This window comes from Myripristis murdjan, chromosome 4 (genome assembly GCF_902150065.1).
Source record: "Myripristis murdjan chromosome 4, fMyrMur1.1, whole genome shotgun sequence".
Classification (NCBI taxonomy): domain Eukaryota; kingdom Metazoa; phylum Chordata; class Actinopteri; order Holocentriformes; family Holocentridae; genus Myripristis; species Myripristis murdjan.
Genome location: NC_043983.1, coordinates 32,333,658 through 32,455,553, shown reverse-complemented (window position 1 = coordinate 32,455,553; position 121,896 = coordinate 32,333,658). Strand labels below are relative to the sequence as shown.

Here is a 121,896-nt window from a genome sequence, read left to right as displayed (position 1 = left end):
AGAAAGAATTACAGCAAAAACAATATGTTCTGTAATATTTCCACAAAGGGTGGATGGAAAAAAATCGATGCAGCATGGTATCATGATATTTTGTGTGTCATTATTGCATCGATATGTACTGATGCAACATTTCTGAGAAGTTTCTATGCCAGAGCTGATCAGTCTGTCCCATTATGCTGCAATAAAAGTGACTGAAGTGAGATGATTAGGATGAAAACTTTATCCCATGACATAAAACACATTCTGACAAAGTTTTGCTTTGGGGACACAGTTTGCAGTTGAAAAAAAAAAAGTAATAAATCCCTGTATATCGCAACTCATGTTATCGCAACATTCAGCATATTGCAAAATGTTTAAAATCACAATACTATTGTGTCGTGACTTAGGTATCGTGATAATATCGTATCATGGGGCACCTGGTGATTCCCACCTGTACCTTCCACTAATAATACACAATATTCATGCATTCTCAGTTACACTGCGTAGCTGGGACCTGAACCACTATTTGTGAGTAATGTGAGTAATGGATGTTTATTGTATTATGCTCATTCGATTTCAACTTAGTGTACCAAGTAAAATTATCTTTACTATATGGACATATGTTCTATTTTTGTTTACTTCTGTAGGTATTTTATGTCTGTTATATTTTGTTTATCATTCTTTGTTATTTAGGATGATAGTTGTTGTTTTCATTTGTTATTTAGGATGATAGTTGTTGTTTTCATTTTTTTTTGATATATGTGTGACTGTATATGTTACATGTTTTTAATTTATTTTCTTTTTTCTTTTGTTTTTTTATTAGGTTTTGCTTGTAAATCTTTTGATTATATTGTATTTCTCATTTGACCCCAGGAAGAATAGTCACTACTGAGGCAGTGACTAATGGGGATCAACAATAAACAATAAACAATAAACAATAAACCAGATCCAGTTTCAGATAATTAAAAATATGAGAATAGCAGTTTTTAACCATTTCATTAATTCCAAGGCAGAAAAAAGACAGAAAAACAGCTTTATGAAAAATTATGTATGTTGTGTGTGTGTGCTCGGGTGCATTGAAATTAAAATAGACATGACAGTACAATCATTGATTAGGTCTATCATTAGGTGTGTTTGCTCTTATTATCATAATGTAAAAAGTAAGGCGTGGCCTCTTGGAAATCCGGCGCTGTGATTGGCCAGAAGTGCACGGAAGCCCCTCTCCCTTCTGCTTCATGTAAACAAACACACACTGGGCATGCGTCACTGGAATAATGGAGGACTATCTTTTCTAGCCGGACCGATGATGTCTTTATTTACTCTCTGCTCGCCGTGATTTGGGGAGGAAAAACAACTCTTCTGCATTTCAGCGTATGTAACTTTATGTCTACAAGTGAAGTGGCGGCTCGTTTGGGGGGGAAACTGGGAGTAATTGTAAGTTTGAGCAGGAGAAAGTGGCGCTCGGCAGCAGGACGTGTTTGCTAGTTGTGCTAGCTGTCAGATCTGTGACTCCTCTGCACACTCCGCTAGCGGCTCCTTCTTTTCTGACAAAAGTTGTCCCCAGTTCCCACGGGGTGACTCGTATCGCCAGTAATGTAAACTTTCTTCCTGTTTACTGGTGAATTTAGGCGAAGTAGCGTTATTTTTGGCTGCACTTTTAATATTAAAAGTGGGGTAATCCAGTAGTTAGCATGCTAGCTAACTGGCTAGCTAAATATTTTTTCCGAGGAAGAGGGCTGTCAGTGGGCCCCGGTTCTGACAGACGTGGCATCCAGCCAATCACAAACTTCTAATCTGATTTGAGCAGGGCTGTTGTCCAATCGGAGTGGCCGGTGGGCGGGTCTTCGAAGTCCCCAGTGTTTTGCTAGTAACTCGCACAGTAAAGCCAGAAGAATGGAGAAGATAACATTTTCCCCTAAAAGATAATCACGAAACAGCTCGTCTCCTCGCCGACTAACGCTTCTAGAAGGCACCATTGTTTAGAAAGTTGACTCGATCTGTCTTAATCACTTAATCTCGTTTATACAGCGGAGGTAAGATCACTTTGATCGGACTTATTTTGGTCACGCCTGGTAGTCCAGGACGACCAAAGTTAGCCGTGTCAGCTGGTCTGAAGGGGAAGACAAGCCAAGAACTGACTGTGAAGTTACAAAAGTTTTTCATGAACCTAGTCTGCAGATGGCTCAGGCAGTGGCTGTTCTCGGTGGGTCCCCGAAGTGCAAACATGAGCATATCACTTCCAGAATGATATTGCCTTTTACCCAACGTGGGACACAGCCTGGGAAAGTTTACGGACCGCTGTTTGGCTGTAAACCCTCAGACACACACTGGCAGCAAAACAGCACATTTGTTCTACATGCAAAAAAACTGCATGGTTTGTGCCCCCCAGCTGCATGGGATTAGTTTAAAGTGGGCATGTCTGCAAAGGGGAGACTCGTGGGTGAAAATAGAACTGATTTTCATTCAGATATATTGAGTTTAGAGGTCCAGGGACCCCCTTGAAAATGCCAGTCCCTTTCCAGTATTTAGCCAACTTTCACTATCAATTCAGTAATAAAAAAAAAAATCCATCAAAAAACCTTGCAATACTTAAGTGAATCATTTTTTTCCCCCACACCCCTAATATTAAATATATATTAACCAGGTGCAACAAGTGCACAAGAGTTTGCCTTAAGGTCTCCGTTGCAGAGACTGTGGCTGCTCAGCCCTCATTCAGCCTTTTTGTATATCTTATATTTCGTGCTCTCAGTACATTTCGTGCATGTCATTTTAGGTTTAATCTTGCTGCTGTGTAAACTTTCCTATGTTTGTGTCAATGTTACATAACTTATGACCTGGAAATGTTGATTTTTTTTTTGTCTTGCATTGAGCAGACTGTGCAGGTCAAAGTGACAGTCCCAGGATGACCACAGACACAGCAGCCCAGACTGTGGGCTCCAGGATAATGACCTTTAACCCCTCAAAGGAGGAATTCAAAGACTTCAGCCGGTACATCGCCTACATGGAGTCTCAAGGAGCTCACAAGGCAGGAATGGCAAAAGTAAGTCTGTCTGCCTCTTCAGTGACATGCAAGGTTTGATTGAATGTTTCCTCTAATTATTATCTGGAATCCATAACATTTAATTATGCTTTCTTTGCTTCCATTGATTGTGTGCTCAGTTCTTGAGCTGCTAGTTTTTTTCCCTTTTCATAGTAAGGGTAATTTACCATTTATATTCTAGTAATGTGTCACCACCATTCATGAACTTTTGTCTTTGCTATGACAAGTTTGTCTCAATCAAACCTGACAGTTGTGCACAGTTGTTTGGTCATGTGAAGGACTGGATGGCCCAAACAGTTAAATTCAGACAAAACTTTTACTTTTTGGAACTGAACACAACCAGGAACATTTTAGTCACACTCCTACTAAAGTGATGCTTCTTTGCTTTGTTTCATTTGCATGACTCACGAGCAATGTGTTGCAAGAAATGACACATATCAACCACACAAAGAACTGAATCCCTCAGACTGTCAGTGATGCCGCACATCACAATGTTAACTTATTTTTTTATTATTTTTTTTCTAGGTCATTCCACCCAAAGACTGGAAGCCGAGGCGGACGTACGACGACATCGATGACCTGGTGATTCCTGCTCCCATCCAGCAGGTGGTTACCGGCCAGTCGGGCCTCTTCACGCAGTACAACATCCAGAAGAAACCGATGACGGTCCGCGAGTTCCGCAAGACGTCCAACATGGACAAGTCAGTCTTAAAATATTTACCTAAAAATAAACAGCAGTTTTCTGTGGGGACCTGTGAATTGTTTCATGTTTCAGACACAGTGACTGTAGGATTGCAGCTCACTTCAAGGGGAAATTCAGGATTTTTTGAGTCTCTGATTTTCCTCACCAGTCAAGCTCCCTCTAAAGACCTTTCAAAGCGTTTCATGGTGGTGTTTTTTTTTGGGGTTTTTTTTGGCTTTTGGTGTAAGCTGTCTACTAACAGATGTGAACAGCAAACATCTGTCAGCTTGTCAGACAAAAACACTGACAAGAAAATGTTTTGAATGTCACCAGAGGGGCTTTGGTACAGTAAGTTATAAGCAGGGGGAAAATAAAAAGCATAAACCTTTTAAAATCAGTTACTCCTTTTTTCACATTGGTACAGCTGAGCATCCCAAAAACAACTGTCACTCTAGGTTTTGTAATCCCCGATATGTGGATTTTGAAGAGCTGGAGAGGAAGTTCTGGAAGAATCTGACCTTCAACCCTCCGCTGTATGGAGCTGACGTCAGTGGAACGCTCTACGATCCAGTGAGTCACAGTCTTTAATTTACACTGCTGAATGATGAGTCCAGCAACAGGAAATTAACTGGAATATAATTTTTGATCAGCAGTGAATAGGTTGTCATTTTATTAAGTAAAAATGCCAAACGTTTCCTTGTTTTAACTTAACAAAAGATACAGTTTCCTTACTTTTCACCATCCTCCATCACTTTTCTTCACTTTCACCTTTTTAAGTTGTTTTTAAATGAAAACTTTGGCTTTTTTTTTTTTTGGCTGCCTTTCAAACTTTGGGCTTTACTAACTTGTAATCTTCATTTGTTATGTTGTTAACATTTTATAGATTAAGTGATGAATCAACTAGTCAACTAGCCCTAGTTGATGAATCAATTAGCCCTAGTCTTTAATGCGGTAGAGCCATTGGGTTATTCGGTAATTTAAAACTGACATGTCCTCACTTTGTTCATGCAAATTATTTAAGTTTGTGCAATTACTAATAACCTTGAATGATCAGCTGAAGGTGCTGCATGTAACGGAACGCTCTGTAACATCAGTGTATTATTATTCATCCCCTCGCCCAAAGTTATTTCTTTTCCATCTCAGTGTCACTCCTCATTCATGATCTGCTGATGTTAAAACGCTGCTCATGGGATCTCTGTAAGAAAAGGTGGATCTCAAACTGTGAGCAGGTGAAAAGCCTCGCTTGTCCATCTCTTGCCCCTCCACAGGACGTGACAGAGTGGAACATCGGCCGTCTGAACACCATCCTGGACACCGTGGAGAACGAGAGCGGCATCAAGATCAAAGGAGTGAACACGCCATACCTCTACTTTGGGATGTGGAAGAGCACCTTCGCCTGGCACACCGAGGACATGGACCTGTACAGCATCAACTACCTTCACTTCGGAGAGCCCAAGTCCTGGTAAAGACTCACACTGTCAACCTGTCAAACTGTGGCAAAGAAAAAAAGTTTCTGCTCCTCACACTGTCCCAGTGCACGGTTAGCATTCAGAGCAGGTTAACAGGTAGAGCAGTGTGGTGCATTTAATTTGCATTGTCAGGGTTCCTCTTCTAAATAATAGCTGCTCAGTTTCACAAATAGCATCGTCACATGCCAGGGAACATTTCCCTACGGTTTCAAACACTTAAATGCATCACCAAAGTGAGTGCAATAAAGTATAGGTAATATAAATTTTTGCTAATCTGAGTATAGCTTGTGTGGAAGCTGGATCTGTAGGTACAGCTCAGTGCACCTCTACCTTGTGCGGTTTGTGATATTAAACATTATGAGCAGTACAGATGTCTAGTTTTTCAGAGGCTCTGTGTTCTGGGAAAGAGACAGAACACACGGTTCCTCTTGATGATATTTAACGTGCTGACCTGTGGCCTGCAGAGCTCTCTTGGTTTGAGTGAAGAATGCTAGCATTGCAAACCTGCCTGTCCTGGGTGACCTGGAATGAAGAAATGTCATGATACAGAAACCTTTTCCCACATCTTGACAACTTGGTTAACAAATTCTCCATTAAACATATTTTCCTCATTTTTTTTTTTTTTTTTTTTTTTTTTTTTTTTTACATCTGTGACTGTGAATGTTTTACAGTACAGTGGTCCCTGGTTTATCACGGGAGTTACGTTCTAAAAATAATCCGCAATAGGCGAAATCTGCGAAGTAGTCAGCTTTATTTTTTTACAATTATTATAGATGTTTTAAGGCTGTAAAACCCCCTCACTACACACTTTATACACTTTTCTCAGACAGGCATTAACATTTTCTCACTTTTCTCTCTTGTTTAAACTCTCAAAGTTCAAACCTTCGTAGAAAAATAACCCCAGTATTATAGAATGAACGCATTCTGTACTGTACAGGAGACACGGCACGGAGAAGACTGATTGACAATGGTCTACAGTCCCTTAGCCAATCAGGATGCAGAACACAATGTGCTGTAAAAAAAAAAAAAAAAAAAAAAAAGCATGCAAAATTGCACTAAAAAAAAAAAAAATCCGCGAAACTGCAAGGCCGCGAAAGGTGAACCGCGTTATAGCGAGGGACAACTGTACTGCAGTGCTATGTGGTGCAGGAGTTTGACCACTACTTTAAAACCCTAATTTCTTCAGAAAATTTGTTCCAAGATTGTCAAAACTTTATGAATGTGCCTACCATACCAACATACTGAGGCTGGTCAACAGCATTGTCTCTAAACCCTAACCATGTTATGAACTGAATATGTTTTAATAGGGACAGACTGAAACGCTCCTCTGTGTCTCAGTCAATCCTAAAGTTAAATCAGCAGCGCAATCCCAGATCAAATGTACACTGAGCGCCTTGACATCTGCACTGAGTGTTGTCCTCAGTGATAGTAATGTTATGTAAATGTATGCATCTTTATTTCTTGTCCTAATTTCCTTTTTGTTATGTAAATGGAGCTGCTGAAACATTTCAGCCCCACCTGGCAATAATCAGTCAATCAAAGTGCCTGGATAAGCCGTAACTAACATTTAAAATATCAAGTCGCTCTACCTCCACACCGTACATCTAAATGTTAGTCAGCCAAATGTTCGTATCCATGAGTTGCACATGCTCACATGCTGCCATGCTGACTTCCAAAAATAGCATTACATCAGAACCATATATGTACAGCTGTGTAATGATACAGCTATACGTTAAGGGACCGTGAACAAGCTGTCATCACCAACGTTTGCACAGAAGCTCTCTGATTTGTAATTTGCTGGTATCTAACAGTGTTTCTCTCCCTCTTCAGGTATGTTGTCCCACCAGAACACGGGAAACGTCTGGAAAGACTCGCCAAGGGTATGTGGCAGCTCCTCTCAGCGGTCCCTTGATTATTTTCATTATAGTTTACTTGTCTTCACCCAGCACTCATCACATTAAGGGGTAAATGTCTCTGCATTTCCCCTAAAGCTACACTTAAAACTGATCATCTGCATTGTTTTCACTCTAATTGAAACCACAGGATTCCATTAGCCACACGCTAGCTTCAGGTGGTCATGCTGAGTGGTTTAAAAAGAAAGATGCAAACATTGCACACTTTGTCACCATGATGTGGCAAGTGCCTCAAATACTGTAACAGAAAATATTTCATTTGACTTGATTGAATTTGTTTGTTAACATGCAAATATGGACATGCAGTGATTTGAAAAAAATGATGTTGTTGATGGCTGTGTTTGCAGGTTTCTTTCCCGGGAATGCTCAGAGCTGTGAAGCATTCCTGCGGCACAAGATGACTTTAATCTCACCCTCAATCCTGAAAAAATACGGCATACCATTTGAGAAGGTAAACCTTTCATTCACGTTGAGTTTGTGAAACACAGGAAAGATGCTTGGAGTTATATAATAAGCTTAATATAGTGTATAAAACACAGACATTGTGAAAATCAATATCTCCAGTTGTATTCATTTCTATAAACTGTGGTTTTTCAGGTGATTGCATTTAAAAAAAAAAAAAAAAAATCTTGCTAATAGATTATTGCATGAGCGTCATTGGCTTTTGTGGCAAAAATTGGGATTTGGGTTCAGAAAGTATGTTATGTTAAGCACTATATGCAGTAGTCTTTTTTCTGGGATGGCGTTTATGTGTTTGTGCAAATATCCTCTTCAAGTCATGTATTTTTTTTGTCCAGGTCACTCAGGAGGCTGGGCAGTTCATCGTGACGTTCCCTTTTGGCTACCACGCTGGTTTCAACCACGGTTTCAACTGCGCTGAATCCACCAACTTCGCCACTCAGCGATGGATCGATTACGGCAAACAGGCAACCCTGGTAAACCACATGATCAGTCTCTTAGTGATGTCTGGTGCTGCAGACTGTCCTCTCAGGTGGCAGGAAGGGGTTGCATCTTCAGTATGTGGAGATTTGTTTCGTTATGTGTTCAGTGCTTGAATGTGAGTACGTTTTTCCGTGTGTATCTCAAGCTAATGTATCAGCACAACTTTCCAAGAAAAAAAATTGCACATGAAAAACAGCATTCTCTTTGATTCTACAGGCCATGAACGACTTGCCAATATTGCCTGAGATTGGCTTAACATGTGTTCACACTGTTATTCTCTGAATGCATCTCTTTGGGTTCATGCCGCTATAAATTTTCAAGCAGGCATATCATGAAAGTTTTAGTCTTTTAGTATCATCTTTCATAACGTTGCATCATATGGTAAAACATGTAGCCAGTGTGCGCGCAGCAGGATTAATTGGCAGGGCTGGGACGCCCCGGTTGCTCACTTGGTAGAGCGCGTACCACGTATCAAGGCTGGGTCGTCTGGCCTGGGTTTGAATCCGTCCCAGGCCCTTTGCTGCATGTTATCCCTTCTCTCTCCCCGGCTTCCCTGTCTCTCTACTGTCAAATAAAGTGATATGCCAAAGAAATAATCTTTAAACAAAATGCCAGAGCTTACCATCGAGCTCAGTGATGGATTCCACTGGAATCCTTGAATGGCAGCTACTTGTCCGTTTTGCAGGCAGAACTATCATTCATTCATTCATTCATCTTCTAAACCGCTTATCCTCACTAGGGTCGCGGGGGGGTGCTGGAGCCTATCCCAGCGCACATAGGGCGAAGGCAGTGAAACACCCTGGACAGGTCGCCAGTCCATCGCAGGGCGGCAGAACTATCATTACTGTCTATTGCTTTCCATGAAATGAAACCACATCCATAGGAAAACAAAGTGCAGAAATGATTGTGACATTGTAGCCATGGCCAATTTTCTCAGCCGACAAGCTTGTTGACGCCCTGCGAGTTTCCCTGGCTGCACAGCCGTGTAGGAAATGGATAGATGTCCAGTAGCTTGTTGATTTTGCTGCTCGCAGAGTGAATAACTGGCTGGTCATTGGCTTGGATTTAAATGTTCATCTGCCTTTTGCTGCAGTGTTCCTGCCGTCAGGACATGGTGAAGATCTCCATGGATGTCTTCGTACGCAAGTTCCAGCCGGATCGTTACAAGCTGTGGAAGGCGGGGAAGGACAACACGCCCATCGACCACTCCAAACCCACACCGGAGGCCGCCGAGTTCCTGAAGGAAGAGAAGGTAGAGCCGATGGAGGAGAGTCCCAACGAGGCTGTAGTTCAACAACCCACAAACAGTGTGGAGGAGGAGAAGAGGTCGGTACTCACATTTACTGTATTGACTTTTGGGAAACAAACAAAAAAAAAACTTCACAGTTTTTACCAATTGTTCCACTCTGTTTGTTGTGCATTGACCCACTGAACAGTTTTACATTGATTAAACCTTTTAAAGGGGTCTAAATTGTTATGGATGTCTCCACTAAAACCAGACTACCAAAGATTTAGAAGTGAGAGTTTGGTAGAGACTTGTGTCTTAGACTGTGTCCTCTGAGATACGTGATGAGAAGCATAAAGCATTACCATGTACATATGAACTTCTCTGGTGCATATGCTTGAAATGAACAGCTTTTTTGCATTTCTTAAATATTTAATAATTTGTTTATTGCTTGGTCTAAAACTAGGCTGTACAAAGGTAAAAAAAAAAAAAAATCTGGGCTGTATGACAACTTAAGTATAGATGCCAAGTGTAAATCACTGATAATGAGGAGCAGCCAATCGACACAAGTGTCAGAGATCCCGGGGAAAAAAAATTGACACTGCCCAGTGTCATTAAAACACAAGTTATGATGGGGCCAGTGGGAAAAAAATAGGGTTTAAAGCTGCACTAGGGAGCTTTTCACTTTAGCAGCTGCAACTGGCAGTGAGAGATAGCCTCTTTAAAACTTTAAACTGCAGTGGCCATAAATCTTATAAGATGAGATCAGTAAACGGCACAAAGCTCACTCATGATTGCTAACCTGGCCAGTCGGTGGTGCTTTACACCAAAGAAAACCTGAGGGACAAGAGATGCTGGAGATATAATGTTGGTGAGTCCAGTTTTCTTTGGATAAAGCACTTACTGAATGCTGTTAAGGAGATTTTTGATTCAGAGGTGTCCATAGTTGTTGCAGTCTGCAGCATCTCAAGTGCTGTGGAGTGTCTGTCCTCTCTGTTGCATCTCCACTTGGCAATATAGGCTGACAAGAAAGGGATTTTTTTTTTTTTAAACTTAAAAACATTGCTTAGTATATCTTTATACCAAAGCATCTGCACCTACAACGCTCTTCCTCAGACTTGTAGTGTATCTTTAGCATTGAAAGTTAAAAGCTAAAGTTATACCACCGAACTTCATTGCTACAAAAACATCCAACCGGACCCAGTCAAAACCTGTACATACACAGAGCTTTTTGATGGCACATGGTTGCTCACCACAGCACTGGATTCCTCTTGGACATGTCTTCATGATGTGCTCTCTCACACTTCAGCCCAGAGCCCAAGGCTGGGATAAAGCGTCAGTATGAAGCTGTTGAAGCTCCAGAAGATGGAAACACTGAGCTGAACGAGAAGGAGACGGAGAAGGAGACTGAGACGGAGACGGAGAAGGTGGAGCAGAAGAAGGCCAAGGTGACCCAGAAGGAGTCGCCTACTAAAGTCGCCATCAAGCCAGAAAAAGGTACCTCGCAGTTCAAAAGCAGCAGGAAATTAGTATTGTTGTGGGTTTTCCATTTATCTTTGTTAACAAAATAAATTCGTCTTATGGCAGAGAACAAACAGTGAACTGCAATGAGAAGACACTCCCTGTTAAAGGAGTTGTAACTCAGCAAGACTGGAAATGGCTTTTTTATTTAGTTATTTCCCATCTTTCTCCCTCATAACGACTGACTCTGACCAAAACTTCTTCTTCAATGTAGAACTGCTTCCACACTTCTCATCTGAGTGTGCAGTTCTGCAGTCCAGTCCTAATGATCCAAAAATCAACCCCCCAAACCGTGTCTCATTCAATATATTGACACACTGTAATGAGACATGTACTGAATACATTTAGCTTTCAGTTTTTTGTGACTTCACTATTAAGTTAGTCAGGGAGACTTTATTTCTTCAGCTCTTATAGAAACCAGTTAGTTACAAGTTGCTTTAGATCAAGTGAAACAGCAAATTAGATGTAAAAATACGAAGTGAGGCAAGCGTTAAACACGTGCGCAATAAAAACTTAAAAGCTTTGGAGAAAAAAATCAGCCTTAAGATATGATGTTAAAGAATGAAGAGGATAAGAAGTTGGAGCCAGGTTGTGCAGAGACTTGTATGTAATGAGCAGGATCTTGAACTCAGTTCTAAACTTGACACGTAGCCAATACGAGATCTGTCAGGAGTTTTAGTGAGTAATCTCGCTGCAGAGTTTTAAAGTACGGAGCTGCAGCGTCTTGGCTTTGGTTTGAGTAAAGTGCGCTGCAGTAGACGAGTCGAGAGGAAACAAAGGTGTGGATGATTGTCTCTAACTGATGAAATGATAGGAAAGGCTGAATTTTAGTAATATTTCTTTACTGGAGATACATTTATACATGATACATAACTGATGAGAGAAATGGGCATAGATTTGTCAAGTAGAGGGTGCAACAGCAGCCATGGTACACAAAACACATGCCATTAGATAGTCTATATATTTTTACTGATGTAGTATGGAGCAGACAGCTTGTCAGTAGACATGCTTTAGGTGCTTAAGTGGACTTCTCTAATATCAATCGGCCCGGTCATTGCTGTACTGAAGAGCTGCACCGAGGTAAATGAAACATATGGAATAGCAGTGCATGAGAATTTGGTCAAAATTAATTATATGAGGGGAAAAAAAGGGGAAAAATTGCAGGTCGGAAGTGGCTGGTATTATGCTTTCAGGCCATTGTAACCCTCAGTCATTTTTTAAATTTTTTTTTATTTTACATTAAAAATGTTTTGATATGACGCTGTAGCCCTTCAGCCTGCAGTTTGTCAGTAATGATCAGACAGGGTTCACCATTTTTTGGGGTGTCACTGGTTTCATTGAGACACTACACTGCTAAGTATTCTTGTAAAACCTTTACCTTTAGTGACTAGAAGCACTGTGACTTTGGCTCATAGTTAAATTAGTGACTCCGGTGTAATTCAGGAGTGCTCAAATGTTTCTTGATGAATTTTCTCTGAGGCCTGTTTCTCAAAACAGGTAACACAGCCATCTCAACCCTTCATAATTTTTCAAAACTAATTTTACAATTTCATTTCATTTTTACATTTTCATAGAAAATATAAATTTAACTGTATTATTTTTCTAAATGCTGCACACAAAAGTCTGAACTCTTAAAAACTCTTAATATTGTTGCAAATCTCACTGTGTAATATTTAAACTTAAATCCCATGCCTGACAGATAAAAAAGGCATCATTGTGCCCACAGTCACATTACCCATGTGAAATGTGTTAAGTTGTGACAGTAAATGTGATTGTGGTTTCTTGAGAAGAAAATTGTGATCTTGTGTGTTCTTCAGTACTTGTACCTGCTTACTGTATCACATACTAACTTTGTAAATACTGGAGAAGTGAATTGTGATTTTTAACAACATACAGAGGGCCTTACCTGTGTTTAACCATTACCTTACTGTGCTTTCAGACCCAGTGAAAGTCAAAGCAGAACCTAAGAAGGAGAAAGATGCAAAGCCACAGCCTAAATCTCAGTCTAAAGCCAATGCTAAGAAAACTTCAAACAGACGAAGCCCGGCGAAAAAAGAGAAAAACGGCGTGTCGGCTGCGGATGTCGTTCCTCCTGAGCCGGCTGATGGCCAGGCAGCCGGCGGCAGCGAGGAGCCTCACCCGGCCAGCAGCTCCAGTCCGGCACACCGGCTGTTCCAGAGGACGCTGAGCCCCGCCGACGTCCTGCACGTCCACAGCTACGCCAAGGGAGACTACGGAGAGGGAGAAACCCCGGCGAAGGAGGAGAGGAGGAGCGACAGCAGCGACAACGAGGCAGAGAGAGAAGACAGACAGGTGAGCAGCGCAGCATCACACTGCACCACAACAAAACAAGCAAGACGAACAAGAGCATCACAAAATCTTAAGACGTGGTGTGCATATCAGCGCTGTCCAGTTTTAGTGATTTTCATGTTTTAGCTGAATTTGGGTTTTTACATGGGGTTATGAAACCTTTACCAAAGTACAGCAGCAGTATGTAACATGTCCAGTTTTTTCATATTTTATACCAGCTTGCAATCTCTATATTTAAAATTGATCCAACACAACAGTTTTCATCCAGTAATCTCGCTTTTAATACCAAAAGATAAATGTTGTAAGCATCCATGCACTTTATCTGTATACATGTTTATGTCCACAATTGCATCCAACAAACCAAATTGCCCCCCAGGGACCAATAAAGTTTTATGTTATGTTGTGTTATGTTGTCCTAAAGCAGTGCTAGATCATGCATTTCCCCCCAAAAAAACCTTTGTTGCACGGTGCTGGATTGAGCAGATCATCAAGAAAAAGAAAAATTTTGTGTGATTTCAGTGCTGCAAATCATCATCCAGTTTGTGTACTGATGCTGACAGTAGCTGTTTTTCTCCAGCAGGGGGCAGAAGAGGTGGCACTAGATGAAGAACAGGATAGCCATCTAGGAAAGCTGCCAAGGCATCACCCGCTTATAAAGGAAGGCATGAGTGATGAAGGTCTGTCACGCCGTAACACTTACGTCTTATGTTGTGCCCACTTTTCCAGAAACAGACTGCGGAACAGAGAGACCGTGGCAAAGTGTGAAAGGCATCAGTTAAATGAAAGAAACAAAGAGAACAGATTATAGAGAGAACATGAAAACAATATTCAAAAGTAATTCATAATGAAAAATGTATCTCAACTTCAGTGAAGGCCCTATAATTACCATTATTACTGCGGCATAATATTAATAATATGTTGCTTTCTGAGACAAATGTGAAAAGTGTCAGTATAATATATTATAATGCTGTCATGGTGGGTAATAAAGAAGAAACATGAATAATTTAGAAGGTCTTTTGTAACCTCAACCCAAGCCAAACGCAGATGTTTGATACAAGAGGATAAAAAATATTGATTTTGCTTACCTGATTGAATAATAGATGATGATGCTGCAGTGAACCTACCTCTGCCTTTTTATTTTCACAGTTGGCTGAATATGAATGTCATGCTGACGTACTCTAATTGACTAAATAATCGAACTATTTGCCTTAATCTAATTAAGACAATATTCCAATTAAGCTGTTTATATTTAGATTCAGCGATGCTCCACCAGACGCTTTATCAGTCGCTTTCTGACGTCAAAGTGCTGTGTCACCCCTCCCTGCTGTGCTGCACAAACCTTTAACTTCAAGCTGCCCTCTTTACAGCTGTACACAAGAGCTTATTCAGCAAGAGCAGCTGGATTGCTGTTTGTGCTGCAAACTGCTGCAGAAATCTGTGATTAAGGACTTTACATGGCTCAAACGCCCTTCAGTAACCTGCTAAAATCAGAATACTCCACGTCTTAATCAGAGTACTGTCTACTCTGATTATAGGCTTATTCAGGTTTAGGTGATCAGAAAATGCTGTTTACCTAGACATTTCTTATTGTATGGTCCCAGTTGAGTTAATGTCAGAATTCTGCTGTCCATGTAAAAATAGTTTCTCTTTAATCTAATTTGTTGTTGTTATTGTTTGTCCCTCAGAGCTGCCAGAGGAGGTGCCGCCGGTGGAGGAGGGCGGTCTGGAGGGCGAGAGCTGGGCCAAACCTCTGGCTCACCTGTGGCAGAGCAGGCCTCCCAACCTGAAGAAGGAGAGGGAGTACAACCAGCGCGTGGGCTCCAAGCCTCCGTACTGCTCCATCTGCATGCTGTTCCACACCTACCAGCAGGTGTGTGTGCCAGACGCTTACTTTCACTTCAGTTTACATGCTTGGCAAATGAAAAGGCCCTCAGAGTGCTCTTAAGACTGCTATTTGTGACCGGTAGGAGTTGCAGAAACATTTTTATAAAAGTTTTCTCCTCCAGCTCAAGTCTCTGGTTCAGCCCTGCACCTTTCCCATCCCCTTTAGCTCCACTGGCCTGTAATTGGTAAAATCAAAGTATTTTTTTTTCAAGAAGTAAGACCAGAAGTAAGATAGCTAATTAGAGCAGAGATCCAGAAATCTAGTAAGAAGCCTTATTCAGAGTGGTACAAGACAGAGCAAAGATCAGAACCCCTTTAATCACAAAGTGCACTGAACACGCAGGGGTTTGTTTTGGTGGCAGTGCTGCAGCAAACGTGGTTTATACAAAAATATCTTTCATGCCGTGAGGTGACACAGTTTCAGGATAGGTGGTAGACATTGTGCTTTATTCATTTCTGGCGAGCTGCAGGAGTGGATGGACCCTGGTGAGGAGTGCTGGCTGTGGAGCCTTTTTGTTGGGACGGCTTTTGCATGTAGCTTCTGTGTGAGCAGAGTGACTGGCACACTGTAAACATCAGGGTTTGCAAACTGAATTTGGAATTGTGCTTTTGTTTGGCCACCCTGTTGGACTAGAAGATTAGTGGAATGCACCTGTAATGTTGGAGAAAAAGCACTTTTTTTTTCTTTGGATGTCAGGGAGATGACCAGGTATACATATGTAGAGAGGATAATCTCATATGAAGGACAAACTGTAGCTGAAGCCATTTCTGGCGCTTTGCCAAAAATCATACAGCTCCTGACAAAACATGAAGAGCACAAATTAAACTAACTCTCTCTGTCACACACACATGAACACACTCTCTGTCACGATCTTGCTGTTGACGTGCTCTGTTGACTTTCCTCATGTGTTGTGTATCATAGCCCGAAATACACAGCAGTGCCGTTTGGCATGAAAACAGACACCTGTGGTCAGGTGAGCTGCATGTGCAGGCACTTGTTGTTAATGAACTCTCTGACCATGGCTCTGAATGGCACTTCCTTTCTCAGCACTTGGTAGCAGCATTTCAGTCAGACTCGGTACCATAAAAGTACCACCTTTTGGTGCCCAGCCCCACTAATAACATGTTTAAGACTGTGTGTGTGTGTGTGTGTCTGTCTGTCTGTCTTGGCAAACGCAAGGGCCGGCAAAAAAAATGTATTGACGAAAAGGAAAAACATGTTCTCGACCCCTGATTTAGGTGATGTGCTTCTCAGATAATAGTGGTTAAAGTGATGGTTACGGCAGCAGCATGTCAGACTTCCAGTGCTTTTATTTATCCTGTTAATTAGTGTTTAGTTTGTTCTGATTTTGCCTGAGGCGCAAAACGATTATGGAGGAAAATTCCCTGGGTGAGTGGAAGGGCAGTCAGATTAAACGCGGTGATTCAGAGCCCGGAGAGCCAAGTGTTGACACAACAGACACACCTGTGCACCATTTGTTGTTGGTGGGAAAATACCAGCCCCTTTGGGTCTGTACCTCATTCAGGCCAACAACAGCTGGTAGGCTTTCACTTCTGTTACAGACCAGATTGTCCAGAGGAAGAGGACTGAGCGGTGTGTGTGTGGGATGTGTTATTTCAGTTCCTCATCCACCCATAAAGGAGAGGGAGAGAGACATTTTCCATGAGGGCTCACCTTATAAGCCACAATGGAACTGCTCGCTTCATTAATTTAATATATTTTCTAATATAGTGCATTGGATTGTGACATAACAGAGGAGGTAGCTTTCAAAGGTTTAACCAGTGAGACGGCAGTTTTGGATTGGTGGGCCCCGGCTTGGCATTGTTTAAAAAATCAGATTATATCATTGGCTGGGATTTTTATTTTTCCTCAGACCTACTCTTATAGCACAAGGTCACCATTAAAGATATAAAGTAACAGGATTTTGATGTAAAAATACAAGATAGCAGATTCCTATTATAGCATGGAACAATAAAAAAAATAAAAAGAGGGATTTCTCTCCTTTCCCTGGTGATAAATAGCGATGATGGTGGTGACAAAAGGAGATGGATGAGCTTATTTTGTCAGGTCTGCTGCCAGCTTGGCAGGAGGCTAAATGGGTTCAATCAGCCTCCTCTGTTCTAAAAAAAAATAACCAAGTACCTCATCAGCGGAAGTGCTAATAGGTTTCTAGTTCATGACATGTGCTGTGGGCCTGAATCAGATGTTTTGACATCGTGGTTCTCGGTGGGTTTTGGTCTCGTTACCAGAAAAGTCTCTCCAGTCTGTGGTGTGTGGCCGACAGCTGTACCGCCGCTGTCGGGGACTTGGGGCCGTCCCCGTTGACCAAATCCACCACTTTCTCACTTAAATCGAATCATCAAGAACCTCCAATATCATGACTTATTGCCAACAAATAGCTTTATTGAAATAATGAAAATTTAGGCCTACATATTTTAATTAACTGACCTGGTGTGTCATATAGGCTAAAACTTATTGAAAATTTAAGATAAAATTCAGGATTTAGGGAAGGAAGTGAACCAGCAAAATGCATATCTTGCAAAGTTACATGCATTAAAGCTTCTTATGTGCAACTTTTCTTTCTGTACAAACATTCACCACCCAGCAGGACTAATAGACAAACCACAACCAAGACCCTCCTCACAGGGCCCAGCTGGGTTAATAGTAATAGTAGACATTAAAGGCTACAGAACAGCCACTGGTCCTCCTCCTGTCTGCCAGCGCTCCATGGAGGCAAAAATTTTATTTAAAAAAAAAAAAAAAAAAAGTAGAGTTTAATCCCTGTAAAAATTTTAGGAAATCATTTGCAGGGAAGTAGGTTTAAGTGTTCTAGCACTTTTAAAAATGCCAAAGGATCTACAAAGGAGTAAACAAGATCAGCACAATCAGTGGTACAAAGTAAACGGCACCTTAATCAAAGCAAGACCATAAAGGGAAGACATCAAGCGAAGGTCAAGAACAACTAATAACAGAGTAACACGTCCATAAAAACAAGACTGTAAAAGAGAGTTATATGAGGTGATTTAATTAAAAGAAAATAAAGATTTTAATAGCCTAAACTTGCTGGGCAGGGCAGTCCAAATTTTAGGGGCTATGATGCCTTTTCTTTTTAATCTAAGTTGTGCCACGGGCAGTAAAAGGCTTTTTGTTTTAATGATGACTTTAACACAGCCGGTTGCGGCTGTTTTTGTTTTTGAAATCAGTCAGGAGCAACCTCTTAACCTTTTGGAACATCCAACACGGGCCACACTAAAGACCTCAGGCAACGATTCGGCTCATTTGGGATTAAAAAGTCTCTGATCTAACGTGGTTCTAGACCAATCCATGCTTTAAAAGTGACAAAAAAAATCTTTTAATGAAATCTAAAGCTGTATGTAATCAAAATAAAGATGCTAAAATTAGGGTGATAAGATAAAGTGGTTTTACTTCAGCACGTTGCAGCATTTTGCACAAACAGGAGATGACGGTGACTTCTGACTGAGGCAGGAGTGCAGATTTAAAATAATCTGTATCAATAAGGCAGATGCGTAGATGAGATTTTCCAGATGAATTAGGGGATTAAAAACAGCTTGATTTGGAAATATTCCTCGCATGAAAAAAAAAAAAAAAAAAAAAAACAATATTCCACAATACTCAAAACCTCTATGAAAGTCTTTGTATCTAGCCCTGACTGCTGGAGCACGGTAGAGTGAGTCTAATTTTGCTTAACCTTCACCAAGACTAATAAATGTGACTGTAGAGGACTTCTGGAAAATAAAAAAATCAAAATAATATTTTTAGCAAGTCATGCCACCCCGCCATGAGACAAAAACCAGAATGGTGAGTGCAACCACAGGACAGAAATAAACCCATGATCTTGACCTAGAAAGGCTGAGGAGTGTGCAGGATGCGGCCTTGCTTGTGGCACTGCTGTGTTAAAGTGACACACAGCGTTAACGCCGTGTGGTTTAACACACGCTGTCTCCTCTCAGACTGAATGTGCAAACAGCGTCGACAGTCCCGTGGTGGCGTCCGGCGGGCGGATGCGGACCAAGCCTCTGATCCCAGAGATGTGCTTCACCACCATCACAGAGGAGGACTCGGAGTGTGAGGAGCCGCCTGTCACGCCCCACCTGGAGGAGGACGGGACCAGCCTGCTCATCAGCTGCTCCCAGTGCAGCGTCCGCGTTCACACCAGTCAGTATTTACTGTACACACACACACACACACACACACACACACACATATGCATATATACAGGAAGAGTCGTACTGAGTTGGCAGCTGCTGTTTAGCCACTCTATTTACATGCACAAAGTAACCTGGCGCTTGGCTGTGCTCCAGACAAACTCATGTTTATTTCAACCCTGCAGCTGAGTAATCCTGTTGCAGCGAGTAAACAAATTAACAGAATACTCCTTTACCCCTGGTGTCTGACCCACAGGCTGATCAGTCCGCCAGTGCAAAAATATGAACCCCTCCCTCTTTCACTCAGATGAGGCTTTTTTTTTTTTTTTTATTTTCTTCCACTCTTTTTATTGAGTTATTAACAGTAGGTACATTACAAACAGGTGATTATTTACAGTCTTTCAACACTCAGTACAGTGCAAACAGTATGAAATAAAACAGGAACAGAACGGTTCCCAACCGTCTTCCTGCCATCCCCCCACCCTCACCTGACTCAGGTCATGAAACACAGGGAGAAATGAATGAATGAATGAATGAATAAATAAAATTAAAAGGAAAAGAAGGTAAAAAGGGGGAGTGGAGGAGGGAGCGGGGGGGTTCAGTCGTCGTCTGTGTCTGGTGAAATGTTGAGCTGATCAGTATATTCTAGAAAAGGGTTCTGGGTTTCTTGGGAATGTTTTTATTGAGCCCCTGAGAAAGAATCTGAGTTTCTTGAGTTTGATGTCTTATGGAACTTCCTTAACCCATCAATCGTGTGTAGGGGGAGAAATGTGTTTCCATTTCTATAACATCAAACCTTGGGAAGTAACCTTGTGAAGACCAGCACAGAGAGGCCAGTATTAGGAGAGTATTAGCCATATAAAATTAAAGGGCCGTGAGCACAGCATAACCCCAACTTATAGTTTCAAATATGTTTGACCAGAGGTTTGTTAACTTGGAATGAGACTAGATTGGGTTATTTTTTAACCAAAAGATTGGATAATCCCAATACCAACTGCACAATAAATACTATTTACATCCATGTTTTTTTTTTTTTTGACATCAAAATGTACCTGTGTGTTACTTTTCACAGCTGCTGAAAGCCAAACATGGAGGCAGTATCAGAGTGAAGAGCACACACTTAACAGCACCCAAAGGTGTGTTTTATTAACACCACTTAGTGACAGCTGGTGCTAATAAAGCACACCTCTGTGAGCTGTAGAGGTGCAGCTTTCTCTCTCTGTCTCTGCCACACAGATGTGCAGGATGTGTGTGATTTCACATCACAGTAACCCATTTAACATCTGAGTGAACAAGCCATCCTTACTGGGGTTTTCATTATTTGAGCATAAATTTGGACATATTAATTATGACGTTTACAACTGTTAGTCCAAAACTGGGTTACTTGGTTAACTGGGTTAAGAGCTGAATTCTCTGTGCATGTAAATGTAGTCCATGTCCCCAATACCACCAGCGCAGCGACAGCACAAGGTCGGCTGACACATAATCGCCTGCAGTTCAGCCACAGCCAAAGAATGTGGAGCCAACATGGCTGCTGTCATGTGGAAACGCTGCCAGAGAAAAAACATTTCCCAGGTTTATCGTACTTTGTGGTAAACAGACGGTTTAATGTTCTGTAGCTTCCGCCCAGTGCTCAGGCAGCGTTCACTGTGGCTTTGTATTTTTATTCACATTTTAAATATACTGTGAAATTGTTTTGAATAATTTATTTAACCGAGCAGGAAATGGCCTTCCAGAGTAGATACTTTTAGACAGTGTGGATCTGTAATGGCCATGGATCGATACGAAGGCACTTCATCAGCACAAAAATGTCCTTAGTGTTTGTGTAGCATCAGTGAGCGGTCGTCTGCTGCAGTTCATGGCATGATTTGTAATTTGACCCGGTGGCTGAAAATTGACACCGGCCACCCCGTGTCACCCTGAGCGTCTCTGCAGACCAACAGGGCCTTTGTGTTGCTGCTTTACTCCTGTGCAGCCAATGAGTCAGGTCATGTTTGTGTGTGTGTGTGTGTGTGTGTGTGTGTGTGTGTGTGCACGCGCTTCAGGCTGCTATGGCGTGGACCCAGCCAGTGTGACCAAGGAGTGGAAGTGTGCACGCTGCAAAGCGAACGCCATGACTGAGGTCAGTGCTCACTCATGACAGCGTGAAGACGGCTTGTTATTCATGTCAAATCAAGTCACTTTTGTTTATATAGCACATTTAAAAACACCAGCAGTTCAACCAAAGTGCTTTACAAACGTGGCAGAAGGATTTATTTCACAAATGTGCATGTTTAAAAGAGTTATACTTAAAAGCCAAGACTAAAATCAAACACAATGTAGAGAAAGTTGTTGTTGTTGTTTATTTACTGCATATATTTATACGATAAGTCCCAGTGATTATCATGTTTGACACTCATCCTACAATGACACCTATTTTATTATTGATCGTTTCTTATTTGGTTAAAATTTCTCCATTTGTTTACTCAGTTATGTTAAAAGGGTTTTATTTCATTTTATCTTTCCTGACTCGGTGCTTACCACTTACGTTATCAACTTTGAGTGCATTTACAGCAGCAAGCACAATAGATGGACAAGGCTTATTGTTCAGGCAGCAAGTCATAGAACCACAGCTACATTTAACCCTCATGTAAAATGTCATTTTTATTTGACACTAAAGAGCAAATGTGCATCTATAGTAATCAAGTTATGGATAACAAAGTAAAATTCAGCATTTCATGATATTTTTTTCGTGTAGCTTTTTTTTCTTTGCATGATTTTTAATATGTGGACAGTTGTTTGATAGTGGTTCCTCTTTGCAGAACTGCTGTTTGTGTTCGCTGAGGGGCGGAGCGCTGCAGAAAGCCAACAACAGCAAGTAAGCTGTGCCCACATTCTTGAACAGGCTTGAACAGTTTTTCAAATCAAACTGACTTGAGAAATATTTTTTAACAAAATGCACTTCATATTAAAGTAAAAAAAAATAACCAGCCACCAAAATGGAAGCTCTGAATCAGAAAAACTGGGATTTCCACAGAGCTGTGATATGTCCAAGCTGACGATTGACTAAGCCTGATTAGCAATAAAATAAAATGAAATGAAAAAAAATACACGGTATCTTTGTCATGTCAACAGAAGCACAGTCTGAGTGTGTGGTCTTGGCACCTTAACACAACAATAAGCCATTAGTTGTGTCTAACAGGAATCAGCTGTTGAGGCCAACATTTCTGTGTAAATGAACTTCTTTCTTTGGCAGGATGGCCTCATTGTTGGTAAGATTTTCTCCCAGCTGGAGGGATGCAGTGTTTCCATCATGGCCAGTGAAAAAAAACATTTAAACCATACCTACCTCAGGAACACCACAACCTTACTGAGCCATCCTATGTCCAAATCCACATTAATACCCACATTAATTCTCAATGTACAGTATGTATACATATAGTGTAATATATAGAAAACGTGTGTGTAGCAGTGTGTATTATTCACTCACAGTCATCTGAAAGATAAGCAAGCACCTCACCAATGGAAAAATTGCAACACTTTTGAACATTGGTGTGTGTGTGTGTGTGTGTGTGTGTGTGTGTTGCTGTTCCAGGTGGGTACATGTGATGTGTGCCGTGGCCGTGCTGGAGGCTCGCTTTGTCAACATCACCGAAAGAAGTCCTGTGGATTTGAGTGGAATTCCTTTGCAGAGATTTAAACTAGTGAGTGACCTGAGACGGTTGCTGTGTGTCGGCATAACGTGACGTATGGCTTTTGTTGGGGGCTTTTATCTAAAGTGCCTGACTCTATCCATTCAGCTACACACTGTTGTTTTGTGAGCGTGTCATTTAACACAGTCAGTTCGGTCAGCCCACATCTACACACCCTGCATTTCAAAGTATTTCCTGTTTACACAGCAGCAACATTACCACCACAACCAGAGAACATAAGATATACAAAAAAAACCCACCTTATCTGTATTGAGCACTAACAGAAAAATTAATATCACCAACTCTTTGAATTGAAGTGTTCAGTTACTTCAGTTTAATTTAAATATTTTACATCCATTGTCCCATATCCCACAGATTTTAATCATTTTAGTAAAGCAAACAACAAGCTTCACATCTCACAAAGGAGTGGCTGATTTTAGAGAACAATAAGTGTTGAAATGCTGTGGCTCGGTCGATACTGGTTTGCCTCAGTTGAGACATTTTAAAGATAGTGCTGTTTGCTCAGACTTTGGCCCTGTGTCCCTGGCAGAAATGTTACTACTGTAAGAAGCGGATGAAGAAGGCCTCTGGCTGCTGCGTGCAGTGTTCTCATGGCCGCTGTCCCACCGCCTACCACCCCACCTGTGCCCAGGCCGCCGGGGTCCTGATGCAGCCGGATGAATGGCCCTTTGTGGTCTACGTCACCTGCTGTCGACACAAAGGCCCCACTCAGATCGAGGTGAGGAGCTGCTAGTTTCTTCTTTAAGGACTTGTCTGAGCTATTTGTTCAATACTGATTGATAATCTGATTTGTTATGTATACTGAACAGTAGATTCATACAAGATCCATACAGAGAATTCTCCTTTTTTTGAAGCAGGGGTCCTGCTCAAAGGCAGTAAATTCATAAAAATGTCTTAAATCATTCTTTCACTAGTCTTAGAAATGCCACAGACATGGAAAGTAAGATTTTAGGAATTGATTTTTATGTCGCTGCATTGTAAAATCTCAGAAAATAAGTAAGAGCTAACAGATTTGTTGATCATTTACACATCATGCAGACTTATAGGGGAACCAACAACACTCATGTCATATGCAGCCGGGATCTCTAAATATTTAAAACAGTTCCTGTTAATTGCCCAGTGGTACCCTGCAGATAAATAATATTGTGCAAATTGCAAAATACAGAACCATGCTAAGGAGGAAATTCTCATACATAAAGAATGATTTAACACCAAGCTGGACACCGAATGCACAGGGAAAATAACAGTCATACAATTGTAATTTACCATCGCAGCGCAACAAAGCAGCCATGCACGAGCTGACTGTGGGGCAGAAGGTGATATGCAAGCACAAGAATGGCCGCTACTACCAGTGTGACGTGGTGCAGCTGTCCAAGGAGACGTTTTACGAAGTCAACTTTGATGACGGTTCCTTCAGCGACAACCTGTTCCCTGAGGACATCGTGGTACGCTTCGTCACTTCATCTCGATCTTGCCGTTGCAATAACCATCGATAAGGCTGTACACATTACAGGACGGCACAGAGGATTCTCTCTGGAGTGACCTGTGGTTGATGAACTGTATTCATTTGTTCACAGCTGTTAAATGTGTGTTTTGCTTTCACAGAACCGAGACTGCGCCCAGCTCGGGCCTCCACCCCAGGGTGAGGTGGTTCAGGTGCGATGGACGGATGGCCTGGTCTACGGGGCCAAATTTGTGGCAGCTCATGTAATCCAAATGTACCTGGTAAGAGCCAGAGAATGACTGTATTTCTCCCCAGAGGCACTTAAAGAGTTGCTTACACAGCAGCAGAGTAGACAGACAGTTTGAAACCTTTTAATATGACTACACCTGAAAGCATGCAGTGGTCCAGCTCTTCAGCATAATCACATTTTCATGCTTTCATCCCAGCAGCTACAGGTCCATCTCCGAACTCTGCTTCATTAGCTGGAGGAGACTGGATCCATTCAGTCATTAACTTTCCTGCTCATATTTCTTGAAGTCTTGTAGGGAATTTAATTATTAGCCATAAGTGCAGACAGGAACTGCAGCACAGGAAGGCTTGTAATTGTCTCATGTTGATGTACATGGAAAAAAACCCCACAAGGGTACACTGGGATCTTCAGTAGACTTTAGTAAACAAGTAAATAAGTAGTTTAACAACAAGTAGACTGGACATGTTTATTCATGCACTCCCAGTATTGTTAACTGTGTTTATCTGGGAAGACACTGACACTGAGTGTGTTTAATGATGCAGGTGGAATTTGAGGATGGGTCGCAGCTAACAGCCAAGAGAGACGACGTCTACACTCTGGATGAGGAGCTTCCCAAGAGAGTCAAGTCCAGACTGGTGAGTGCAGCCCACAGGAACAAAATGCTCCGTAAACAAAGAGCCACACCTTACAGCCATCCTCACTTATGATCACTGATTTAAAGTAAAAGAAAAAAGCATAAAAATAGAAGATGAAGCCTGGGAAATAATATCATGACATAACTATTATGAAAAGTGATTTTGTTAAATAGAAAATTCGCCTGTGTGTGTGTGTAGTTTTCATGTTGTTTATAAACCAAACCCATGCATTTCTTTATCTGCCCATTCTCTCTCCACCTACTTAATGAAGAAGGAGCTTGAATTCGTTAAACCAGTATCAGTGTTCAATTCTATCAGAAAGACTTGGCTTACACTCTGTTGGTACACTACAGTTTTTCATAAAGTGCTGCAGGTTTACCAAATGAAGTTGTCATTGAATTCTTTAATAAAGGAGAGGACAGCCAAAGTCGTCTTTCTTTGCCCTTTAGTATTGCAGTATGGAAAAAGCAGCACACCAGCACTGACAGTGCCAAAGTTGTTGGTGTAGGTTAATTCAAAGAAAAAGGGACAGCATCCCCGGTGGAACTGTATCCCTAACGCTCAGCTGGTGAAACACAGCAGCCTCACCGCAACGAGAGACAAAACAAAGGGTAGCATGGACGGTGTGTTTTCTGATGCAAATCTCCATTGCCTCAGTAAAGGAAAAAATGGCATTTAGTAGAAAGACGGCTCTATAAGTAGATGATTGCCACGCGCCGTTATTGTGCAAAGTTTGAGTTTTTTCTCTGCCCTGACTCGTCTGCTCTTGTCTCTTCAGTCCAAGGCGTCGGACATGCGCTTCGACGGGATCTTTGAAGAGAAGGAGATCATCCAGGAGTCAAAGAGACAGAGGGTGATCAACTCGCGTTACAGAGGGGACTACATTGAACCTGTGATTTACAGAGCCATCATGGAGTAGCCGCTCACAACCTGCCTACTCATCCACAGACCACCAGCACTGACAGACTGGAACTGTGCTCACTGTACCTTAATTCAGCAGCTAGCCACTGAGAGAGTGTAGCTCAAAATGACTTCTTCAGGAACCCCATGTTGGGCTGTTGTTGTTGCTTTTTTTTTCTTTTTTTTTTTAATTTAATTTTGTTTTTGCCCCCGTCATTCATCCAGCTTCATTTACCATAACAGGCGTATATTTTCTTTGACCATTTTTTTTTCTCTCACCCATTTCGGTTTTACACTCCAAGCCACAGCGCAGTTTGCTGACATATAAGCCCGGGCAGTACCGAATGGCGGTAACTTTTGTGTCTACACATGAATGACAGCATTACTGAAAGCAATACTATATATACGAGGGCATTTGCCCGCTGAAGTAGCATTTTGTTGGTTGTGCACCAGTGAAAAAAGAAAACCTGAGCAGAGAGCAGTGCAGATGTAAAAGTTGCTGCCTTTCATCCACAGTAACAGTAAATGATCTGCTCCTTACTAAACATTTCAGTTCACTTTGCCAGTTGTTTACTTTCTGAGTTTTGGGATGCTGTGTGTACCTAATTTTAATTAAAAGAGGGAGCAATGCCATTTAATTCACTGATATGCCTCCTCTGTTACTATAATATTAACTGCATTCCTTAACATTTAATTTTATAGAAACAATGATAAAGCTTTTTCCATTTTTAGATTTGTTTTTACCAGCCTATTTATTATGGTGCTTTGAGAAAGTAGCCTCTGCAACACAGACATCGGTCTGTAGTAATTCATATGAAGAGGTTTGAGGTTGATGTATGTTCTATTTTTTCTACAGTATATAGATGAATTTTAACAAATCCATTCTGATTTTTAATGCGCTTTGTCTATCTGGTTGGCTCCTTACTCTTCTACTGAAAGTTGTGCATTGCACTTTTATTTAAGTCCAGTTTGAGAGGACAGTTGAATTGTTGTGTGCTGCCATTGCTAATTTGTTAAAAAGTATGTTTTGAAATGTTAATTGTACATTTTATAAGATGTCTTATGGATTGTGTACCCCTTCTCCACTCGGCCAAGCTCATCGATCACAATGCACTTATTATAGGAACAAGGTGGCCTTCAGATGTCCATCGTTTGCCTGTAATTTGCTGTTGTCGTAGTGTGAGACTGAAGACAGAGGAATTGTAGTTTTATAGCTAGTTATTGCCAGTTGCAAGCCCGTGCTTTCATCAGTTCAGTGGAGAATGAATTTATATTATTCACAAAGTATGAACAGAGTTGTACGTGGGGAGGGGGGTTAGTTTTCTATTCTATTTTATTGAGTTGTTTTGTAAAACATGTTCTATGTGTATTTTCACAGAAGTCTGTGAGAGTTATAAATGTCATGTAGTCTATTTTAAGATGCTGTCAGCCCAGGAGATCAGGTGTCTCCTCATCTCCTCCTGGTTGGCTGCAGGCTCCTTACCCATCTACGTGATACTGAAGATAAATATTGGACTTCCAGAATATCATTTAAGCGTTTTGTAAAGATCATTTGATTGTTTCAGTAAAGAAATTGGCTTCATGCCATTTTGTCTGTTTCATAATTCGAGATTTACTCATTTATTTATCTCTCTCCAACGTGAATACTGCTCTGAATTTTTTTTTTACTTATTTGACAATTTTTTTTTTTATTTGTTAGAATAAAAAGGAAAACGAAGGCCTCAAAATAGCCGACACAGTTAGCAGTACATGTGTTAAATTACTCTGACACAACGCCCAGAATGTCAAGGAAAAAAACAAAAACCGACAGATTCCACTAAATGTCCAGGTTTGAAAGGCTAAAATATGTGTGGGGAAAACTTGCTTAAATTAAACTGAACAGACTGATGACGAGCAACACACCTTACAGGTGTGTTGCTCTTCATTAAAAACAAAAAAGGCACTTCATTAAAAACAACAACAACAACAAAAAATAACCGAATTTACATCTTTCTTACCTAGAATAAGTCGTGAAGCTACAACATGGGCCTGTAAGGTTAAATTCAACTTACAACTGGTGCACCGCTTATTTCCACAGCCTTATTAGCCTCCTGTTATCTGTGAATGACCCCATTCAGTGTTTAATGTCTCTAAATACATGATCAACTTTTTTGCGTCATATTTAATGACTTCCACTATTTTAATGGGGACAAGTGGGTAAACATGAAATTAACATAATGGTGTGTTTCAGTGTCCTGTACGCGTTTTGTACGCACTGGTGTTTCTTTCGTTTTGACCTCAGGCCTTTAAAGCTGCAAAAAACATCAGAAATATCAACACTGGAAGTAAAATTGTTTAAGTTGTTCTGGGTGACACTGGGGAACTATAACAGGACACCGATAATCTTCAGAATAAAATATATATATGTATGTGTATATATATATATATATTTAAAAACAACTTCCCCCTTCTTTAGCCTCACCTGTCGTGCCCACACCTGTCGTGCCACCTGTGGAAACAACAGCCACACCTGCAGCAGCGCCAGTCTAGTTCATGTGACATTTGAGAGAGAAAAAAAAATGATTCCCACGAGAACTTTGATGTATACGGGGGGTGAGTAGGGGAGCTTATGTATTATATTAGGTCGTCAACAAGAACCATAAGTACCTGCCACATAAACTTGAGTAACTCAGTTTATTATAATCATTTTCTTGAGGTTTCAATTACTCGGGGAAAACTGACTCCAGTTGATTAAAAAAAAAATGTTGGTGAAATTGAATTGTTAAAATATGGTAGAGAACGAAGTAAATGGCCTCTCTCCCTGGTAAATCTTTAGTGATACGGATGGATACCGTCGCCTTGCTGGTGAACGGGGTAACGTTACCGGGTGTGTGAGCGGAGCTCGGCGTGACGCTCCTCCGCAGCGCAGCGGGACTGAGCAGGCTGCCTGCCCGGCTGCGGGGTGGACGGACGGAGCTGGGACTCTGAGGTTGGAGTCTGTCCGGAGCCCTCTTTCAACCCTGCTATCCAGGCGGACATGTACCGTGGATTAACGGCATGTTTTCACTTCGTGTTGCCGAGTGTGTTTTGCCAGGTTGCCGGCTGACACGCCGGGAGGCACCGACGGATTCGGGGTCATCTTGAAAATTAACGGTCGTCCGGTAAGATCCTCACGAGAGCGGCTCGCCCGGCTAGCCAGCGTTCTGCCTTCTCTCTTATCAGCTAATACTTCCATCACCTTTACCCAGATTGCCAGCCAACACTGCCGTCATTTTTTCCACTTTTAATATAATGTGTCTACAGTGTCTTCGCTAATGTACCTGAGGAATAGTCACGGCTACCTAACTAGCTAACATGCTATCATGACTGTAAGTTAGCTTGAAGCTGGAATGAGCCAGAGGTGAGCTCCCCGCTAGCTTCATCATTTTAAGGTTACCTGAATGCTAATGGGTGTTTCTATCTCATGTGGCAGATCATCACTACTATTACTGTACTGTAGATGTGAAATTAAATTAAGAATGAAATGGTTAGCTAAGTTTCTTAACTGATTTTTAATTAACGCGTCTCCCTTCGCCGCCTCTATCACCTCAGTGTCTTTATATCACTCAATATCAATCTGTTTTTTTTTTTTAAGTAAGGGTCTAATTATCATTTTCAAGTTATAACAGCAGTTTAAAGTAACTCTGCAAACTTGGAGGGGATGAAAAATGGGAGTGACACAAGGCTCTCCTGATGTGACCTGCAAACACAGATGACAGCCGCTCAATTAGGCGAAAAGTTTCAACGTATTCAGTAAATGGACCTTCGCCTTAGTATTTCCATGTGCTGCTCTGTGTGTGTGTGTGTGTGTGTGTGTGTGTGTGTGTGTGTGTGTGTGTGTGTGTGTGTGTGTGTGTGTGTGTGTGTGTGTGTGTGTGTGCAGTCCCCTCAGTGGGTTAGACTGAAAGGCGATAAACCTCTATTCATTCACCTGACGTCCAGCCGCCTCTGCCACTGTCTATTGGAGGTCTAATTACACGGGCAGACCTGATACTTCCTTTGCTGTTGTATTGGGGGACACGCCACGCCAAAGCCTATTGAAAAATCCGCAAATTTAATGGAGCTTTGGTTATAAGCTGGTGTAAGGTACGGGCGATATCATACAAGACTTCCCCGAGTCTTTATTGTGTTCTGTGATTATTCACCATAGATACTGAACACCAAGCCGTTTTTTTTTAAAATTATTATTATTATTTCAGTATGCCTCTGACTCACATTGTAAAAGTTGGAATATTATTAAAGTAAGTGCTGATTAATGAAAGTAATTAATGCCGAACTGAAGAGTTGCTACGCTATTATTCATAAACTGTGGGAAGATTTATTAAACGAAGCGTGTGCCTTTGCCAAGGAGCAAGACGGTGTTAAATTCACAGATGGTGACTGGAGTTCGTTGCGTATTGCTTCCATGCAACAGACCGGGGTTAGTGCCGTTGAGTGGCTGGTCCAAGTGTAGAACTACTGCCTGTGGATGTATCGAAAGTTCAGGTTTGCATAGTATACAGCTGATAGTGACATGGCCTGTTATGACAGTTGCAATAGCTATTGCAGAATGTGTAAGTAATGAATTCATGTCCATTAGTCCACCGACTCTGTAGAGGGAAAAAAAATAAATGAGCTGGTTAGGGTTGGTGAGTGATGGTCCTTTTCCACACATTTACCTCTTCAGTAGCTATGTAGAAAAACTTAGAATGAATGCAAAATCTGATATAGTAGAGTGACTTATTATATCACATTAGTCAGAGTACAACAGACAGAACAACTGATTCAAATCTGTATTACAACTGCTTTTATACCTTTCATTAACTCCACCTATTGTGGCGCTCAGATCAAGTAGTAGAAGTAGTAATAATTGCCGCAGTAGTAACAGCAGTTTTATTAATAGTAATAGTGGTGGTGGCAATAGTATTAGGAATAGTAATAGCAGTTGTAGTTGCAGTAGTTTCCTTTGTTGTAGTGTCTTATATTTCCTGAATGCTGTGTCAGAGGCTTCTCCACCCACACAAGAATAAAATTATGCGGGAAACAATGAATATTTGGATTTTTGGGGCCTTTTCTTTGCATTAAATCAAATTTAAACATTGTGTAAAGTGGCACAAAAAATCAGATCAGCAGATTCAGTCCATAGACATTGGTATCAGGCCTCAGAAACCCATATCCATTGAACTCCAATTGCTTGAAAATGCTCTTTTGGTTCAATGCTTGTAAGACCGGATTTTCTGTATTGACTGTCTCATGTATAAATATGTTAAGGCACAAAGTGAGTGTGTGTGCTGACTGGTTTATGTCCTGCTCCAACAGGCTGCAGCGTGGGATCTGCCATGCAAGGTAGCCAGAGATGAGAATGAAGCCCAATTGCAAATTTCTCCTGGGGCTTTGTTCCATGTTGGCCCTGGGATTCCTCTACTACTCCTCAGGGAGGCTCACCTTACGAGGCTGGGGCCACAAATCATGTAAGTCCTCTCTGGGTAAACTGGCATTACAGGCCCAATCACAACTCACTGTACATGTTTTGTACACATCGGGGTGTAGCTTTATCTTGAGCCATGGTGACGTGAGGTGTGAGCGTGTGAGAGCTGAGGAGCCTTGGAAATTGTCCAAACAGCGTGTGCATGCCAGCTATTCTTGGGTATCTAGGGCTGCCAGCTGCTGTAGATATATCTGGGGATGGAACGATATATCCAAATTCAATATATCACAATACAAAAGTGTGACAACCTGTATTACGGGGCAGAAAAAATGAATCGTGTTATTAGTTGCATTTTATTCTACTGTAGTAAACACAAAGAGATGGCTCACTCAATAATGACACAGGCGCTCCATTGAAAATTATATTATTTGCTCTTTGTGATGAGAGTATTTTTAAATTGTTTACATTCTAGAAATTCAGTCCTGTTTCTAGAAATAGTTATAGTACAGAAATAAACATAATTCTTTGTTGTTATTGAGCTTTCATTTGTTACATTGTATCATGGCTGTATGAAGCCCATATCATGAACTGAATTATAAGATGAGTGAATCATCCAGCACCTTGTTACATCACATAACTGACAATGTATTTGCCAATAAGATCAAAAATGAATTGTGGCACACTTTGGTGATGACAGTGCAAGTACTACCACATCCTTTATTTGTCCTGACTTCATGTCAAGAAGGCCAAGAAACATCCTCTAATGTCAGACTCAACTTGGATTGCAGACTTTAGCTAATCTATGACCATTATCAGCCTCTATTCATGACCGATAAAAAAATGCAACAACTTTGATAGATATTATCTTCCACACAGGTGTATGAAGCGAGCCCACCCCCCTTTTAATGTCCTGTAATTCACACAAAGTCACACAAGTCTCACAGAGCAGAGGAAGTAAGCGAGCTAATTAGAGCAGAGATCCAACAGGACCGACTAACAAAGAGATGAAATCACCACTATATACAGTACAACTGGAATAATCCCATGTTGTGTTTTTGGCAGCAGAGCAAGGCTTTGAGGCCTATGTAGCTGAAATGCGTTGTGCTGAGTCTCTGGTGTTGATGAATAACCGTATCAAACTTCAAACCTCAGAGATGTTTTGGTCATTTTGGACTGAGCGGCAGTAAAAATACTAGGCCGGCTTTACTTTCATGCAACTTTCATGCAATTAGTTGCAGATTGCAAATTAAATTTTTTATTGTTTCTGTGTCACCGAATCCATATGATGACAGAAACCCAATTCATGATTTTCATTGGGCGGTTCTCCAGTGGAATTCCAAAGCATCTCAGTTTCTCAGAACAAAAGTTGCGTTCAAGTTGCATCATGTAAAGTCAGCCTTACTTGTTTTCACTGAAGTATTACAGTTCCTGCAATTCACAGTCAATTCATACAGTTTTTAACTTTAACTCTGTTTATCTGTTTCACATTTTCTTCAAAAGTGATTATCTTTGCTGTCAGGCTATAGAAGTTTTATCAAGAAAAAACTTCTCTCAAAATACTTGAACCTTGGCAAGTTCTGCAAAAGAAATAGAATATTTTCCAGATATAGTGCATAACAGTTAGGGTAAAAAATCAGTTGTGGGTTCATGTCTGTGAATAATTTGATTTAAATTGTCCAATCCATAATGTGATGGAGAAAATCAATCTATGTTTAACATTGTACATTTAGTGCTGTCAGTGTTATTGTTGACTGAAGCTATTATTGAATGCAGGTGAAACAAAGTTAATGGTTTTAATGACTGATGCTAGGGAAAAACCAATAATCATGGTGACCTTGTATGGTACAAATGAGGTAGTATCTTCATATTTATATTAAACAGAAATGTGGAGGACAGTATAGTGTAAAGTTTGAGTCATTTCTCCTGTATGAACCTAAAGAATGGACAGATACTGACCTAAATAAAAATAAATAAAAAATATGGAATTGCAAAAGCAAGTCAGTTCACACATGAGAGTGTTTTTCTGTCTGCAGCCACTATCCATTTGACTTTTTTTACCAGATGGGGGAGCTAATACATTTGGAAAGGGTTTTATTTAGCCTGGATGTTTTCATCAGCAGTGTCTGCCCAAGTATGAAGATGCCGGGCACTTAGTATTGCTCACCCAAAGATGAAAAATCGGCAGCTTTCCTCACAGTTATTCAATACTCAATGACATGTCCAATCACTGAGGTGCTGAAATAGATGCTGGGAAGAGGTTTGAGTGCTGAGTATTTCCCTGACACTCATTGCTATCAAATTCTTCATGCCTGACATATTATATTAGATCACTGCCAACATGCTTTGCTTTTGGACTTTTTATCTTTGAAATAGGGATTTAGTTTCACAGAGTCAGATAATAATACTCTCCCCCTATTGCTGAGACTGATTACATGGTTAAAATAGGACATTATGATGATGATGAAATAACAAGCACAAGCATAATTGATATATCATGGAATGAACACCTTCCAGGGTTTTTTTCCCCAACATCTGGATGCAAGATTTTCCTCAGTTACTGTGCATTATGATTAATTATTCTGTGCCACGAGTTTTGTACTTTCATACTATTTTGAGGCCATAACACTGTTCTCACATGGAAAATATGGCTGTCAAGATCAGTGTGTGAGGTTCTGTGGTTATTGTAACAAACGGGGTAATTTGACATGAACGAGGTATGGTATCTCCCTTGTTAATATTAGATGGATCATCTTGATGTCAGAACTTACATAAAGTGGAGATAAAACAATTATTCTAACTAAATCTGCTGCTGGCAAGAAGATATCACCCATCATTTGTGAGTTTTTCCTTTCCTTGCAAATCAGACACATCAGCAAATGTCAGAAGTGTCAGAAGATTTGCTCTGAGCAATAATATGTGTATGATTTTGTTTAAAACGCTGGATGCACATCCCTCCTTGGCTTTTATATTTTTATATACTGATACCGTTTTATTGTTGCATAATATAAATTTGAAGAACAAGCCTCTTGGCAAAGGACAATACTGTGGACTGATTTTTCCATTAGAGTGACATTCTTCTTTTGTGTGAAAAGGCATTTAATTGAGTTGCCACTGTAGATTTTTAATGTAGAACAGGTTATACCAAGCTGCTCTTGTTGTGTTTTTGGGAAGTTGTCCAATTTAGCGTGATATTTACTGAGTAAATTTCATATGTCACTGTTGGTGTGTCTGTAATAGCACTGACATTCACAGATCACATGCAGTTGTTTCTCATGGGTAACACAAACAATAGCCCAACTGTATACACTACTTTTTCCTTTTTTTCCCTTTCGATCTGTCAGCTGCAACTCAAGTTCTATGAAAATACACATATTTCAGAGCAGAAAATTACTTTTTTACCTCAGGCATGTCAGCATTTGCTAGCAATTTATGAGCAATGTTTGTTCACTGCCTGCTGAGTTCATAAAAGGGGCGGAGGAGCTGAGGCCGGGATTGGATCTGAACACAGGCTTGATTTGAAAATAGCCCGTTATGTTTGTTGATTAGTGCACTTAAGCTTTTCCTGAGTTTCTAAAAATTTTGCCTCACTTAGAAAAGTGTTTGGCCAGGCAGTTCAGAGAAGACTAGTGAAGTCTTGTCAAACCAACCTTAAAGCAAAACTCACTGTAGAGATTTTATGGCTCATGTATCCCACCTGTAGTGGTTAGAACTATTCCTGGATGTGCTTGGAAAGGTGTGATTTGTACTTTTGTTACCTGTTGTCACTTATTTATAAAATCGATTCTCACACAATGTGATGAATGTCTGCTGGACTGTCTCTTTGACTTTCTTGGCCTTTCCGCAGATGACATTTACAGCTCAACTGATCAAGATTTTCTGTACAGCTGTCTGTCAGCAAGATGGCTCTCTTCTTTTTGTCTTCTTTGGCTGCAGTGTAGCATTGTTTCATACATTATGGAGCGTGGTATTATTCGGTACAACAAAATTCCTCTAAAACAAGTATATTTCAGTGCAGGGTTAGATTTGATTTGTTTAAACATGAACTGTTATGACCCTGACCTAGGGGCACCAGGGTCACACACGATGGTTGCCCTGCTCTTCCCACTCCCAAGTACACCAGCCAACAATACACTATTTTGAAGGCAAAGTAGCAGTTTTATTAAACTTCAGAGAGAGCACAGCCAAAATAATAAATAAAACCGCTAACTCAAACTCCCTGCCTTACCTGTTAGAAAACAAATTAAACAAAAGACAATCAAACTTACCTACCTCCTAATCTAAAGTAAAACAGGAGAAAAAGAACTATAACAAAAAGGCTTCTCCCTCCTACAGAGGACTGCTACTTCTCTCACTAATATTTACAATATTTACAAAGGTGGTGACGGGGTCACCACAAAACACACAATGCTAAGGGCAGATAATTTTCCACTATTCAAAACCGATGTCTATCTAACACTCAAATCACAGACGCTGGAAATAGTTGGCTGCTGTCGGTTGGGAGTCAGAGAGTCAGAGACTGACGGCTGGGATCAGCTGGCATTTAAAGGGAATGATCAGCCAATCAGCGGCAGCAGCTCGGTCACGTGGTCAGCTGGGAGAGGCTCGCACACCTGCAGCTCATGAAAACAGACAGCTGATTTCTGATGCAGAGAGGGAGGGGAGAGAAAGAGCTGTCAGCACACAACAAAAAGTAAACACAACAGATATATGACCCCTGGTCATAACACCTCCCCACCCAAAGAAAATCAAACATGTTCCCCCTACAGAACATGTCTGATTTTTTTTTTTTACACTAACTAGGAGCGAGACAGTGCATCAGCCATAATATTGTCTAAACCCTTCTTATAACGAATTTCAACATCAAAATCCTGAAGTAAAAGAGACCAGCGCATAAGGCGTTGGTTGCTATTCTGCATCCGGAACAAAAAAACGAGTGGGTTGTGGTCGGAGAAAACGACAGTGGGCACTGGGCTGGAGCTAACATAAACAGAAAAATGCTGGAGAGCCAACAACAAAGACAGGGCCTCCTTCTCAATTGTGCTATAGTGCAACTGGTGTTTGTTGAACTTTTTGGAGAAATAGGCTACAGGATGGTCAATGCCACTGTCATCCTCCTGCAAGAGCACTGCGCCCGCTCCATGCGCACTGGCATCCACTTCCAACTTAAACGGACGCGCAAAGTTGGGAGCAGCGAGCACAGGGGCACTGCAGAGGAGAGCTTTAGCAGCCTCAAAAGCGGACTGACATTCCCCCGACCACTGAAAAGGGGTTTTAGGACTAACTAAACCTGTCAACGGAGCTGTGACGTCAGCAAAGTTTTTACAGAAGGCCCTATAGTATCCAGCCATCCCCAGAAAACGGCGGAGTTCACGGCGCGTTTGAGGAGCTGGGAAATTCAGAATGGCCTGCACTTTGGAAGAGACAGGGCTAACGCAACCCTGTCCCACTTGCTTGCCCAGATATGTTACAACAGCCTTCCCAAACTCACACTTGGCCAAGTTGAGGGTGAGGGAAGCGTTTTGCAGCCGGGTGAAGACGTCACAGAGAGTGTCCAAATGTTCAGACCAGGTGGATGAATACACAACAATGTCATCTAAATATACACCACAATTTTCAACGCCACACAACACTGTATTCATCAGCCGCTGGAAAGTGGCAGGTGCGTTCCGTAGACCAAACGGCATGACGGTGTATTGCAGGAAATGATCCGGGGTGACAAAGGCACTAATTTCAGAGGCACGGGGTGTAAGTGGAACTTGCCAATATCCTTTAAGGAGGTCCAATTTAGTGACAAATTTGGCCGAGCCCACGCGGTCGACCAAATCGTCCATGCGCGGGAGAGGAAATGAATCGGGTTTGGTGATGCTATTCAGCCTCCGATAATCATTGCAAAAACGGGGGGTCTGATCGGATTTGGGCACCAACAACGATGGTGAACTCCAGGGACTACAACTGGGAACAGCAAAACCATTCTCCAAGAGATACTTTACCTCTTTTTGCATTACAGCACGTTTGGTTGGATGGACACGATATGCGTGCTGTTTTATGGGTTTGTGATTCCCTACGTCAATGTCGTGAGACAGTACGTGTGTTTGGGTGGGAGTACCACCGAAAAGTTTTGGGAAATTTTGGATGAGCTTACTAATGTCACCTCTGGCCGAATCACACAAGTGTGCCAAATGGGCATCTAAATTGGACAAAATCTCAGTGTTACACAGGCGAGCACATAAAACAGAAGCGCCAATGTCATCCAGCCCGTCATCTTTTGGGTCATAAGCGGGCCGGGAGACAGCGACGGAGGCTACCGGAGAGACTACCGGCGACGAGGCACTTGATGCGCGGTCAACATACTGTTTGAGCATGTTGATGTGGCACACACGAGTTTTCCTTTTACGATCGGGGGTTTGGATCACATAATCTGTGTCACTGATTTTGCGGTCAATTACATATGGGCCGGAGAATTTTGCCTGCATTACAGAGCCACCAACAGGTAACAAAACTAAAACACGGTCACCTGGCTGAAAAGAACGCACCACAGTTTTCTTATCAAAATTTTGCTTCATTTTGGACTGAGCAGAGGAGAGAGACTCACGGGCCATTTCACAAGCGTGATGTAATCTCTCCCGAAATGAACTGACATAATCCAAAATGTTCTGGCCACTGGACTGGTGGGAGAGCCACCGCTCCCGCAACAGGCGCAGAGGACCGCGCACAGTGTGACCAAAAACTAACTCAGCGGGACTGAAACCCAAGGACTCCTGTTGAGTTTCCCGCACAGCAAACATCATCAAAGGCAACCCTTCATCCCACTCACGGTTCGACTCCGTGCAGAATTTGCGAAGCATACTTTTAAGCGTCTGGTGAAACCTCTCTAGGGCACCTTGACTCTCTGGATGATAGGCACTGGACGTTTGGTGTTTGACATTTAATTCAGACATTACCTGAGCGAAAATCTTAGACATGAAATTTGTGCCTTGGTCGCTTTGGATGCGTTTGGGAAGACCAAATGTGGAGAAGAACTTTACAAGTGCTTTGACAATGGCACGGGCCTTCAGTGTGCGCAGCGGGATAGCCTCAGGATAACGGGTGGCTGCACACATCACCGTGAGGATGTACTGGTGACCAGACTTGGTTTTTGGTAAAGGCCCAACGCAATCGACAATGACATGCTCAAATGGTTCACAAATTACTGGAATGGGATGCAGTGGAGCAGCAGGAATCTTTTGGTTCGGTTTACCAGAGACTTGGCAGGTGTGGCACGAACGACAAAACTTAACCACATCCGACTTTAAGCCGGGCCAGAAGAAATAACGCAAAATGCGTTTATAGGTTTTGCTGATACCTAAATGACCAGACAGACAATGATCATGGGACAGAGTCAAGACCTGCAAGCGGAGAATCTTTGGGACTACAATTTGTCGCACGGACTCATGTGTAACACTCGAAGACCAACAGCGCATCAGAACACCATCATCCAGAAGGTAAGTCACAGTCTTATCAGGGGATTGCTTATTTACCTGGGACAGACAGTATGTTAAAGTGGGGTCAGTTTGCTGTTCTCTAATGAGATGCTCCCTATCTACTGGCATTTTCAGACACTCATCGGGGCAAAGCTCAACAGACACGTTACATTTTACGTCACCATTTTTGTGGGCTGCGCTTGTCTGAACAGAATCACTTAAAGAGTCACCTAAATCCACACACTCAGAAGTTTCGGGAATTGTGCCCGTCTGAACAAAATCACACAGAAAAGAGTCACGTAATTCCACACAGTCAGCATTTTTACGTGCCTGCGCACGAGTGACGGCACACACAGGAAACAGAGGGGGCGAGTCTAGCGCAGCGGGCGAGACGCAAACCGTGAGGGTCGGGTCGTCAGTAACTACCGGGGACGGAAAAACTTTCCCCCCCGCCACATCATTTGCAAGAATTAAGTCAATGCCAGCTATCGGCAGCTGGGGCCTCACAGCAATTTTGAATTTGCCTGACACGACTGGAGAGGTTAGCTGGACAAAATGGAGAGGCGCACGCACCGCAGTCAACTCTACTCCCCACACCAGACTATCTGCGCCATAATATGAGTCAGCCGAAAAAGGCAGGACACCTTCACGAATGATTGTTTGTTTTGCACCGGTATCCCGGAGGATAGTAATTGGGACGCTATCTGCCTCACCCACTAAAGAAACAGAGCCCTTGGTCACAAACGGACGGAAATCTTCATCGATCTCCTCACACTCGACTGAGGGCTGAGGAGGAATAGATGTGGATTTGGTGTGAATCAGACCAACCGGTGAGGGTGTTTTGGCATTTTTGGACAGCTCTTTCTTTTTAAGAGTGGGGCAGTTGGCGATGAGGTGTCCTATCTCATGGCAATAGAAACATTCTCGCTGTTCCGACACAGCAGTGGGGTCACGGCGAACACTTCTGGGGGACCTAATTCTCCTGCTGGGAACTGGATCCCGCCGAATTGGAGGAGAAAAGGCACTTTTGTGCGTTAACGCAAATTCATCGGCCAATACGGCAGCAGCAGTAATAGATGAGACCTTCTGTTCATTTAAATAAACAACAACACGCTCTGGGAGACAGTTTTTAAATTCCTCCAGCAGGAGGAGCTCACGAAGGTCATCCATAGACCTAACCTTGCTGGCCTGACACCATTTGTCAAAAAGCGCGCCTTTCTCTCTCGCAAACTCTACATAAGTCTGGGTGGCAGTCTTTTCACATTTTCTAAATTTCTGCCTATAGGCTTCAGGCACTAATTCATAAGCACGAAGTACGGTGGCTTTCACAATATCATAGTTAAGACTATCCTCTATAGACAGAGATGTACATACTTCCTGAGCCTTACCTACCAGTTTACATTGGAGCAGGAGGGACCACATATTTTTTGGCCAGTTCAGAGTAGCTGCTATGCGCTCAAAAGCATTAAAATAGGAGTCAACCTCAGACTCTCTGAACGGTGGGACTAAGGCAATGTGCTTACTCACATCAAAGCAGTCTCGAGCTCGGGGTTTAGGTAAGGGTGGTCGGGATGCTGGGATGGGACTGGAAGCTACAGAGGCTCCCCTCTCTAGCTCCAGAGCCCTTACCCTCAAGTGCATGGCTTCCACCTCCAACTCACGGTTTCGCAGCTCCACCTCCCTTATACGCAGTGTCAATGCGAGATCCTCAGTTTTCATTCCTCGCGAAGGGGGGTCCATGAGTGGGGTTGTAACACCAGCTTCACCCTCAGCTCCAACTTCAGAAGCTGATTCAAAGTAACCCCTGGCACAGAGCTCCTGAAAGACTAGCTCCTTGATTTCTTGTTTTTTTGCATTCAGAGGCACATGCACATCAAAAAAAGTTGCAATCAGACACAGATCATCCCTCGTACATCTATCCAATTTTGCCACTGTTGGATCAGTAGCGAAATCCTCCAATTTAAACTCCATACCGCCACCCCCACAAAAGAAAAGACTGCCAGCCAGACAAGCAGAGACAAAAAGACAAATACTCACCAAACTTACCCGAAACGACGAACGAATAAAATAATTGACGAGCCCCCAAATCATGTTATGACCCTGACCTAGGGGCACCAGGGTCACACACGATGGTTGCCCTGCTCTTCCCACTCCCAAGTACACCAGCCAACAATACACTATTTTGAAGGCAAAGTAGCAGTTTTATTAAACTTCAGAGAGAGCACAGCCAAAATAATAAATAAAACCGCTAACTCAAACTCCCTGCCTTACCTGTTAGAAAACAAATTAAACAAAAGACAATCAAACTTACCTACCTCCTAATCTAAAGTAAAACAGGAGAAAAAGAACTATAACAAAAAGGCTTCTCCCTCCTACAGAGGACTGCTACTTCTCTCACTAATATTTACAATATTTACAAAGGTGGTGACGGGGTCACCACAAAACACACAATGCTAAGGGCAGATAATTTTCCACTATTCAAAACCGATGTCTATCTAACACTCAAATCACAGACGCTGGAAATAGTTGGCTGCTGTCGGTTGGGAGTCAGAGAGTCAGAGACTGACGGCTGGGATCAGCTGGCATTTAAAGGGAATGATCAGCCAATCAGCGGCAGCAGCTCGGTCACGTGGTCAGCTGGGAGAGGCTCGCACACCTGCAGCTCATGAAAACAGACAGCTGATTTCTGATGCAGAGAGGGAGGGGAGAGAAAGAGCTGTCAGCACACAACAAAAAGTAAACACAACAGATACATGACCCCTGGTCATAACAGAACAGTTAGCTGTTTTACACTAGTATTTTAATTGCCAGTATAAGTAAGTGCTACACTCTTATCTGCATAATTAAACATTTACAGTTCATACATTACATATTTATTATCTAATGTCCTGGGGAGCAAAGTAAGTCATTATCTAACATTGTGCAGGTATTGTTTAATTAATTGAATTAAATTAATTATTTTCTAATGCTGTGTCCCTTCCCAGATAGTGTTAAAGGCACTGACACCAGGGTGTTGTTTTATTGACTTGCTGACTCCTCCTGACCTTCTTGGAATATGTAGTAGACTAGTGTTAAAACAATTGGCTTATTCGGTTAATGAGCTGATCAACAGAAAATTATTTCATTATGTTTTTGATACTTGATGAATCATTTCAATCATTTACTGTTTACTTTTTCTTCACTGCTGTTCAGATTAAAGAAGCAATTTGAAGACATTAGTTTTGGCTCTGCTGTGTTGTGATGGACGTGTATTATTTTGACATGTTGAACATATATGCATTTGCTCACTTTAGATGCTAACGTCTCTCATAATGTGGAGAATGGCTAATGAAAACGGATGACTAAAAATAAAAATGGCCATTAACTCACACTTTTGTGTTGCAGACACAGAGGTGGATAGCATATTCTCCGTGGGACATGTAATAGTAAGATCAGGTATAGGAACAATCCTCCAGCTCCCATTCATTCAAAGCAGGAAGCCATGCTGTGTGGTTTTGCACTTTACAAACACCAGCAATGGACTTCCACTGCTGCAAGGTTTCATTTTGTAAGGTTTTATTACGTTACAGTCAGCCGAACCAAAAAAAAAAAAACACTTTCTAGCATTAATGCCCTGCAAAACTAGCACAGCGCACGTATCAGAAGCCGCAGTGTCTGAGTTCTTACATAAAGGACTCTGCCTCCATTGGTCGAAGATCAATATAACCTGAAATCGGGGGCGCAAATCCGACTCCACCGCTGGGGGGGTCAAGTCCTCAATTTCTAAAGAGAGGGTGGTGCACCAATATTAACCGCCACCCGACACACCTGACACGCCACCTCCTGACACATTGCCTCCCGCCTCCTGACACACCGCTCCCGACACACCGCCTCCTGACACCCGCACACCGCCTCCTGACACCCACACCCGACACACCGTTGGCTTATACATCAGCTATGTTCACCGTGCGTTGCGTATCCCTCGTACGACAGTATAAGTATAACCAGGGCTTTAGTGTTTGATGTTACAGTGCGATGAAAGGAGTACTCAATCATGGCCGATTCCTGCCCCCCCATCCTAACTCATGGATGAGGGGGGCATCTCTGAAATGTGGGGGGGACTTTGACCATTTGACCCACCCCCCACCAGGTGATTTCACCTCACCTTCAAGCAGAGAGGGGTAACTAATCAGTGAAATCACCTGGTGGAGGTTTTGGTTGGAATGAAAACCTGCAGACTTTTGGCCCTCCATGGCACATGATTGGATACCCCTAGTGTAAATGGACTAAATGTTGTGAAACATTAATGAGAGCTACAGAAAAAAAAGCACAGAATATTGGCTGTGGTAATTTTCTTTCCAAAAACAGTTGTCAGTCATTGTTGGCATTTTTCACAGAAATCAACTGGTATCATCAGCTGCAGGTTTGTAATCTCCAAGTAACCAGCAGGACCAGCAGTTTTTGGTTAAATGAAGCACAATTCAGAAACTTTTTCTCCAAAACGTACCTCAGGAAGACAGACAAACTGTGAGGTCGTAAGTTGAGAATGATAGGTGGGCCGAGCTCCACTCACTGCTCGTACACGCTTCCCACAACGGCCAGCGATAACAAGCTCTGCTTATCTGGCCTCCATCCTCTGCCTTTACAGCCAGCTTTTCCATCAGCCGTCCAGGATCAGGCCACAGCTCTTCACCCAACAACACACTCTGTTCTCCCAGAGATAGTGTCAGCTCAGCTTACGGCATGCACCCCGCTGGCTTATCTGCCCCGTGTTCTTGAAGTGCTCAAGCTGCTTTCTCTGCTTTTTTACTCTGTTTCTTCTACAGCAAGAGGTTTGCTTCAGTGGGAAGATAGAGCCACAAAACCGTTTGATAAATGGTAATAAGCGATTGCAGCTTTGTTCCCTTCTGGAGTCACAGCTGTATTAGTTCTACTGAGTTCTTCCCAGAACTATTAATTATCAGGCTAAACCGTTTGTTGCCTTACTTCGCCTTGCCAGTCTCTACCTCCAGAATTAAACAGAACCCTCTGTTGGAGGGATTTTGCAATGATATATGAGTGGGATTTGTGTTTGGTGCTTCACTAAAGAATAGGGCTTCTGTCAGAAAACACACTTGTCAAGGCTGATTTATCATTAAAAACTCACAGTTATACCTTTTCCAACAAAAAAGCTCTGGTTCTCAAACTTGTTCAGGTTAAGATTCTTGGAGACAAGGTGCATACTAAGGGACTCGTTCTCATTTTCACCAGTTTTGGGATTTTTTTTGTAGTGGAACTGTTGCATCATTGATGGAGGGCGTGCACAGCAGAAGTAAATACTGACCCCATCTGCCTGCTGTCACCTGCAGCTCAGAGCCTGACCCGTCAGACCTGTGCTAAGCAACTTCTTCTTTCAGGAACTGATCTTTATTGGTGGAAATGCAAAGAACAGTTTAAAATTTGGTGCATGAACCAGAACAGAACCAGTTCATTGATGGCGGATAAGACATACTTGTGCAGTTTTTAACCTGTTGGATTGAATGTGTTTCTTTACTGTTATGGTTATGAGGATTACTCAGCACATAGACGACCATACACACTTTCTACTGACAAAAAAATAGACTATAATGAGATTTTCATATGATGATCTAATCCTATATGTATTGAGCTGTGTTCTGTATTGCACTGTATTGTCACATAGTGGCTCACAATTCCTATGATATTCAGCCCAGTATTTAAGATGGATGGTAATATTGTAATGGATTTAAGGTTGATTTTCTCTGAATGATGTTTACTTGAATAAGGAGGTAGAGCATGGCTTTTATGCTTTCATAAAATATAGCTGTCCTCCAGTTCCTTAAGGATTAAGGACACAGTGACCAGCAGCTAGCCTCGATTTTGTTTTCACAATTCGTTTGAACAAATAGCACCATCTTTGGCTTGCCTGCTCGCTTCACTGTTATGTGCTGCATTTCTGTGAAGTCATGATATCAGCCGAAAAAATAAAGGGAAGAGCGGAGATGGAGATTTCCCTCTTAAATGACAAATAGTGGGACCTCTGGTGTGTTGAACATGCTGGTGGCACACAGACATTGTGACTTGACCTTTTTGTGGAAAGGTCAGTCAAGTTTACAAAATCCAATAATCCCATTGTTTGTAGTTTGGATGAATCACAACAACTTCCTTGTGTGATGATTTGCATGATCGCTTTTGTTCATGAAGTATCCATCCCCTGGCCGAGTCTTCATCTCGTAAGATATTTTTGTGAAATGATACCATTACATTTTGAATCTTTCTCAGTTATCTTTAGAGGTCCGAACACAAAGAGCTGAAACTACTTTTATCAAAGTAGCCTGAAATTAAGGATGAGCGTCACATGAAAAGATCTTGTGATCAGACCTATCAGAATCACAAAAGCTGATCAATGTTGCAGGTGTGGCCACACACACTATCTCTCTCTCTCTCTCTCTCTCTCTCTCTCTCTCTCGCTCGCTCGCTCTCTCTCTCTCTTTGTATTTCGTCATTCATGTCTTCCGTGTCATCCATTTTTCCCGGACATGCCCAGATTGCATGCTGTGATTTCTATGCTGATGCTAATTTTTTCACACACTGCAACATAATAGCCTACTTCAAATGCCATCACTCAGTGTAAGTCTTTCCAGAACTTACCAAAAACTTGGAAACACTTGACAGTCTTCCTTTCATGAACCTTGCTGATTAATCCCGAAAAAGCTGAATGACAGCAAAATATAGAAGATACAGACACAAGGCACTCGCTGGTTCAGTCAAAACCAGGACAGTCACATTAGTGTTCACACGTTCACACAGTTCAGTAAAAAACTAGGATAAAATTTCATGAAGAAAACAAGTACTGAAATGCTACTCAAATGCTACTTTCTCTAACTAATGTGCCAGTTTTTTCCTCTCATTAAGTGCCTTGCCTATTGAAATGACATTTAAATTTGAAATCTGAAGGCATATTCTTTAATGACATCAGCCGTATTTTCTCTCTCTCTGTCTCTTGATCTAGTGTATGACAAACAAGGATTCCTGCTGAAGCTCGATGGCAAATTGTAAGTATTCCCTCTGCTTGTTATACTTTGATTTTATTTGCTCACAGTCTTATTATCCAAGGCGTTTCATCGTTGCCTCTTTGTCAAAATGTTTCGTCAGCATTGGCAAACTTAATATGGACTTACTTGTTAGCTCAGTGTAGCTGTAAGTAAAATATTTTCCGGCAAACTGTCATTTATAAATTGGAAATTGTAGTGAGAGATGTTAACACCAGCTGAGCAAACATTACTTGGTGCAAGGTGAAAGAACAATGTTTGACTGACTGATTAGCTTACTAATCTGAATTTGGCTACTTGTTTGGCTCCTTATTTTGCGCCCTGCGTTACACAAGTTTAATCCAGTTGAATTACAGCAGTTTCATGTCTGCAGAGGGGGGAACACATGGCCGGTTGTCTTTACAACAGCGATGTAAAACGCAACAAACAAGGCATCAAGTTTCACACTCTCCTGGTAGCAGCTGTAAGCTTGTACAAGGCAGAGAAAGAGGAAACAAGCAAACTGCAATAGAATATGTCAAGGTATTCCCTGAAGAACCAGAAGCACAAAATTCCCCCAGACACAAATGTTTTACTACTTGATATAAAAAAAAGCACTCTATCACCTGATTATACCATGTAGGATCATACCTAGTAGAAGGATAAAATATTGCAGATGCTGAATAAATTCTAATAAAATCACTTCATTGTTGCTGAAACAGTAAACAAATGATGGGCCCATTATTGTTTTTGTATATTTCAATCATACAAAAACATTATCTTTCCAAAGAAAACCTGTTTAATGCATAAAGTAAGCCATAAAGTGAGCCATATTACACATATGTATTATAAGCTGTTTGTTAGAATTAGTATTTGGAAGTTAAACAGGTCTTAAGTCCCTCTATAATATCTATTTTATATTGCTGGTTTTACCACAGTAATTATCATCTGTAAGCTCCATAGTCCACTGTAGATTTCTATATGGTGAACTTACAGCCTTCCATCTCAGGAACCGCGATATGGAAGATGGAACCACGACTCAAGACTGTGGAGGTTTTGTCGTGGTCTCGTTTTCAGAGCCGTTACACCCCTATGAAAAACCTTCTCCACCTGGATTTATTCTGCAGTCAGCAGATCAAACCTTCCTCCTCACTGCTAATTAAGTTGATAGAGCCACAAGGCAGTGTTTGTGTTTCAGTGACTTCACAGACAGTATTCATCACAGCCCACCTCTTGGTGAAGAACTCACACAAGTTAAAAGCAAACATGTCCCTTGGGAATGATGCAGTCCCTCTCATGGCCACTCAGAAACAAATATTTGTCTTAATTACATCTATAAGCCTTCAGGATGCCTTGCCACCTTGATTTGTTTTTTAGCTTACAATATCCTGCATAATAAGACTGCCTTCAGCTCTCAGATGTGAAGTTTACACTGCATCAAGCAATCTAAAAAAGAAAAAAAACAATGAGCCATGTGATAGGTCATCTGGACAGTAGTTTCTCCTGTGTATTTCTAAGGGATCTGAACACTGTTCATTTGCTTAATCTCCTCTCTCCACACTCCAGGCCTTTGGAGCTGATATATAAGTATGGCAACCTCAGTAAAGGTGCTTGTAAGCCTGGCTTCGCTGCTGCCAAGATGACTGCCATCTATCCAAAGTAAGAATGCATGTGTTTCTCTTGTTCTTTTACAGCTAATTTTAATGTGTTTCTTGTGGCATTTCTCAAAAATCAACATATCATTCATGTCAGATTAATTGTGATGCCTTGGTATATTTAAGTAAATGTAGCCATGGTTAAGATGACAGGTAGCCTTTATCACACACCAGCAATATTGTTGGTGCTACTGTTGCTCAAATCAACACCATGTTTCCTTTAAGTCCTGCACCTGTACCCGCTCTTACTTATGCAAAGAGAACAGATCTGAATACTGTAAATGAAGATTTGTTAGTACACATCGAGACACACTCATTGAAAGGAAGATTTTCCAGATGTGGCAGCAATGGTGGGGACAGTCTTCACTTTGCATCAGGAGGGACAATCACAGAGGAACCAGGCGTACCAACATGGATATGTTTTCTAAATACATTTGTGAATTAAAGGCTCAACTAGCAATTCAAACATTAAAAGAACAGGTTGACCAAAATCATAAATAAATTTAAATTAGCTAAGAAATGTGTAAATAAGTACAATCTTTACTTGCCTGTCATCTTAATTTTCGGATGACCGTCTTCCACACTTGCTGAATCGCATGTGAACATAAAGTCATCAGTCATAAAGTTTACTTTTTGAATTGATATTACACGAGCTGGTAATAATGAGAGACTTTAGTTTTTGTTTTTTTTTTCATTCTCATTCTGTATATTTCACAAAAGTAGCTCTTACTCTCTCAAACTGTGGTGTTGTTCTGACCACAGACTCACTTTCTTTTGTCCATCCCATGTGTGACCGCAGCTTTACCTCTCAGCCGTGGATTCAGATCTGATGTCTAATCCCAAGTCCTTCTGTGCATGCCATTGTAGTTTGTCCTCATTAGCACAAGGAAGCCACAGATTATCAGTTCATCTGGAATCTCACTCTGGTGGGAATGACTCTCCTCCTCAGTCCAGGAAAACCCCCTGACTCAGAAAGTAGGTTCCTTGTGTGTTGAACGACCACTGGCACTCCGTGGGCTGCACTTCATCTAAAGAGCAGCAGCCATGAAGTCATAGGTGACCCGACCCCAGACTGTTGGTCAAAATGATGGCAGAGTGACTCACACCCGGCTAGTCTGGCAGCTACGGGGTCATGATGCTCCTCTCTATGTGATCTACAGTCTTACCCCCTTCTACATAAATTCAACAGTGCTGAAACATTTCCTCTGCTGCTTGAGAGATATAAAGTCACTGAAACTTTTATCACCAGGCAGGTTGTTACCGTCCTCCAAGCACCAAGTGCCATTTAAATTTTGGTTTTGGTGGTAAATCGATATTGGTTACCCGCTACACTGGGTGACTGCTTCTAAAGACAGTAACATTTGAATGCCTCGGTTGTGTGCAGTTTTTCCTGTTCTCATTTTTCAAAACAAAACAAAACAATGAATCTCTATCAAACAGACTCCTTATTGGTACTTGTATGTTGGCTTCCTAAAAAGTCGTAGCATCTTCTGCAGATCTTCTTCTGTGTCTCCACTGTCCAGATGGTTAAGAAACATATCGTTACTTGATTATCGTAGTCTCTCATTTTTGTGCACTTAGCTCTTATCAAGGGACTAGAGTTGGAAATAAGCTTTGGATATAAACACATGTACGGTATATTAGACTAAAGCTGGGATGTTATGTTTATCTCCTCATTTGCAATACTTGGGTGCCCATTCAATATGTATTGCAGTTGTTAGGGTTAGGTTTTTGAATCATCCCCTAGTTTGTGGCTGTGATTATCCTAAAGGTCACAACAGGTCATTTTGAACAGTGATGAAATTTCAAAAATATGGTCTCGTAACAGTGAAATGGCTGTTATGGGAGCTAACATCATCACACATGAATCAAATGTGGCTCATTGAATCCACAAGAGTCTGCTGAGACAGTAGGGTAAAAGATTTTCAACACATCAAATTACATTTGTATAAATAGGATGGGTTGCTCATTTTAGTGATGCTTTGTTTTCTGAGGAACTGATCACAGACATCCTGCCATGTTAATGTTCGAGCATCAGTGTATTGTAGTTTATTTTTATCTTAATTACTGATGTAGATGTCTGTGGGCCTTCACTACCTCAATAATTATACTTATGAAACAGTAACATTCATTTTTGCAGTTAATGCTAAGTATGAAAGGTGTTTACTATTTATTATAACATTATAACATTATCAAAGGTAATACCAAAGCAGCAAAACATCTTATTTTCTTGTAGCAGAGGAGCTGGTGTCTTGTGTCGTAGGGGAAACAGTAGTATTTATATGACCTCCACTCCTAATCCAGCTAGTATTTTGTTACATCACCAAATTCAAAAAATGCCCAGTGACCAGTTCTGTCTTGTGGAAATCTCTGTGTTCAGAGTGGTATGAGAGATGAAAGATCCCATTTCTGCCTCTGCATTATTGAACACCAGAGAGGCCCCCACGCCATGAAAGCCCTTCACCTGCAGCTCTTTTATAGAGCTCTCTGAAAAAAAATGAGTCATAAGATGCACTGGTTTGAATGGGCCCATGTGGTGTACAGATCTTTTTTTGTCCCGTTCTGCTCTGCCTTTTTCCCAGTGCGTGAGAAAACCGCAGCCCAGTCCACTCATCCGGTCCCGTTTAGTGCTGCAGACACGCAACGCTCCAATCCACCGGGGCTTTCAGAGAGCTTATTAATGAATTGAGCTGGGGCAGAGTCTAGATCTGAACCTGTTAAAATAACACATGAAGATTTTCCTCAGGAGAAGGGAGGGGTTAAAATGCACGGAGCATCCTGAGATGAATGCAGGACTGACCCATTTATTCCAGTGTCTTTGCCAGCCTTGTTGCCCCTCTCCCTCTCTCTCTGCAAACGGGTAGCAAGTGATGCGGGTAAGAGGCTTGCCTTGAAGCCCTATGAGACATGGAGAATCATTCATAAACGTCTGCTGCATAAAGGGAAAAATCCACCCTCAGATATGCTTATACTATTATCACAAATCTATTTTCTGTGCATTTCACAAATTTGTGATGTATTTGTATTTTAATTTGCTTTTTCAATTTACCCACTTTCCATCGGTCTGCTGAGAAGGGTGTTGTACACGACCCGATCTGCCTGAAGCTGACTGAGGCCTGAGAAAATTCAGTCAGAATATGACCTGAACCGACCACCACAGCCAAATAAAACCTGAGTAAAAGCTGATATTTATATTATAGGAATGGTTCTATAGTCTACTCACTAGTCTGTGTAGTGCCTGCCACCTTCATATTGAAATGAATGGATCGATAGAGAATCCAAATTTAACATTAGACTATCTCAAACAAACTCATCCAAATACTCAATCGAAAAATATTCTTTATTCATTTAATAATTTGTTCATCACTCCATGCCTTAGGATAATATAGCTATATGGTATCCAGTATCCCACAAAGGATATAGCAAATTGGGAAAAACAAACCCCATGGCTAAGAATCGGATGCGACCAAGCCTGCACTCTTGAAGTTTCTGTCTGGTCCGAACCTGACCCAGCAGGAACAGTTGGGTCCCCTGCCATGCTTTACATTATCGTAATGATCAGTCATGATGTTTATCTCAGATTTGGATGCCTTTGTTGTTCACATGCTGTACATGAAAGGCACTGCAAGTTCAGGTTTACACCAAAGATGCAGCTGAACAACAACAAAAAGCAGAATTTGCATGACAGTCTGTAGATACAGCGAATGAAATATTGATGCAAGCGTTTCTCAGAAACTTTGCCGTGGAGCTCAGATGACAGTTTTTCATCTGTAGAGGATGAGAGTGAGAATGTGAAAAAGAGGCTTCAAATGACGCATCTCATGTGAACTCCGTGTGTCTCACTGTCCTCAATGTCATTGTTGCTATCTTCTTCGGGTGTTTATTTTGGCACGCAACTGCCAGGACTAACCGAGGACACTGATAGTGATTTACACCTGCTCAGTGAGGGAAAAAACAAAAACAGAACAAACACATTAATTTTTAACTGACTGTTCTCATACTGTAGCCATTTCATTGCCAAGCACTGGTATATTTGATATACATATCTGATCTTGGAGCAGTTATGGAAATGGATCCAATCTGATCTAGAGAGGTCAGATTTTTGTGTTCACATAGCACAAAAAACCTACATCTGTGTCATAAGCAAAAAATCTGATTTGGGCTACTTCATTTTTTCATTATTTGTTTATTTATTTAGGCGTCATACACACTTTCTTAGGTGCCCAGCCCACATGGCCTTACAACACACACCAAGATGATCACCTTGCACAGCTCATAATGTGAACGTAGCCTTTGACTCTGTGGAACGAACACCAAAGCCTGAAGTTTACTGTTGTTTTAGATTACTGAATATTTTTCTGCTGATAAATCATTGTAGCTGCACTATACATATCTGAACATGACATTTTGTTGTCTATGTTTGGACAGGTATCTGTGTAAATTAGAAAAATATACCTCCAAACAACAAGTTGGACCCAAGAACTCCAGGAACATAGCCAGACATTCTTTTTTTTAACAGTATTAAAGCTTTCTAGAGTGGATTTTTCCTTAATTGTTTTGTCGACATTCCAGTGTTCACTGATTAGCAGCTGTTTTGTTTTGCCAAATCAGAGCTTATTTGCGGTTCATTATGTGATATTACACATGAAAAGAAACAATAAGCTGCCAAGGCTGGAGGGGCTGTCTGGGTTAAAGCAACAGTTTCCCTCGAGTCTGTGATGTTTCTCAAGTTTTACTTTTTTTTTTTTTTTTTTTAAATTTTTTTTTCACAGCAAAATCTGCACAGGGTTTACGGGAATGTTCCTGTTTCTAAGCTTCATTTATCAAAAGTCTTCATATTCTGTCCAAGTTTCAAGTATAGTTTATTGTTTTGTTTAACTTTTCAAAGTAATTGCTTTAGAGATTGATTGAATATTATTCCCCTCTTGAGAACTTTTTTTTATTATTTCTGTAGTGTTTTGAAACATGTAAAATCCAAAAATGTGGTTGGTCTGGTCAAAAACTCTTCAGAGTCTCTGGGAAGAGAATGATTTAAGATGACCTGAATTTTAAGAATATCTCCAGTTTTCCAGTAAGTTTGGTTTTGCAGTTCCATTAGCACTGATGCTGCGACAGCTGTGGGATCAGCAGGAATGCCCTGATGCCTTTTTTTTTTTTTTTTTCAGACTGAGTACAAGTACTCAGTGCTCACCTCTGGGTACTTGCTGATACCAGAGTACCAAATTCCCCACTTGATAAAACGTCCACATTGCTAACATTTCTATGTCATTCAAATGTTCAGTTTTTTTTACGCTTTGTAGTTAAGTGTGTGTGACCGTGTTGCATCTCATTAGCTTGCTAATGTCACAGTGTTAAGATGTTCATCTTTTCTCAGCAACCCATCAGCTCACCTGCCATCTGACTGCACTGGAATCAGCAGGAATTGTACATGTTAGTGTTTCATCACTCATTCAGCATAACTTTTATATTGACAACTTTGGTGACAGTGTGTGTACTGGAGCATTTTTATGAATATGAATATGATATCTGCATCCTGTACTGGTATCAGTACATTCCAAGTAATCAAGTAACATGAAAAATGAAATCTTCCAATTTATTTTTTGTCCAGATTCAGTTGCTTACTGATGTTTGTGACATCTGTTAGTCTGTGTAAATTTAACCGACACTTCATTTTTCATTTTCATTTTGATGTGATCTTGGGATATTTGAGACTCACTAGTGGTTTAGCAGAAAAACATATGATTTGTGCCCCCAGTGAAAAACAGTGCCACTCTTCATTCTTCTGGACGTTGATGAGAAAAATACGCCGCTATTTTTGAAAGCATGATGCCCAAATGAGGAGTATCACTGTGTGCTTGTACATCTAATGCCTTAAAGTGGAGACAGATGTGAGCATTAAATCGAGCATAGCATGCTTAATGCTTTCTCAGGCACCAAACTAACAAAATATACTTAACTATGTAATTTTTGCCTCGCATGCAAAGTTGAACACACCTTCACTATAAACGTGCTGTTCAACTCTTTGTGTCCTCTTCATGTCACTACTATGAATGCCTTAATGAGTAGAATATTCTAGTAGAATGTTCTTTTTGTAATGATGGAAAATGAGCACACAAAACAGGAAAATCAACAGAAAATAGGATATGGTGCTTTACTATCGCAGATTATAAAAATGGGCCGCCTGCAAATTTGCAGCCCGTGTACATGTGATGAAACAGGACACGCTCTTCATTGTAGGTGTGCAATCCTGACCTCAGTACAACCTGAACCTGTGTAAATGAATGAATGCACAATAAATCACCACCTTTTGCTATGTCTGTTTGGACGGTTGTGACACCTGGAGGTGAAATATGCATACAGAGTTTCTGCTAATGTGAACAGTGCCACTTTTTTTTTTGTTGTTGTTTTTTTTTTGTTTTGTTTGTTTGTTTTTTTAGTTTAGCATTTCAACATGGAATACGCTTGACAACTGGGTTGTCATTTGATGCTCATTTGAAAGAGAATTTCCCTCCAGCTTAATTTTAGTAGATATTTTGGCATTTCCTAAAGTTGCAGAGTAAGCCCATCACCTCAGAGGGCACAGGTCTGACTGTGCCTCTGCCTTATTTCATTTATGTTCAGTGAGTTCGTGGTAGGTGCCCTCTGAACTGTGGAGCTAGTATTTTGAACAAAGCTTGTTTTGGGGTGCTGACCAAAGTGAACATGTCTCACCTGGCCGTTCCACACACTGATGCAGTGTGTGGAAGCCTTTGGAACGGGGCTTTTCTAGGCATAGTTCATGTCTGCCTAGGAAGACATCATGTACTCACATTCCCTGTTTCAGAGAGGGCTCAACAGTCTCTTGATCAAACTTTAATTTTCAACAGAAGTATCCCCTTTTTTAAATTCAGCTACTGATTAAATAGTTTGAAAAATGTTGTCAGATTTTCATAGCAACCAGAATGATGCTCCTCGTGCCCTTTGAGTTCTCTCTCAGTTACTTGCAGTGCTCACCACCACACTTTCTATTCAAGCGGGAGAAAAAAAGCATACTACTGAATCTGATCACAGCCTATCTGATCTTGTTCTCCAGCCCCCCCAGCCCCACATCATACCTGACTCTGAGCAGTTTGTCCTGGTTCACACAAACTCAGACAGCCAGTGGATTAGCTGGAAATTCAATACCCCTAATCCCCTAAAGCATTTTGCCATTAATCAGTGAATCTGCCGTGTTCACATCAGGGCTGTGCGGGCACTGGACAGATTTTTACTGATGGACACCAATTCCTCATTTTCTCTTGTTGTAACTTGTGTTTTGTTTTATATCACCAGGTTCACCAAACCAGCACCAATGTTCCTTGATCCAAATTTCAAACAATTCTCCAAGATTGGCGATTATTTCCCCCCCTTTGGAATAAAATCACAAGGTATGGATTGACATTCTTGTTTTCACTAACATTTAATATGTCACATTAGCTCAGTGCATGTCCTTGCAGTGGGTACCTGTTGCATTCAAAGTTAATTTTAAAATTGCACTTATCACTTAGCCCAGGCCATGGTCAAGCTTGCTGCTTTAGGCCAGTCAGAGTTTCAACTAAATGGCACTGGCCTTTTGCCATCCCAACCTGTAGAGGAGCGTAAATTTGGAAAAATCCTGTGTTCCTGTAGTCCATCACAGTTTGTTTTTCCTCCTGCATACCTGTTCAGTATTAGGCTTGTTAGTCTACTCCTTTTTGTTACCTCAGAGACAGTTTAGAGAAGAGATGGCTCACTGATGAGTCCGACTCCACCCACTTAGGAGACTAGAAGTGTATACCATTTCAAACCATTGCAGCTTGTCATCTTTTTTATAGAGCATCGCCCAGCCAACCAGCTCCTGTTTGTTGTCTTTCTGCGCACACCTGTCACCTGTCCCTTATTCCTCATGTGTGAGTGTGTGTGTGTGTGTGTGTGTGTGTATGTGTAGAATATATGTATGTGTCTAACTTCACACTGGACCTATGGGAGTACATGTATACTATGTACACAAACAGTTTGCATAGGTCAAGCATTTACAATCACATAGGTATTCCTTACATAGACCATGCAACGGGCCTAACACGTTGATCAAAGCCTGAAGAGTGAACCCTGAAAACAAGAAGGCCCTTATTCTAAAGTTGTGATATAACCTCTTTTTGCAATAGTTCGCATTAAGGCAAAGAACACCTAGTTTAAAAATGCTGTTCCTCCTGCTCAGTATTTCTTCGTACCCCCTCCTCCTCAGCAGTGTCCTTCGCTGCATTCATCTCTCCCTCCCAGGAGGTAGTGGAATATATATGAGCTCTTACCTTCCCTGGCCACCCATCTTAAATTGTTGTGTAACAGTAAAGCGTGAAGAAGTGTCAGCCCACCCAGCCACTGGCTCCAAGCCCGGCCTCGTTTATCACAGCAGCAGTCCACTTCTGCCACACTGCCCTCATCTCTGCTGTGGTGATGCTGCTGGTTGGAATGTGGGAAGAAGCTCTCCCTGACTTTAATGCTCAACTCACTTGTTTTTTTTTTCTCTCTGCCTTTATCTGTGTCTTTTCTCCCCTTGTTTCCACAGAGAAGATCCTAGATATTCTTCTGTTGGCCACAAAAAGCTACGGCCTCGGGGAAGAACTGGACAAGTAAGTTGGTGTCCTTCCAGTGTCCAATCAATGCACAAGAAAAATAACTACAGCCCTCTCTATTAATTTTAACTTATTTTTTACTCAAAGCTACACCAGGAGCTTCACAGTTTTGTGTCCCCAAGTGGCAGGATGTCACTTCACTTGGAAAAAAATTTGCTGTTATCATTTACGATTAATTTTATCATAAATATGAATTTTTGATTGCAATACGATTAACAATTTTAGTGGAAATTACCATTTGGCATTAAAAGTTATTTAAAACAATATTTTTTCATACATTTTGCTTTTATCAAAAAATTCCAGCTCTAGCAATTTGGATATTGCACTTGGCCATATTGCGGTTTAGATTATATTTAGATTACTTGTTCAGCCCTAGCTGGGATGCAACATTCGTGTCTGTAGCAGCCACACTTTGTGATATAGATTGATAAAATGGACATGTTTTTCTATAAAACTGTCTGTCTCTTTAACCAGATTAACCAGATTATGAGGGCTGCCATAAATAGTGTCCCAGACAAAATGAGTCTGTTTAATATAAAACATTAAGGTATTTACCCTTGGAGAGTCAGTACAACAGGATGAATGAGAAATTGAATGAGGTACATCCTGGGAATGTTACAGCTGCGGTTGATTGTTTCTGAAAATACTCAACAGGTTGTCGGATCAAAGATTCCATGCAAATGTGCTAAGTCTTAAGTAATTTGACCCTCTACCTCACATTTTCAGTATTAATGAATGGATCCCAGTTGAGCTTATGTAGTATGCCTAGTGTTTTTCGATACGTCTTTCGGTTGAGGATTTTGTCTTTATATGGGCCTCATCGGCTCCACAGAGACTGTGTGCTGACCTTTTTTCATCAGCTAGCTAAGACAATTAGGAATGTGTTTATTTTTCCACACAGAATTAAGCAGTCCAGACTAAACAGAGGCCACATACTCAGCTGAATCTGAATCCTGAGAGCGCCAAAGCAATATCATATGGCTGTGATATTAATCAAAGAGCGACACATTTCTCTCTGTTCACACTTCTATTGTCATTGCAACAGATACTGAAATACTCAAATATTTTATTCAAGCAAGTATTAATAATGTTCCCTGTGCAGATCTACATCTATGAAGGAAGTATATGAATGGTTTTCACAACTCTGAACTCCATAATTAGAAACAAAGTTTGAAATGGAGACTCCAGTTATGCATATGCCAGTATGTAAGACTCTTGTGTATGTTAATGCACAGTGTTATTGTGTGTGTAAAATTAAATGGGTGTCTGGCTCTGAAATGGGATCACCTGCCTGTGCAGAATGATTGCTGTTATGTAGGTGGAATGTATTGTGTGGTTTCCAACTATTTTAGGAACTTTGTTTGCAGAATCAAAGCATTTAGAGCATGTAATCAGCTGTGCTTTCAGTATATTTAATAACAAATGTCAGGTATGTGTTTGCCCTCTTGTGTATACACAGTATATGTGTTGAACACATTTATGCACACATTGGATGTGAGTGCCCATGTGTACTTGCATAACAAATAGTGATATAACAGTCCATTCAGCTAATGGGTCAGTTCACAATACGGGATTCACAGTTACTAGCCTGACATTTTGAGCAAAATCTAAAGGAAGTTTAATACTTACCAGCGATCTTGTGTGGACATATTGTGCTATATTTCTGTTGAGGATAAAAATCAAATTCTTAGTAATGCTGTGCTTTACATGAAAATTTTACTGTACTGAGTATAAATGACTTGAGAAAACTGTACTTCATTAAAATCATGCTTACTTATTGTGTTGCAGTTTGAGTTGCAAGAGATGCATCATCATAGGAAATGGAGGAATCCTCTCCAACAAGTCTCTGGGCCAGAGGATTGACGAATTTGATGTGGTGGCAAGGTAAGCTGAGGCAAATCACTACTAAACTGTTTCATCCAGAATACATATACTGTGGCTAACAGGTATGATTTTTTTATGCAACAACAAATTTCCACTTGCATATCACAAGGAATTACATGTCTTACAATTTCATATTATTTAGCTAATGTTAAAGCTACAATCAGCATCTTTCCTCCATGAGGTAATGAGTATATTGTTGCTTTCACCCTGTTCCTTTTAAGTTGGTCAAGTTCCACTCCAACACTTGTCACTGTAGAGTGAAGCTAAGGCAATGTCCACAGTAATCTGGGTAAATTTTAAACAGACTGCTTTGGACTTCCATTCACAGTAAACTGGAATTTCCCCCCAAAAAATGTAAGTTTCCACGAATGCTTTCAACGGTATGAAAATTTGAGGTTGCCAGTCTTGTTGTTGTAGTGGAGGCAGGAAAACAGAGCTTTTTTGAAAACGCTGACATAGGATTTTCAGGTTATCTACATCATAGTCTAGTTTTGAGCATGCACAGGTGTGTATGCCAGTGCATTCTCAATGGGGGACTAAAAGCACTTTGGGGGACAGTGGTCTTTTGATCTGGAAATGCTACGAAAATGTTAGTCAGGACTGAACACAATAATGGTCAACTTACCTTGCTTAGTGTGGATGTGATCTAAGTGGTATCTGTAAAGTTAAAAAAAAAAAAAAAAAAAAAAAAAAACCTAATGTTGACAGAACAGCAAATTCAAGAAACAAGAGCTCTGTGCTTCTGAGAGGAAATGGTGAAAAGTCCCCCAGTGATTTCAGTGCCCGTCATCTTCTCTCCAACGTCAATTCGGCTGTGTCAGCAGCTAAAACGTCCATCTACATTGTTGAGATCCGCTCATCTGTCCCCAACCCCAGCAGACTGTTGACCTACTTCTCCATCCTTCCCTCCCCTCTTTCCTCTTTGCTGATGACTTTGTCACCTACTTTACCAAGAACATGAAAGACATCAGCTGTCCCTTCCACTTTCCCAACACCAACAATTACATTACTTACTTCAGACCTGCCTCCCAAGCCCCAGCCTCTGGGCTTACTTTCTTTAACTCCTCTCCACCCAGAACATGTCCTCACACTTGTCAGGTCCGACTGAGCCGCTATCTGCCATCTCGATCCTGTCCCTTCCTCCATTCATCAGACCTTCTGCACTGACTTCTGGCCTTTCCTCACTAAGCTTACCATTTCCTATGTGTCCTCTGGATCTGTTCCTGTTGCTCTTAAGTCAAGCCTCTACTCAAGAAAGCTTCCCTCAACCCCACAGCTGTCCATGACCACAGACTAGTATCTTTGCTGTCCTTTCTGTTCAAAGCCCTTGATCAAGCCTTTGATGTCTCCGGGCTGTCACAGAGGCTCTACACACTGCCAGGGATTCATCTCTTTCCTCCATCCTTGTTCTTTTTTTCTGCCTTCTTTTAACAGAGTTGACTACCAATCCCTCCTCTGTATTCTCTCTGAGCTTGGTATTAGAGGATCTGCACACTTCCTGCTTGGACCGTCACTCATACTACGTCTCCTGGTGAGGATCTCTGTCCAACACCCTGAACACGTTTTCCCTCTCCCAAATCCATTGAACATGTGATTCCCTCTCTTGGTTTCTCCCACCACTGCTATGCTTACAATGCTCAACTCTACCAGTCTTTCCCCTCTTCACAAACACAAACTGACAAGCGCATCCCTGCATGCCTTAAAGACATAAGTTCTTGGATGGTATCGCACCACCTGAGCACAGTCTTGACAAGACAGAGTGACTCATTGACCGAGGAAAATACTTTCCTCACATGACCTCTCCATCACTGTGAAGAACCCCACCATGGTGCTCTCTCTGACTGCCAAGAACCTTGGGGTGATCCTGGACAACCAGCTGTCCTATGTTGACAATATCGCTGCATCTGTTCGATAATGTATAACATATCCTATTTGATGTTTTGTTATTTTTATAGAAAGAAAAGTTGCATATTGTAGTTGTAATTAGTTTTCAAAATCCTCTTATTTGTATAAATGAAAGTCTCTGCCTCACTGTAAATATTAATTTAGCAATTAGATTTATTTAGTTCCTAACAGTTGCTTATTTTATAAAATGCCGTTTCATGAAGATTGAGCTATTTCTACATCATTTCTTCTTTTCACTACAATCAAGTGACTGTTTTCCTCCCACAGTTTTGCTCAGCACGACACTATTCTGTCAACGAGGTCATCAGCAATGCCAGTCCTTAATGTGAACAATTTTTGTTTCATCTGATTTGGACAGTGTAGATGTTTTCAAATGATTGTGCAGCTGTGTGTTGCAGGTTGAACGAGGCCCCGGTGAAAGGCTTTGAGAAGGACGTAGGCTCCAAGACCACCATGCGCATCACCTATCCAGAGGGCGCCATCCAGAAGACAGAGCGCTATGAGAGCCAGTCCCTGTTTGTCCTCTCAGCCTTCAAAGCTCTGGACCTCAGGTGGCTCCAGCACATGGTGTTCAGCCAAAGTCTGGTAAGACAGCCAAAACCATCGCAGCATAAAAACCATACAATCCATTTTGACAAAATTGAATACTATTTCTGGGGTTGCATTCTCATAGAGGTTTGTTCAAAATTTGGTTCTCTTTGCCACAATGTTAACTTTAAAAGGTGACTTGTTGCTTTCAATTTAGACAGTCAGGCAGAGTGTTCGTAGACTGCAAACAGGTAAATGTTTCTACAGTTTCCTAAATTATTGTGCACTTAACATGACTGACTGACTGACAAACAAAACATTGACAAGAAGGTTAGTTTGAAACTTCTTGTCAGTTTTTAACCAACTTTTTGAACTAACCTCGTTGCTGTTTGATGTATTTAAAGAAATGCTTTGGATCCTTCGATTCCAGCCAGACTGCAAAACATTAGATGTGCCTGAGCAAAACCCACAAGATACACTGCCTGTGCTATTGACTGCTTTCTCAAACTGTCAGTAGGTAGTGCTGGCCTAAATTGATTCAACCATAGCTTCATAGTCCATCTCATGAACTGCAAAGCTAAGATTAACATTCCAGTTTGTAATCTATTAATGAGACAGGGTTACCTGACTTGTCTGAATGGACCTAGTGATTCAGCTGTGGTTAACCAGCAGATGGCAGTGGGAAGTTAGGGTACAAAGACAGTACATGATAAGCCATTTGCACCTGTTTGGCGTGTTTGTAAGATGCATGCTGCTCTAAGTTTGGTGAAGAACTGGACAAGTTATTAGGATTATATTACTTCAGTTTATTGCGCTACAAACCTGTTATAATGCATTTACTATATATTTCTGTAAATGCCTGATTGGAAAAAGGAGTGGCTTCTCCTTCTACATAAGCAGATTTAATGAATGCAGGATCTTTGTTTGCAGCGTGAATCCATTAATTGATATGAAGACTATGAATGAATAGTGCTGAATGAACAAAAGCTTGTAGTGGCTGACAAATTGCAGCTGATCAGAGTTTTGAGTTTATGCATCCACAGCAAGAAAAACAGTGGGAACTGTAGTTACTCTAGATCTTTTTTTTTATTAGAACATATTAGATCTTATTAGATCTCCTTTTTCCTCTTAACATGGGAGACTCAGTGGGTAACAGAAGATGTGACATAGGTTTTTCATGGATAAGGAGGAAGGTGGAAGAAGACTCCTTGGAACACACAAATCCTCTCTCAGAGGCCATACGGCTAATGTTCAGTGTGATAATTGATGTGCTTTTACACACTCTGACTGAATGAGCCAAAAGGGCAAATGCTCCATGTTTAAATTCAGCTGCACCATGCAAAACAGCTGTGGAAATATGCTGGCAAAAAATCAACAGAAATTTGTTTGGAAACCTATAAAATTCACATAAGAGGAGAATCCCCTTTAAGCTGGGCTAATCATTTTGTTAAAAAAAAAAAAAATGCGGTCAAAAATCATGGCTACACCTGTCTCTGATGACTCAATATAAGCAAGTTTGATTGTTTTGATGGCAAATGATGATTTTAAGTATGTTATTAAAAGCTGAAGTACTGTAAATATGCAGAGTTTTTGTATGCACTCTTAAATGTGTGGTGAGGAAGGAGCAAGAGGAATCTGAATTTGCCCAGAGGTATGTTCAGGGCTGTTCACAACAATCTCAAATATGTTTGAATTTAGCTGAGGGAAATTTTGGCTCATTCAGTTATTGATATCACCCAGACATGTTGTACCACCGTTCTATGTGGATTGTTTGGTTTAACCGAGAGATAAGAGATTAGGAAAGGAGAGCACTGACTGAGAGAACCAGTCAAGGGCAGATGCTCCATACCAGTTCCTCTGGATTTAATTAGAGTACTATGATCAATCATACAGTCCGTGATTTGGGCTTCCATTGTGCACATGTGCAGCCCCTTGCAGCTTCACAAGACAAAGTAAAAAACAACAGACAAAACTCACTGGTACTGGCTGAACAACATTTTTATCACTAGATGAGGTCAGCTCATCTAGTAATGTCAGTCCTCTTCCCAATCATCATATCTGATTGTTAGAAAACATGCGTCCCTGTGGGAGTAATAGTTTTAAAAGCAAAGTAACCCATACACTGTTTTTCAGTGATTCCCAGATGCTCTGACAATTCTTGCACTTTTTGGGTCGATGAACAGTATGTAACTCATAAATTAGATGCTTGTAATGTGATTGGAACACACTTATCTTTATAATAATAATAAAGATAGTAATAGAGTAAAATTCATGTGGTCCTGAGGTAAAAAAAATTACTGATCACGACCCCACACCACCACTTCACCACTTTCCCCAGCACAGTGTTTACAAAACAAGCACAAAAGTAAGTAGTAAGTATTGATGAGGGAGCGCAGTTCCATCTTTCATCTCAGATTCTCTTGTCGATGTTGTGATGTTCAGTGCATTCCAGGAGTTATTTTGAGATTTGTTGTTGCTCTGTGGTATATCCACTTTCCTTCCATCCTGCCATGCTTACTTTTACCTCAGCTAGCAATTTCCTACATTTCCTAGAATGCATTTTGACCATGAATGTGCTTTCAATCAAAGATGGGGGTAGGGGTATATACTATAAATGGCTCAGTAGTGTGATCATTGGACTGTGGCTTATATGTCTAGGTGAAGAGAGTAACAGAGATAGTGCTCACAGAGAGCACTGCACTAGTGTCCTTAAACCCAAGGACATGCCACATTCACTGAGGTTTTAACACAGTAACTCTACCCATAGAAATACAGTCACGCTGACCAATAAAAACAATAAAAATTGTCTGTGACTATGTTTACAGCATTTTGAGACATGCCAATTAGTTGACAAGCGCTCTAGGCCAATCAGGATAGGAAGCAGAGGGAGAGTTTTCAGAGTCGGAGAAAACAAATTAGACACAAACAAGCCTTAACATGAGGTGGTTTGGTTACACTGCAGATGTGGCATCAGGACTAGGGCTGACAGACAAGTAGTGACATATGAAGTGTTGCTCATTTAGGGGAAAATCCGTCATGCCTGTATGAATATAACAACAACCACTTGCTTGATAATGCACAGTCTTCCGCTAATTAGGCCTCGGCGGTGATTACAGGCCTCAAGGTCAATGCAGCATTCCAGGGTTGCCTGCTCAAGCCTCAGATATGCCCATGACTTTCCTGAGAACGAGCTATGAGTCTACACATTATGACTGTGCACGCCTGAGTGGCAGTACAACACATTCCTGCAGCCAGAGTCACAACATACCTGCTCTCTACACCCTTGCCATTCCTCCTGCCTGGCAGCAGAGCGACCAGGGTCAGATGCTCATAGATCTCCAGGTAGATATGAATAGAAGGATAAAAGCAAGCAGTGGCTGTGACAGCTTGGCAGTTTTTACATTCAGATGATCTCAGTGGACTTGAGAGATTGTTTCTCACCCTCCAGGATCAACAGGGTGAAGGGTATGGTAGAGAATATGTATGTGGTTTATTTTTACAAGGACAGATAAATGAAGATATAAAAAGAGGTGTGTTGAGGTGCCACAGAACAAATCAATTCCAAAAATTAAAAAATAAAACTGGCACATACCCTTCTCTTAATTAAAGACGCTTCTCTTAATTTTTTTCATAGAAAAGAGTGTAGCTGTCTTTTTTTGTTTCACAAGGATCCAGACTTGTGAGTGGCAACCTGTCCAGACTCTCTCCTTCAGTTCTGTCTAGTGCATGCTGGGAAAGAACATTAACTCATTTAGAACTGAAATATCTCAGCTCTCAAAATCTTATATTACATCTTCTTTCTGTACAAAGAAATGGTATTGGATCTTCAAAATCACTTATGGTAATAGTTACAGAGGTGTTCATCCACTTCACTTGACACTTGAATGGCCTTTTCACTGACCGCCAAAATTCATTTGCTTTATTTAAATTTCTTTAACCAATCTTTATCCGAGTAAGTCAGTTGAGAGCAAATTCTCATTCACAATAACAGCCTGACCAACAGGCCAAACACAACAGAAACTGTAAAAACAACAACAACAGCAACAAACTAGAAGCCACCATAGATGTGCGGGATAACATTAAACACGAGTTCGCAGTATTTCTAGTGTTACAGTAACTGGGTAAAGAAAGTAAATGACTCACATTTATAAATGAATGAATGAAAGGATGGCTCTGTGAATCCAGGATGTCCCAGGCATTTTGCCTGTTTATTTTAAAGAGGTACATGGACAGACCCAAAGCAGCTTATAAATAAAACTTTTGATGCCAGTGGGTCAAATTTTGTCTTTTATCACAGGAGAGGTAATTTATTGGGCAACAGGAGAGAAAACATAAGCACACAGCTGCAATACAAAGTAAGCAATAAAAGTAGTGAACAATTAAAGTAGTAGACAATACATAGGTATTGGTTTATAAAATGCTGACAATTTTTCAAGTTGTGAAATTTGGATGTATAAGAAAAATGTTTATAATTAATTTTTTGTGTTTCTTTTAAAAAAACTAAATGATTAAAAGAAATAAGTAATAATAAGCAATAAAAGAAAACATCAGGATGATGAACAGTAACTGCTGGCACGTCTAGAGTGGACTGCTGGAGGAAAGTTGAAGATAGTGTAATTTTATTCTCAGATTTGGCCTCATGTTCTCCTGGGCTGCAGTGTTGGAAATATGGCAACATATATTGTTTCAGTCACTCTTGGGAATGTTATATGAAAGAATTTCAGCACTCTTAATATGACAGTAAAACACATTTATTGCTAAAAATACTGTATAGTCTAATAATGAAAACTGCCTGCTATTTAATAGAAGCCCTCACTATAGCCAGCATGGGCAGATGGCCAGAAAATGCGACATGTTTATTATTTTGTTGATCTTGTGGTCATTATGTAAAGCAAAGTGGTTCTGTTGTGTGAATAGCCCCTCTACAGTCTGTTAATTCAGTAATTTTGCCTTGTTCTTTGTGCTACTTGTTACTTTTATTTAAATGCACTGTAAATGTCAGATTTGTATTGACTGAAGTTTTACAAAAAAAGACTATTTAGATAAATTTATACCATCTTCTAGGAATGGTAATGCCGTTCTTTACAGATCTGATTCTGCAGCTGTCTACTGTATACATTTGGGTCAGATAGCCTGAACATAACCTGCTCCAGAGCCCGTCAGCCATGCAGCCAAAGCTACTGTGGTGATCTGCCCCACTTAAAAATTAAATTAACCTGACTTACCCCATAACCCAGCTTCATATAGCGTCATGCCCCTCAGGAGAGCTGTGCTCTCAGTTGTCAATCAGCTATGTGCTCTCTGCCACTGGCTGGGCAGGTAGGGGAAGGCAGAGAACTGCATTGATCGTCTTGTTATCCTTCAGACTCTGAGGATATCAATTGACTATTCATGCATTCATGTAACCATGACGAAGGCTGTTGCAGCCAAAACATGTTGGGTTTTAAAATTCAAGCTCTGCCCGTTGTTCTCCAATAGCAGCTGAAAAGTTTTCATTCATTTTCTTCTTTATCATTAATGTATCTTGGAGAAGCTGCAAGGTCATGCCAGACTTTTTGCCTTTTGCAACTTGGCAGTATCGTACATTTGGTACTGAGAGTCTTTGGACTTGTAGCAGGCATGCCTTACCAACTTCCAAGCACCAGAGTGGTGGGGGTTTGGGCATGCACGTATGAAGCTTCAGCTCTGATGCACATCAGAAAGCAGCCGTCGCTCTAAGGGCCGAGCAGGAAGCCGGGGCCTCACCTGGCCTGTCAGGAGGTGGTGGATATCACTGGGGTGGTCCAAGCTCTGGATCAGCTTTCACTTCCAGTGACAGCTGGCATCAGAGACACTGAGGAGTCAGCCAGCCATAGCAACTATGTTGCTGCATCCCTGGCCTGCTTTATTTTGTGTTTTACAAAGACCTGCAGACTCAGTGTGGCCTGCATCTCTCCTCTATGGTCGTCCTTTGTACTTATCAGTACAAAGCAGCATTGATGGACTCTGTTTGCACATCGCATGTGTCATTAGCTGCCCATGCTGACGACGTGAAGCAGGTACAGCTGTAACATTTGGCAGGTCGGCTGAACAATAACGGTGTTACAAGACTTTGAAGATCATGAGACTCATTCACTTGATGAGAGATCAAGTTTCTTCTCCCAGCACAGGGGTGTCGCTAACATACCCGTTGGTTCACACACACAAACACACACACACACACACACACACACACACACACAGACTTGTCACTGATTATGAATGAGTGAGAGTGTTGGCTGGCAGGAGACTGATGGCACTAAGATAAGGAGAGTGGCAAGGCTGAGACTTAGAGCTGGCATTGTGCTGAAAGGACACAAATGACACAGAGAATGTGCTACAGGCTAATGATTCCCCTCAGACAAGGAGTCTCCCACAGTTGGCATCAACTAACGGATGTGATTCAGGGCTCAAAAAATATCCCTCCTACACAGTCACCATTCGGCATACTGAAGCATTTCATTGTCACATAAATATGTAATATCCTCTTTACAGTAACACGGATAAGCTCCTTTCCCAATGATTGCAAATAAAAATGTGATGTCAGGAATATGTGTTTATTTTCTGCAATAATGGAACATGTATACTCTTTATTTACTATTGTTTTTTTGTGTTTTCCTTCAACTTTTTGGTTTTAATATTCTGATTTTTCTGTTACTTCATGATGCAGGAATAATGTAGATCAGTTTGTACAGATGCATACAGCTTATCCAAAACAGGATCCTAAAGCTACAGTAGGCACAATGTGCACACTGCTGAGCAGTAGCAAGAAATAGCAGGAAAAATTTTGGACTTAAACAAAAATTCTTCAAAGTCATGAGGTATGCAATCTGATAGTGGTGAATCCAGTTTTCTGTGAATGAATTTTTATGTGAATTTTGATTCATCCTGACCTGCACTGAGAAGATTCCCACCGCTTATTACAAGTGAATCCTTGAGTTCATGTGTACAATCTATGGCATCTCAGTCAGTGGAGATGTGACATTACTGAAGCCTAAATTTGTTATTTAGGCGAATAAGAAGGGGTTGGCCTGAATTAGTATAGAAAAACCTTGTCTTCTGCAGCTTTGACCTGCATGTAAGCTATTATCTAAAAAACTGTAAGCATGTAAACACATTCATTCAGTGCAGCGATGATACAATGGATGTAAGAAGTGCTTGTCATCCAATCTTCTCCCCTTTGTGCAGATGGGTTTCCCACAGACTGTTGTATTAACCCAGTGCTGTCAGAGGTGAGGCGTCCGGTTGCCATCTCAGTTATAGGAGCAAAATGGTCTCTGTCAGACCGGATTACCAGCTGGGCTTTCAGTTAGGAGCTCGCACCTCACATGGAGCACGGTGACAGCGCTATGCTAGTTAGCTAATAGCTCATACCAGCGCTGTTTGGTTTCTCGCTGACCCGTGCTCCAGCATACCTGAGCGCTGTGAGCATCTCAGCGGCAGGTATCCCAGTAACTGCTCATACAGTGCCATCAGGATTGCTGGCTGCTGGTAATTAGCCTAATGGCCCCTGGTATATTGATACAGGGGCTTCCTTTCCTGGCTGGCTTTGTTTGCTCCTCTTGTTTTTCATCAGTGTTTTTAATGCTGTTGACCTCTCCCCTCCATGCCTCATCTCAGGGTATTGCTTTCACTGCGCTGTTAAAGCACCATCATATTTTCCACTCACCTCCACTTTGCATCCCACCATTACCTCTCAAGTTCATGGGCTTGTATCTTGTCGGTAACTGGCCAAACCGCTTGTGCTCAATGCAAGAAACATGCTTGATAGGTCACTCCACTTCAGCTTAAAGTAGGTGTTGTGAGAGGCTTTGAGTACATTTATATATTGGTCTGCAGCTATAATATTTTGACCTATAAAAGGTTATTAATACAAAAAAAATGCATTTTTCACTACTATGGCATTGCTTTTCATAACTCCACCACAGTAAAACTTAGTTATTTGTCCTTGTATCTGCATGTGATTATGGTTCTCAGATAGCATAATGTTTTCATTAGTTCAGACCATTAGCTTCATGTAAGAGCAAGATGGTCATTTTGTGCCTCATTACATCACATCTGGTTTTGATATTGCAAGTCCCTCGCACTTTAACACTTCATTATCAGCAGGAAACCTAAGTGGCAATAATCTCCAGAAAGGGGCTTTGTTGTAGGAGTTTGACCACCTGGCTTCATTACAAAAGCCTCTGTGGAAATAAATATAATCTCTTATATTAATCTAATTTTGCAGGTCCATGTAGACGACAAAGCAGCAAACTGTTAAAGGGCTGACAAAGCCTTACACCGCACATTTCTGTTAACGGTAAACCTGTTACCATATGGGACACGGCAAAGAAAAAAAAAACATCATTTATCCTTGTACTGATAGAGTTGCTTGTGCTTCATTGTGCTTTGTACTTGGCTTGTACTAAACAGAGCCCATATAAAGACCATTTATACATGTAAAATTTTCAGGGCTCCCTATTTTCATGTGATTAGGCTCCTTGTATGTGTGTATAGTGTTGGGGCAGCTACACCTATCTATTACTTGCAAGGTAGTGAAACGTTTTTGTATTGTTTTTGTTTGGAAAATGTGTCCTCGGCTTACACTTTTCCCTCACTTTGATGTTATAACAGAGAGAAAGTTTATAGCTAAGTACCAGAGAAATGGGTCATGTTTGGGTAAGTCCTTGACACTGAAACAAATCTGCTCAAAGCGACTGGTCATACTTTATGGTCACTTTTTATTCCGGCTATCAAAGCCACACCTGACTTATTTGCACAGGTGACTTCCATTAAATTTACTGACAAGCTGTTCTACATCAGCTCTCACTTGACCAGGCTTGGCTTGAGGAACACTGTTGATAATTATGAGGCAGAACACAAGAGATGTTGACGTGCTTTGGCTGAACTTACTTACTTTCTTAATCTTCTTTGTTCCCCGTGGAACGTAAGGCTGTGACTATCTACTTCCATCTGGTCCTGTCCTGTTATGCCGCACCTCAGGTTAGGGTTGCCATTTTCATTACTGAGATCACAATTCTCCGCCAGGCTGTTTTAGGCCTCATGTGTTCCCTCTTTCCAGGTGGAGTCTGTCTCATGGCTACTTTAGGACTGCGGTCCTCGTCCATTCTGAGGACATTTCTGAGCCACTGGAGCCATCGTTGTTTAATTTCCACCACCACGTTGCGATAGTTTTTGTTTTTGTACAGGTTCCCATTGGAGATCTTTTCTGGCCAAAAGATCCGAGATATCTTCCAAAGGCATCCATTGTGGAATGCATTGATCTTTCTCGTGTCACTTTCAAGCACTCACCGACACACTGAGTCGTACAGCAGAACTCATATAACATTGCTGTTATACAGTCAGATCTTGTTTTTTACGCTGTACTTCTTTGACATCTAGAAGGTTTGAAGGCTTGCAAATGCACTACAAGCTCTCCTGCACCTTATACAGATTTCTTTGCTGCAGTGATACTTGGAGGAACTCCATAGCATTGCAGGATCTGCTACACGGTGTCATGGTGTAAGCTGTCAGGAACTTTCCGGAGATTGGAGAAGATGGTGTGTAATCAATTGTTCCTCTCCAGGCAAGACTCTGCAGACAATATGATGCCTCGCCAGTTGTTGCAGTTTGGTAGTTTGCATTTCTGTGGAATTTTGGCAATCAGACCTTCAGTCATCAGGAATGACACGTCTGCCCCAGATGTTTCTGAGCACGTCTGCGAGAGCCTTGTCTGAGGTGTTGAGGTCAGCCTTCAGCATTTCAGTATGAATGGGGTCAGTGCCCACAGCTTTCCCATTCTTTGTTGCTTTAATGGCACTCTTGACTTCTGTTTCAGTCGGGGGGCTGGTGTTGATGTCAAGTGTGTTATCTGCCGGTGTAGGGTTAGCAGGATGTTCTGGTTCAGGGCCGTTGAGGACTTTACGAAAGTGCAGCACCCATCTAGTTACCTGTTCACTCTCTGTTTCTACCATCCTTGTCCTTTACAGGAGCAGACTGGCTGATGTTCTTCCCCCATAGTTTTTTTTTGGAGAGTGTGTACACAGCACTCGTTTTGCCTCTTGCAGCTGCTTGTCTGCTTTACAAGCTAGCATCTCAACAAAGGCCCTTTTGTTATTCCTTTGCTGAACTGCTTGGTTGTTATTCAATTCACTTCAATTTACAGTGGATTAAGTTTCAGAAATTAAGGTATTAAGTACTCACTCTAATTTGCATTGATTAGAAACAACACAGTATGGTATGTAAGGTATAAAAGGACTAAAAAAGTTTAAGTCTTCACAGCCTCTCCAGTGCCTGTTGTTCAGCAGACCTGGCCTCTTTTGAAAAGTGTAATGGTCTCATAAAGGAAGGACTCTTGACAATAGTAGATCTTGACAGGTGGGATAAAGAGAACAGAGCTGTTTCTCATTGACCCTTCTCTTTCAAGTCTGGTTGCAGGAATGACGGGACAGGATGGATCAATCAGTGCTTTCAGACGATAGAAACCTCAGTTTTCTACCTTCATTTATAAACCTGTGAAACTGCTAGTATTTTATCCAACATGTACATCATGCATATGTACATCTAATATCGTAAAAACATTGGGAAATATCTCCATCTCCCAGAATAAACATTCTAAGGGGTTTTCTGATTTGCCAGGTATGACAGTCACATTAACATCACTCTGTCACTTCCTCACTGTTCACTTCTCAGCGCAGCACTGAGGGTTTCTGGAAGTCGGTGGCCAAGCATGTCCCCAGAGAGCCCGGCGACATGCGAATCCTGAACCCCTACTTCATCCAGGAAGCATCCTTCAAGCTGATTGGCCTGCCTCACAACAACGGCCAGATGGGCAGAGGGGTGAGAGAGCTGTTGTCTGACTCCCTAACAGCCAGAGTTGAATTACAGCTGAAAAAAAAGCAGCAGGAACAGTGAGGCGTTTCACACATAGCAGTGAGTTAATTGCTGTGACTGGAGCCCCAGTAGCTGGACTCCCCTGTCTGTCTGTTTGCATCAGGAAAGGTCTGTCATAACACACAGCAGAACCTCCAGGCATCCAAGCACCTACACACACACACAGAAATGAGTCAGAAGACAAACAGTGTTACCATTTGGCTGGTTAAAGTAGGACCAGGACTCCGGTCTCAGGAGGGTAAGACTCCGCCGAGAGATGAAATCAAAGCCCATGAAGAAATGTTGCCGCTCTATAAGTGTGTTTTCATGTACACACATGTTCTGAGTCACAGGTCATGTCTTGGTTAAGCTCTTTTTTGTATAAACTATTCAGATTTATCTTCAAATGCCAATCATACATATTTCCCTCCCCAGAAATACAGAGTAATTGATTATACAGGTAACAGACTCTGGAAATGGGCAGTGTGTAAATGCATTAGCAACTGGCTTGTATCAGTGTATCCCAGCTATGAAATCTGTGATTCTTTTAAGGACACTGGGACACACAAAAACAATATTTATATATGACCATTGTCAGTAAGTGATGAAACTACAAGCACAGTCAGGCTGTTGTGTAAATAGAAAATATAGCTTCTTAGCTTGTGAATGGCTCGACACTGGAATTCTAACCAATGTATCGGATGAGAAACAATTATCATGTGTGAGTGTTTTTTATTTCTTTAGCTGAATAAATGCATCATGCCTCCTACTCTGGCACAGAACTGCATGTTTCTGCCATGTTTTGTTCACAGTTTGGTTCTGCTGGTCGAACATCCAGAAACATTGGAGGTGATTGTCACTGGTTGTGTTTAAAAGGATACTGACAAGCTTAAATCTCCACAGTCTCCTCACATGTTAACAGCTCCACACCCGGTCAGTGTTCAGTCTGAAACAAATGGGTGCCGTCTACATACACACTAGTAGATTGAGTGTAGTGCAGTACTTGTTTAATGAAAACCGCACATTTACACATTTTATGTTTGTGCAACTGCAAATTGCCTTAGCTATAAGACTGAAACAAATCCATCACCTTTGCACCCTAAAAACTTTGAACCCTTAAGCTTATAGGATGCAACACACTCTGCCTCTCTTTCTGTCTCACTTACTGGTGACGATGGTACGATTTGTACCAGCGTACCAGCCATTCTGAATGACCAGACTCCTTGAGAAAAGACTTCACTTTTTTTCGAGGATCTTACATGCGCTACTACCATAATTTGGGGTAGTTCTTGTTGCAAAGTGTTGGTGCACTGGCACAAAGACGTTTAAGCAGCCTTCCACTCATTGCCCGTTACTCTGATGTGGTCATGTTGGCGGTGTGGTGTGCAGCCCTGCCTGTGCAAACCTTCAGTGAATCTGGACTTCAGTATCTGCAGCGAGTGCCTTAGGAATGAAACGCTGTTGCTTGGCGAGACATGGGAGTGTTAGAGGCAGGATGGCGGTGAGGTTGTGGAGGTGAAATGGTGCCAGCAGGATTAGCGCTGTCACTCACAGGCCTCCACTGAGAAGCCTTTCACCATTAACCTGCTGGCAACATCACAGCTGCTGTCAGTCTGTCAGAGTAGGGCTGTAGGCCTTCAGCACAGCAGATAAACCTCACAACACCTAGAGACACACAACTGATTGGAAATTCAGCCACCTCTGACAGAAATAGAGATAGAAAGCTACCTTTCATACTTCATCTGTGCTTTCCTGTCACCTTGATTTTACTTGTAATTATAGCTAGTGCCAGAATGAAAACACCAGAATGTGGTGCTAAGCTGCATTATTTATCCTAATTTTGTCAACATCTTTCAAACTCTTTGTCTAACTTTTAGTTCTCTGTGATTCAGCTGGAGCACATAGTTTCCTCCTTGACTCACTTAACCTTGTCTGTCTGTTCAGAATATCCCAACCCTGGGGGCAGTTGCCATAACGATGGCCCTCCATAACTGTGATGAAGTAGCCGTGGCTGGATTTGGCTACAACATGAGCACCCCCCATGCACCCCTGCACTACTATGAGAAGATCAGGATGTCAGCCATCAAAGAGGTAACTAACGATTTGATTAGAGGAGGCGTACTGTAGATGCAAAGAAAAGCAGGTACAGTGTGAAATCATAGCAGATTTTAAAACTGATGAGCAAACTCTGGCCTCAGCACCAAAATAACCTCCAGCCTCTCACTGCTACCAAAAATCACACATAAATACAAAGTTTGCTTGTGAGCACATTTGGTACATGGGCTCGCAGGTATTAAAATATTCTTCATAGCCTCATTTGGAAGTAATGGAACAAGTGATGTGCAATAAATGCTGTCAGTCACCATGATAACCATGAAATTAAAGGATATTTTACCCATAATACTAAATTTTTAAATCAAGTTCTCACTGTATGCTGCCATAAATCCCTGACCGATAAAGTTTTACCTCCCAGCCTTCATGGTAAACTTCCAAAAACACTTGCTATGTGTTATCCAATTGAAGAAAATTGGACCAGACCACTAAAAAAACGCCATCAAAACTTACTGGAGATGTGTTGTTTTTTCTTAATTGGTGTCAGATTTGTTAGCCATGACAAAATAAAAGCAAATACTGAATTATGTTTTTTACATTATGATTTTCTTATTAAGCAGAGGATAGAGGATCTTGAAACAATAATTACATTTATACTTTTAATTTTGGTAATGCAAGTAGTACTGGAAACCAACTTAAACACTATAGATGGAAACCAATTCAGCATACAAAAAAATCACATTGCAATCGCAAGACTAATGTTCTACCTATTAAACATCCCAGTTGCCAACAGATAAAATAAAAGCAGAGACAGCAACTACAACATCACCAAAAGACTTCTGCTCTTTCAGCTTTAAATAATTTTGCAGTGAGTTCCATAAAGAGGCAGCAGAGTACATGAAGGCACCTCTGCTTAATTCAGCTCAGACCCTTGGGAACGACGATAAAAACAAATCCTGTGACCGTAAACTGGGACAACCTTTTAGAGTCATAAGAGCTCACGTAATCAGGAAGCCGAAGCAGTGCCCCATGATACACAGTGTTCAAGGTCAAAGACACTGAGGTGGAGTGGAATACAAAACATTGCCATAGAAGTTGGCATAAATGTTTTGGTTACCACCTTTTAACTGCAAAAGCATAATTTATCCCCAAACTGAAACCCCAATTTCAGCTTTAACTTGTTGCCCCAGTGTTCAGTAGGTGCCTCAAAGGAAAGCCAGTCATCATAAAATTCAAAAATATAAAATTAAAAAATACTCAGCAATTTTTTAATTACTTTGCCATCCATAGTAAGAAAAGGGTGCAGATTTTCATCTTTTTTCCATGAAACACAAAACTTTAAAGGGGCATAAAATATCTTGTATGCTAAAGATGCCAAATGCACTGATCACAGCACAACAGGAAATGAGCACATCATCAGCATACACGTGATTAGCATTTCACACATATTGCCCTAGGTTATTGAATGAATGTTGTATTAGAAAGGGACAGATAGAAAGTTCTGGGCAGTTCCTGTTCCATATCAAATGGAGTGCACTCTTTGCGTTAATAATGGTGGTGATCAACAGCAAAAAATTTTCAGTTAGACCCCGGACAGCCTAATTAGAGCCAAGCGTTTTTAAATATGAAGGGAACAAGTGGTAATAGATAATATTAGACAGCAAAGCTAGAAATTAGGTGTACGAATTGGACATTTTTGGCCGTAAAATTTGACATCAGTTAGTCTGACAAATTACTTTGGCACACAGCAGCCCTGCACAAGCACAGGTGAAGCCTGTTGTTTTTAATGAAGGATGCGATGCTCTCTTGTAATCAGCTGCCAACCTGAAAGCGGTGTGAACCACATTGATTTTACATAATAACACCAGGTTTTGCACTCCAGTTTCAGCTAAATTGAATTTTAACATATCGATGCGCTGACCTCAACAAGGCACACCCAATGGCATGTTTGAATTCACAGGAAGCAGAAACATTAGGTGTGGAGGAGAAGCTCATAGCTCCTGTGTCTGAATACCTGGAGTTATATAACTCCAAACTAAAAATGTACCGTGGCGTGTTGAAAAAAACGTCAGCATGGCTGAAAAATATCGAAGAGGATGGGCATACCAGGTTGGAAGATGTGTTGTGTTTACATATTTTACATATTTTACATTTTGAGTCAAGCAGAAAGCAAAAAGCTAAATGTCAAGAGTATATTGACCTGTCTGCGGTGGACTGTTTACTTAACGAGTGTTGAAATTGCTTTATTTTTTTTGTTACGTAATGCTCTTAGCTCGCTGTGGCTGCACGATGCCACAATTGTGCTTCTGGTGTGAAAACTCCAACTGAACAGCTCGTCTTCAGTCTATTCTTTCTATTTTATATTGAACTTAAAGAAATTAATATAGCCAGTGAAATACCGACTGTTGTGATCAGAGTTATTGTGTTATTTTTAACATTATTGTGTGATTATTGAAATTCGCACTATTGTGGTCATGACAGAGGGTATAATTAGCTGTTGACCTGACTTTAGAAAGGATCGGGCAGACCTGAGACAGTCGTAGCTTTGAGTTTCCACAGTTTGTTGATGAGTCATCCACTCCGTCCACAGGTCAGCTGATTGTGTGCCCCAGTATTTCCTGCTCTCTTTACCCCTAACGGAAGATACACCCACACAGAATTCACAGCCTGTGTTAGCATTCCAACCAAGCTGTTCACCAGCATCCTTTTTGTTTAGTTTTCCACGTTTACGCTGCACTGGAAGAGTTTACTGTGACCTTTCTCTCATTTAATATGCCTCTTAGGAATCTGGGAGGAAGCGCCCGAGCATGCTGACTTGTGTGATGGGATGTGTACTAAATCTCAAGTGTAGCAGAGTCCGTTGGTGCTATTTTTGAGAGTGGCACAATCACAGGCGCTACGTCCAGTGTCTAAACTGCTTCTCATTCCTCTGCTTAAGTACACAGTATTCTGCCTGCTCATAAATCACTCTCAGCCCGGCGACACTGAGGCAGAGTGTTGCTCCATCGCTGACATGCGATCCCCCTCATCACTTCGCCACAAACTACCTCCGACTTGTGTTTCAGTTCAAAGAGCCACTGAGCTGTCACTGTCCCACCGTCTGTTATGCCTGATTGAGTTAACGTAATAAATTCACTTATTTCACTTTCACCCCCATGGATGGATTTTTTTTTTTTTTTTGTGATGGTATGTGGCAGTTTTCTGCTATTGGGGCCAGTTTCTTGAAAACCCTTGTTTAAAGGACCATACATGTTTTGTGTAATATCTACAAAATGTATGTACTTAAAGTTCCTGCTGATCTTATCCCAGGTATTTAAGAACTCCAGTATCGTTTTTCCTCCCTTTTATTGAGCCATTGGTTTGAGAGACTTCAAAATTTCTTCACACCAGTATTCCATCGCCATAATAATGTCCTCCATATTAGTTTTCCTCAAAGCAGCAGCACTGTTGTGTTTTGATTACTTGAAATTGGAGCGGGGTGATTTTTAAGATGATTTTTTGGCATCGCTGCTTTATTTGATAGTGATAGTAGAGAGAGACAGGAACAGCAGAGTAGAGAGAGGTGATGACATGCAGCAAAGGGCTTGGCTCTGGAATGAACCCAGGCTGCTGCAATAAGGACTGAGTCTTAATGTGTGGTACGTGCTCTACCAGGTGAGCGCACCTGTTGTTTATGAATGTTGACTTTGTTGGCCACAACAGCAGAACATTATAAGGAGCAACAAAACTTCATATGTGGAAAATCATGGGATTTTAATTATATGCTGTGAAATCTTTACTGCCCCCTGCATGATTTGCAAAATGGTTTGTTGCAAAGTAAAATTTGGCAAACTTGCAATAAACGGGCCAAACATTCAAAATCACTGGTATTGTCTTTTAAAAAGGGATACACAGATAAATGCACATTGATGTAAGAAGCTGCTGTTGGCCTACACTAAGGCAGGACTTAATTCAAGACATTTTTTTTTTTTAATCTAGCAACATTGTTCTCCTCTGTGAACTCTTATAACCCCGGGCCCTGGAGATGACCTATCCTGAATCCGTGCTTTTTCTCTTGATGTGGCCCACTGCAGAACCACCTCCCTTAGACACTTGCTGTCTTAATCACTTACAGGTGGAACATTTTTAATGGTCCATGAGACATCTCTGTGTAATTTGATAGTATGCACTGGAGAATGACAGCAAGTACATAAGACAGGAGATGATATACAGCACAGCTCATGAGTCATAAAGTTCCAACTTACATGATGATGAGGAAATGGTATGCACCTGGTATGTAGTAGCTTGTAGTTGTAGCTGTGCAGCCAATCTGTGCAGCTGATCACATTTCCCCAATAACACAATCCTAATGAGACTGTTAAACCCAATGAGGCACAACTCAACAAATATTGTGTTTGTTATTATGAAAAGCAAGTGTCCAAAATGCTGCATTCTCGGAGCAGATTATGGATGATTAGAGTTAGAAGGGACTGATTGGAAGAAGCTTTTCTAATCTGGGTCCAGAGGATTGGTGGGTGCACAGGGAAGCCCAGAGTGGAGAGGAAAGAGGGCATACATGCCTTCTCTCTCTATCATTCCTTATTTATCTTGCTTCCTACCATTCTTTCTTTCTCTCTGTTCTCATCTCTCTCTTCCTCCTTTTTTTTCTAGTCAGTCTACTCTCCCTGCAGGCTCTGAACAAGAAACAACTGAGTTACTGTAAATGCTCTTCTCAGAGTACAGCAGATAATTATCCTCTTGAAAGCCGAACGTTTGTGTCAGTTATACGGGGTGGTGTTTGAAGGCGGAAATCCACCCTAAAATCACAATTTGAAGGGAGGCGTTACTACTCACTCAGAAGTTCTCAAATTCGTTCATGATTGAACATTTGAGTGCTCCAACCCACTGCATGATGTCCCTGTGAATCACAAATGTCCAAATCACTCACCAGCTACTCATAGATCCACTTTGACCTTGTGTATTCAGCGATCATAATGCAATATAAAGGGGGGGTGAGGGGTCTCTGTCTTTGTCACCCCCTCTATTTTGGGACATTTGAGAGCACAAAGTCTTCCAGCTTGATGGGCTGCTGACTGGGCGCCACTTTTATCTCACCAGTGTGCCACTTGCCCTCAGCTTGTTGAAAGTGTAATTTTGGACTAAAAGGTGAGAGATGTGGAAAACCACATTTTGAGTGTACTGTATGCTATCTACACCGAGCTGCCTACCATTTCTGTTTTCTGTCTCTCTCTCCGGCAGTCGTGGACTCATAACATATCTAAAGAGAAGGAGTTCCTGCTCAAGCTTGTGAAGGCTGGCGTCATTCAGGACCTGACCGGCGGTATCTGCAGTGCAGGATGCTGAGACAGCGTTGTCACGTCTTTTCCTGCTGCACTCTGCTCATCTTGGCCTGCACCAGCACTTGATGGACTTGAAGAGACAAAAACAAGGGTCAGGAGGCCAAATCCCTCAGCAGAGAGCAGTGCTGGCACTTCTCATCCATGATGGACGAAGCAGACGGCTTGGTTCTCTCTGCCTGTATATAAGTTTATCTTTACAAGAACAGACACAGCCCGGCGACATATTGCAAGCAATTGCCTGTTGAGTTGTAAGTACAGTATTCAGCTAATGGGCTGGTTTGCAGTACCCGCCCTTGTTACAGGTTCATGCACATTTACATCGTTGTTACGCGTCCTTGCTCAGGGGTATGTCGGTAGTATTGGTGATCAAACCGGCAACTCTTGGACTAGGCAGTGTGCCTGATCACCCTGCTCCTCTGATATCTGATGCAGACTAATAAATCAAGAGAAGTGGGTTAAGATACTAGATGTAAATGTTGACTGTGCCAAGAATACCTCCAGAAGAAGTGTCCTTCTGTTTATGTATTTGAATGTAATCACCATCAAACAAACACTTCTTTTCACACGTGTTTATTGTACAGCATGTACTGTGTTAAACTAGGCGGACACTAAAGCTGGGCAATAGGAATATATCAGGAATCAGCAGTGAGCTGAATTCATTGCTGATTTTCCTTTTTTTTTTTAACTCCTTTTTTTGCTGATTTAAAGATGCTCAGGGTTTCCCATCTGTGTATTGTATTAAACTGTGGCACCCTACCAAAGTTTAGTTTCGACCACCACAGTGTAAGCCTAATTTTATCAAGAAAACAAAGTATTACATTTACAGTGTTTCCCAAAAATGAGCTCATCTGTGGCGCAGCACCAAAATATTTGCGTTATTGCATAGTATTGATCTAAATTAATCTCTATCTCTCACGTTATGTTCTCTGTTACAAGAGACAATGGATCTGTTCTCAGCTACGGAGATGAAACTTAAAATTCTGCAGTTTGCTTCAAACTTAAAAACGTGTTTGTAAGCAGTAACTCAATAATTTGTGACCCAGAATATCAAATACATCAACAGCCGCAGACAGATGGGGTCACTGTGGCTGATAGGACAGTTTCAACATATCGCCCAGCTCTACTGAGTGAGACTGTGTGTGTGTGTGTGTGTGTGTGTGTGTGTGTGTGTGTGTGTGTGTGTGTGTGTGTGTGTGTGTGTGTGTGTTATTGGAAACCTTGTTAGCCATTGTGGCCAACTGGCCGCGCGAGACTAATCCAGGTAGCAGTGGCACTTCCTGCTCGCTGCTGCTGGAGAGTTCACAGCAGGGCTGGTTTCTGGCTTTAACGTCTCACACCCTGCGTCCCTAAAGATGTTTTAAATTCATTTCAATCACCTTTCTCAATGCCAAAAATGGCAGCCGAGCGCTTCTTAATATAACTGATGTGTTTTTTATTGAACTACCAAAGTTTTTTTTTTTTTTTTTTTTTTTAGTCAGTTGAGCCCTGCATCACATTTCAGTCAGCCCTGCTAAAGGCTGGAATCTCAGGCCTGCAGCCATCACTCATATTCAGCTGTATTATTAAGATCAATTGAAAATACCTGAGCTTCATGATTTTAATACATTTTATTTACCAGGAATAACTGTATGGTGTAGTTTGTGTGACGTTTGGGGTTGGATGTGTTGCTTAATGCATGTACACATTTTCTGCTCATGCAGCTTTTGTTGGTGGCCTTGATGCTGTTCAAATGATCAAGCCAAAGTATTCATGTATTCTTGTATTTATTGTAGACCATGCTCAAGATCACAGACTGTCAGATTAATAACGACAAATAAAGCTGTTGATCATGCTGTATTGTTAACATGTCTGTTATTTAATGAGTTGTGTGAAAAAGTGATGATGACCTAAAAAAGTCTTTTCCTTCCAAGACTCAAAGAAATATATTTATATCTTTTCCGGGGCTTTCTCAGATTTAAATTTTGGTTTAAGTTGCATAAATATATATATATATGTGTGTGTGTGTATATATATATATATATATATATATATATATATATATATATATATATATATATATAATTTTTTTTTTTTTTTTTTTTTTTTTTTGAAGAGAAGCGATGGCTGCATATGTGGCCCCAATACTTTTTATTGTCCCACATGATCAAAGATCAGTGAAGGGACTCTGGAACTGGTTCCATCCTTCCATCCATCACACACAATTTCTGAGCGTCTGCTTTCCTGTTTTGGATGAAACTTGGGGGAATGATGGATTTTGACACTGTGGTTCAACATTTTGAATATACACCTGACTGGCCCACCACAGCACCCCCACTGGGCACTTCACACTCAGTGGACTCTATCTCACACCTGGCACAAAGCGGTGTCAAGCACAACACAAGTGTCTTTTCTAGTTTCCAACCGGTGCAATTGTCATTTTGCCGTCCAGCGCCCAAGTTGTGTAAATACCAAAGTCTCTTGTGTCCATCTGAGCGCCCATGGGCATGTTGCTCTTAAAATGAGCTGTGGTCAGCTGCATTGTCGCTGCATTGCTATCTTGAGAAAGTTGAAAACTGTTGCAATTGACCAAAACAAAACAGGCCTGAAGTCAGGGTTAGGTGCACGAGCAGATCCGTCTCCTCTGCAGAGAAGCCTTCCTTCTTACCTGGAGAATCCTCCATTAGAACAGCAACCCACCAAGGTGTGACACACCTGGCTTTTAAAGGGGACGGGAGACGGTGCTCTGATTGGTTTACTGCGTGTTACGCCCAAAACACAGCCAGGATTAATGAAGAGACTCAGGACAAGCCTTTAGAACGAGACGCCTGGCGTAACGACCCTTTGTTCTACTGTCAAAATAGCAAACGTGGACTTGAACACATGCTTAAGCCCTTACGCCATGTTCTCCAGACTGTGTGCTTAGATAAAATAAAATAATAAATGAATAAATAATAAAATAGAGCCCAATATCCAGGTTAAATATTATTATGTGTTTTTACATTGTTAACCAGCATCCACAACATGAAACTGATTGTCCCATCACAGCGCCACCAACAGGCTAAAAAGTCCCCAAGACACCACAAATCATACATACTAAAATAAAACCAAACAAAAAACAGTTGCACATCAGGGTCACTTGCATCAGCTGTGGGGGGCAACATGGTCAGCCTTGACTCCTTGAGGTCATTCTAGATCCATGAGCAAATACCTCAATCGTAATTATAAGTGAATTTAGATTTTCACCAGCTTACAATCAGTGTTTCCACAGATCTCGAGCCAGAAGTCCTGTGGTTATCAGATCCTCTCTGCTGTGGTAACATTCTCTTCAAAATATGTGGAGTCTGCTTCCTGCTTTTCAAGAAGAATCCAGCGGCGGTTAGATAATTCTGAGTGGATGGAAGTAAACATGATGTTCTGATGACTCATCATTGTGTGCCGTGCTTTGGCAGGATATTAGTTTAGCAAAGAGAGGGAAGTTTACGGGTCGTTTGTGTCACAGCGAGCAAAGATGATCACTTCCCATATTATGGAGGAAAAACTAAAATGTCTTCAGATCATTCTGTTGGCATCCCTTTAATAATATACCGTAAATTTAAGAAATTTACAGTATATTGTAAAAATTACTGCTGTCATAGTATAGCTTTAACTTAAATTGTAGATCACAGAGCTTGGGTGAAGTGTGCTGTAGATTTCATGTTCTGTATGTCGCTGTAAATTCGACAAGGTAGATTACAGATGTAGCCAGAAAAACTGCTGCAGAGCTATGAGGGCTTGCATCGCCTGTAGCAAAAACACCTCAATCATTTGATTTGCAAGTTAGGTCAGGTTAACACGCTGTTGTGACAGGGTCGTCCTGAAATCCCTGCCGATCTCAAAGGATTTCCGCTCATGTAGAATGACATTCAACATCAACAAAATAAATTGTGGAAAAGTGTTTGGAAAAGCTATTTTTTCAAAACTTGCAGTGCTTAGAGCTTCTTCAGGTTAATCTGAAACTCAACAACAGAAGTAATGAATTGCATTTTGTTTTATTTTCACTGATGACTTTGTACCGAAAGTTCAGTCAGGTAGACAGTGAGTCGGTTTCTCAGACAGGGATTAAGCCCAGTCATAGACAAACATTCCTATTTAAACTGCAATAATTCCTAATCACGTTCTGGATCATGGATTGAAATAGTCCTAGACTGATCTTAATCTAGATTTAAATGATCTGAACTCCAGGGCGAAGGTTAGTGCTAGTCCTGAAGTAAACGGAGCTGTAAATCCAAGGAGGCAGGTTTAACTTCAGATTAAAACTGTTTTTTGTCAGAAAACCGACATTCATCCTGTTTCTTCTCCTGTTCCTCACAGTTCTGGCTCTTTCTAGATCCAGTCCAATTTTTACAAACGTCATCAGATTTTGACATTCAAGACATAATCCACAACCTTTTCATACAAACAAATGTCCATTTTGATACTCTCTATCACCGATTGATACCATGGCTCAATCTATACCGGTCCATGAAAGCTTTCACATTTGCTCTTCCTTGGTGGAGGGGCTCATTCGCTGTTTGTAACAAATTTGAGACATTAGAAGAAATATAAGACGGTCTCCACTGAGAGTCTTTATGATTGTGCAGATTAGTGGAGAAAAAAATAAAGAAACAGCCACTCCTCAGCAAAGATTTCACCAAAACCAAGAAAAACATGGACCTGGTGGATTATCACTTCAAAGTTCATCAAGAACTCCACAGTCCAGAAGTAACTTGGAAGGTCACTTTTTGGGCCATGATGAAGTATTCCAGATTAAGGCCTGGTGCTGTCTTAATTTAATCCCTGTCCAGGAAACTAACCCACAGATGTCTTCCTCTTTAGTTTGAGAGACGGAGATGTTTTCCAAGGCATCCTCTCTCATCTCTGCAGTGTCATTTGAACCAATCATATCTCTTTATTCTGAGAGCCAATCATCATGCCGCATTTAAAAGCAATTAATAATCTTATTATTAAGTGGCACGTTGGGATCTAATATGCCTCTTTGTAAATTATGGATTTATTCTTTTTACATATGCTCAATTTCTTATTTGTGTATTTATTGTAATATTTTTGTAGGAATATGCACATATTTATACATAATGCACATACTTTTTTCAGATTTCTAATGCACATTTTTATATTTCTTATTATATATTTCTTTTTCTGCCTAATATCTTCTTCTCTTGAGAATTTGAGCAGCTGCATCTGACCCAGTTTCCCCTCAGGGATCAATAACGTATTTCTGATTCTGATGAGTCTGAATAGTTAACGTGGATTTCTATACAGCGCTGCACTGTTTTCGCTTCATTACCCATATTTCACCTTGTGGTCTTTGCTGTGTAATGTCAAACTGCACGGGCAATGTAGCGTGAACACCACATGAGTGCAGAGCAGGAGATGACACATTTTATTGGATTCTGAGGTTTGCAATAAAGACGGTTTAATTGCGGAGAGTTCAGCAGAGAGCACATCGGAGTGTTTTCTCTTGTTTTTTTTTTTTTTGGTTTTTTTGTGGCAACAGAGATAGACAGGGAAAAATGGGGGACAGATTCAAACACACATCGTCAGCTATGTAGCGCACACTTCAGCCAACTGGGCCACCAAGCCGCCCAGCTTTCTCTTTCTTTGCTGCCAAGAAGATAAAGTACAGGCCTGATGATTTTTCTGCTCGACTTGTGTGGGCTGCAATTTAAATGAGAGCAAGTTGTACTGCCAAACAAACACCAAAACATACTTAAACTTAAAACATGCAATGTCATGAGCCAAAACCAGGGGCGCCGTATATGGGGGGAAAGTTAGGACAATTCCAAGGGCAGTTGCCTGACAGGGGCCCCAAAAAATAGGTAAAAACTAATATAAAATTATTAAATCATCATCGAGTAAATATATATTTTTTTTTTTTTTCATGGGGCCCAAAATTCCTGGTGGCGCCCCTGCCCAAAACACACTATTATGATGGCGCACCAGGGCCACTGCAGGGAGACTGAGCTGGGGGAAGAGACGTGATACTCTGAGAAAGAAAAATTCTAATTTTTCAAGATTAAACTGGTAAATTGCCAAGAAAAACGTACAAATTTATGAGAAAAAACTCAAAAATTCAGAGATTGTAAAGTCGCACATTTACGAGAAAAAAAAAAAACAGTAAAAACTAGTTTTTCTTCTCCTGTGGGATTCAGTCAGAAGGAAATCCTGCTGGTTTGAGTCCAGAATCACAATCTCCTCCTGAGCATCTGGACTCTGAAGAGACGTTGCCGTGACTTGGGCCGACTCAGAAGAAAACAATCTTGTGATTCTGGGCTAAAATCAGCAGGATTTCCTTCTCACTAAATCCCATTGAGTCAAGACATGTGTCTTATAAGAGGACAAGAGAACAAGTACAAGTACAAGAAAAAGTATTTTAGACACATACCATGTCAAATCACAAAAAAACTACTGTGTCAGACAACCTGATACGTGTTGGACAACCTGAACTACACTGTGTAAGTCAAAGCCTGCAATGTACTGTAACAATAAAGCTGGCAGCAGGCATTTAGGAAGCTACAATGTGGTTGTGTTGCATCTGCAGTAAATAGCAAACAGATTTAGAAAGTGTGAGATCACAGGCCGTTTGGACAGAAGGAGCAGGTGGACACTATTTTAGAGCAGATCCTTGACCTGGACATGCTCTCAGGCAGGGAAGGGGAGGGGGGGGGTCGTTGGATGAGTGCACACAAACAGAAGCTCCTCACTACTATGTAGGTGGCCTCGGGATGACAACATGGGAATGGCTGAGGACACCAGGCGACAGCGTCCACATACCAGCAACAATGGCCAAAGGGACTTGGGTTGCAGACGGGGTTTTCGTCCCGCTCGCGTCCTTTTTCATGTGCGAAACCCGATGCCTGCGGATTGTCTGAGACCATCATTTTGTTTTAATTAAGCCGCATGAGCAGGAGGCGGGTTCTCGCTCTGCTCTCTTGTGTGCGTGGCTGTGCAGGCTCAGGTTGCACTCCCCTTTATTCCCAGTGACACTGCATCTGCGCTGGATGAGGCCGCAACGCGCTCCCTAATACAAACCTTTACTCCAAAGCAGCGTGGGAGCTCTGGCAGATGGAAACCATGGCTCCATCTCCCTCTGTGCATGGATGATTTTGGGTTTTCGTCAAACATTCCAAGAGGCAGAGCTGCTGTGCAGGAGAAAACAATGAATAAGACATAATAAACAATGTTATTGATGGTATAAAAGATAATAAACAATGTTATTGGTTGCATAAAGGATAATAAACAATGTTATGGGCAAAGCCAAAGAACAACAGTTTCTCGGGCTGAGTGAGTTAGCCAGCCTGCTGACTTTTCTTGATTTAAATATATTAAAAAAGGATCATCACTATACTATTATTCAATGGTATAATTTACAGACTTTTTGAAGATTATTTTGGGAATTTCTGCTTTATTACAGACAGGAAAGACAGGGCAGAGAGGGGGGATGATGTGTAGCAAAGGGTCTGGACTGGATTCAGACTTGTTTTGACTCAGACAGACTTTTGATCATTTTCATGTTGAATCTATAAATTAATTCACGATCTTGTGCCACTAAAACAAAGTGTGTGTCTCTCTGTAGAGATACTGCTAGAGAGAGCAGGGCAGCGGTCAGATCCGACTTCTCCACTCATTTGAGGAAAACTTTCGGACAGTAAATGGAACACAATCCCCCACACACGACAAACAATCAGTCTTATTTATCTGATTTATTGTTGTTTAAATGTCTGCAGGGACGGGGGGAAAATGCATAACTGTGCAACACAATAACTGAGCCAGAGGAAACTAATCAGCTCATTTGCATTTGCAGTCTGCAGAGTTTCTTCTTTGCCGTTCAGGTTTGCCCGTCAGCTAACTTGCACTCTAAAAAACTGGTTTGTTCGTTCGCTCCGCCCGGTGAGATTTAGCTCTATTATTTTTGTCTCCGGGGCACAGTCGCTCTGCCACTGAGAAATGTTTGTATAAAAATACTCTGATGTGCAAAATGACTGTGAAGCTGAAAAGATTTTACTCGAGCTCTTTAGGATTTTTAGCCTCTGGGATTTTCCACCTAATGGGTGGGTGTCCTTGTTTTCCAGCAGCACAAGAATAAATGTGATTTTTCTCACTTTCAGGATGAATGTTGGGTCGATTCGCTGCTTATTCTGCAGTTTTAAAAGGAGCATCGAGCAGTGTGTCTGTTTTCTACTTCGTGATGGTTTTGGCAGAACAGCCACAACAAGGAGATGAAATGACAAGTGACCATCTCTGTCTCTCTCTCACACACACACACACACACACACACCGGACAAACACACAGCACAGATGGAAAGCCAGGTAGTCTCTGTATGTCCGAACTCCCGCTGTTGTAAAAGACTTTCTGCGTCTGTGAAACATCACGGGCTGATTTCCTGAGGCGGCCCGACTTCTCACAAGAAAAACCAGTCAGTGCAACATGTAGCATGTGCTGTATCTGACTTATGTGTTTCCCATGTAATTAGAGTTATTATGGAAATTAGAGGTAGACCAATTTTTGGATTTTAGACCAATAGCCAGTTAAACAAGGGTACTGGTGACTGAACATGTCCCTAATGCAAAAATCTGATACCAGCTTAAATAAACTTAATGAGGTAATGTGGAAAAAATTTGATATATTGTAAGAGTAACAAGGCAATAACCATTATGCCTCCTCATAAATGATGGACTCCCCCATCTGGGCCTGGCAATAACAGAAACGTCACCTTGTTTTTAACTGAGCTCTAGTTTTCCCGTGGGTTGATCAGCATCTGGATGCTGAAATGCAGCAGTGAGGTGCATCGTTTTCCCATTTTCCTCAAAATCAGCTCAGCGGTGTGTGTGATGTTGGGCGGGACACACGGATGAGCAAACACCCGGGTGTCACCTTGTTGTGGTCGTAATCTCCATCTGGTTATGATCATTGTTGTCGTTTTTGCTTTGGCTGCAAGTACTTTTGGATTTCATTCCTTTAAAGCACCTTTGTATTGAACTGAACTGAACTCATCTGCAATAGAGTTTGCTGTTCTTTAACGGGACTGTAGGCGACACCACGGCTGCTCACAGTTTGTCATGTTCTGGATCTTGAAGGTGACTTTCTTTCGGCCACACGCGGCCCCGTTTGAAGCAGTATTGCCCAAGGGACCATTAATATGAAAAAGATATTTCGATTTTTTTTAAATATTAAACACTCTAGATGTCATAGCTGAACCCTGACGGATTAAAATATTCCTCATTTTGCTGAGACCTCCTCCTGGAAACCTTTAAGGAGCCCTGGGAGTCCCGGGACCCCACTCTGAACACTGATCTAGACCACCTGAGCCAAGCGCAGATCAAAATTAGTCCGTTTACAGTGTGCTTGTCTTTCCAAATGTTAAAATAATAATCAAGGAACCCTAAGGATCAAAAGATTGAGTGAACATCCAGCAGTACCCAAAACCAAGACTCTGAGTTAAAATAAGCAGAAGACTGAGACAAATCCAAGGAGGTCAGAAAAACGGAGGCTGGAGACTGAACTAAGTAGCGGCAGCCCTGCCCTTTAATGCGCGTGTTTACTGAACTATTCCCGCTTTGGCTCAAAGCCTTCGGTCAAGTAATAAATGTGAGGATACCTTATCCAAATACCGATTATGAAAGAAAACAGATACCAGGTCAACAAAACTCTGCTGCCCTGTGGGAGCAGGAATGTGAACCTGGATGGACTGGATGCTGCCACCAGCAGGAGGCAGGGAGAAGCATGCACGGCCACCCAGGAAAGCAGTGACCCGACGTCACCCCTCCGTGCTCCTGACAGACCCCGGGGGGCTGAAGGTCGGCTTGAATAAAGCAACACTGCGGTATCAGGTCCTTCAGAGCTATTGTGAGGCTCCTTGATGCCAAGACACAGAGACTGATTGAAACTGTGGGAGGTTCGGCACAAACGCTGCTGGGGGGGGCTTGACCTCAGTGCACGTGTTTATCGCGGGGTAATGTTCAGGTTTCAGCGTGCACACCGATAATCAGGGTTATTTCTCCAAGACGCTTCGCTCTGTGCCTGCCTGCTCTGCGCTAACATCGGCTGCCAGCTTCCCTGCCAGATGTAATTGGCTGTGACTAAAGATGCCAAAGTGTGGTTTGGCAACAGGCTCTGATTCCTCCATCAAGGCCGTCCAGTTTGCTCTGGAAAATGCAGGCGTATCTGTCGTGTAAAAAGCACTCTGGACAAGTTAAGATGTAAGTGGTAGCTTACAAGCAAAATTACATCAAATAATTCGCCGCCGTTGTGATAGAAGGCCAGGTCACGGTTTGTGCAACCTCTCCCGGGATCCCATTTCCTCTACGTTATTCATCCCGCACTGACAGTCGACGAACTCTGTTTGTGCAGCTGATTTCTATACGGCTGAAAATACATCATACTGACAGGGGCCAAAGTGAGTTTAAATGAGTATTGAAATGTAATTATATCAACCATCAGTTCCTTTTCAAACGGTTAAGCCATCATTCTTTTGGAGAGGAAAAGTTAATTATATCCTCTGGGAGGTTCAGAGGAGAGATCTGGTGATTTACTGCTCTGTGTTGAGATCTATATGATTTTAATCATGTACAGACAGTTCAGCTTGTACAGTAGGAGAGCAGAGGCCTGTAGACGAAGCAAAGTTCAGTCGAGCTACATGGAAGCAACAAAGCAGCGACCCGCCAAATCCATTTCTCCAAGGTAATAATGTACTTGAGTACTTCCACTGGAGCCAGGCAACTTTAATGTGTAAAAATCCAACCGATTCATCAGTCAAAGTTACCAAGTGGGAATGAGGAGTGTCCCATCCCCGCTAATTGAGGCACTGTAGATTGTCTTTGTACGCACAAATTCAATTTTACCATCAAACTGATCCCTGGTGGAAAATTCCTGGAAGTCCTTCGTACGAATCTTTCTGCCAACAAGGAACAAAGATTGTTTTTCAATCGCCATTTCTGTTTATTGGACATTTGAAGATGCACCGTTGAATTCAAACATGTTATGAACCTTGTGTCAGGAACAGACCGCGTGAATTGCGTCTGGTTTTTAACGATTATTTTTGGCCGTTTCTGCTCTCTTAGACAGGTACAGTGGAGAGAGGTTTAAACTTTAGACTCAGTAGTGTGTGGCTACGCGCTCTACACAGAATTTGGTGGCAGATTTCCAGCGTGGTGAAGTTTGTGAAGGACGGTGCGGCGTCTGTCGACCGTGTAGCTCCACATGCTCCAACCAAGGTTGTTATAGTTTTATGTTTTTCATTAGTTTCTAATTTTATTTTGTTTTGACATTTTGTTAAATTTCAGTTTAGTTCTAATTTGTTTTTGAAGCGAGTTCACTCATTTAGTTTTTATTTTTTTGAAAATGCTTAGTTTGACTTTAGCTTTTATTAGTTTCTTTTGTAATATGGGGCATATTTGTCAGGGGCGAGATTCAAAAAGGACCGGGCATATGAAGAACCAAATGAACTGACAGATATTTCCTCTAGAATTTCAGTTTATTTTAGTTTGTTATCTTTTTTGTAAAGCCTAGTTTTCATTTTTATATCAGTTAATAAAAATGTTTTTTTCACAGTTAACGATAATAACTTCGGTTTAAACGCGTGAGATCTGTGGTCCGTTTGGAACCACAACACCCCAACATGAAGTGCAGCATGTCAGAGTTTTTTCTGGCGTGTGCTGATTGGTCGGGGTCAAACATGTAGAGCAAGATTTTCTGGCATTACTGACCCCTGATCTGACATGTGCAGCATCATAGACTGAAAAATCCTCCAGACTGATTCTGGCCTGAGCCACGAGGACTGCACCAGTGGTTTGGCTGGTGTGGCGTTAATATCTGCTAAATCAAGCTTTTGTATTTTAGAACTCCGAGATCATTTCTCCTCCCTTTTCTCCAGCCGTTGGTTTCCATTCATTCCACTGTGATATGAAAATGAACTTTCAGAGACTTCAGACTTTCTTCACACCAGAATAAAGTCCTCCACATGTGTTTTCCTAAAAGCAGCAGCACTGTTGAGTTTTGATGGCTTTTTGAAATTGGAGTGAAACGCCCCCTCCACCAGGGAAAATAGTCCCTGGGGAAACATTTTGCTTTTCACAGCCAATGACCAGTTTTATGGTTTATGAATGTTGAGGACTTGTTAGCTGCTTCAACCAAGAATCCAAAAATCTTTAGTAAAAACCAAAAATCTTTAGTACTCCTGCATGATTTGGAAAAAGGTTAGTTGCGATGCAAAATGTAGATAAGTTGTAGTAACTGGGCCAAACATTCAAAATCACTGGTTTGGTCCTTTAATTGACCAACTGATCAAGAAGTGTGCTGACTTCAGAAGCATTTATAGTGATGCAGCAGCAGTCCCGCTGCGGTTCACATGCTGTGGCAGTCTGCAGGCCTCAGTGTGTCGGGGCAGGTGGTCGCTGTTTGCTCAGTGGCCGGCCGGGTGGAGGCTGTGTGGGCCGGGCGGGCTGAGGCCGAGGCTCCCTGCTGTGGGTCGCGGCCTGGACGCGTGGAGGGGCGGAGGACCGGGGTCGAACCCCTGCTGGAGATGATTGTTAAATTGTTTCTCCGAGAGCAGAGGTCAAGCAGAGCCTGAGCTCGCCAGGCTCAGAGGAACGTCGGCAGCCAAGCCCCAGATCAGAGGGGAGCCGGGCTGGAAACAGACTGAAGCGTCTTAATCAAATACAAACACTGTCACCCGGCTGATTATTTTACTGAAGCAAAGTAGCTTGTTTAAAAATTAATAAAACTAAAAATAAAAGAGAGCAGTGCTCCATGTGATGTTTTCCATATAATTCTATAAGGACCAGCGCTCAGAGTTCACACTGGATTCTTTGAAGAGGAAAAATGAGAAATGAATAAATAAAGGTGCATGACAAACAGACTGAACCCACAGCACAACACAGTCAGGTCTTTAATTCCTGGATATAAATGGTGTGTATTTGTAATTTTGGGGGTAGTAGTTACATGTATACTTACATAATACTCCAACCTGTAAAAGAGACCTGTTCCCCAGAATTATATTTTCAAAATGTTTATTTAGTACTTTGTGTTAATGTGTGTTGTCTTATGTTTTATGTCACCTCATATGTGTCTCATTAAACAGCTTGTGACTTCGTGTCAGGTTCCTCTTATTGCAGACTTAGCCAGTAAAACTAAATCTGACTCAGATTTGGAAAAAAAAAAAAAAAAGAAATTAATCTGACACTCTTATCCGGAACAACTCACAATATCCTCTTTTCCACTGCAGGACTAGCCAGGGCTTGCTCATTATTCACGCCTCTTCTTTTCCCCCAAAACAAAAATAATTCCAATCATTTCTCATCTTATTGCCTCCACAGATGATTGTTAAGCTCGGACATGGTTTCATATGAAAAAAACTGGGGCAACAACCTCGTGTTGTAGGCATGTACGGATCACAAATATTGAAAGCAACCAAAAAAATTTAGTACAAAGGTCAGGTGTTGCCATTACAATGTTCCTTTGACCCTCCAGTGATCATATGTGAGCAAATCACCAAGAAAAAAATAGAAAAGCCAGAAGTGCTTTTTAAATTACCTTTTTTTTGGTTAGAGAAATTAGTGTGAACAGAAAGGGGAAATTCATCAGTGGGGAGAAAGTGGCAAGCACTGCCTGCGAAATGTTCAGTCTCTGATGAAAGATGTGTAATCACCCACTGCTCTGATTGGGGTTCAAAGGTGATTCCACTTTTGGGGAAGTTCAAACGTTAAGAGGGGACAATATATCAAAATTAAAGACATCACAGTACAAAAACAATATGTAATGTGGGGCAGAAATATGATTATCCTGCTGTGGGAATCACAAAGAAGACCGCTCACACATCACACACCCACAGAAGGCTCTCCACTGAAATTACATCATTTGCACTTTGGATTTTAGATTGATTACGTTCTGGCAAAAACAATGCCACAGCTAGAAAGACCTAAGAAATAAATGTAACTCTGCACAGGCATAATTTGTTGTTAAACTTGTATTTATCACATTTTATCAAGACTGTACCGAATCCTGAACCCCATATAGTGAGATCAGCACGTTGACCCATCTTTAGCCACAATTTATTTGAGTGGAGTTATTATCTTTTCTGGTTGTGTGTGTGTGTGTGTTTGTGTGTGTTTGTGTGTGTTTGTTTGTGTGTGTGTTTTTAAGTTTCCTTGGCGGGCTTGGCAGGTTGTTTGTCCTGTGGAGGGGACGCGGCTCACCGAGCAGGTTAAGTCATGAATAAATGTGTGACCCGGGTCACTCCTCAGTGCCCCTGTGAGCTCCTGTCTCCTGCCCTGTTGCCCCTGCCAGCCCCTCTACCTACCCCCCCACCCCCCACCCCCCACCCATCAGACAGACCTTCAGGCTCAGAAGGACCCTGGTTGGCGGAGGATGGCGGGGTCAAGCTCCAGCAGCAGCCAGTGAGCTGTTGCTGCCCATAGAAGGAGCTGCGGCCTTCAGAGGGTTTAATCTTGTGTTTGGCTGCTGGAGATGTGGTGTGTGTGTGTGTGTGTGTGTGTGTGTGTGTGTGTGTTGGGGGGGGGGGTTGAAGGGCGGATTGTGATCCCGACTGGAGAGCCACAATCAGGAAAGAGGTTTAAAAGGCTGGTCGTGGAGTTTAGCTTGAGCCCTGGCCAATCTTGATAACTCCAGCAGGATTGAGGTTGCACACCACTGCATGGCTTGCGGGAAAAATTTGCCCCTGAAAAGTGAAGGCTCTTTTGCTGCAGTCTGCGGGCCAGTGACAGTCTGCCACTGAGGCTGTAGAGGGAAACATACTGAGGTCAGATATTATCTCACTGCTGGGTTTTATTCCAATTTGTTAAGTCCTCAAAGCGTCATATTTCCAGTTATGCCGACTGCTGATTTTTTCAGTGGCAATTAGCCTGATACTGATTGGAGAGCTGTTTGTCCACTCAGGGAGCTGATCTGGCCCTGGAGCAGCTGTTCAAAACGATGTGTTAAAATAACTCTGATGGATGTGAACTGATGGAAGCCTTGTCATGATGTTGAGCAGAGCTGATTTAACATTTATTATGTTGTTGTGTGGCAAAATCCATGAACACAGTCATATCTAAAATCCCAAGTCAGTATTTCTAGGGACAAAGTGAGGCAGTTACTGATGACGAGAATATATTATGACTTGATGAATATGATAAATTATTAGACCAAGGACAAAAGGTCACCAAACAATCAGTTTAGAGGGAACATTGGTCCTGATTTAATTTTCAGAGCTGGCTGCCAAACACATTTCAGATGATTTGCTCGCAGTTTTTTAACCATTATAATGATAAAAACTACAATTTGGACTCATTTAACTCCTGCTGAGGTCGTAGATCCATTTTTTTTTTTTTTTTTTTGGTCTGACAGTCGCTGCCTCCCTGCGCGCTGCCTCTCCGGAGCCACACGGCGCATTTGGGACATGCTGAAGTTAAAAAAAAAAAACAAAAAAAAAACACTCACTTAAAAAAAAAAAAAAAAAAAAGCAGCGTGTGTGACGGCTGGCGTTGAGTTGACTGTCAGGGATCATGTGATGGAGGCTGGAATCTGACACCGCAGGCTTTAAAAAAACACCACATCTGGATCTGGCGCGTCAGTTCACCAACACCTGTCCTGCGGCACACACACATACGCACAGACACACACACACACACACACACACACGGGCAGGACGCACGGTTTGCGTCCCGCAGCCCTCCTCTGACAGCTCAGTCCTCCGGGCTGCGCTCACTGTCTGCTGGCTTATCTGCGACTTTTCAAACCATGCGCAGGACCGGAGCGGGGATTGCGCCACTATGCCACAGGATATAGACCGGCACGCAGCGCACAGATCCATAGAGAATATCCAACCGTCTGTGGATTATAATCGCAGAGCCACGCCAACATTTTGCTCTTTAAACTCACGTCCATGATCGGGAGGGTGATCAAACTCGGCAAAGGTAAGCCTGTTGGCTTTACAACATTATAGAAATGCGCAAAATCATGAAAGTGCATGTGCATCACAGAACCCCGGCCGTTTTTCAGACTCACCGGGAAAAGTTTATGAAGTGCGCCAAGCACAATTACTCGCAGAAAGTATCGAGTCCTCCAGCCCATAATAATCCTTACAGTGGCTGAACAGTTTGCAGTGTTCATTATTACAAACATCATACATGCCATGAATACTGACATATGGAAATCACTTTTGGAAAAAATGCCAGTATATGAAGGAAATGTAGTGTTATAAAAAAAAAAAAATGTAAAAAAAAAAAAAAAAAATACTGTACTGTATATTCTATATTCATTTACACATAAATGCAATTGATAGGAGCATATTTAACTGTATAGCCTGTATTGCTGTATTATCCAAAAGCATGTTGTTAAATATTAGCTCATTTCAGGATCCATTAACACTAAATGTTCAAGATATTAAAGATGTCTTATTGAAATAGAGCTGCAATCCACATTTAAAGTGCCTTAAAATGAGTTTATCTGCATCTGCTGTGTGATTGGTGTAAGGTGTGATCAGGGAAATCATTAAGGAATAACAGCTTTAATCTGGACTCACCTGATCGGTTTACCTCATGAAAAAATAATCCTTAATATTTTTGGAAATTCAGTGTGCGTTTGCTTATATTTTTAGGTGAATATGAGATCCTGCGGTGCAAATGCCCTTATATGGCCACATATTTTTTCTTTACCCATGGGATAATTCAGCTTGGAGATGTTATTGTCTTATCATAGAGAAATGACATCGGCTGCCTTGTTGATGGCAGAACTTGTTGGAATGACTTTTAAAGTGCTGATAGGTAGAAATGCAGACAGAAGTAAATAAAGAATTAAAAGATACTCTATCAGTTGATATTTTATTATATAGGGTTATTTCACACAACAAATGCAGCAAATTACAGTGGTGATCGTTCTTGGAGTTGCTTGAGTTGTGCTAAGATTAACATAATGAATGATTTAAGTTTTTCTAGTGTGGGTCAACATGCGGCCGGAAAGATGTTGCAAAATTCTTGTTCTTGTCATTCCACGCTGATGAATCAGGTTTCCTCCTTGTGTGAAAACATCACATAATGCTGCTGGACTCAGCGGCACATGTCCAAGACGCCGTTTTAAATCACTTTTTATTAGAAAACCTCCTTCCTCCCTGCTCGTCTTCTCCAGCCTCCAGCCCGGTGATGCTCCTCTCTGCCATCCGAGGAGGGCGATAAAGTGCTGCGGCTCCGCTTTACTTTGCTCTTTATTTCTGCTGTGGCATCTGAGTCTGTTATCTGTAACTTATATCCTTCTCCTCCGTGTGGATGAGAATAAATACACAAATAACAAAGGAAGTCTGCACAACATTCAAATTCATGTATAAGGGAGGCTCAAAGTCAGTTTCAGACATACATCTCTGTCCAAGTTTCTCTTTAAGTTGTTCGGTGAGAATATTTAACAGCTCTCCTGTGTGTTCGCCTTCATGTCTCAACAATATTACATGTAGGCGGGAAATCGGTTTGATTGGAAGCGAGAGCTGCTCCTTCACAGAAAACAGAGCTTCTGGTTTTTGGATGCTTCTGGCAGATGGTGGAAGGAGTGAAAAATCACTTCCACCAGGTTAACCCCCTCAGGGAGGAGGAGTGGGGCCGGAGAAAACAGTCTTCATGGGAAATGTGGTCCTACTTTGGAGAAACACCAGCATTAGAAATACCACTGACATGAGATGGGCTGGAGACAGTCAGTCACTCCACCATGCTCTTATCTGGTCGCAGAAACAAGGCATCACCAGCAGTCAGCACTGACACCAGAACGTGCTACAGTTAACTACCTTTAACTTCACAACATCTGAAAAAAGAACCAGTTAAAATGACTATTTGAAATTGTGCATGTACATTACGATGTGTTAAAGGGTTTTTAATGCACGACTTCAAGGCAAAGAGTCAGTCAGTGGGGGATGTGCAACTCGATATCGTCCCAAAGCGTGTAATACACCTGCCGGTCCACCAGGGGAAGCGTGTCAGTGTCACACTTTGTGTTGCAGCCGGTTATCAGGTCAAGCCATGTGGGTGAACATTAGCTTGTTAGGAAATGTTAGCTAAAATACTTGGTTGAGGTGAGATAAAGGTTAGGGTTAGCCTCTTACCAACAGTAAAAACAGTGAGAGATACTTCATTAAGTGTGCGATGTGATGTGAAATCCACCAGCTGATTTGGCTAACATTATTCAACTTCATCCATGTCATGCTAAACATTGTAGATTTACAAAAAAATCACTTGGCCCAACACTGGATTTGTATCTCTCCATTCACTTCCATAGCAAAACAGCTGCTAAAATAGCACTTTCGGTGCACAACTGAATGTGAACAAAGCAGATCATGACAATATAAAAAACAAAAAGTCCTGGTACCCATTTTTTTTTCAGTGTAATTAGTATCATTTGTGAAAGAACTACCTGCTAACTACTACTACGAGGAAACTTCCAGCAGACTCTACCTACTGGATCTACTTTCCAATTCAAGTAATAAAATGAAAAGAGACATTTAACTTCCTCCAAAAAATGGGTACCAGGACTCGTTGTTGTTATATTGTCATAATCCTCTTTGTTGGCATCTGTTAAACCTGTGATTTTAAGAGCTGTTTTTACAGAGGTGAGTGTAGAGATCAACAAATCCAGTGTTGTGGATTAGCAGCCCAGAGGAGCAGCTAATGAGGAGATTTCACCTCCATGTGGGCTCACATCACACCCAGGGAACTAAACAACACAACACTATAACAAACATCAGTTTTACTTTAACCCTTATGTTTCAGTCTACAGAGGATGGCTTTATAGTCTGCTTGTTAAATTAAAACTTTTTTTTTTAATTTGACCTAGACAACATGTGCATCACACCATTTGAATGCACACCCTTCAGCCAATTAGAGATTAATATTCACTCAGACTGCAGTATAAAGAGAAATTTTACATCATTGGACAGCAGAGGAAAGTAGATGAGCATCTCTAGATTTTGTTTTACTCTGGGCTTGATAACCTGGGAAGCTGCTCTCAGCACAGTATTTTAGTGACGTTAATTTTAATGTAACCACGCCTGAAGCTGTTTTGTCTTCCTTCTTGTGGTAACCACTGGAGAAAGGCTGGACTGGTGTCACTGCAGCGTCTCCAAACCTCAGCCAGATGAATGTGGTGCCTGTTGGTGCAGCGGCTGCAAGGTGGCACCAGGAAGAGTTATGGTGTGCAGGCAGACAGGCAGAGAGCAGAACACAGCTCTGCTTTATCGCACACGCCGCTAATGATCAGCGGGGGGGTTTCAGTAATAGAAAACACTTCCAGCTTTGTGCCTGGATCAGAGCTGCCGTGATGCTCGTTAAGGTCTCGTTACAACAGCAGCTTACACTCAGACCTTTGGCAGGTAGCTGCTCGCTCTTTTTTTTTAGAGCGACGCTGGAGACGGTCTGAAGGGTCAGCCGTAGCAAAGGTCAGCACAAGCACACCAAAGTATTTGTGAATCCTTTAATGTTTATCCGTGTAAAGAAGCTTAGGGAAGCATAAGTAGTGAAGCTTGAGTAGCCGGGGCGACATTACGATGCCAAGAACTTTAAAGGTGAAGCTTTTATTTTTTTTTTGTGGCAACCAACACAAACTTTTTCATCCCCTGTCTCGTGTCAGTTGCATATGGATCAATAAGCTTACCAATTACTGTTACTGTTTGACTGTTTTATTTGCCAAGTGGGTATATGGAATGAGAAAGAGAGGCCAAATTAAAAAATGGTTATTTCCAAAAAAATCCACATTTGTCTGGCAGGTCTGGTAGGTGGTATTCTCTGTTTCCAGACACAGAAGGTAAGTTATCACACCATTTGTTGGACATTTTTATCCAAAAAATTGTGTGTGTGTGTTCTTTTAGTACATGTTGGAGAAAACGACCTCTAACCAGTGAGACACACACAGGACCGAGCTGTTGTGTTTCCTTCTCATGTTCACCGAAAAAATGGGAAACTTGATTTTTTATCCAAAAAAAAGAGGGCCCTTATTTCACCCCATGTTCTGTTCTGCTTGTTGCAACTGACATGATCAATAGCTCATCAGCTGAGTTGATATTCAATTTAAAAACAGATCAACAGAGGTATTACTTGTCAAAATTGTGGTAAAAAAAAAAAAATGTCTTAAAATTTGGTTTAAATGTAATAACCTGGTACAGTTTTAATTTGCAGCTAACACAATAACAACCCATCACAACATGAGCTGGTGGTCACCTCCTCTAATTGATTATGAAACAATAATACTGACAGATTTTTTTTCAGTTTTATGAAACAAATCTAAAGCCATTTGGCACCTAATGCCCTTAGGTGTGTCCCCTGCTGTGCAAATCACGTGTTCACCAGACAGTGACAGGATGTGTTAGGTGTATCACAGATGAAATAATCACTTCCCAGTGTGGTGATTGTAGGTTTAGCAACACATAAAAGTGAGTAATGTGCTGCGGTTGTTTCCAGTGATCGGCCCCCAGTCTGTACTTGTTGTTTTGACTCGGTTTGGTTTGGTGTTGTTTTGGTTTTGTTCACGTTATAATTTACTGTATCGTGCATTTGACACCACCAAAACAACACCTTGACCATGTTTATTGAATTTTGTTTCCGCTGTTATTTCACACGCTCCTGACAAAAAGAGCCAACAAACAGCAACAACGTGCTGCAAAATTTTCCTTTGCCTGTCATCTTTGCATCTCAAAGACAGGCAGAGATATTTTAACAAATCTATGATAAGTGACTGGACTGTAGCTGGCAAAGTGTTGTTGTCTAAGTTAAACTTTAATTTACCAAGACATGGAGCTGGAGAGAGAAGCTGCTACCAATAAAGATCAAATTAGTGAAAAGTTCACGACTTAGGGAATACAGACGCAGCTTTCAGCAGTCTCTCGTCAGACGGCCGGTGTGAAGAGGTGACAGATTTGACCGGCGGGACGAAGTCGGACACGTGGACGGTCTCTTCCTCTGCCTGTCCTCAGACCTGCTGTGTCTCTGCCTTTGTCTTTCCATTTTCTGTGTCTCTGTTGAAGTCGTATCAAATCTCACAGAGCATGTTCATCAGTTCATGATTGTTCTAGACCGGTGGTTTTCAAAGTGGGGTCCAGGGACCCCCAGGGGTCCTTCAGGGGCTTCCAGGGGGTCCTCAGCAAAATGAACTATAATTAAAATGCTTGTGACAGGCGTCTGAATGCAGCCTCCATTCAGACACCTTTCACAGTCCAGCATCACTGATATGACATTTAAATATATTAAATATACAATTTTAATAAGAATAAATATAGTTTCCCAGTATTTTTTTTCCTGTCCTATCAACAAGTTCAGCTTCAGTTCTGACAAATCATGGTGAGATCATACCAGAAGGAAGAAAATGTTAAAGTGATCCTTCGTGCATTTTCTGCTTCATAAGAATTTGGAGTGAATTAACTTACAGTGAAATTAAAGCCTTACTCAGTTTGCTGAGGACCCCACTTTGAAGCCTACTGCTTTAGACCTCTGTGTATGTGTGTGTGCGTGTGTGTGTGTGTGTGTGTGTGTGTGTGTGTGTGTGTGTTACTCTGTCTGCCTCACCTTTACACACCATGTACCTGCACTCTATCAGCATCCACAGTTTGAGCGGCTGTCCACCTCCAGACAGGAGGCAGTCCTGTCTCCGGGCTCCTGGGGACTGAGGGCCGCCGTGTTGTGCAGAATAAAGCAGAAGCTTCATGGGGAGGAAAGTGAGATTCTAGGAAATATGGAGCTGGTTCAGTTCTCCAAACATTAAGTTGTGGGAATGATGTCTAAAGGCATTTCTGTAAACAGAGCTAACCTCTCCCAGACCGCCTGAGACACTGATGTCCTCTGCAGAGACGGGGCGCTCCTATAGCCTCGCTCAGACTCCAACGCTGTCACCTCATCTGTAACGCCGGCTAATGGTCTGAGACATGAAGCCATATCTGGGAGGGAAATTACCAAAGCCTGGTGCATTTTTGCAGTCTTATAAATATCTGTTCACATTGGCAGTTAAATCAGTCTTTTCCTAAGCTTTAATTGTCTCGTGAGCTTCTGAGTCCGCCGGCACGCCACGGCACCGGGAGGTTTCCTGTGTGTGTGAGCCAGGCCGGGGGGTGCGAGCTGCCCGCCCGGTGCTGCTGATCCAGGGTTAAACTGGGAGCTCACATCAACATCTGCTCCACAGCAGTCACGCTCACAGAGGGACGCAGCATGCTGGGAATCCAAACAGCCTCCACTTCATTTATAAAAGCCAAATTTAAATAAAAATGTCTTCCGGGCATCCATCATGGGGCTCGGACAGGGAGCGCTGGGCTCACTCAGTCTCTGTTTTGTGCTGCGTGGACACGTAAACACCCACCGGACGCAGTTTGCTGCACGGCGTGCGTGTGATTGGAAGTCAGTGTTTATGCTCAGTGTTAAGGAAAAGAAGCTGAGTTAGTACGCTTGGTGGTCTGAATTCCCCTTTGGCCACAATGGATTTCCCTCGAATTACTGTAAATATGTAACAGGAATTACGGATTTAAATGTAGGACGACTCACAGATATGAACAAGACCCACTGAGACGCAGGTTCTCCATTGAGATTTAGATTATTGTCTCAAAACTGCACTAAGCTTTTTTTTTTATTATTTCTACCAATAAAAGGTATACTCCAATGTTTTTAAGGAAAATATCCTTTTTCCAACTTATTCAGACTGAGACAAGATGTTCAATGCCATTTTCACCTCTGTAAGTCCAGTGGTTCAGCTCTGTGGGTAGCATTTCATGTTAGCTTAGCATAAAGACTTGAAGTCAATGGGAGTCGTTAGCCCGGCTCCATCAAAGTTAATAAATAAAGCATAGAGCAACTCTAAAGCTGTCATATTTATACAGTGTCTCATGTGGATATGAAATATGTCTTGGGATTTTTTAAAAAAGAGTTGTTTTAGGAGAAGTTGGTAAATCTGGATAAATGTTTTCAGCAGTTACAGTTTCATCATTTAACTTCTGAAGCAACTCTCATGTTTTTGTAAAAAAAAAAAAAAAAAAAAAAAAAAAATCCAAGACGTGTATTTCAAATCCACATCATTCACGGTGTAAACAGGACAGCTTCAGAACTGCTGTAATGTTTATTTTTTCACTTTGACAGAGCTAGGCTAATGACTCCTATAGACTTCAAGTGTTTGTGCTAAGCTAACAGAAAATCCTACCCATAGGAACTGCACCACTTATACCTGGGTTAATCAAATTGGAAGAGGTGCACGGGTGATTTTAACGTGGTTAAACCTGCTGTTGGGTCACTGCCTGCCTCACTGTAAATGCAGAGCGACCACGATGAATAAAACATGCTAATCCTCTGACACACAAGCTCACCTGTTGTTTCCACTGTAAGAAGTGCACAATGGCTTTGTCAGACAGCTGGTTGTGTACATTTTCATGTACAGTTTATTTTTAGCATGTGGAGAAATTTGAACTCTGAAGCCAGTTTGTTTTTTTCCTTGCTGAAGGGATCATAATCATACTCACAGGAGATTGCAAACTTATCTTGCAAACACTGGAATGTGACGAGTTCATTAGGCCGTCATGCTGTCATGCGGCTCCCAGCGGAGGCTTTTCATCTCGTTGAAATGTGTTTGTTACAGACTCGTACTGTAACCGGCAGCCTGTCACACATCGGCTTGTTTACTCAAGGCTGACTCAAACCCACGAGGACCAACTCACATTCATCCGGATGCTTTGCAGTTTTCTGTTTTTCTGCCTGTGTGTTATGCTGTGTCTTATGGGAGTAAATCAGGGTTCAAATCAAGGCTGATGCTGTTATTTTTTAACTGAAAATGCCAGTAGATGATATATATTTTTTAAACTGTTATTAATTTCCAATAGGTTCTAATGTATGCATTTTCTTGTTAATAGTGACGTTATTCAGAAAAAAAGGGGGCATATTGTAGGAGCGCTACGTTGATCCTCAACCAGGCAAACAAGAACCAGGTGCTCTTTGGAAAGGGTTCGATCAATGGAAAACTTTTTTTTATTTTGCCGGTTATAGTCTACAGAGGATGTTTATTTAAAAAGGAGACAAACTTAAATATATTTTCCACTGACATTAATCAGATTTTCCCCTGAGAGTTTTAATCTTTTCAAGGATGAAAAGATTAAAACTCTGAAGGGTCCATCATAGGACATCAAAACTCTGAAATCCAAGATAATATTAAATATGAACTTAAAAAAAAAAAAAAAACATTTCATATCAATCACATCAGAAATGGATTACAATTACAATTCACATTTGGCAGACACTTTTATCCAAAGCGACGTACAGTACGTATGAGATTTTACAACACCACAAGCACAGATGACACTAAATGGACCAGATATCATTTTTAGAAGATACTGAACCCCTCAGCGCTCCTGATGGACAGCTTGGCATCTTGCATGGTCACCTCTGCCTCAGTGTGTGAATGTGAGGCAAACATTGTGAAGCATTTTGAGTGGTCAGTAGACTAGAAATGCAGTCCATGTACCATTTTCACCATTTACGACGGCATATTAGGGCCATTGTGGGGGGGGGGAAATTACAGAGCCAAGGGAGGGAGAGAAAAAAACAGATATTCTCTGAGATTAAAGTTGTGAATTTACAAGAAAATAACTCCAATTATTAAGTCATTATTTAGATTATTAAGTCACAAATTTATGAGGAAAAAACTAAAAAAGAAAGTTTCTCTTTTACTTTTTTCCTGTTGGTCAAAGAACCACGTCACCTCACTTTGCTGAATTTGGTTCTTGGTTCTTGTGACTTTATAATCTCTTTATAATCTTTTTTTCTCAGAATATCACCCAACACCCCACACTCCCAGCTCAGCAATGTTTTTTTCTCCTTCAATGACCCTAACAGGCCGTCGTATTCCTTCAAACAGTATTTCTAAAGCCAAACCCTGTGAGCACCTCTTTCGTAAACAGTCGATTTAATATCTTTGCATGTTTTTTTGCGAGGTGCAGAAACCCTGAGGGGAGCTGACACATGTTTGGATGTCTGAGGTGTGCAGGCAGCTGACAACAAAGTTTGCATAATTTCAATCAGTCAGTCGGAGATTTCCCCTGCAGATCCAACCGCTAAACCAACAGCCGGGGCCGATCCCTGCTCCTGTGGTTTGTGGTTTCGGCTCATTCATCGGCTCAGAGGACGGTGACTCACACGGCCTCGCTCCCGTGACGTAGCGCCAAATTCCAACGTGTTTTTTTGTCTGAATGCTTCACATTGTCTCTGTGACTGAGATGTATACAGTGGCCATATTTGTCAGTGAGACAATGAGCGCTCCTTTGGAAAGGCTGATGAATGAACGAGGTCTGGCTCAGCTCATCTTAACCAGTCCATTTGTTTTTACTCACTGGTTTGGACACTTCCACTCTGTTGTCTGGCTTTGGTGTGTGTGTGTGTGTGTGTGTGTGTGTGTGTGTGTGTGTGTGTGTGTGTGTGTGTGTGTGTGTGTGTGTGTGTGTGTGTGTGTGTGAAATTAGAAAGTAGAGTAGACTATACAAAGCAAGCTCTTCTAAGGACATGCACATATTATCAGACAGAAGATTTACTTACCCTCTTACCTTTGAGGTTTTGATCAATGTGATGTTTTGAGGGCTGACAGCAGCACCAACATTTTTTTCCTGATGCTGTCAAAAGCCAATATTTTGTACTGATATTATAAGTCATATGGCGGTCATGAGGCTTCTCTGAATGTCATTCCTCTTGTAGACAGTCATTCGAATTTGGTTTGTTAATTGACTGCAAAACAGTGGCTGACCTTGAGGCTCTACCTGCTCTGACATTGTTGCTTTGCCAGAGCATCTCAAACTGGGGCAACACCAGTTCTTGATCATTTTCTTTGTAGTGTTGGCAAATGAGAGCCTGAAGCTCTAAAACATATTTGAAATGATAAAATAAAATCCCAAAGCGAAGGAAGAAGAAGAAACTCTTTTATTGTTAAGAGACAACATTGTCACCTTTTGACAAATATTCATTTTATACTGATGAAGTTATAACAGGTGTGGAGCACTGCCCAGCATTTGGTTTTCAATAGTGTAACAACACACAACATGTCAACTTCATCCAGGCAAAAGAGAGAAAACACAGAAAAAAGGAAAAATATCAGACAAATATTCAGTTACCTGAATATTCAGTTACCTGAATATTTGTAAAAAAAAAAAAAAAAAAAAAAAAAAATGGTTTGAGTTCACATAAACATGTTCATGCATATTTAATTGTGTCAGTAAAGCAAAAGCAGGGCTCTTAGCATCCCAAATCTGGTGTAACTAAATGTAATGAGGCTGAAAACATAATACATAAGGCCATAATGTAATAAACTATTGTAATGGTAATATTATAACATTGGTGCCACTAATGTCATAAGTTATATCATTAAAAAAACATTAAAAGACACTCCAGAGAGTTATTGTGTAATTGGTTGATGTTATTACATTACTGGCAAAAATAGTCTAATATTTTGTTTTAATTTCAGATTTTACTAGCTTTTTTATGTTGGTTTGTCACATTTACCTTTAAGGCTGTTATAGGCATTTATTTATTTCCTATATAGTTTCTTCCCATAATGGCCATTTTCAGGTGTAACAGTGTATTCCCTCCGTCCCGTGCTTGTCCTCAGTCTGCTCCAGTCTGAACGGTTGTATTTGCGTGCCGGCCCAGCATCAGTATTACCATTTAAGTGTCATTACAGGGTATCGATTACACCTTCAGGTCAGTGTTGTGTAACCTGACGCTGATCTCCTCCTCTGCCCGACTCTTCGACTTTGTCGACTTTACTGCAGGAAGCGGAGTTTGGCCAGCGGGGAAAGGCTGAGCTATTTTTAGAAACTGCAGTTGTAAAAATCAAAGACATCAAAAGCACAAAATAAGTCACTGTCTCGTTTTGCTATTTTTGCATCTTGGTGGTCGTTCAGGTGATTTATGGCCAGTATCTGTGTGTGTGTGTGTGTGTGTGTGTGTGTGTGTGTGTGTGTGTGTGTGTGTGGAGGTCCTGTTCGCTGTAACGGAAACTTTCTGTCTTCTTTCCGCCCTCCAGCTCTGTGCATCTGTGATTGTTTGTTTGATTATGGGGCACAAAGTGAACTTAAAAGCCCATGCAGTCTCTGTTGTCATTTTATTATACTATAAAATGCACCCGAAACCATACTAAATATTATAGATTAGATCCAAGACCTTCCCAAGAAGCTCGGTGCTCTGCTCGTTTTTACGAGGACTATCACATTAACAGTACAAGAAACATTTAATCAGGTGAGCCATTTTCCAGTGGATTCTTCCTGCATTTAAAGCAGGAAGGAACAGTTTGATCTGCTCTTTGAAGCTCAGAGCTGCTGGATCATCACAACAACCTGCTGCATCTGCTGCCTCAACTGCAGCAACTGAGTTTGTGCTGCAACATTATGATAAAATTTTAAACTGCAAAATGCAGGCCTGCCCAACCGCTGTGTCTCTCTCTAACTTGCTGACTTGAAGAATGGCTATTTATTTATTTATTTATTTATTCTTTTATTTTATTATTTTTATTTATTTGTTTTTTTTTTAAAAATATTTTTATTTATTTATTTATTTGTGAAATCAGATAGTGGGGACTCCCAGTGTTGACTTTACAGTGTTTTATTATTTAGTTAATTATTTATTTATTTTACTTTTTTAAGTCCTGACTACAGTCTTTGTCTGTATGCCGACGATATGTACTTTTCGTGTGTAATACGTTTGCTTTGTATGCTTTTCCTGATTGGTTCCTGATTGGCTGACACCGCCCACTGAAAATAACCACATCACAGGCTCAGAAATTTACTCCCAGGCTACATTGCCAGATTGGACAATTTTCTGCGGCAAGGACTTCAGGAAATATGATCATACAGGCAACTTTTCTTGTATTTTTTATTTTCTTGTTTGTTGATGAATGTCTGGAGTTCTGTGGTGAGAGTTTTAAAGTGAGAGCAGTTGCATAGTCGTCACAAAAAGATACTTATTAAGCATTTTAGAGACCGCTAGCCCAGCCACTACCCACCAGAAGGAGGCTCTCTACTACATTAAACAGTGCATGCACACGGACAAAATACACATAGCCACACAGGGCCATAGTCTCACCTGGTGGAAAAGTCACACCCCGCCGCTGGATATTTATATTAAAGGTTTGAAATTTTCGGGTGCTTGTGAAATGGAAATGTCACCAGGTAATGTGACGATGGGGCTCAAGGGGGATGCTGAGGATGAGGATCTCAGAAATCTGGCTCATGAACTCAGATCTAAACTGTTGGGTATGTGGACAGAGTCAGAAAGTATGACTGTGTTGCTTTGGGTGCACCCCATCCAGTAGGATTTATGGGTGCTGATGTGGGTTCTGTGAAGAACTTTGTCATGTATTATTTGTGTCTTGAAGTAGAGAATGTGTTATTACACATACTTTACCAGTTAATGTCGGCTGGTAGGGTATTTATGACTGTAGTCCATGTATCTATTGGAACTGATCTGGATGTGTCTGTGAATACTAGGATTTTGCGTACCTAAGAATTTTTTGTCTGGTACGTTGTATGTTGGATACCTGAAATATTATAACCCTGTCTAATAGCAGTAGCCGAGGGTTCAATGTAAAGTGCAAACTGCAGAGGGGATAACGGGCATCCTTTTCAAGTACCTCTTTGTAACTGAAAGGGATTTGGTATAAAGTTTGTCTATTAATTGATGCTGTGGATGAGTTATATAATGTCTTTATCCAATTAGTGAAATATCAGCAGAATAAAAAACTGTAGAGGCAGGTGAAGGCATGCTGTAATGAACAGGGAGTTGTTTTGGGTTGTGGAATATTTATGAAGTTGGATCAGGCTAAATATTCGTGGTGTGTTTTCTGAGGAATGTCTCCCCTTGATGAAACTGGTTGGATCTACATGTATTAATGATGGTATTACTGATTTTAATCTTACTAGAGCTTTCCTTTAGGGTTAGGGTAAGGGTTTAATTTTAATGTTTTCATTAATTCAGGAATATAAAGTTGTGGTCGAAATATTGAGTGTGGTCTTGGTTTTGGGATTAGTGTGATACAGTCAGGGTTTTAGTGTCATTCTGATAAATTTCCAATATTAATTTGAAGAGCAGAGGTGAGAGATGAGGCCAAATCTGTTTCTTGTCAAGTCTACTGGATAGTCATCTTATGTATTGTTGGGTGTTCAATGAAGTGAAATTTTGTTAGTTCCCCCTAGAAAGAGAGGCTCCTCGTGGATTTCTGACTGGGTTTGCGTAAGCCTAGGCAGGGAGACACTGATGGTTGAAAGGTACCTCAGTTACATTTTCAGCATATCTAACTGAATACTAGAGTTCTCTGTTTGTTGTTTTAATTGATTTGTTAATGGTGTAACAGTTTTATTTACAAATTCATGTAGTCCTCATATGGACTTGTTGCAATCTAAGGAGTATACGTTCAGTTTTTTTGTTCAATATGTTATTTAGCTCATGTTTGGCACTCAGTAGTTCCTTAGTCACTGAATCAGAAAGTGCCAGGAAATCCAATCTCTCCACCTCTTTTTAAAAGTGTTTTTCTCCTGCTATTTCTTTTTTCTTTATGTGTAATATGATATTATTTTTCCTCTCATAACAGTTTTTGCAGTTCCCCATAGTGTGTAAGCTGTTGTCCCAGGAGTTCTGTTGATTTGAATATAGATGCCCATTCTTGTTTGAAGTAATTTGAGAAAGTCTCGAGGAAAGGATGGGTTTGATGTTATGTTAGGAAAATAGTGCTAACGAGGGCTCGTTGGAGGTGAAATTGTGAGGTGACTGGAGGACGTCATCTATAGAGGGCAATGATAACTTTCATGGAGTGGAATGTCAGCAGTTAATGAAACATCTTTGAATTCATCAACTTAAAAAAAAAAAAAGACAATAATTTCAATCATCACCATAGCCATTATTACTGAAATATAAAATAAATGAAATAAAAAAATTAAAAAGTTAACAATAATAGGAAATGGACAGGTAAATAATATTGTTATAATTATTATTCTTGAGAAGAAGAGGAAGACGTGAAGAAGAAGAACAACAATAGCATAATAGCGTATGTGGGGGAACGGAAAAAGAATGAATTAAAAAAAATCAACAATTAATTAACAAACAAATAGACAATTAATTAAACAAAACAAATCAATTTTTCAGTGTGGGCGAGACTGTGACGTTTGTCTCCCTGGGTTTTTGTGTCGGTGGAGTTTGAGTTTCTCTGTTCGTCTGTTCAGCCTCACAAACACATCAGGAGTGTGAAGTGCATCACTTCCTGTGCGGCAGGAAGCAGCTGCCAGACACGAGCAGCAAATGGAGAAACTTTGCAGCACCCTCCATGTTAAAGAGTCGCAAAGGCATCACTGCTTCTATCAAGGTTATTACTTTAAGGAACACCTCAAAATTATATTTACAGTCATTATTATTTACTTGATTACTCGAAAATCTGAATTTTGTACAAACACCAAAAACAGAAGCTGTTGTTCCATCTCAGCCTTGTCTAAAAGTATGTTAATAGTTAATAGTGCTTTATAAAAAATCATAAACTGTCCATGTAGTGTTTTGTAGTCAGACGATTTCACTGTAGGACTCAAAATCCAACACTGACACAGTCATCTTCTTCATTTCCTCGCTGGTCACATCGGGAAATCAAACCTTTAACCTTGGCTGTGGTTCTACACAGGATCAAGACTCACTCTATCGTTGTTTCCTCAGTGTTCTCATGAGCTTAATAATTACCGTAATTAGACTCACTTTCATGGTGTTGTTGGTGGAAAAACATCAAACAGCCTTCGGCCAAAAACTCAAGCTGAAGGAAGAGTAGATGCCAACTCAAAACTCATTGCCAGGCTCCTGTGGGTAAATGAAAATGTCACTGATGCACATTATTCTGCATTTTCCCTTACATGCATATGGATAAATTTACCCTGTATGACCAAAATATAGCATATATAAGTTGTAAATAAGTAAAACGTTATTCACAATGACGGGTCAAGTCAAGATCCTGGTGTGAGAAAAGAGGGAGTTCGCTTTTTAATTTGTCACTTTTGTTACCTTTTTATTTAAATCTATGAGGTTAAAAAGAAAATGTGGCGTGGCAGCAGCACATGACGTGTCGCTGTTGAATTAGCGTGTTGTTGACGTGTTGGTTTAACTGCTGATGCAGATGTGAATGTTTTTGCAAAGCGAGCTGGTCGGCAAAATGGAAGAAGATGTAATATAGATGTTGATGATGTAATATAGATATATATGTTGTGCCATGCAGCAAAGTGTGCATCGTAGTATTTAAGCTCAGTGCATTTTTCTAAGAATGGAGAAAAAGGGATTCAAAGCATGTTATGTGGAGTCAGGCCGAGTTGTTGCTGCTTGTTATTTGTGGGTTTGCTGCCAACATACATTGAAAACATTTGGTCAGTCTCACTTTCTTCAAGAAACTGCAATTAAAATGAATCATTTTAGAGCTTATAGTCTCCAGAGGTGGAAGTAACTGATTACATTTATGTTGAGTACATTAGGTTTTGTCCTTCACTACATTTTAAATCAGATCCATCACAAAAAACAAATGATCAATGACAGATTGTGGAACCTTTCACAATAAAAGTCCATTCAGCACAGATGAGAAGAGAGCTTTTACTTTGTTGGTTCTACATTGGCTTATTCCACATGTGTCAGTTGAGTCTACAGGGTCCTCACTTCAGTTGAGTGTAATGCCCCTTTAAAAGCATGTAGTTAGCAGCGTGTTCTCTCCTCCTTTTCTAACTGCATGGAAAAGATCCCAGCTAACACAGTTACTGTTTGGAAAAAGGAGCTCAGTCACTTTTACTGCCAGGACATTTGAAATGAGACACTTTGGACTTTTACTGCAGGAGATTTTTACTGCACTACTTCTACTTCTACTGCAGTCACATACCAGCAGAGGAACAGTACTTCTACTTCTACTGTAATCAAATACCAGCAGAGGAACTGTACTTCTACTTCTACTGCAGTCAAATACTAGCAGAGTAATGGTACTTACATTTACTTTTTAGGAGCAGTACCTCAGTAAAGTAACTAGTTACTCTCAAAAGTATCTTTCACCAACATTACTGGCATCCAAAGGTTGGAGAAATGGGCTTGTGATGAGAAGGTCACTGATTCAAACTCTGGACCACCACCAAATTTCCTTACAGCAAATGTTTAGGTGCCCTTGAGCAAGGCACACGGAGATCAGCTGCTCCAGTGGAGCTGGTTAGAGGCTGTGCAGCTCCCAGCGTACGTGTGTGTAACTTTATGAAAGTTAAGTGGGATGCTGCTGGATGAAACAGATTCTGTACAGCGTCAGAGCCCATTTTCTTTTTATCTGAATATGAGAAATCGAGCGTGGGAGTTGTGTGAACATTCACAGCACAGATGTGAAAATTCAGAGGGAAAATTAACTTTTCATTGGAGAAAGTCGACTTCCTTGTATTTAATTCGACACCGCTCTGTTGTAGAGAATTTCTCCAGGGCTGTGAACCGTGACAGGGTTGGATAAAAAAATGCAGGTTTTTGATAGTAGATGTACTATTGTGGTTACTCATCCTCACTGATTGAACTGAGTTTGCCTTGTGATGCCCGTGACGTCGTGTGCGTGCCTGCCGAGCAAAACCCTCTCTGGGTGAATGAAGGTGAAATAATAAGCAAATGTACCTTGTAATTACAGTGAATTGAGGCAGGAACCTCGTACTCTGTGGAACATTTCCACAAGGCATTTTGAAAGAAAGGTTGATGGCATAGACGAGTGGAAAACAAGTAGTGAATGAATTCTGCCTCTCTCTCTCTCTCTCTCTCTCTCTCTCTCTCTCTCTTTAGATGGGAAATACTGGTGGAGGCAGGAGGCATCAACTACCCAGCATCACCTGAGGAACTGGAAGGTGAGTGTGTTCAGTCCAAAGCAGTGTTTCAAGAGCTGATTTCAAAATGTATATGCTTCATGTTTATGTCCTCCACTGTAAGGCCAGGGCGAACAGGTGAACAAAGTGTGAAAGGGCTCATTTTTTGGTAAAAGTTCTTTCACTCACATTTTGCTCCAAAAAATGTTTTAATTTTGGGACAAAATGTGAATGTGCGGGCTTTTTTCATCTTTTTTTGATACGTTCCACTGAGCCCAGCACCCTAAGTATGTGATGTGCGTATATATCTACAACCTTTGGTAAAAGTTCTTGAAATGTATCACTCATTCATTCCACCATTTCAGGGTTGGCTTTTCTGGTGATGGTCTTGAAACAGAGTTTTGAGTTTTACCGTCACGTCAGCAATCATCTTGAATAGATGTTAGTGAAGGGACAGCATACTGCATTTCAGTATATCGCATTACAAAAATGTGACAATCTCTACCCTGAGGCGGAAAAATGAATAATGATATTAGTGAGATTTTATTCTGCTGTGGTAAGCACAGAGGGCATTATTTGCACTTGGTAATGAATTTTAAAATTGTTTACATTCTTGGAAGTCAATGCCATTGCATAATTGGTCATTCTTTGTCATCAGGCTTTTATTTATTACATCATACTGAGTATGTATTGTATCCTATCACATAGCACTGTATCATATTGTATTGTATCATATAGTTTCGTATCGTATTGTATCACATGGTAGTGTTTGTATTGTATTGCATCGTATTGTATTGTGTCCTATCACATAATATTATATCGTACTGGATCGTATCACATAGTACTGTACGTATCATATCATATCACATAGTATTGTATTGTATCTTATCACATTGTACTGTATCGTATCGTATAACCTAGTATCGTATCGTATTATTCTCATACACCTTACATCACACTCCTTCAATATAAGTGTCGTACAGATAAATCTCTGTGGTACTTCTATTATTTTTTGTAGTATTTATTTTAATTTCATATGTATTGGATGTTGTAGCCTGTGATGGTGACCTGTCCAGGTGTTTCCCCTGGCCTCCGCCCAGTGAGCGCTGGGATCGGCTCCAGCACCCTGGGACTCTGATTAGGATAAGCAGTTTGGAAAATGAATGAATGAATGAGTGTGTTGGATGTGTGCTTGTTGTCTGTCTCTAATTTTCTTATTAACTGCTCTGATCAGGCATAGCGCTCCAAACTTCGTTGTACTTGTGCAACAATACAACACAACAAAGGCTTTCTATTCTATTCTTTTCTATTCTAGATCAGCATCAGTGTAGAAAAATCCTCTCCTCCACAGCGTCCCTGTTGACTAACGTCTCTGCTCCACTCTGCTGAACAGTTTACTCGTGTGTGTACAGTGTGAAAAATAGGCCAGTGGCGTTTGCTGGCAGCCCGTTTTAACCTCAGCAGATGCGTATATGTTTCGTCCAGTTTCCACTACACGGCCTATCTGATCTGGGCCTTGTGTTCCTACCTGGCAGACAACGCTGAGAAACTCATTTTATAAGTGCCCTTAAAATATTAAGCTCTCCTGCACCGCTCAGAGGTATCACGTGTCTATTAAGTAATTAAAGAGGCAGAGGTGTTGTCTGCAGGTATCCCAGAAGGCCGTGCAGGCTCAAACGCAGCCAAGGGAGCGCAGACACAGTTTCCATGTCAAACAGCTGATGGAGGGGTGTGGATCAGCTTACAGAACGCAGCTCAGAGTCCCACAGGGCTTATGCAATACAGCATCAAATCAAATGTAAATAGTTAAAAAAAATATATCGCTATGCATGATTTTAAAAAAAAAAAAAAAGAAAGAAAAACAAATCAGACTATCAAGCTACTCTGATCAAAATTAAATGCTGCTTTTAGTGCAGATGCTTTTTTAGTCTTTGCATCATCATTTTTATGGTGAACACTTTATTTTCTTATCTTGAGTGCAATGAAGCTGCTGTTTCTTTCTGTTTCCTTGACCAACCAACCACCAAAGTCCCTCTTGTCCCCTGTGATGCCAGGTGATGCTCTGGGTGGCAGCGTCTCTGCTGACGCTGGTGGAGGATGTGTTTTCTGAGGAGGACAGTCAGGAGGCTCAGCCGGATGTCCTTCCCGCCCTCAGGCAGCCGTCCTGGCCTCCGGAGCGGAACGAGCTGGGACAGGAAAGCACCGCCCTCCCCTCCTGGCCTGACGCCTTCGGTGAGTCACTTCTCCATGTGGCTTCATATGGATCAACACTGCAAACTGCACACTTTAAAGCTGAGGCAAAAATTATCTGTTGAAAAGGAATTGTCCAACATTTTGGGTGAAATACCCTTTTTTCCGACTTGAGATGTTGGACACCATTTTCACCTCTGTACGTCCAGCGGTTCGGTTCCTATGGGTAGCATTTTGTGTTAGCTTAGCATAAAGACTTGAAGTCTATGGGAGTCATTAGCCTGATTCTTCATAAAATACACAAACCAGATGCCAAAAATAGTATAAATAGGTAATTTTCATGTGTTTATACCAACTGAGTGACAACCAGAGAAGTTGACCAAAGAAAAACATATTCCCTCAATTAAATTTGTAGATGTGGTCACCAAATCACTTCACAGAGGCTCTGGATATCTTTTGTGATTTTTTGTGGGGTATTTTACATCATAATTTTCATTATATATATAGAGTGTATTAAAAAATAATCCATCATATAAATAAACATTGTAGAAATCCCTCTTTATATTGTGAACTATTGTTCTTGTCTTATTCGAGTGTTCTGACTCATGAGCATTTTTTAAGAAACCAGTGACTAGACTGAATATCGACTCATATCATAATGAGTCGATTAGTCAATAAAATATGTGAATCATCCACAGCTGTTGTTTATTGCTCCCAAATTACTTTATTAAGTTATAGAAAACAACATTTTGGTCCAAACTGGACCTAGGTCAGGTGCGAAGGTCCACCTTGGACTGAAATGTTGTTTTGTGTAACCTAATGAAGTCATGTGGGAGCAAAAAACAAGAGTTGCAAGCCTTTCCCTTATGACTCGAGTTCCTGTACTTTACAGTTTGGCTCGGCATCAAAAAAAGGGAGGTGCATGAAATATTTTTTACATTTTGAACCAGTAATCAACAATAATCAATCACTGAGAGTATTTTGGGCTCTTAATGCGAATGCTGCACGTGAAATATTTTCTTCTGCTTCTACACAGCAGTCATGTTACCCGCCTGCCTGTCTGCATGTCCTGCTGGGCTTTTATCTTCATCTTCATCCTTCAGTGAAACACTAATCGAATACTTTTGTGTCCAGCTAAGCCGTCTTGCTGAAAACAAAGTTTCATACATTTGTGGCGGAGCCCTGATTGGTAATGGCCATAAAACAGTAGACTGTCACTCCCTGATGACTAATATAAGCTCTGGAAGTACGCCTGGTAGTTTTCAGCAGTGAGTATGGCCTTGGTGAAGCATGCGCCCCCATACAGAGCACAACAGGGTAAAAATAATCAATCTGATGTGCAGATTTCTCTCAGGCGTAGTAGCCCTGAATACAACCACAACCAGGGCCAAGGAATTAGCATTACATAGTGTGCTGCTGGCTGGGGCTCGTAAGTCTGTTCATTCTGCTATTCAGTTTGGTATAGAGCCCTACAGGGGTTCAGTCACTGCGTTCAATTCTTTAAAAAACAATTAAATAAAAATGACTCTGAGTCTCTGAGTCTGAGCCACTGAGGTCAGTCAAAAACCCTAATTACTCAGATAAAACATAAGTGTGACAACGGAAAAACCGTCATGAAGCGTTTCATTTTGTCTGACTCTTTCGCATGGTGTCATAACTTCTTTCATAAAGACTTTGGCAGGCAAAACATGACAGGTATATAATAACACCCTGTAACAATAATAATAATAATAATATAGGGAGTTACGATCCCAACATAAAGTGTGTTAGTCAGGTGTTGAACAGGTTCAGTTCTCCTTGGTAGAGGGTCTCCAAGTCTCTGGAAGTCTCCTGGAGGGATGGAGCTCCGTTCTTCCAGAAGCTCCTGCACACACAGAGGGACATTACAGCAGGACTGCAGGGCATAAAGCCTCATTACCAAGACAAGTCCACCAAGAGGGCGCTACAGACCTGAGTGCATTTATCACTTGAAGAAGAAAGTTATTATGATGATATTGTGACCTTCAATCACTGCATCTCAACCCAGCTGAACACCTGTGGGAGATTTTGGACTCTCCACCATCATTAAAACAGAAAATCAGGGAATATCTTCTGGAGGAACGGAGCTCCATCCCTCCAGGAGACGTACGGAGACTCGGACAATCTAAGCCAAGGGGCGTTGAAGCTGTTCTAGCGGCTTGTGGTGGCTAAACCCCTCACTGAGACACTTGATGTTTCTTCCTTGAATGTGTCACCCGTCTGTTTTTGGCTTGCAGTGTGGTTGTGCATACATGACGTCCTGAGCGAATCTCTACTGGCTTCTTTTGAGAATAAAGACGGGCTTCGGTGAGCTTTACTGCTGCACCAACCAAACTGTCAACATAATAATAATCTTGACAGTCGTTATTATTATTAGCTTGTTTGATCTTCAGCTGGCCCTTACCTAGAGATGGATGGATCGTCCGTAGTTTTTGCAAACACACAATGCACACAAGACATTTCCTTGTCTTTAATATTGATTGATTGACTGTTAACCTTTATGTAAACCTGAAAAACACATTGAGGGAAAGACTCATGTTTAGTAAGTTGTTCCAACACACTGAAGCTATATCACGCTCTGATTCAGTGAAACAGTCAAACCCAAGATACCATTTTTTATGGCTTGGTTTTTTTATGGCTTGGCCTGTCATCAGATGAAGTAAATCTAGATGTCTTGTGCATTGTTTTACACACATTTCCATGTAATTCAGCATGACATATTAGGTGTCTTTGGAAACCTTGGGATCTTGACTAGAATATCCAGTAAAGGTTCTGTGGGTTTGAACACAGCTTGGCAACGCAACTTGTGTTTGTAATGTTGGACTCGCTGCCGGAAGATGCAGGGTTGAAGAGGTTTTAAGAGTTCCTCTACAGCTCCACTGACCTGCAAGCTGCCCTTCAACTCAGTAGCCAGATAAATAAAAAAAAAAGAAACATTCAGGTTAACTACTTTCTTCATCTCTTGAATTGTGAATTTTTTTTTTTTTTTTACTTTACGAAGAAGTCAAAAGAAAGCCATGTAGATATTGATGGCGTTTGGTGTTTTACTGGGCTGCACATGCACTCTGAATGGATAACATTATCAGCTCATCAGACTACTCTCATGTGCCTCAGAAACCTTTATTTTGTTTACATTTCTGTTGCTAAGTGTTCATTGCCCCACTTCCCAGAGATCACCTGTCAATCAAACAGGGTGGGCGGGACTGTGAAATCTTTCTCCTTGGATTGTCTGTTGAAGGAGTTTGACATTTATCTCTTTTCTTTCTCTTTCCTTTGTCTGTTAAGCGGATTACACTGCTCACTCTAACAACCCAGTTCTTCTTCTTGTTCTTGTGTTTATTCCAAACAAACGGGAAAATCAAAGTGCATCACTTCCGGTGCACGAGAGAGGTTTTCCCAGGGAAGAGCCTGCAGATACGGGGTGTTTAGAACAGCAAATGGGAAAGCTTCTGCATGTTTATTGTGATACTTAGTTTAGTATTTGTGTGGTGCCAAGTGAAAGTCCCATGTAAACCAAAGTCCTTCTTCCCCAGTTCCTCCCTCTGAGACTGTTGGACTATCACAGCCACATGCTTTTAGGTGGACTGGTGCCCAAATTACATTGAAACATGGAATTGTGTGTTAACTAAATGGACAAACTTTATCCATTCATTAAAAAGGCACAAACTCCTCAGCAAAACCAATAGTAGACTTCGTTTTTGGCATTGATGTATACCGAGATCAATTGTAACCATTTATGTGAATGAGAACTGACTTTCTTAAATGTTATATTTAAAAAAAAAAAAAAAAAAAAAGTTGAAGCACTTCCTTAAACATTGTGGAATACTTCTGTAATTATATGAAATAATGCAAACCCTTGTGACATGTTATAACATGGCTGAAAATGTACCAGGGAAGGGTTTGACTGAGAAGGTCCTCTGCTCTGATTTTGCCTGGGGAACATTTCTATGCACTTTTCTGCTCCTCTTTTTTTTTTCTCCTCTTGATTACAACTTTTCTTTTCGTAAACACCAAGGCATGAACGGACAAGCAACTGTCTGGCTGTCTGTGCTGCCGTAAGGGAAGCGCTCTCTCACTCACTGGTAATAACCATAACCCAAGAAAAACACTGCATGGAGGCATTTCGGAGGGGCAAAGCCATTCGCAGGTCAGGAGGCTGGAATCGGTCAAACAGCTGGGCAAGGCCGCCACAGTCGAGCGGGTAAATCTTGTTTGAAATGTTCCTGGCGGCAGAAAGAGCAGCTTCAGCTCCTACTGGAGTCCAGCCAACAAGCTCCGCTCCCCTATAGTGGTAATGACCCTGCATAGTGACAGTACTCTTTGCACCACTCAGCTGATAACCAGAGGAATTTCACTCCCAGTTTCAACACTTCAATCTGCTTTCAATTTAAATACACATGCGCTCCCCCGCAAGCTCATAAAGCCCAGCACTTGTTAGCCAAAACATCAATTTTAGTCCAGGACATGAACTAAAGTGTGAGAAGTTTCTCATGTTCAGGCTCAGCCGGGCCGATGCAAAAACATCTGGGATGGATTGGGAGTCTGTGTATGATCCGCTATTACGTTTTGCTTTATCACAACAATTGCTGGCTTCACAGGTTTACAGATACTACTTGCTTGTTGGGATCAGTGCCTTTGATGCCTGGAAATCACTTCAATGCAGCAATGAAAATACTTACCAGGGTCTTTCCTTTTTCCGATGCAGCTCGCTCTCATGCGACTGGAATCAACCCAGGATGCTGTCAGATGAGAGAGATTAACTAACCAGAATATAATGTATCTGCCAAATATGTTTACATGCAGCAGGAATTTGACTCAGGGTTTAGTGCAGGTCAAGGGCAGCTCGTATTTTTGGTACATGTGGATAAATGAATAAAAATGAAGCCATCCCACCCAGCTGAATGTGGTCAGTGGCTGCATGTTCGTACACAGACACACTCGGCTGTTCTACTGCAAGGTCTTGTTCAGGTTGAACCTTTAACTCACTGTGATTGAGTCTCTCAGGTGACATGAATAAGCCAGTTAGCAGAGTATTCCTCCCTCCCTCTCTGACTGAGCAGCACCATCTTACTGCTAATAGGCTGTGAGCATGGGGATGGAACAAAACGGTTTCTTCTTCCTTACCATGGTGGCCGATACCAAAATCCCAAAGACTGTTAGTTTTACTTTTAAGGCTCATTTATGGTCCTCTTACGTATGAAAATAAATACGTCCATTTCAAACGATGCAGCCGTCACTGCACACATACTTCTATGTGTCCCTGACTTTGGCTCGGATGTTGAGCAGTAATTCCACTAGGGGGCAGCTCAGAGTCAGAAGTTTCTGACAACAACAGACATGGTGACGTTGGAGGAGGTCGTAATGATGGACCTGCTGGAAAGAGGCAAAAGCAGATGTGGCGTTGTAGACGGCGGTGGTCTGTGAGGTCATTAAACACATCACAACAGGAGCACGCAATATTTATTTTTCTAATAAATTGCCAATGTTTAAAAATTTCTTCTTCATGTCTCACTCATAGACTGGTCTTACTTTAACTAATGATTCTACTGCCTCCATGATTCCCAATGGTGCTGGGGGGCCCGTCCATATCCATGTTTTACATTGAGCATAAATGAGCCTTTAGTTGATCATTTCAAAGTTGTTGTTGTAGATACAGTCCTACACTAAAAGCTCACACCAGTGCCAGTGTCACTGTCAGCAGTAAAAATAACACAGACCGATACGGATATAGCTTCTTAAAGTTAATATCAGCTGATAACAACAGTTTGACAATATCCATGCCTTATTTTATTAGTAACAGTAAGTGCTGAGTACCATGCATTTTTATTAACATCAGCACACACCAGTCATGCTGTGTGAGTCTGACAGGCAGTGCAAACCAAAGGAGAGAGGAGTAAGATGTCGCCATGCCTCAGTTACTCTTTACTATGGGAGTAAGACTGGCATTTTAATTGGGTTTCCTATGATAAAATGATTATTATTATTATTCCAAGCCCAGGTGTGGTGCTCAAGGCGCATTGGCCCAAAACCAGGTGGCTGAAGGGGAGTTCTTCATGCACAGTTGGTGCCACTGTTGCTCTTGCCTGTCCAGAACCAACCAGTTGACTAACCTGGCTTCCTGTATGTGTGTGTGTGTGTGTGTGTGTGTGTGTGTGTGTGTGTGTGTGTGTGTGCCTGTGTGTCCCGTTCCCTGAACAGACAAGTGGTCACCGCTGCAGCAAGACGAGGGCGACCAGAGCCGATGGCGGCGCTCTCCTCCTGACCCGAGCTCCTCCAGGACGTCCAGGAGGAACCGCAAGAGGGCCAAGAGCAGCCGCGACTGCCACATGGAGAGGAAGGAGATGCGGGTCCGCGACCTCGGCCTCGGCTACGACTCGGACGAGATCGTCCTCTTTAAGTACTGCGTCGGCTCGTGCCACAGCTCCCGCAGGAACTACGACCTGGCCCTCAAGGCTCTGATGGACAACGGCAGCGTCTCCAGCAAGAAGGTCAGCGCTCATCCCTGCTGCCGGCCCACCCGCTACGAGACCGTGTCCTTCATGGACGCCCAGACCAGCTGGCAGACCATTAAGTGGCTTTCGGCGGCCAACTGCAGCTGTGTGGGCTGATAGCAGAGGAGCAGGTCTGTCTGCAAGAAACAAATGCAGAGAGGCTCTTGCATGGAAGAGCAGGACGCAGGAAGGCCTGCACAGAGCCTCGACTCATGTTGGTCTGAGGCTCGGGCTGGGACGGGGTCCGCTGTGCAGAAGCCTGGGCGTCCCGTCTGCCGGGTGGGACAGCAGCATGACTGTCGGAGGTCAGGCTTGTGTGTCTTTTGGGTGAGGCACAGATCTGTTGATCCGGATGGCACCAAACAGGCTGGCTGGATGTCCGGGGAGGTGGACGGCTCGTTTTAACGCCACCAGCCGTAAGACGCTGCTGTCAGTCTGGAGTGGATTACATTTGGTGATCAGCCATCATGTGCCGCTAATTCAGCCTATTGACGGTTTGCAGGAGACATAACACAACCTTCGGCGGCCATATTGGAGGTCAACATCTCTTGTGCAACAGCGGCTACAAGCAGCTGACTGCATTACACACATAACGGAGCCGACTCAGCAGAGCGGTTCATTTCTGTGCAGGTTTGACTGCTGATGATTTCACCACTGACACATGATCAGTTTTGCATCAAGATGAAGTCAGCCTGCCAGCTAGCAAGTTAAAGTATTTGGTCGGCTGATCGTCACTGTCTCGTTACAACATATGTTTTTCATACTGGCTAACATACACAGGAGAGGTTAACATTAGCAAACATTCATGAAATCCAGCATCAGTCTGGGTCCCTAGACAGCATTTACTTTGCCACAGCAGCCTGCTGGTGGGGTTGTCACGACACCAGAGTCAGCAGTCCATACCAAAACCAGCGAATTTCCACCATTCTCAGGACCTGCTTTGATACCACGGAAAATGACACCTTTTACAAATTTATTATCATCCCCTGAGCATCCGCCTCGAACACAAAATCTTTCCGTTCACGACTCGGCCGACTGTGTTTCGGGCTGAGCTGCCACGCCATCTTTCACGTGTGTTTGTCTGTTCTTCAGCCACACTTCAACAAGCGTAAATTGTGTGTATACTGCCCCCGTCAGCTCTGGAAGAATATGCTCCGGCCCGCTGAAGGTTAAATGTAAATAAATACTAAATCTAAATGAAAACATGGTGCCATAGAAAAACTGGTACCGTCATATTTTTGGACTATTGGCATTGACTTGGTACTGAAGTATCGGTTCTCGTGACGTCCCTGCCTGCTGGCCTGCTGGCTAATTAGCCTGCTGGTTAATTAGCCTGCTGGTTAATTAGCCAACTAACAAACCAACAAGCAGCTGTTTGTTCAGGTGAAGTGAGCTGCTACAAGACAGTTTACTGTGTCACAGTAAGAGACACCTAGAAACATAACTACCTTATCAGACTATTCACTTTAACACTGAAACAGGACAAGCAGTCTTTGTTTTTGTTTTTTTGTTGTTGTTGTTTTTAGATATCTCCCTTTTTCTTGTGTGGTTGTTTTATATTCAGCCATTAT

At 41.5% G+C, this 121,896-nt stretch overlaps 2 protein-coding genes across 3 annotated transcripts; both read left to right on the top strand.

The window, feature by feature from the left end:
- The first annotated feature begins 1,239 nt into the window (after nt 1–1,239).
- On the top strand, nt 1,240–27,657 carry kdm4aa (lysine (K)-specific demethylase 4A, genome duplicate a). Of its 2 annotated transcripts, none has more exons than XM_030049511.1 (22): nt 1,240–1,350; nt 2,853–3,019; nt 3,545–3,720; nt 4,157–4,271; nt 4,970–5,163; nt 7,001–7,050; nt 7,431–7,534; nt 7,881–8,018; nt 9,119–9,351; nt 10,560–10,747; nt 12,711–13,084; nt 13,662–13,758; nt 14,767–14,951; nt 18,938–19,142; nt 21,178–21,254; nt 21,934–21,989; nt 22,707–22,815; nt 23,354–23,542; nt 24,099–24,269; nt 24,430–24,549; nt 25,061–25,153; nt 25,932–27,657. In XM_030049511.1, the coding sequence occupies exons 2-22, from the start codon at nt 2,882–2,884 to the stop codon at nt 26,070–26,072; spliced, it is 3,153 nt and encodes a 1,050-aa protein (XP_029905371.1). In that variant the 5' UTR covers nt 1,240–1,350; nt 2,853–2,881; the 3' UTR covers nt 26,073–27,657. The 2 variants fall into 2 exon arrangements, with proteins under 2 accessions (XP_029905371.1, XP_029905370.1); XM_030049510.1 differs by having other exon boundaries at nt 13,659–13,758.
- Nucleotides 27,658–28,935: 1,278 nt separating this feature from the next.
- On the top strand, nt 28,936–79,970 carry st3gal3a (ST3 beta-galactoside alpha-2,3-sialyltransferase 3a). The gene is made up of 11 exons (XM_030050321.1): nt 28,936–29,193; nt 31,370–31,521; nt 45,927–45,969; nt 47,512–47,604; nt 54,912–55,006; nt 56,164–56,227; nt 58,019–58,114; nt 60,418–60,604; nt 71,240–71,386; nt 73,364–73,510; nt 78,710–79,970. Exons 2-11 carry the CDS (start codon nt 31,407–31,409, stop codon nt 78,812–78,814), a joined length of 1,092 nt encoding a protein of 363 aa, XP_029906181.1. The 5' UTR covers nt 28,936–29,193; nt 31,370–31,406; the 3' UTR covers nt 78,815–79,970.
- The last annotated feature ends 41,926 nt before the right edge of the window (nt 79,971–121,896 follow it).

Bases quoted from the DNA above. Each gene is read 5' to 3' on its own strand.
- kdm4aa (XM_030049510.1), top strand. From the start codon at position 2,882: ATGACCACAGACACAGCAGCCCAGACTGTGGGCTCCAGGATAATGACC. The intron at 5,164-7,000 runs GTAAAGACTCAC...CTCCCTCTTCAG, and splicing joins TTCGGAGAGCCCAAGTCCTG to GTATGTTGTCCCACCAGAAC. The intron at 19,143-21,177 runs GTCAGTATTTAC...CACGCGCTTCAG, and splicing joins CAGCGTCCGCGTTCACACCA to GCTGCTATGGCGTGGACCCA.
- st3gal3a (XM_030050321.1), top strand. From the start codon at position 31,407: ATGAGAATGAAGCCCAATTGCAAATTTCTCCTGGGGCTTTGTTCCATG. The intron at 56,228-58,018 runs GTAAGTTGGTGT...ATTGTGTTGCAG, and splicing joins CTCGGGGAAGAACTGGACAA to TTTGAGTTGCAAGAGATGCA. The intron at 73,511-78,709 runs GTAACTAACGAT...TCTCTCCGGCAG, and splicing joins GGATGTCAGCCATCAAAGAG to TCGTGGACTCATAACATATC.